At 39.3% G+C, this 144,179-nt stretch overlaps 2 protein-coding genes across 3 annotated transcripts in view; one reads left to right on the forward strand and one right to left on the reverse strand.

The window, feature by feature from the left end:
• Positions 1-18,456: 18,456 nt before the first annotated feature.
• On the reverse strand, positions 18,457-112,080 carry si:dkey-225n22.4 (collagen alpha-1(XXI) chain). The gene is made up of 32 exons (XM_023265456.3): positions 111,928-112,080; positions 99,780-99,901; positions 99,467-99,603; positions 99,218-99,337; positions 96,562-96,678; positions 96,195-96,381; positions 95,658-95,823; positions 95,358-95,580; positions 93,030-93,203; positions 89,715-89,792; positions 89,600-89,611; positions 89,406-89,480; positions 87,271-87,324; positions 87,102-87,155; positions 86,098-86,151; positions 85,951-86,004; positions 83,949-84,002; positions 83,269-83,322; positions 68,761-68,814; positions 53,167-53,211; positions 53,027-53,080; positions 48,547-48,600; positions 46,738-46,791; positions 42,636-42,707; positions 42,151-42,186; positions 36,681-36,725; positions 31,789-31,821; positions 27,944-28,090; positions 27,637-27,691; positions 23,412-23,606; positions 21,005-21,082; positions 18,457-20,612 (listed from the first exon to the last, which is right to left on the reverse strand). The coding sequence occupies exons 2-32, from the start codon at positions 99,856-99,858 to the stop codon at positions 20,425-20,427; spliced, it is 2,802 nt and encodes a 933-aa protein (XP_023121224.1). The 5' UTR covers positions 99,859-99,901; positions 111,928-112,080; the 3' UTR covers positions 18,457-20,424.
• Positions 112,081-115,558: 3,478 nt separating this feature from the next.
• zcchc2 (zinc finger, CCHC domain containing 2) overlaps positions 115,559-144,179 on the forward strand; it is a 37,849-nt gene continuing 9,228 nt past the window's right edge. For both annotated transcript variants that reach the window (XR_008600411.1, XM_023296559.3), the window contains exons 1-11: positions 115,559-116,481; positions 122,076-122,196; positions 123,506-123,576; positions 129,636-129,707; positions 130,764-130,864; positions 132,222-132,325; positions 135,023-135,085; positions 137,882-137,936; positions 138,070-138,193; positions 143,088-143,155; positions 143,262-143,344. Coding sequence is in view for 1 of the 2 variants with exons in the window: in XM_023296559.3 (XP_023152327.1) it covers positions 115,714-116,481; positions 122,076-122,196; positions 123,506-123,576; positions 129,636-129,707; positions 130,764-130,864; positions 132,222-132,325; positions 135,023-135,085; positions 137,882-137,936; positions 138,070-138,193; positions 143,088-143,155; positions 143,262-143,344 (1,630 nt within the window). In the remaining variant the exon portion in view is untranslated. The remainder of the gene's footprint in view (positions 116,482-122,075; positions 122,197-123,505; positions 123,577-129,635; positions 129,708-130,763; positions 130,865-132,221; positions 132,326-135,022; positions 135,086-137,881; positions 137,937-138,069; positions 138,194-143,087; positions 143,156-143,261; positions 143,345-144,179) is intronic.

Genomic DNA, 144,179 nt, shown 5'->3' on the forward strand with positions numbered 1-144,179 from the left:
TTCATGTTATTGTCCCTCACAGCTTCATTCGGGCTTTGTAACCCTAACCCAAACCTAACCCTAACCCAGCACCAACATGTGATATTTATCATTCACACTAAACGACAACACATGAAGTGACAGACTCTATCTGAACTAAGAGCACCTTATCTAAGTGCCCACATGGATCCTGTTGCTCTCTGAAGTTGCAGATATTTAATAAACTCAGAGGGAAAATCCTGAACAGCTGGAAGCAACAAACGTCAGCTCAGACTCAGAGGACATGCATTATTGGTAAGTATCATTATTCTAAGTTGCTAGTCTAAGTTGCTAGTCTAATCACAGTAAAGTTGTATTACTCCGCCAAGGAATGGCAGAGTTATGTGATGATTAGCATACGTCTGTCTGTCTGTCTGTTAGTAACATTACTCAAAAACAGATTAACGGATTTGGATGAAATGTTCAGGGAAGCTCAGAAATACAAGGACCAAGTGATTAGATTCTGGCAGTGATGCGGCTTATAGTCTGGATCCATGGATTTGTTAAAGATTTCTGTATCACCGCAATTTGCAAATTTATTGTGAGTGTGTTTGATTTAATTCGAACAGTTTCATTGGTCCACTGTGACCTGTTCGGTAACTTCATTGGTCTGATGTGACAAGGCTAAAGGTATTGATGGCATGAAGCTCGCATGTAAAAATCTATACATTAGCCGCATTGTTGTATAAGCCGCAGGGTTCAAAGCGTGAGAAAAAAGTAGCGGCTTATAGTCCGGAAAGTACGGTGCTTTTATGGGTTTTTTTCCATGATGGTTAAATGTGACAATTCTGAGAATTTAATGTAGAAATCCTTTTAGTTTCACCCTAAAAACATATGACACTTCCTTTGAATAAATGTATGACACACAGGAAATACACTGAAAAATTAGTTAGCATTTTTGGAAAAAGAAACTTCATGCCACTCTTATGCAACTTTCTGAAGAAATACCTTCCTAAAGCACACCCTGTGATGTCAAAGTTGCCACGAATAGACAACCGTTGTGTCTTCTCACTATGGATGAAACTTGGAAACTTATAGCCACAAGTTATTAAATACACACACATGAAGACAATAAAAAGTACAAACGAGGTACCATTTACAATAAAAGAGATATAATGTTTCATATGGTTTTTCTGTCAAAATGAAATTTGATTTCTCTTCACATTCCTGAAAAACAACAACTCCTATTATTTGAACATGTTTCCAATTTTCCAAGAAGAGGATAATCGGTCTGCCATGGCAGCAGCTGATTGACATATTGGAGCTTCTGTTGGTTGAAGCAGAATGTCACAGATTAATAGCACATCACATTGTCTTTGTGTCCACATCAATAAAAGGGATGTCATTTCCTTTCAAAAAAAAAAAAAAAACCCAATGTGTCTACAGACTTAGTGTTGATGGAAGAAAATTAGATTTTCTTAAAATTTTGAAAAAAATTGGCTGAAATTATAAAAATATATAGAATTTGTAGGGGGTACAACCCTCTGTATCCTGTGGCCTTGATCTTTCTTTTTACCTGCTGTATATGAAGCTCTGATCTTCTCTCATATCTCATACTGTCTGACAGTTTGGGCTCAAGCAGCTCCATCTACAATAAAACATATCGGTTCATTAAACAACAAAGCCTTGAAAATTATGGATAAAAAAACAATTCGGTGGCATCACTGTCTTATTCAAAAAAAATACAATTTTTTGAGTTTTGAAAGCTTTATAGATCTTTGCTATGTCAAATTAGTCTTTAAATGCCTCAATAAATCAGTGCCACTCTGTGGGTTCATCCAAGGACAGGATGGCTGCAGGGTCACCAGAAGCTCCACCAACAACAATTGCAAAATAGCTTACCGCAGAACTACATTTGGACAGACAGCCTTTTCAATCAAAGGCTGTCACATCTGGAACACATTACCTAATGAAATTAATAGGAAAGCAGATTTAAAAACTTTTACAGCAAAAGTTAAGCATTGGCTGAAAGAAAAACAAGAATGTACTCACCTATGACATCTAAGAGGTCCGACTGACTGTGGATTGTGTCATTGGGCGTGTTTGTGTGTGTGTGTGTGCGTGTGTGGGTGGGGGTTATAGGTTTTTAATGCTGTCTGTGCTGTTTTTATTTGTGTTGTTGATCCTTTGACTGCTTTTACTTAAAAGCCCAACCAGGGACAGGAGTTGCAAATTAGCTCAATGCTACACACTCTATATGTAATGCATCAGTCCTACGTGTTCTATGATAATTACATGGTCCCTGATCAAATAAATGAATAAAATGAAATAAATAAAAATGATGTCAACACCTGCAATGACCCTCTCTCCTACAAAATGTGTTTTTTTTTTCACAGTGAAATGTCAATAATAACCAGAAAAGCACTCAGAGAATGCAGTACTCTGCCAGTGTCATGATCCCTGTTCCAGCCCCGGTTTCTCTCCTTCTTCCTCCTGTTCTCTCTGTATCTGTCTATCTGTTTTGATCTGTCTCTCATTGGCTCCCTCTGTCTGTCTGTCTGTCACCTCTCCCTCCTGTCTCTCTCTCCCCGTCTCTCGTCCCCTTGCTCTCCCTGTTTCACCTGCCTGCATTCTGCTACCTGCTGATTACTGCAATGAGTGTCAGCTGCAGTAATCAGTTCACTCCGGACACCTGTTCACAATCACCTCTTGCAGTATAAAGCTCAGCTCATTCAGTTACTCCTTGCTGGATCATAAAGACGCACATCTCCATGTAGACTCTGTTCCCTAAATAGACTCTGCTTCCCCCCTCCTGAATTTCCCCACTTGGACTCTGTTTGTCACCTGGATTTCTCCCAATTCTTGTTTTTGCTTCATGTCTGCCTCAATCATATTTGGACTCTGCTTTTCCCTAAGCCTGTCTCCCCAATCTTGAGAGTACCCCTTCTGGTTAGTTTAGTTGGTTCTGTGTTAGTTTTGTAGATTTCCTCCCTTTGTTTATTGTGAACTTTTTGTAGAGAGTCGATTGTGGTTTCCTGCTGTCTCCCCACTTCTGTGTCTGTGCCTGGGTTCTCTGATCACTCCCCCCCCACCTGTAACAGCCAAGGCTGCTCGGTCGTTGCATCATTTCCGACAGATGAAATCCTGAAATAATTCATGGCAGAAATCACGGCACCATAGAATGTGACCATTTAATTTAGACGCACCCACAAAAAGAATGACCTTGCACTGAGCACAGGCGTGTGTTCTGCATGTTATGTGTGGATACTGAATCACGTGACCTAAATATGTAGCGGATGGCGGGAATTGACGGGATTCAGAAACACCCCCACAATTTGATCAGTTGTTCCTAGGATAATTTCCGACAGATAAGTTCCGATAAGTCCACAGAGGTGGATTTGTAGTAGGATCACAATCATTGATCATCAGCAGTCAGCTGACATAGCGTTCACTTGTCATGGTTACAGTGACGCCATGCCGCTATCTGGCAATGATACAAAAATCTTTAACAAATCTCCACATTTGTCCAAAATTGCTAGAAATTTGTCCAGAACTTGCTCAAAAAAATCCTCCTAAACAGTTCAAAATCTGTCCAAAATGAGTGAAACATCTAGGATGACTTTGAAAGATTCCAAAAATGAAAAAAATAAAATAAAAACACATCCAAAACGACTCCAATTTGACCTCATAAACTAATTATGTTCTCTAAATGTTGTCAAAATTTGTCAAATTTGACCCGAAATATGTGCAAAATGATTACAAATGACTCAAAATTGTCTTGAACTTGCTCAGAAAATCCTCCTTAGTTGTTGAAAACCTGTCCAATACAGTGGTTCCTCGTATATCGCGGGGGTTACGTTCCAGATTCTCCCGCCATAGACGAAAATCCGCGATATAGGCACCATATTGTAACCCTTAAATATTGGTCGACTCACCCGTCTCCAGGGCTGTAGGTCAGGCCGGTTACAATTATTTTGCATTTTTATGCTCATGTCTTTTGCTGTCTTCCATGCTAAACATCCCCAGCAGGACAGGACAGTTTTCTGCAGGTTTTATTCACAGCTCAGCACAACAAACACGGACCGCTCTTACCTGCACAACATAAATAAACACAAAAATAATAAACAAAATAAAGTAAATGCTAATGAACACAATCATACACAAATCCGATACTAAAATATTTATTTTATTATAAGTCCGCCAAGTAACGCGGCGGAGTTATGTGAGGATCAGCTACATCTCTGTGAATCTGTCTATCCTGTGCAACATTACTCAAAAACAGACCAACGGATTTGGATGAAATTTTCAGGGAAGGTCAGAAATGAGACAAGACCAAGTGGTTAGATTTTGGCAGTGATGCGGCTTATAGTCTGGATCCATGGATTTGTTAAACATTTCCCATTGTGAGATATAGCGGCCGGCACGGTGTCACTGTAACCATGACAACAAGTGAACGCTGCCTCAGCTCCCTGCTGACGATCATGTGATCCTATTACAAATCTGCCGACTTATCGGAATTGATACAAGGAACAATTGATTGATTGATTAAATTGTGGGTGTGTTTGAGTACCATCACATTTGTCCCGCTACATATTTAGGTCAGACGATTCATGCACACATGCAGAACACCCATCTGCATTCAGCGCCAGGTCAGAGAATGAACAGTCTTGGCGGAGTATTGCACTCTCTGAGTGCTTTTCTTGTTGATGTATATGTTAAGGCTTTATAAATCCTCCCCACACACCTCACATCACCACAGAGCAACACTATGCAGCGATCAGACGTCTGTGTGAGACGGACAGGCCAGATACTGAATGCTGCTATACCATATATAATATAATATAATATAATATAATATAATATAATATAATATAATATTATATAATATAACCAGGGGAGATGGAGGAGACTGACTACGGTCGCTGAGCCAATCAGAGCCCAATGCTGTACGCTGGTCACTATGACTGAACTGTTGTGCTGCAATGCACCATGGGAGTTCGGGGTGTTGGGGGTTTAAATGTCATTATTGTGGTTTATGTTACTGTTCCAGTGTTATTAGTATTTATGTTTTATTGTGTTTTTGTGGTTTAGTCAGCCTAGTTAGTTTGAATAAGTGTCATGTTGTCAGGACCATGAGTGTGAAGTCCTGATTAGTCCATTTGAGGAACTTCAGTCCTGGAGATTGCCACCTGCTTGTTACACACAGAGATAATTCCTGTTAGTCCTATATTGTGTGTTTACTCAGCACTACAGTTCAGACATGGACATCACTTCTGCTACTTCCATATATTAGTAATATTGTTGTGTGTGCAGGTGGAGATACTGGGGATGGAAGGTCTCTGGTGCTGCTATTTGGAGGGCTATTGGCTTTAAGTTTGAGTTTGACAACCCCTGAAACACTGAATACTGCGTATGGTACTGATGTGTGTTCACATGTTTTTGGACAATAGTGGAGCTTCATGAAATAGACACGCTATACATTTTGTTTGGATCCGTTTAACTTTAATTCCAAGGTTTTATACGTAACAAACCCAAGGAACCAATCCTGGGACTTCCTGTATCATTGTTCTTCTTCAGAATCAGTTTCTAATTGAAACAAATTCTAATTTCTCGAGGACGCAAATGTGCACATCTGAGTCAAGAAAAAAACAATATAAAAGTATGTAAGTTTTTTGCACAGAGAAAACATTTTAGGGTTTTAATCAATGACCAAAGAGGGAAATTTATTGGAAGACAACACCACAGACTATAAAGTAAAATTTAAAAAAAAAAAAAAAAAAAGCTGAAAGTGACCTCAGCAGCACTGGTGTTTCTGATTCTTTTAGCAACTGAGGGAGGTAAACCCAGTTTCTTCCTCAGCTGTATTGTTATTCCCTGAACAGTCAGCACAAACAAAAATGAATTATTGTTTGTGCGACATCTTGAGATGGTGAGTGAAACCCTGTGTAGGGCTGTTTCCTTTACGATGACGGACTTCTGATGAGTTCTGGTTTTTATTGATTCTGTGTCTTCTCTTATCCTGCAGACAAAGCATGTTATTTTACTGTATTAATAAAGAGGTGCTTTTTTCCTGTAGTATCTTGTTTAATATGAGCAGAATGGGGCACTTTATGTCTGTTGTGTGAACCTAGAGGTGGCAGATTAGTGCCCATTGTATCTGGATACTGTGATTAAATTTCCCACTTGTTGCTGACAAACATAGAAAAGAACTGTGCAGACCTGCCTTCATTTACTCTTGTATTCTAAAAAGCTGCTTTAATCTTTGTTTCAAATTCATTTATTAATTCCATCCTCATGGTTATGGTCAATCCTGGAACCACAGTTTAATTTTTTGACCTCCCAGTTAAAACTACCCGCTTGCATCGGACCTGTGGAATGCATTGCAGTCCTCTTGTGGTATTCTTTCTTTAAAGGTCTGAAAACTTACAAAGCCCATAGATGATGCTAAAAGGACTTATTCTGTCCCACAAACACTTGTCCTTACCTGCCTGGTACACACTGGAAGTCCAGGTTTGTCTTTATGACTTATCAACATCACCATTAACACATTAGTGTGAGGGCAGCATCACAGCTGGTTGGGTTCAAACAACAAAGGAACAGCTGCCTTGTTTCTGCTGAGCTACGTAGCCCTACATCTACCCATTGTTACGACCCAGCTGCTAGGGTCAGCTGGGCGCAACAAAAACTACCAGATGCTATTGGTTAGGTAAAACAATTTATTGCTTAGTGACAGAAGTAACACAGAATTGATCAAACAAAGGAAAGCAGGGTTGGTGGGCGTTTCTAAAAAAAAAAAAAAAAAAAACAGAAAAACAAAATAAAACCAAACAAAGGGTTAATAGACTTCTTAAACTAGCTGAAAACAACTAAATTCCTTAGCCAAACCTAAGCACAGTAGCAACACCCACCACAAACAACAAACTAGTGACTAGTGCACACAATTAACTAGTGCCTCAAAACAAACATTTCCAACAAGACATCAAGACATAATCACACAAATCGCAAGCCTCAGAGGCTACAGGACACACACATGACACAAGTAGCTTCTCACCAAATTAGCAGCTGCTAACAGAAGCTATATTCCGAGTAGACACCCCTCAGTGGTTATACAAGCTATGAAACACAGAGACCCAAGAGGTACCAGACTGAACTGATCACGTTAAATCCCAGCCACCCCGACTGAGAGTTTGGTAGAGGATTTATCCTCTCCAGGTGTGATGATGGCTGTGGCCGGTTGGCTGAAGGTGGAGGGAACTGGGTGGTGGCCCAGTCAGACAGGTTGGGAGGCGGGAAGAACAACGACTGGAGTGCAGGTCTTCAGCTCCAGACTCATCAGCTGACATGACTGGAAGCTGTGGTTCTAAAGAGGCTCTGAAACCAGACACAGCTGGACCTACACAGGTCATCTCTCTATACAAAGGCCCTAAAGAAATCCATCCCAGAAACAAGACAACACACAATCACCTGTAGCTGTAACAGCATACATTTAGATCTGGGTTTGCAGGATTTAACCAAGGTTATCTCACTTATCAACCTATGTAAGAAAAGTCTTTTCAAAAGTGTTTTTCAACAGGATTTGCTCAGCAATATTCTATGTATAGATGTATAGATCTGATATTTCTATTTCCTGTGGCTGTGTGAAGAGCACCCTAAGGGGATTTTTTGCAACACTTTCCACTGAAAAAATATATTTACAGATTTTGATTTCTGCTGCTTTAGAAGAGCAGAAGTACTGAATCTCAGATATTATCAACACTCTAGCCAGGCATGATGGTTCATGTCATTTATGCAACCAGTAGAATATTAATTTGCATCATATTTAGAGGAAGATCTTCTCGTGAATGTTTATTAGTTGCGTATAGAGAATCTGTTATTTCTTCACTTTTTGTCAGAAATGACAGAATGATAATGATTTGTCCCCACGGAGTACAATCATGTTTAGAGGCAAAGAAGATTAAAAAGATTCCTTTCAGCATGAACTGAGCTAGTGAGGGATTTGCACATTAAATGTTGTTTGAAAGGCACGTTAACAATCTTAAATGAGGGAGAAAAGAGATCAGTACTCACTCACTAAACCCCACTCAGATCTGTATCAGGGGACGGGGAGCAGCAGCCCCTCCGCTCTCTTCTTCACTCACACTCAGGAGGAAGCGGTAAATGATGGAATTAGTCGAGGAACTGAATGTTCATTCTTTGCTGTAACAGACTGCAGCAAATCGCAGAAGCTGACACCAAGTGGATACATAATAAAACCCATCAAGATTTTTACTGAACAAGTGTATCTGGTGTAAACCCTGAAGCCTAAGTGCTTAGGAGGCCTTGGGGCCAGAGTCCTAACATGTTTCAAGTGGCTCTTAACATTTCTGGTTGTAATTAGAGGCCTACAAGCACATGCAAAACAATCACAAACAGACAAAGAATGATTGCAAAATGACCGCAAAGAGACTGAAAATAATAAATACCAGGCACGGGCCCAAGTACTTAGGAGAGCCTTGTGCCAGGTAGCTTACAAGTCTGATGCATGTGTTTGTGGTTGTATTCAAAAGGCCTACAGATACAGAGCAACCAACAAACACATTTGGAATGATTTGAGAAATACAAAATGACTGCAGAGAGACAAAAGAAAGACCCAAAGACACTCAAAATGTACACAAAGCAACTCCAAACAAGTGCTAAGATTGTTAAAGTGACCATAAATACATTTTTAAAAAGTGAAAACAGACTCAAAATTAACACAAAGAACCAAAATGAGCTCAAAGACACTGCAGGAAAGGCCAGGACAAATCAAAAGGACCGTAAAGGAACTCACAGAGAGACTCAAAATGACACTTGAAAAATTGTCAGAGAAGCAAATGTACCTTACAAACATGAAGAGCAGCTACAAATGATGCTCCTTCTGAGAAGCTCCTGAAGCAGGTGGGTTTAAGGGCCCTGCTCCACTGCACCACAGGGACGTTAATGTTGTTCTGGACTGTTTTCAGTGGTGGATTAATGCACACACCATGCAGTACTGAGTAGAAAATGACTGTTGTATCTTTTAGGATCGTTTTTCTGAACTTGCTTCCTTCATTTTCTGCTCGTAATCATTAGTTCTTTTGTCTGTGTGTTTGTGTGTGAGCCTCAAAGCAGTGCATGGTTTCTCAGTAAATCTTAAGAGGAAATGAGAACATTAGGAGCAAAACAACTGAAGTGAGAGATGATGAAAGAGAGCATCCTTCTGAAATGCCTCATTACGAGAGCATGAATCAAACCTGAGTCAAACGCAGCCGTAAATGGCTTTGGACCTGAAGACGAACTTAGAAATTGTCTGAAATTTTGACTCAAAGCAACAGCATCATCACATGTTTAAGAAAACTGCATTGTCACAATAATGATAACATGATGTGAGCTGAACACATCAGTAGTGTGTCCTTGATTCTCTCTGTTGCCAACACTGTCACTTAAAGAGAAGCAACAAGAGAGTTCCTACAGAGCAGAAGGAGTTAAATTATATGTAAGTCATAATACATATTCATATTAATGAAGAATTAATGTTATATCCAATAGTAATTAAAATATAAGCTGCTGAGGGAGCACTGACAGTAATAAAGGAGCACTGACAGTAATAAAGGAGCGGATGAATATGTCGTCATGAGGCGCTATAAGACGGCTTTATTTCCATTCTCCAGTTGTACGCCACCTTGGATTGTGCTACATTCACTAACTTTTTGTCCTTCATTATGGCTCCCAGCGTAAGTCAGACTCTTCTGATGCTTGTAAGAAAAGGAAAGCCGTCTCGATGGAAGTGAAATTAGATATAATAAAATGCTGGGAACAGGACCAAACACCGACCAACATGGCTCAAGTTGTAAAAACAGGTCAACATATTGTAGCGACCCTCTGTGATGAATGAGTGAGACTTTATCTGGTTCTCTGCTGGTTTATTGAACCTTCACACAGGCTACTGTGGACCGTAGTCAACGCCAGAATAACTAGAAAAACCCCATAACTTAGCTCCAGAATTAGCCTCCGTTCCCAGCTCTCTCTACTGCTGACTCTCAGCCAATCAGAGGTGAGCTAACTAAACATGGCACGTTCACTGACATTAAGTAAATCTCATAATAAACATTGAAACCTCAACATCAACAACAATATCAGTCCGTTACAATATTCTGTTATCTTCCTGTAAAATGATTCATACATGCATGAAAGTCGTTGGTATTCAGGACTTTTATAAAGAACTGATAGATATCGTGATGCACAGAATGGATTTGTTGACATTTTTGCCAGAGGTCCGACTTGCGTTGAAAATCAACTTACGTTAATCCATAGGAACCGAACTCTGACATAAGTCAAGGACCCCCTGTATGAATGTTAATGTTTGCTAACGGACACACTTAAATCAAACTTACCCATCCTCAACAACTTCATGTTACAAACAGCAGCAGGAAGGACATGGGCTTTAAAGTGACACACTTTGAAGTGTTGGAAATGTCAGCTCAGGAAAATGTAAAAGAAGGAATTGAAATGTCACAGTATAAGAACATTTGGAACACGCTGTCTTTGTGTGGTTCAAGGGACAGCAGCTACTTTTTACTTTCACCATTACACAGAAGTCAGTAGTTGTATGGCAGAAGTTGCCATCACTTTTTTGTCACATCGTATCTGGGTTTCTTTCATAATTACAGACTTTTCTGAAAGCTCTGATATATCTAATTTGATGCTAAAAAGTGCTAAGAAAAGCAAAACAAACACATCCATTTAAATGTAATTAGATACGAGTTTAAAGGCCTCCTGGTGAAAATCAAGTTTTTTGACCTTTTACTGCTTGGATGTCAAACTCATTTTAGTTCAAGTTAGTTCCACATTCAGTCCAATTTGATCTCAAGCGACCAGTAAAATAACAGCATAATAACCGATAAATAACTTTGTTTTAGTGCAAAAAAAAGTACATTTTGAAAATGTTCACATTTAAGGAATCATCTTTTTACAAAACATTATGAACAACCTGAAATTTCTTCAGAAAAATAAATTCAATTTCAACTACATTCAGCCTCAGTTTATCATTTCCACATTACAACTTCCAGATCACAGAGTGTCGACAAAGGAACACAACATTTAGTCATCTGGAACTGAACCAGAGAGGATTTTACTTTATGATCAATATGACAAAATCAGGTTAGAGACAAAAAAACAACAAAAACAAGACAAAATATTACAAAAATTAGACAAAAAACACAAGCAAGACAAACTGAAAACACAAAAATGGGAAACAAAATGTCAAAAACAAGAAACAAAATGACAAAAACATGAGAAAAACAACAAAAGCCAGACAAAAACAATAAAAAAGTCAGACAAAAATGAGGTACAAAATGACAAAAGAACAAAAACAATGAGCAATCTAGTATTTTACTTTATAATCTAAACAACTTGTCATGGTCTAGAAATTATTTTAAATGTATAGTTTTAGTAATTTACAATCTGCAGTTAATATCTTCTCTGTAATTTTTACACTTTACAAAGTGGTCCCGTGGGCCGGATTGGACCCTCTGGAGGGCCACTTTTGCCCCGTTGGCCGCATGTTTCACACCCATTTTTACTGTGTTTCCTATGCTAGAAAGTATTAGTGAAATAAGCGGTTAACACCACAGCTGAGTGAACAACAGACTCACACAACCAAGGTTTCATACGGAACAAAGCTAAGAAATAATATTCCAGAAACTTGACATTGTGAAGCGTAGAATAGAGTCGTTGGTGAGCAGGTGAGAAGGGACGAGCGGTTGGTTTGTTTTTTTTTAGAAAGGTAACATGATGTTCTTTGAAGAAATGCAACTTTTTTGTCTCCACAGATTAAATATGGCTATTGCTTTAAAAATATATTCGATTAATTATCATATATAGTAAATTCTATATATTAAAAACATAATATATTGAATAAAATGATGTTAAAAATGCCATTTCTTGAAAATGTGTATTTTTGCCAGATTTTAGGGACACCCTGCACATTCTTTGCACTACTCTTCTACTTAATATTTTATTATTTTAGAAATAATCTATGCACTGTTTAACAATCGTCATCCAGTGTAATGACAATAAAGACATTCACACAATGGAGTTTTCAGGTTCTGGTCCTCAACCTTATACAGAAATTTTTCAGATAACATGGGCATAAAATGATTTACAGAAGTATATGTTCAATCAAAAATGGGAACATTTATTTAAATTTTTTAACTGTATTTTAACCTTAAAAGCACAAATGTTAAGGTCATCTAACTAAATGAACTTGTATTACACTAACATAGTAGTTGCATTTTGAAACTATTATTTCTTATATTAAATTTGTATAGTTAACAAACCTAAGGGTTATTTATTTTAAATATACAGTTTCACCTTACATATTTTAAATTTGTCTACTCAACATAAATATTATCATACCAAAATTTATGTTCTATTAGTTGAAATATTAGGGTTACATTCAACTTAATTTTTCTGATTATGTTTCCTAAATTCTATTTTTTCACCAGGTGTCACACAAATGAATTAGGTAGACTCTTACACATTTTTCTTTCTTTCCTGTTTAGGAAAAGATGTAAACTTGATAACTGAACATTTTGTCACAGCACTGTAGTCTAGAAAACATGTCGTTTTTATCGTGTTCTAGTTGTCAGTGTAGCACTAATCAGGTCTATCTAAGAGCTTCCACTCTGAAGCTTTGTGTCTGACAAACCATGTGGGTTTGGAGAATGGAACAATACTTAGCAGAGTTCAATGAGATGACCGACACTAGCAGCACTCATGCATCCCCAATCCATGATACTGCCTCCACCATGCTTGATAGAAGGTACTGTCCATGCTGGAGATAATGCTTCTCCTGGCATTCTGCGTACCATCACATTAGCAGGAGGAAGATAAAGCTGGAAACTGGACTCATCTGACCACAGGATCTTGACCAAAAATGACCAAAAGTCGGTCTAAAATGTTTTAAAATGCTAAAAACCTGGTCAATAATTACTTGAAAATTTACCCAATAAGAGTTTTATGTGTAGAGTTGCGTGAAAAAGTTTAAATACATATTCAAAATGTGTCTAAAAAAATAAAATCATAATCATAAAATTCCTTCACAGTTGTCCACAATGGCAAAATATTTTCCGAAATGGCTTCAAAAGTGTTTAAAATGACAAATATTTATCAAAAATGGCTCCTATATTTTAAAAATTACAGAAAAGTCCATTATTGATTGTCCCAAATGACCACAAATCTGTCCAATTTTTTTTTTTTAAAACATCTAAAAAGAATTCTACAAAATGTCTTAACACACAATTCAAAATTACAAATTTCTCCAAAATGACTTGAAATAAAGATACAGCTGGAAACTGGACTCGTCAGACCACAGAATCTTCTTCCAGTTCCTGGCTGTCCAGTTCTTGTGTGTTTGGGCCCATTGACGCCAGGCTAACCTCTGTCTCTCATTGATCAGGGGTTTCTTGACAGCCTTGTAGGACCTGAAGCCATGATCTAAAATTCAGCCATGTACAGTGCAGGTGGAACATTGGATACCAGTTTGGTTTGACCACTGCTGCTGAAGCTCCTGTGATGTCATTCAGTGGTTTTCCTGCACATGTGGATCAGGATGTGGTCATTTCTTGCTGAGGAAACCCTTTAGATCTTGGTTTGTCTTCCAAGTTGTTGGTTCATCTGTATTTCTGCAGAGTGGATCCAACTGCTGAAGGACTGCATCTGCACTTCCTGGCTATCTGGCGGCAGCTGTCCTTGTTTTAGCCATTGTTGTCTCTGAAGAACTTTCAAATGTGCTGGTTTTATATAGACACGAAGCACAGCAACAAAAACTGTCTTTAAATAAAACGCACAACCTTCATTAGTGGATCACTGGAACCAAAATGAGCCAATACTCAACATTTCTGATGTATTTTTATGGATATATAAATTTTTTTTCTCAAAGTTTTTAATGTCTTTTTTATGATGTGTTTAGTATTTTGGCTGTGACTGGACTGAAAGAAATTACACTTGAAGACCTAAGAGTGAGAGATTCCTGCTGTCATTACTCAGCATGGTCTGACAATTCAACATTTTCAGCAACTTATTGTTGTCATTCACTGATTTTTTGGGCTTATTTATTGTATCTTTTCAGATTAGGCACAAAGTAGAATTTTCAGAAGTTGTTGATCACTCATCAGTTCCTGATTGCTAGATGATCTTTAGAGTGGTTTGGCTGTTGGGTTCATGCTCATAGTTGCTCTCTTGAACTCTGTGGCTGCTCTTTACAGACCACAAACAAGCTGCACAGAAAGTGAAAACACAGCACGTAGTTTCTATATGAGTTCAGCAGCTTAAGAAATGGCATACCCACTTCTTAGGAAGTGGCATACCCATTTCTTAATCTTACCATTTAGAACAGACCTTTTACCTCATAAGTTTGAGATTATGTAAATTACTGTAACTGATGTCTTTGAAGCTGATTTTGTCTTAAAAACTAGAACAAAGAAGTCCATGAAAAGTCAGAATCAATGTTTATTTTACTATAAAATTGTTTTACAACAATATAATGCAATGTATTTGCAAAGCGTACAATATATATATATATATATATATATATATATATATATATATATATATATATATATATATATATATATATATATATATATAAAATAAATATACCACTGTAAACATTACATCTTTCAGCATTCATGGATATGAGACATGGTAGTTACTTTAAAGGGTTAATGGAATATATTACAAAGCAAATCCTCAACTTGGACATAGTTAAGGTCTGTTTTCATGAAGCATTTTTAATAATAACATTGGTATACAGTAAAATGTGAACAAATAGTATGACCATCTGCACTGGAAAATCACCTTTCCTACAGCATGCATGTTTTCTGCGATAGGTTGACACCTACAAGATAGATATCGGTGGAAACAGTGTTAAAACCAACCTCTGCTGACTCAGTCACAGCATTAAATGTGAGACTGTCCTCAGCAGAAAAACGGGAACTCGCTCAGCAGCAAAAAGCGGAAGTAGCGTGACATTAGTGTTGTGCTGCTAAAGCTTCAGGCAGGAGGTGGAGTGGGTGGTTTAGTTGTACCAAATATTAGACATCCATGGTGAAGACTTTATCTGAACTTATGCTACCATTTCCCCACTTGTTTTATCTTACCAGTAGATGATATATTGACTGCTTGGTGAGCAAAACTCTAATCAGGTATGTTTTGATAGGCACAGAAAACATGAATTCCTTAGAAACTGTTTTCAGGTTCTCCTCTGGTACTTTTTTATATTCTAGGAATAGAATTATCAAGAATAGCCAGCCTCCCTAGACACTTCTTGTGTTTTATGCCTGCTAAACCCCAGTGTCCTATAAATTCTGAGTATCTGCTCCTACTTTGCATCACCAGACGTGTTAGAGGATACATTTGCCACAGCAAAGTTGTAGGAAAGTAAATGAGGTGCAGGGCTTGGCTAAAGGGGTACTCCAACAAGTGAATATTGTATTTGTATGAGTGAAAGGACTCACAAGAGGCAGAATCAAAGTAGAATGAATAAAATCAGAACAGCAGAGGCTGAGATATCCTGACGTTTAGCTGAAAAATGCCATTTCCCATAATGCATCCTATTGTAGCATCTAAAACTAGCATTCTTTCATTAGAGCCAAAGTTTATTTCATATCACAACTACACTTTATAAGGTTTTAGATAGAGAGGCTTTCTGATGTCAACCTCAAGCTCAGGTACTCTCAATGACATCATGTGTAAAATCAAGTCATAATGAATGTTTGAAAAATCAAGTATAAAATGTGTTTCAGTTGTGCGTCTTTGAGCTTGAACAACACCAGCTTTACACAATGAAAACTCAAGCGAATGAATGGACAGTGGACAGACATATTCATTTTCCTGAAAGCCTATCGTATGTATGAATGCAAATTACCTGTTTATGGACGTTATAATTTAAGGAAAGGGATTGTCTGCTGACATTTCCATTGTTTGAACTTGTACAGAAAAGCTCTGACCGCCCACCGAGTAGATGAAGTTTACTGAACACATTCGTGCACAATCACCACTCTCACCCCAAACTATACATGTACACAGAATAAGCTCGAGTTTACCATAGCATTGACATCTTGTTGGCACACTCATGGTCCTCAGATGATGAAACCTCTTGGTTTTAATTAAGATTTGACTTTAAATTCAAACAACGTGAAAGGATCAATTAACAGCAAAACCACTGACCTGTTGTTGGTTTCATCAAAACATATAGAAAGTGTGATAGAAGCTAAGCAACACAGACTAAGGATGATTGTATTCCATTTATTAGGAATGTGGCAGAGTTATGCGATGATTGGCGTTGGTCTGTCTGTCTGTTTGACTGTCTGTGCGCAACTTTATTCAAAAACAGACTAACGGATTTGGATGAAGTTTTCAGGGAAGCTCAGAAATGACACAAGGACCAAGTGATTAGATTTTATCAGTGATGTGGCTTATAGTCTGGATCCACAGATTTGTTAAAGATTTCTGTATCATTTTGAGATAGCGGCACGGCGTCACTGTAACCATGACAACAAGAGAACACTACGTCTACCCCCATCTAGTGGCTGAAGGATGGGGATAAAAGTGAAAGAGACTGTCAGGACGGTGTGGTCTAGCAGAAAGAGACAGTCTTTTGACAGCAACTCACATCCAACGCCCATCCATCCTAACTTCATCTTCAGCATCCTAAACTTTTTTGTTTACATGTTGCAAGACATAGTGTCTTATTTTTAAATATTTTTTTTCTGTGGACATTATTTTCTTTTGGATGTGCGTCAAGTTGGACACTTTGGTGGTGGCTATATATGTTCAGGAATAGCCACTACTCCAGGCTTTAGTATTTTTGATTTTAAATATGGTGGAAGCTGAAGACATTCTTGCCAAGATACTCACATTTAAACCATCATTCTTCCAGCAGAACCACTGCACTTTTTGAGACTCCTTACACTGCGGTTCCAAACTCTTTATACCTCCTGAGCAACACACTTCTTTGGAAACTTGCTGCCTGAGTTGAGAGGCCACAGAGAGTTGCTAACCCGCTACTAACTCTTCAAGGCATCTGGACGGGCTACAAGTCTGTGGTAATATGTTTGTCTTATGATTCCAAACCATACATGGGATTCTGAGTCTGTCTTCCTGGGAATTGAAAGAGGAGTCATTTCCAATCAAACAATCAATGCTTTCTGTAAATGCCAAAGGAAAAGCAATTTTCTGAATTTGTTCTTTAAAAAATGAACATATCCTGTCCTCATTCTTACAAGCATTGTTTTTACTGATTATTTCTGTTGTTGAATGCTTTGTTCTTTTTGTAACAAACAGCTAACATGATGCCAGAAGCAGCTTATTCTTAGTAAATCCCCCTACCTGGATCTGATGTAGCTGCTGTTTGGCTCCACAGACCTGTTCTCACTGACGTTATATCACAACACGGCTGATGCTCAGAAAATTCAGATGGCTGATATGACATGAAGCATATCAGCATGTTTGCAGGAAATGCTAAGTTCACGTCAACTTTTTTATCCTGCTGTGTAACACAATGCAAGTAAACACATGTAAACAAATAGGCAAAGAGGAGATTGAAAAATCAGGAAAAACATGAGAAACAACTTACAACGTAGGGAGGGAAAGCTCATGCTGAACTGAATGAGCAACATACAAGAATCCTTGAGAAATCCAAACAATTTAGTGTATTTTTGAGCTTGGAGCAATCTAGACAGCCAGTTAAACCACAGCATGAAATGACAGCTACATGCCCAGTTACACCACAAAGTGAAACAACAAACTTCATTTGCAAGTCCTTGTGACACAGAGGTTGCTTTTGGTTACAAAAAGCACTATTGATTGCAGGGATAAGTGATGCACTAAAACCAAAACAGCCATCATGCTTGCTAGGTTTTGTTTATCTTCGAGCATAATAGGTTAAACATTAGTGGATGCTGCAACACAGGTAGCTGTAGGATCCACCATAGTTTCTCCAAAGCTCGGTTTCCTCAAAGGTCAGCACTGCTAAACGGGTTTATTCAAATTTCTGTGTCAATAGTTACCAGAGTTAAACTACACTTTGCCCTGTTTGACTGGTTTTGTTGCAAAATGCTGCTGCCAAACAAACACTTCTGGTGAGCATGGCCTTCCTTAAAGATCCTATGGTAGAAATCTAATTTTAATTAGTGGCAAAGTACAGAAAGGTAACCATGTCTAGCATATACTCTGCTCAAACAATCAGCTCTATGCAGTAGGTGATTTGTAATGTTTTAACAGGTCTACTATCTACTTTCACATCACCAACCAACACACAACGGGGATGCAGATTAAAAGCCGATCAGTAATGGGAGGAATTAAGGCCTCTGAGCTGTGCAGGAAGTATTGAATTTCCCTGAAAGTAACTTAAACATGGAGAAGGACAGTAAATGGAAATAAGTAGAGAGTTAAAATGTACCAAAATGTGGATAAGAAACTCAGAGCAGCAGCGAGGTATGATATGAGCAATATTGAAGATTTATCAAGACAGCAGGGAAACATTAGGAAACTTTTGACTGAGCTTTGGCAGCAAATGGCAGAAGCAACATAATAAGATGTGAGCTTGTTTCTAAAATATGACAGGATGCACATACAAAACAGTGGAATTAAGTCAATAATCTAAGCCTGCCTCCACTATAAATGTTCTCTCTGCAGCTGAGGTGAATTAAGGCCACTGTTTGAGAATAATCCACACTCACGGAAACGCAAAGCAAAACACATCTATACAATACTGGTAAACAAGAAAACAAATCTGACAGTGACGGGATTCATACAACCCCGCCCGTCACAGTTATGGATTAGCACAACCTCTGCTGTTCTGCACACAATAGGTGATATAAATATGTTTTTCCACCACAGAGGATTGCATGTAGTGTGCACGAGAAGCAGGCTCAGAGTGAACGAGTGCACCGCTTTGGATGGAGCTATGGATTTACCTTTCCTTCTGCTCATTTACATGTGAACTTTTAAACTATTTTTATGATCCTATCTTGGACCAAGCTAACTGTTAGCTGACCTTTCACGTAAAAATGCAGCATCCCGTTCCTTCACCGCAACGTATCCCAGTTCATCTTCAAGGCAGGTGCAGCACTTTTCACATAATTTGCAGATACAATCATTTCTCTGAGGCCGAGCTGCACTGAAGGCAGAAATAACCTCACTGGTTGATATAAACCTCAGCTAAGAAACCACAGCGATCGAGCACAGTTTCCATTTCACGTGTACAGTTTGCATTTGCTTGGGTTTTGCTGTGTTGTCAGTCGGTGATCTCAGATTCAAGCTGGGATCGCTTTTGCCACATTAGTCCACATTTGACTTTTATCTGGCTTCATTATAATGCAGGGGTGTCAAACATGCGGCCCGTGGGTCAAAAGCGGTCCTCCAGAGGGTCCAATCCGGCCCTCATAGTGTAGAAATTACAGAGAAAACATTGACTGCGGATTGTAAATTAGTAAAATATTAATTTTAAATAATTTCTAGGCCATGACAAGTTGTTTTTCTGTCTCATTTTTGTCATTATGCGTCTCATTTTTGCAATATTTTGTCTGCCTTCTGTCATTTTGATCATCAAGTAAAATCCTCTATGGTTCAGTTCCAGATAGCTGTGACTAAATGTTGTGTTCCTTTGTAGACACTCTGTGATCTGGAAGTTGTAATGTGGAAATGATAAACTGAGCTGAATGTTGATGAAATTGAACTTATTTTTCTTAATAAATTTCAGGTTGTTCATGATGTTTTGTAAAAAGATAATTCCTTAAACGTGAACATTTTCAGAATGTACTTTTTTGTACTAAAACAAAGGAAACATTAGAAGTTGTGGTTATTTATAGGTTATTATGCTATGATTTTACTGGTCCGGTCCACTGGAGATCAAACTGGGCTGAAAGTGGAACCTGAACTAAGATGAGTTTGACACCCCTGCTATAATGCAGCTATTTATCAGCTATATATATGCATTTTGTCATTGGTTTAAGTTCTGTTAGCACAGCCTGGAGTATCATTAAGTTAAACACATAATAACTCAGGTAAAAGAGGAGGTAGTTTTTTTTTTTTTTAAATGTTATTAAGAGTCCTAGTTCTCTTGCTAGTCACATAAAAAACAACACAACTCAGTTACAATGGTGTTGGTGCTACTCTGACTGATGAGGGATTAGAAGTCACTATTAAAACCATCTGTGTAAACTTTGCATCTTTAAAGTATCTGGGAAGTCAGCGAGTTAAACTGTTAGTCTGGTGACCGTCTTTGGTCATGAAATTCCACGATGAAGAATCAATGCCCTGCTTGTTTCAGTTTAACTCAGCTAATGAGGTTACATCTGCCTCCAGTGCAGATATCTTCACACACTCTGTCTTAAAAGAGTCAACAGTGATACCGTAAATCACCTCCTCCAAGTCAAAAGCAGCCTCTGCCATGCTCCCCTGTCCTCAGACGTTGGGTCCTTTGCTGTAATGTTCCCTGAGGTTGTAGGTCTGATAACACATGGAGACATCACACACCCCTGGAAGCCCTGGGCTGCCCCGTTTACCGGGATCTCCCGGTGGTCCCGGTTTCCCCGGAATCCCCTGGTTGCCTGGATGGCCGATTCCATCGAAGCCACGGGGCCCTTGAATCCCTACGGCGATACAGGAAGAGAAAATAGAAAGGATGTCACTGGCATTCTGCCTCATTTATAGGAAGAAAATCTAAACATTCATTTGGTTAGATCACAGTTTTAAAAAAATAAATAGATAAATTACATTGATTCTCACTGTGAATGCTGAGGTATTAGACTAACTTGCCCTCAAGTCGGCTGGGATGTAAGCACTGAAAACTAGGTTCAAATTAGGTCCAGCTACATTTTTATTAAAAATGCAAGACTACAAACAGCTTTCATGCATTTTTGTTCAAAGTGCACTTCTGCACAGATCTGAACGTTCAGAACATCATGATTAGAAACAGCTACAGCTCCTCAAATGGCTGAATGAGTGAAGACAGGCTCATAGGTGGACTTTCTATGAATTGTACCTGGCTGTCCAGGTGGTCCAGGAGGTCCATGGTAACCCTCCCCTTTGCTGCCTTTGAATCCTCTTGGTCCCACGTCACCTGTGGACATAGCATCTCTGGGTTAAAAAGCAGAAATAAAGTATGTTTCAGACTGAAGGGATGAAACAGAAGGTGATGTTCTATTTAAAGCTGCCCCGTGCTTGACAAATTGGTCATTGGGTACACAAGCTGTGACATCAACACAACATTTTCTATACTATACTTGAGGCCTTGCTGCAGTCTGCACCAAAACGATGTGTTGCTGCTAAGAAAAATATCTACACTGCTGGAATAGCAACAGAACAGGGAATGTATAGGAGCTACGTGATTCAAAAACACATTGCAGTTTTTATGAAGAACATCTCCTCTTTTCCAACTGTTGCAGCAACTTTCCTCTATGAGTTCAAGCAGAAGACTTAAAAAACTTAGCTGTAACTCCACTAATGTACTTCCTCTAGACCAGGGGTGTCCAACATGAGGCCCGCGGGCCAAAAGCGGCCCTCCAGAGGGTCCAATCCGGCCCTCAAAGTGTAAAAATTACAGAGAAGACATTAACTGCAGATTGTAAATTAGTAAAACTATAAATATAAAATAATTTCTAGACCATGACAAGTTGTCTTGATCATGTAGTAAAATGCTAGATTGCTTATTGTTCTTTTATCATTTTGTGTCCCATTTTTATAATATTTTGTCTTGTTTTTGTTGTTTTTTGGGTCTGACTTTTGTCGCTCTTCTCATGTTTTTGTCATTTTGTTTCTGGTTTTTGTCATTTAGTTTCTGGTTTTTGTCATTTTGTGATTCCTTTCCACCCTGGAGGTCCTGGTAATAGCACCAGGACATAAAATGGACACCACCCACTGCCATTTGAAAGAGATTCCACCTTGAACTACCAGATTTAAAATCTGTTATGGCCAAACCTGAATACTGTTAAACACAACTTGACAATCCCATAGTCCTTCCAGCAACACAACATGAACCATGAGATGAAGTTTCAGTTCAGTATTCCTGGATCTGTACAGAACACAGTGATGCTTTATGCTAAATGCCAACACACACTGACAGTGCTTATACTGGGTATAATTTTCACCATGTTAGCTTAGTGTGCTAACATGCTAACTTTCATTAAGAAGTAGTTAGTAGTTAGTTAGTGTTGCACTATTCCTTAAGATCTGAATCTAAATGCTATCCAGTGTCTGTTCTCTGAGTCATAAAGAACCCAACCACACTGAAAACAAATTATAATAAACTAAGTACACACAGATATCTGGACTGTTCTTCTAACAAAGTATGAGGTTTAAGCTCTTAGAGGTTTTATGTCTCAGCTGCATTTGATCAGTGGTTCCAGAAGCAGCAACAGAGAACAGTTATCTCTCACAGAAAGCCTGAACAAGTATTCCAGTGATTAGTTTTGTAAAGCCATGAAGTTGTAATATGGATTAAATAGAGAAAATCAATGTAGCAGAGGCTCCTAGTGTTAGTCTCTGGTGTCCTTACAGATGATCCAGAATCCTGGATCTTGACGGCATCTTTCGTCAGACCCTCCAATGCCTTGAACTTTTCCACATCCTTCAAACTCCATGTTTCCAGTTTGCAAAGCAGGCTTTAAATAACACTGAAAATGTCAAAGGGATGCCATCTGGATTCCTCAGAGCTAAGAGCCTCCAACGGAAGCAGAAGACATTACGGAGCTGATATCAGAGCCTGAGTAGCCCTCTACATGACGAGAACCATGAACGTTTAAACTTTAGGCTGATCGTTTCATTTTGCTGCCAGTTTCGTCCGGTCGGCCAGCTATTATTGACACCAGTGACATTACCTTTACATGTGTTTTGGGATGTGTGCATCCATGAAACTACATGTAGGACAGACAATAATCCGTTCTCTTCCCTCAGTATGTCCAGCTAGCCTGACACCTCTAACGCTGCTGCTCTCCTGACCCAACTAGTGAACATCCTACCCAGCAGTGGAGTGGAATCCTCCATAGCTGATTAGCCACTCTCCGTCCTGAAGTGGTGATAAATCACAGACAGCTCATTGAGAGGGGTTTGCAGTGTTTGTTGTCTTTTGCTCTGCTGACTTTCACTGATGTTTACTTGTTTAATGATCTTGTTTTATGGGGTACAGTGAACATCAACACATCCAATTTGTTAGTCGTTGACACTGTTTTGACTTTAATCGCTGATGAAAGCAGCAGTAAATTTTGTCCTAGCTCTTGCTCATGATGATGTGTTGTTTTTTATTGCCTTGTTTTCATCAGGCTAAAGAGCCACTTTGGAGGATTTTGTGGGCCAGACGCATCCTGCTGAAAGTGAGCATTGCCTATAGATAACATAAGAATGTGCTAAAGATGTGGATTATTCCCATAAAGACATTTTGTGTCATATCAAACCTTTAAGGCCTGCGGGACCCTGCATTCCAGGAGGTCCTGGGTAACCAGGAGCACCACTTCTGCCGGGGTAGCCTGGGGTTCCCATGGAGCCTTTGGGTCCCGGTGCCCCAGGCTCACCTGGGGGTCCCTTCACACTCTGGCAGGGTTCACATCTGGATGGGGGAGCCAGGGTCTGGAGGAGGGCTGGGAGTTGGTCTGCAGGGCACAGCCGGAAGATGCTGAGTATCCCATTGGTATATGAAATATTACATCAAAACTGCTTCCATAACAGACTGAGAAGTCACGTATATTTCTGTCTAAATCAGGGTGTCCAACATGAGGCCCGCGGGCCAAAAGCCGTCCTCCAGAGGGTCCAATCCGGCCCTCAAAATGTAAAAATTCCAGAGAAGACATTAACTGCAGATTGTAAATTAGTAAAATTATGAATTTAAAATCATTTCTAGATCATGACAAGTTTTTTTGATCATAAAGTAAAATACTAGATTGCTCATTGTTCCTTTGTCATTTTGTCTCATTTTTGTAATATCTTGTCGTGTTTTTATTGTTTTTTGTCTGAGTTTTGTCATTTTTCTCATGTTTTTGTAGTTTTGTTTTTGTAATGTTGTTTCCTTTTTGTCTCACTTGTATTTTTTGTCTTATTTTTCTCATTTTGTGTGTCACATTATTTATTGTTTTGTATATCGTTTTGTGTTTTTTTTTTTAAATCTCGTTTGTGTCATTTGTGTCATTTTTGTCTCGTTTTTGTTGTTTGTTTTGTTTTTTGGCACTTTGTAACTTTTTTGTCAAATTTTTTGTCTCTTTTTTGTTTTGCTTCGTGTTGTTTGTCTCGTGTTTTTGCCATTTTGTTCTCGTTGTTGTCTTTTTGTGTCTCATTTTTATCATATTTTGTCTTGTTTTTTGTTGTCTTTTGTCTTTTCTTGTCTGACTGTTGATCATGACTAAATGTTGTGTTCCTTTGTAGACACTCTGTGATCTGGAAGTTGTAATGTGGAAAAGATAAACTGAGGCATAATGTTGCTGATCTGAAAAAACTTTAGGTTTTTCATAACATTTTGATCATTAAATGTGAACATTTGAAGAACATATGTTTTTACATGAAAACAAAGGAAAATTTTGGAGTTTTATGAGTTAATATGCTGTAATTTAACTGGTCCAGCCCACTGAAGATCAAACTGGGCTGAAGGTGGGTGGCCCTTGAACTAAAATGAGTTTGACATCCCTGGTATAAATGTTCATCCTGTACATGCGTCATCATGGAACTTTGTAGTTCAAACCCATACATTTGTCAATAAATGAGTTCATATTCAACTGATAGCAAATACCTGCAAGTTTATTCATGTATTAATGTCTTGCAGCTTTTCTTTCTTCAATAGAGGCTTTACATTATTTCACCAAACTGATATTTGCCCATTCAGGGAAAGTGAGAGGTTCACACTGATGCTTATCACTCACAGCTACGTGATAATCATTCTTATAATGTCCAAACAACAGAAGACGTGAGACGGTCACTGTGTCAACCGTCTCACGCCTTCTCTAAGCATCCACAAACCAATTATAGATTTACAATCATTGCTACTTCCTTGTGGTCACAGTGTGAAGGTGACAACACATCCGTAATCGTGGTGCAGCAATAGATATTGCATTGTTTCCTCGCTAAGAATAGGATCTGTGCTGTACTTCTCGATTTTAAAAAAAGTAAGTGATGTTTTTCTCAGCAGTATTTCATGCATGTATTACATCAGAAGCTGGTGTTTAAGCTAGAAATACTCTCAGTTCTAAGAAAACACAAGTTAAGATACTTCTTGCAAAAGTAAAACTCACCTTAAAGTATTTCAGATGTATTAGAAAATAGCTGGCATGACGTTGCTAAGACCTACTTTCACCACCGATGCACCAAGAAAGCCTGTATTTATATACAAACAAGCTTTATTACTGTAATATACTGTCTACATAAGGGTTCCTTTGATGGGGATATCTTATTAAATTCCATCATTTCTGATAATAAAACCCTTAATGGACCTGCATTTCCCCTATTTCATTAACAAGTTCAGGATAGATTAGCATGATCCCGAATGAGATCAAAAACAAGTGAGCTTCCCAGTTGTGGGTCATACTTTCATTAAATATTCAATTCAGTGATTCTTCTGTTTCCTTGGTCTAAAGCAACCATTCCTGCCATCATATTTAGTTGCTGCTCACATTATCTGGTCTAATTAATTTGTTTAATCTGTAATTGTGAAGGGATTCTTTGACTTTACACTCTGACTGACTGTGCTGTGTCATATGTGTTTTATTTTGTATGCCATTGGCTTCATTCATGTCAAGTTTTTACCCTTTTTCAGTCTGATTTCTCGTGCGCTGGCTTTAAAGGTTGTCATTTAATGCCCAGTCTAGGGATACCGAAGACTGAACATCAGCGGATCAAGTGCATTGAAGTTAAAGCGAGACTATGTTGAAAAATAAGCAAGAACAACCCTTCTAATGGGATGTTTTCTGGTGAGGCAGAGAACTTGCTGAACAGGCCTCGTAGCTGTCTGCCACAAACAGTAGAAACAGTTAGACCAGGGGTGTCAAACTCATTTTAGTTCAGGTTCCACATTCAGCCCAATTTGATCTCAGGTGACCAGTGAAATCACAGTATAATAACCTAAAACTGCAACATTTTCCTTTGTTTTAGTGCAAAAATGTTCACATTTAAGGAATTATCTTATTACAATATTATGAATAACCTGAAATTTCTTAAGAAAAATAAATTCATTCATTCATTTACTTATCATAACTTCCAGATCACAGAGTGTCTACAAAGGCACACAACATTTAGTCACAGCTATCTGGAACTGAACCATAGAGGATTTTACTTTATGATCAAAATGACACAAGCCAGACAAAAAAAAAATAGACAAAAAACAACAAAAACAAGACAAGATATTTAAAAAAAGACAGAAAATGACAAAAATGACACAAAAGACATGAAACAAAACAAAAAGAGACAAAAAATTTGACAAAAAAGCTACAAAGCGACAAAAAAATGGACAAATGACACAAACGACAAAAGACAACAAAAACAAGACAAGATATATTTTTTAAAAAGACAGAAAATGACAAAAATGAGACAAAAGACACGAAACAAAACAAAAAGAGACGAAAAATTAGACAAAAAAGCTACAAAGCGACAAAAAATGGACAAATGACACAAACAAGACAAAAAAGAAACAAAATGACAAAAATGATACACAAAACCACATAAAACAAAACACAAAATGACAAAAATAAGACAAAAACAGATGAGACAGAAAGAGACAAATGACAAAAGACAACAAAAACAGGATAAAATATTACAAGAATGAGACACAAAATGAGAAAACGAGACACAAAGTGACAAAAGTGAGAGAAAAAATAAGACCAAAAAGTTGCAAAGCGACAAAAAAATGGACAAAAACAAGACTAAAAATATAGAAATGACACAACAAGGAAACACAAAACAACAAAAACATGAGACAAATGACAAAAATCTGACAAAATATTACAAAAATGAGACAAAAAACGACAACAGAACAATGAACAATATAGTATTTTACTTCATGATCAAAACAACATGTCATGATCTAGAAATTATTTTAAATTTATAGTTTTATTAATTTATAATCTGCAGTTAATGTCTTCTCTGGAATTTTACACTTTGAGGGCCGGATTGGACCATCTGGAGGACCGGATTGATTATTGACCTTTATAAGGGGATGCCAGTGCAGGGCACAATAAGTCAAAATCAAATCATAAATATAGGTTTGAAACATAATAATTATCTCTACACATTACCTATAGTCTGGGCTGAAAAGAAGTTATGAGTCATGAGATGCACTTTCATCAACCGCTAAAGTGAACAAGAACAACGCAGCTACATTGTGACTGAGAGTAAATACAATTCTGCCACTCTTGTTTTAGTATAAAGGCTCAAAACAGGAGGTGGTTGATTATTTCATTCAGCAAAGGTAAATAACAAAAACTATCCATTATGTTTTGTGAAATTAGCGTTACGCCACGCTTTTCCAGACAGCATAATCACTTAAATAGTCCAGCAGATTGATACCACTTAGCTGTAATCACTGTAACTGGCTTAAAGGTACTGCGCGAAATGTGTAACTGTGTGTGTGAGACAACAGTTTGAGGCTGTAGCTTTTACACTCTGGTTAACAGCAGAGTGACACAAAAGCAAACACATACTTACTACGCAGAACATCAGAGCAGAGCTTCAGAAGATGCTCATCTGAGGGAGGCTTGCCCTGGAACACACAATTACACTTTGATTCAGTTGAATCCACGCTGGGACTGGGAAAACAGGCTCAACCTGTGATTAAGTATGCCTACAGATTTACAGGATCTTCTCAACACTCCATTCTCCATCTTCATGTAGCCCACACACACAGACAGCTGTGACGCCATTCCTGCCAAACACAACTCCCCCAGCACAGCCATGAAATCACTCTCATTTTTCTTTCTTTTTCAAGGAGGAGGTGCTCAGGAGGTTCACTTACAGGTTTTCCAGGATATCCTGGTTGGCCCGGTTGGCCTGGCAACCCGTCGTGGCCAGGAAACCCCCTGGGACCAACAACACCCATGTGACCCATGTCACCCTTCTTCCCTTCAGGCCCCCTGTGGCCCTCATCACCTGTCACTCCTTTCTGAAGCAGCAGGAAGGATGACACAAAATCACATTACAAAGAAACAAAGGTGAAGTTGAGACTTGTTTGCAGCAATTGACAAGTTCATGTAACTTGCAGCATTTTTTAAAAATGAAGATTACATTAAATGAAATAAATCCAGCCAACTTTCACTGTATTTTAACTATATTTTTACTGTATTTTTACTATATTTTACAGTATTTTGACAATATTTTACTATATTTTTCTGTATTTTAACTATATTTTTACAGTATTTTTACTGTTTTATGATTTTTTTACTGTTTTTACTATATTTTTTACCGTATTTTTACTATATTTTTTGTATTTTTTTTACTATATTTTTTACTATATCTACAATATTTTACTATATTTTAACTGTATATTTACTATATTTTTCTGAAATTTTTTTACTATATTTTACTGTACTTTTATTGTATTGTTACTGTATTTTCCACTATATTTTTACTATTTTTTCCTGTATTTTTGCTATGTTTTACGAGATTTTTATGATATTTTTACTGTATTTGTACTATATTTTTACTATATTTTACAGTATTTTTTAGTATATTTTACTGTATTTTTAGTATATTTTTTACTATATTTTTCCTGTATTTTTGCTATGTTTTACAAGATTTTCACTATATTTTTACTGTATTTTTACTGTATTTTCACGATATTTTACTATATTTTACTGTATTTTTTACTATATACTGTATTATCTACTATATATTTCTGATCATTAGAAAATCCTTGTGCAGTTATGTTAAAATGGGAGTTTTCATGGAAAACATGAAATTGTCTTGGTGACCCCAAACTTTTTAACGGTTGTGCATATATATATGTATATATATATATATATATATATATATATATATATATATATATATATATATATATATATATATATATATATATATATATATATATGCACAACCGTTAAAATGAAAACTCCCGTTTTAACAAAACTGCACAAGGATTTTCTAATGATCAGAAATATATAGTAAAAATACAGTAACAACATAGTAAAAATTTTGTAAAACATATAGTAGATAATACAGTATATAGTAAAAAATACAGTAAAATATAGTAAAATATCGTGAAAATACAGTAAAAATACAGTAAAAATATAGTGAAAAATGGGAGTTTTCATGGAAAACATGAAATTGTCTTGGTGACCCCAAACTTTTTAACGGTTGTGCATATATATATATATATATATATTATATATAATATATATATATATATATATGGTTGTTCTGTATGATTGTACAAAAAGTAAACAAAGTAAGCATGGATAGGACAAGCAAGAAATCTACTTAGAAATTTTTCTGTAAGTGACACTGTGTCACCAACAGAGCGTTTAACTGAGCAGCTGATCAAACTGAAAATGAAATGTGAAAAATCACTTTATCTACGGCAATGAATTTCTTGTAAATAATGTATTGCTATGATGAGCTGTGTCCCATTTCTGATTTTATACTATTTCCAGCTCGCACAGCGTCACACACGCAGCCACTCCAGCCGTGACATCAGTTCAGTCTGTGAGGGGTTTAGTTTGGGATTGGGCCACTGAACGGAGTAGATGCAGAAATATGTGCGCCTGCAGTCTTCTTCCTGAAAAGGATGTGGGCAGCAGCAGCTCAGTTGGATTTATAACCACTGACACTGAATCAGCCTGTTTGGAACAGGGCTAAAACCAGAGGTATTATATGCATGATAGAATTAATGATCCATGCAGGCTTTTGAGCTAAAACTTGAAAGAGACATTTTGGAAACATATGAGATGTACATTAACTTGTTTAAGAACCTTAAAGAGTTTGGAAATTCATGTCTTTTTCTCTCTTTCCAAAACCAATAACCAAAGAAAAAACCTGCCAGAGATGGATTGAACCGTGTGGTTGTGTGTTCAGATAATAGCCTGCTGGCCAAAGTGGTAAACTATCTCTTTGGTACTACCAAGGCCAATGACCAAATACCATTAGTTTGGTGTAGGAATGCAATTTTTTCTTGACAATATAATCAATTAATGACTGAAGTACAGCACACATTATTCCATATGCTGATAGTGGTACTTTTAACCAGGGACACATGGTAATGTGGCTCAGTTTGACTAAATGAGCTCTGGATGGAAGCCATTAACTCCTACAGAAGTCTTTGTCATGGTGACCCAAGCAACTGCCTCCTTAGATCAAACTTTCATTACCAAACACAGCAGACAAGCAGCTGTATTACATCTTATTAAACAGTAAAATGATCCACCTGGTGGTGCGACCAGGTACTACAGCAGATACTACTACAATACATTTTCTAACATCAGTGTCAGTGACTATATGTTAAGTCAATTTAATTATCAACAGAGCTGCACAGTGGCTCAGTGGTTAGCCCTGTTAATAATGGATGGATTGTTATTAAGAGCAATTAGCAACTGACGATTGATCATTAACATTACTAATTTGGGGTTCTGTTGAGAGGAATACCTCCCCTGTATTTATCCTGCTAGGCTAATGTTAGCAGCTCTGTCCTGCTTTCTTTTGGTTTGAGGAAGTTTAGCGTCCATCCATTGTTACCCCTGATAATGTTGTCAAAGACATCAGTTAACTTTAGAACTTTTTCTACATGAAAATATGAACAACTAAGTTGAACATCACAATCATTCTACACAACACACAACCAATGCTAGCTTGTTCTACATGGTTATACTTATGATATCATGGATATCCATGAAGGGCTTATTTAACAGTGACTTTTTAAGTAAGTCATTTTGAAACACTACAAGTAAGCAGAAAACAGCATGGTCAAGCGACTCAGAGCTGTTAGCTTATTAAATCATTTAAATTCATGCTAATGTGGCGCTATGTGTTTAAGTTATGCTTTAAAATAGTTGTCCCCCATTTAATTTTATCTAAGGTTGAAAATTACAAGATTAACTACTGTTTTGTTATATATTGTCCACTATTATAAGGGTTACAGTGTGTTTTGAGGTAAGATGCAATACTCTTTTATGCCAGCAGAGGGCACTTGGTGTTTTGGGGATCAGTAGCTGACGCCGTAGAAGAAGTCTAGTCAGTACGGTGATCTGAGTAATGTAACTGCACCACGCTCCTGTAGTCACGTTAATGTCGCATCTTTTTGCAGTTCTGCAAAATAAATGTGTTGCACCAAGGAAGAGTTGGCCCATCTCTCTCAGCCGTGTAACACTAGCAACAGTGTTTGGTTTGTGAAGAGAACACGTTTTTTGTAAACCACTGTTTCAAACTATTGTCACGTGGTTTCAAAGAATTACAAAGATGTCAAACTTTATATGCTTGAATGGAAAACTTGGCATATAGTCAATTACAGCTAAGTTTTCTGCTTCTTCACTGCTTTTTAATAGTGATCAAAAGTCATGCTAATACAGTGTAGACTTGTACTAAATGATTTTCTACAAATGGCAGCAGCTGAGGGAAGCTGCATCTCCATAAATTGGGATTCTGCAGACAGTACAGTAAGTGTTTGATATTTCAGATGTGTGCGCCTTTAGAAAAGAGTGCTTTTGTGATGTATATTTTCGCCCGGGGGGCCAGATTTCCCCAGGCCTGAAGGTATTGGCTCTGTAAGTCTTCTATAGCAGCCGTGCAGGCTTGACAGGGCTTCTCACTGTGGTGCAGAATAAGACAGAATGGATTATATCTAATACCGCAAAGTCTAATTCGACAAACCTCTCCTTTCCATCCCCTGGGTCCCACGTCGCCCTGACGGAAGAAAGAAAAGACAGCGGGAAGGGTGGGGAGGAAAAAAGAGGAGGGAGAAATAGAGAAAGACAGTTAGAAAGTTCTGCTACATATCAAAGGCTGAGACAGTATGTCAGCAATGCTCGCTGCTCTGCATCGCTGATGCAGAAACACTTTTTATATCAAAACTGGTGACTTACAAAACACTTTAGATTGGTTATTGGAATGCATTCTCTGATTTTTTTTTCCCTTTTTCCACTTGTAATGTGATTTTGTAAAAATGCGTCTCTGGATCTGTTAGTCCTTTAAAAAACACCAAATCTGTAAGGCTTATTGTAGAATTAAGTAGTAGGATATACAGTATATCTGAGGCCCGGGGAGGGTTCCACTTGCTATAAAATCCTTCCTCATTTTGCTCCATACCTCCTCCTGTCTGTCACTGGTGACTGATTCCTGCCATAAGGAAACAAATAAAGCAGTTCTAGAGAGAATTCTGCTTCCAGGACACTTAGTCTGAGGTGACACAGGATGCATCATATCAGCAGGCATTTATTAAGGCCAGACCTGAACCATGATCTGCCATTAAAGGTGAAATGAACCTCACAAAACCTCCAGACTTCCGCTACAACTCCAACACTCCAGAAGAATAACAGCGTTGGTGTTCAGAGAAGTTCATGTGAGTGTCACCTGAGCTGAGGAGCAGCAGCCCTGTGCTCCTTTGATTTCCTCACCAAACAGTATCTCTGAGTTGCCTTCTACTGAGCTCAGAGAAAAGCTGATTATCTCAATCAAAGGCTTCCTAGTATTCTGTTCCTCGAGTCACTCTGTGAGGAAATTTTACATTCAGAGATACAAAAATGTCAAGAACCCAAGTAACACGTTTTTTCTCATTGTTTAGCTGTTAATCAGCAGCAGGTGTATTCCAGCAAGATTTTGATTTTCAAAGTAATATAAATTTTGATGAATATAGCCAGTAAGACTGAGCATAAAACAATGTAAAAATTGCAACAAATTTTTACAGATAAATAACAATTCATATACAGTATTCAACCTCATGTGCAATAATGTAATTTAAATAGTTTCTTTTTTACACTTACTTTTACTTTTCTTATTTAGAATTGTCAGATTTAGATTTGTTTATGTATTCTTTTACTGTCTGTTGTTGTTGCTGGGTACTGCTCTCTATACACCAAGTCAAATTACTTGTGTGTACTCATTTGGCAATAAGGGCTTTCAGATTCTGATTGATTCAAATTCAAATTATCAGCATTAAATTACCAGTAAAAAGTAAAAAACAGATCAACAAACCAAGCTTGTCTCTTATTTCAGTTACAATGAGCGTTGATAGCGTTTCTGCATACTTCCCTACGTTCGTTGCAGAAATCTTTTCATTTATCTCATATGGCAAAAAGGGGCTGCACAGTGGATCAGTGGTTAGCACTGTTGCCTTGCTGATGCTGGTTCACGTCCCAGCCTGGACCTGGGATTTTTCATGGAGTTTCCATGTTCTTCCTGTCCATGCGTGGGTTTTCTCCAGGTTCTCCAGCTTCCTCCCACAGTCCAAAAACATTCTGAGGTTAATTGGTGATTCTAAATTGTCTGTAGGTGTGAATGTGAGTGTGACTGTTTGTCTCTATGTGTAGCCCTGTGATAGACTGTTACCTGTCCAGGTGTCCCCTGCCTTCACCCTCAGTCAGCTGGGATAGACTCCAGCCCCCCATGACCCTGATGAGGATTAAACGGTAGATAATGGATGGATGGAAGATGGATGGATGGATGGATGGATGGATCATATGGCAAAAATGACTCAATTGGTACCATAATTTATCTGTTTATACTGTTTCTAATCTGTATTTCAGTTGGATCCCGTGGTTTTCTCTCTAATTCATGTTAAAACAATCATGATGAAGACAGCTTGGCTTAACACACACTTTTCAAGTCAGTGTGGAAGTCAGAGGGTCCTAGAAGAGCAATGATTCTGGAGTTACAGTGACTCCATCAGAGCAGTAACAGCTGTCAAAGGGATGACGTTTGACACAAATGTAGAAAAAAAGCTGCTCTACCTGGAGAACGTTGACAGAGCCTGGAAAAGCCTGAACTTAAGCGATTGATTTCAAGTAACTCAAAATTGTAGTTAAAATTCTGAGCTTTCTTAGACATTTCTTTTTTTGACAGTGTGTTCTTCTAACTTAACGTTCACTGATCACACACTGAGAGCTTTCTAAAAGCTGCTGCGTCTGAAGGCATGCAGCGTCAACACTGATTTCCAAACATGATGTTCATATTTTCCTATTGTTTAAAGTAAGAAGCAGGCGCCTTTTTGTCACAGCAGGCTGGAAGAGCATGTCAGGATCTGTGTTTCTGAGTTTGGCACAAATCATTGTGCACAAGAGCCTCTTCTCTGAGCTACATGTGAACGCCTCATTACTTCCTGGAAGAAGACAAGTGGCTGTCAGAGAACACTCTAAGTGGAACAAACCCTCCTCCTTCCTCTCCTAAACTGCAGCGCACAGCCATATTTATTTTACCCAAAAGGAATTAGGAAGTCTGTCTAAAGACAAAAATCTGTCACATTCATTTCAGCGGTGACACACTTGTGATTCACTGCTGATGCATTTAGGCCTGAGCGCACGTCGCATGGAGGCTGGGCGGCTCTCACTGAGTGTGAACATTAAGCTGCATACTGAGAAACACAAGCATTCCATCTGTCTCCAGTGCCACACAGAAGCACACAACTCATGATGCAACATAGTCACTGCTGTACACACACACACAAACACACACACACACACCTCTGGCTCATTGTCTAATCCGTCCAGAGATGTGAAGATCGATGCCTCAGTGATCAATACCTACTGATCGATTCTTAAAAGCTACTCATTTGGGATTGTTCCGAATAAAAAGTATCAATTAGAAAGCTTGGCTCAGAACGTGGAAGCTACAGATCCCCCATTGTCATTTCTATCAATATGTTTGTTTATTACCAATCATTGATGATGATGATGATGTCAACGTGGATAAACTGGATCAACTGCAGTCCTGCTTCTCTCATCTCATTTCACCTTGTTGCCACAATCAATCACTCCTCATTGCCAACAGTCTGAAAGTATTTCCCAAGATTATTGGAATTCCATGTGTTCAGCATTAATGTTCTACCTCCACTCCTCTTTCAGTTGGACACTGGATTGTTTTACAACTGCACCTGGAAACGAATTTCTTCTAATCCCGAGTACCTCATGCAGCCACCAGAGACTGGAGGTGCAAAGTGGGAGAAGTTATTCTGGGTTGGCCTTGTTTCTGAAAGCAAGCGTTCAGTTCATTTATCCCATAAAATGTTCAGTGAGCTGCAGTCGGAGCACTTTGTACGCCTTGAATCAGCATGAAAGTCACAAAGTTTGCATCTGTAGTATGCTTAAGAGCCCACATTATGCTCATTTAAGGTTCAGAATGTTATCTTCAGGTCTGCTAGAACAGGTTTACAGGCTTTGCTGTTTCTCACACTGTAAATACAGCATCTCCTCTGTTGGAAATGTTCCGCTTGAGCTCCTGTCTCTTTAAGGCCCCCTCCCAAAAAGCAGAGTCTCTTCTGATTGGTCAGCTAGCCTAATAAAAGTGAGGTAATGTTGGATCTGTGCAAGCCCATCCATCCATCCATCCATCATCTACACATCATTTGATCCTCATCCTCAGTCTATCACAGGGCTACACATAGAGACAAACAATCACACTCACATTCACACCTACAGACAATTTAGAATCACCAGTTAACCTCAGCATGTTCTTGGACTGTGGGAGGAAGCCGGAGAACCTGGAGAACACCCACCATGCACAGGAGAACATGGAAACTCCATGCAGAAAGATCCCAGGAAGGCCGGGACGTGAACCGGGGATCTTCTAGCTGCAAGGCAACAGTGCTAACCACTGATCCAAAAAGCTATAATAGACTAAACAGAGAAGGCCGTTGGGCTCTGTAACTGATTTGACTGAAATGCTGACTGCTCTGTCAGATCTGCTGCTTGTCTCTCACCTCCTTCACCCTGTCAGAGTAGAAACAGTAATCCTGTAAACTGACCACTGATTTCTAGCAGAGTGTCCATTATTCAGCCTGCTGAGTGTCTGCACTGCATCCACTTGACTGTGAACCTTGGCCCTCTGATCCTCCATGAGATGCCTGAGCCTGAATACCAGAGCCGGTGGTGGTTTTGTCATGAGGCCCTGAGAGTCTGGAACAACTCCCCTAACCAGATTAGCTCAGCTAAACCAATTACCTCTCTCTGAGCCCGTGCTAGAAATTTACTTTTGGACTATATTTTATGTTACTGTTTAGAAGGTCCATGCTTTTTCTGCACTGCTGTTTGATTGTACTGTTTTCTTTTATTGCATTTTTATGTTTTTTATATGCTCTCGGATTTTAATCTTGTAAAACACCTCGTAAAGCCACTTTGAGAGAGGTGTTATGTTAGTGGAGTTTATTATGATCATATTTATTTTGTGATAAAGTTTTATGGTGACTTTTATCAGGAGATTTACGTTATTAAATGCAGAGCGACTACAAAAGCAATAGAAACAGAGCAGTATGTGTAAATTAGATCATGGTACTGGTGGTAATAAATTATCAGCGCTCAAATTTGATTTTAAGACCTGAATTCTTATTAATATCCTGCTGATAATTCGAACCCAGCCTTACATAACTGGCATCTTAACCAGACACATACGTCCTAAATTAGCTTCTTGCAAGCGAGGGCTGTTTTTCATCCCCGTGCCCTTGTGGGGACATTGGGTTCACACACACACAAACACACACATTTAAAGTCCAGCCGAAGCCCTGGAAACACGAGCATCGCTGCCACCCAGTGGAAGCAGAAAGATTCTACACTTACAGGTAGACCAGGAGTCCCCGGATCTCCATCGGTGCCTCGCTCCCCCTGCAAACACACACATCATGATTGACTGGAGCTTTGTGTGAGTTTGTGTACACACATGCAGGCATGGCTTCATAGTGTGTGTTTGCAAAAGATAGATTGAATGTGTGTAATGACAGTGTGTGTAGTAGTGTATGCTGGTCCATGTCTTCACTCTGTGTGTGTGTGTGTGTGTGTGTGTGTGTGTGTGTGTGTGTGTGTGTGTGTGTGTGTGTGTGTGTGTGTGTGTGTGTGTGTGTGTGTGTGTGTGTGTGTACGAATGGAGAAAAGGTCATGATTACCACTAGCAGCCAATAAGAGAAACCCGGGGAGAGAGCGGATAGGAATTGGCTCGCAGTGACCTTTAACAAACCTGACTTTTTATCTTGTGTGTGGCTTTCCAACTACATCCCACAGAACTGTAACACACCGCCCTGCTTCCTCTCTGAGTCACCACGCTGTCTTCCATTAGTGCACGTCAAGAGAGAATCAAATCGTTGTTCCATTTGAGCCTGATGCTGACTAGAAGCTGCTGCATTGCCGAGGCGTTGGACGTAATGAAGCTGCTTAAACTGCCCACGTACCCTGATCACCACTATGATGGAAATCGGTGCAACATAAAGCATTAAAATCAGCACAGCAATGCTGAATCACTGGAATAGTTGTTGCACACGTCTTTAATTGCTGTAGAGACAAATATTTCCTGCTCTGCTCGCAGAACAGGCTGGTCAGAAAAATCCTCACTAAAAGTAGAGTGAGGAAAACTCTTACAGTTGGGAAGCTGTAACTTGAGAACATTTGGTGCTACTGCCAGAAAAAGATGGCTTCAATGATTAATCAGTCGCTGATTAAGTTTCTGTTCATTAACTAATTAATTAATTGCTTCAGCTCTGAAAAGAACAACCAAAGTATTGTTTCAACAAGCAGAGTATTGCTGTCTACCAGCCAGTCTGCACACAGAGTTTATTACTGCTTTGTTCAAAAGTTTGTGGTCATCTTCCAATTTCATGTTTTCCATGAAAACTCCCACTTTTCTCCATGTGCTAACATAACTGCACAAGGGTTTTCTAATCATCAATGAGCCTTTCAACACCATTAGCTAACACAATGTAGCATTAGAACACAGGAGTGATGGTTGCTGGAAATGTTCCTCTGTACCCCTATGGAGATATTCCATTAAAATTTCCATAAAATTCTAGCTGTTTCCAGCTAGAATAGTCATTTACCACATTAACAATGTCTACACTGGATTTATCATTCATTTAATGTTATCTGCATTGGAAAAAAAACTGCTTTTCTTTCAAAAACAAGAAAATTTCTAAATGACCCCAAACTTTTTGTTATTTATCGCTTAACCGGAAATGGCTTCGTGTTACTTCCGGTTGTAGTTCTTGACCCCAAGTTGTAGTTCTAGTTGTAGTTCTTGACCCCGAGTTGTAGTTCTAGTTGTAGTTCTTGACCCCTAGTTGTAGTTCTTGACCCCTAGTTGTAGTTCTAGTTGTAGTTCTTGAACCCTAGTTGTAGTTCTAGTTGTAGTTCTTGACCCCAAGTTGTAGTTCTACTTGTAGTTCTTGACCCCTAGTTGTAGTTCTTGACCCTGAGTTGTAGTTCTTGACCCTGAATTGTAGTTCTTTACATCTAGTTGTAGTTCTTGAGTCCTAGTTGTGGGTTTTGTTTCCTGGTTGTCGTTTTGACTTCAAGTGATGACTTTTGTTTCTTCATCTTAGAGTTTTGCTTGTAGTTTGAACACTAGTTTTAGTTTTTCGCCCTTAGTGGTAGTTTTCAGTTTCCCGTTTGAGTATTTCTGTGTTCTGATCCTGTTTTTGTGAAAATAAAATCTTTAATTAATTCTGAGTTTTGTCGTGTCTCTTGCCCAGCACTTGAGCCTTTGAAATCCATAACACTTTTGAATGGTAGTGTGTGTAAAAGACATCAGATGTTGTATATATTGAGAGTGCGGAAAAAATAAATCACAATTATTAGAATCTGCTTTAATGCTACCTAATCATCTGCGTAGATCTGAATGAGTGCAGCAGCAGCAGCATGGAGCAACTCTTTCAGGCAGACTCTCCAGTTCTGCTCCTGATGAATGTCTCCTTCTGTCACCAAGGGCTGCTCTAGAGGGAATTGTCAGGTTTCTCTCTATAATGCCATTAGGTTTTGACCTTACAATGTAAACTGAGATGACATATGTTATGATGTGGTGCTAGTATTTGGTGAAGGTGAAAGTGCCAAGAAACATAACTATGTTCTGGCAAAAGGCAGGATGAGAACATGGCTACTGGAATCACTCTAATGCAGGTTTCCACAAAAAAGGATTTTTCATATTTTTCCTGATGCATTTAATCCACTGGTTAAGGTTCTGTTTCAATAGAAACTCTACTCGATGTGTTACTGGTTTGAATTATTTTACTCCTAGTGGCAACATTTAGAAATAAACTCACAACACGGCATCTCTCCTCTCTGTGACCCAGGGACCCACTTCATCAAATATGCAACATGCAAGCTGTGCCTCCTAACATGAATTAATTCCTCTGGTGGTAATTCTGACACATTTAAAAAAGAGCACCAGGCTTCCAACCAGAACTTACAAATTCATCCGCAGGGTGAAGAGAGACAATTAGCTTGTTTCCTGTCTAAGTCTTTGCTACTGACTGTCAGATAAAAACTAAAAAATATTCTTTAAAAAAACACTATTAACAATTAAATGAAAGCATTTTTTGTAGCCTGAAGCTACAGTATTTAATCAGCTGTGGTGTGATTTTGTATTAATGGTTGATGGTTGTTGACAAAAAGGCCACTAACTGTAAGTGGTACCAGAGCAGAATACAATTATGATTCATTTATTGTTGCACTAAAAAATGTTGTGATTTCTGCACATGGACACAGATCTCTCAGGGGCTTTTTGTTGAGCTCTCATCAGCATTAATATTGATGATGATCATTTCCATACAGTATAATATCAACCTATGCACCGGTCTGTCTTTACTTCTACAGTTCTCACAGTTCTTCAAAATGTGTTAAATATCATAGATTTAGCTTTGCGTCCTACAGGGCCTATGTCAATCAGCTTCATGAGGTCATCACCTGGAATGAGATCCAGGTAACAAGTGAGTTTTTTCAAGTTAATAAGCAGAATTATTTGACTCTTAATGTGTTAGGGAACATCGGTTGTGTTGTGCAAAAGTATTATACAGGGTCCCTAAAGTCTGGACACACAGGAAATCTCATTAACTATATATTTTTTTCCTCCGCAGACTAAATATGACTTTGTGGAAAGAAGACCCTAACCCTAACCCTAGGGGTAGTAGGGTTAGGGTAGGGGTTAGTAGGGATAGGGGTAGTAGGGTCAGGGTTAGTAGGGTTAGGGTTAGTAAGGTTAGGGGTAGTAGGGTCAGGGGTGGTAGGGCTGGGGTTAGTAGGGTTAGGGGTAGTACAGTTATCGTTCGTATGGTTAGTAGGGTTAGGGGTATGGGAGTGAGTTTTTGGTATTAGCATGAATTTTAGCTATGACCTACTCTTTAGTTTGGTCTGATACATTTTGTCATCCAGAACAGGGTTTGTCCATGGCACTGATTATTTAAACTTTTTAACCACCTTCACCACTATGGAAAAGCCAAGTGGAATCCTCCTTGGATGATTATGAAGTACCAGTTCAACTCTTTCTTGTTTCGATAAAACCATTTACTCTGTGAAGGCAAAAAAAAATTATAGTTAATGAGATTTCCTATGTGTCCAGACTTTAGCGACATCCTGTAGAGTAAATAGCCCTATTTACCACCTGGAGCAGAGAGAACCACTCTGCTCAGTAAAAAAGAAACACACCATCATTTTTTGGCACATGAAGGTTAGTCAGTGCAGGAAAAATAAGAATTCAGGGCTGTTAAATTGGTTCTTATGAGAACAGCTCCAGGAAAGGAAGAGTTCTCTCTACTGCAGAGGATTTGTTCATTAGAGTCAGCAACAGTCAATGAACTGAAGTTGGGGTAGGCAGAATCTCTTTGGCATCACTGAGCAGAAATTCCATATAAACCTTTCAATCAGTTGTAATTCAATTGACGTGAGAAAAAAATAGACTTTTGCACCTCCTTCTGGCCTATGCTTTAAGAGTTTAGGGTTTGCTGGTGGCATTGTTGGTGATTTATTCAGAATTCAGCGTCCACTAAACCAGCATGGCTACCACACACCCTGCAGCGACACACTTCATCTGGTCTGAGCTCAGCTGGACCAACATTTGCTTTCCAGCAGAGCAATGATCTGAAACTGTCCAGGCTCCAGGGCTGCATCACATGACCTGGCCTCCAGAACCACTGACCTTAACACAACTCAGATGGTGTGTGATGAGTTTGACTGCAAAACAAAGGAAAAACAGCCAACAAGCACACAGCATGTCAGGGAACTCCTTCAAGACTCTCCAGGTGACGACTTCACTTCTTTTTTCACTGCATGAATCCATTTTTTTGATATTTAAAGTTACAGTTCTCATGTCTTCAGTTTTGTTCTATGATGTAAAAAACATTAAAACACTGAAAACCCTGTCATGCAGGGGTGTCCAACATGCGGCCCGTGGGGCCAAAAGCGGTCCTCCAGAGGGTCCAATCCGGCCCTCAAAGTGTAAAAATTCCAGAGAAGACATTAACTGCAGATTGTAAATTAGTAAAACTATAAACTTAATTTCTAGACCATTTGTCAGATTTTTGTCATTGATAAGATAAACTTTATTGATCCCACAGTGGGGAAAGTTCACCATTACAGCAGCTCCAAGGACAAAAAAAATGACTTTTGTCATTTTTCTCATGTTTTTGTTGTTTTGTTTCTCATTTTTGTTGTTTTGTTTCACGTTTTTGTGTTTCTTTTTTGTCTCGCTTGTGTTTTTTTGTCTTATTTTTTTATCATTTTGTGTTTTGCTTTATGCGTTGTTTTTGGTCTCGCTGGTGTAGTTTGTCTCATTTCTTGTCATTTTTTTGTCTCATTTTTAAATATTTTGTCTTGTTTTTGTTGTTTTTTTGTCTCTAGTCTGACTTTTGTCATTTTGAACATATTGTAAAATCCTCTGTGGTTCAGTTCCAGATGACTAAATGTTGTGTTCCTTTGTCGACACTCTGTGATCTGGAAGTTGTAATGTGGAAATGATAAACTGAGGCTGAATGTTGTTGAAATTAAATAATTTTTTAAAAAGAAATTTCAGGTTGTTCATAATGTTTTGTAAAAAGATAATTCCTTAAATGTGAACATTTTCAGAACGTATCTTTTTTTGCACTAAAACAAAGCTATTTATTGGTTATTATGCTGTGATTTTACTGGTCACTTGAGATCTAATTGGGCTGAATGTGGAACTAACGAGGTTGACATCTCTGCTTTAATGAGTGGTTGTGTCCAAACTTTGGATTGGCTGAAAGCTGTGACAGGACTTTCCAGTAGCAGTGGGAAGAGATAAAAGTCTCCATACCTGGTTTCCTTTAGGACCAGCCTCTCCTCTCTCCCCCTAATGAGACAACAGTCAGTGTTAGAGCAGCTCCACCTTACATTCAGGTGACAGTCAGACTTCTAAGTTAATAACAGTAATACCATCCTGCTACTGTACAGCCAACCAAGCCGCATGCTCAACACACTGATGTGGATCAGGGCTGTTTGTTCTGCGTTTATGTGCCTGAGCTCGCTGCTTCTGATGTGTGAAGGACAACCTTCAGCCTCATTAAAATTAATCATGTCATCGAAGCGCAAAATAAATAATACATCAGCAAGTATGTGTTATGTTAGGCTGTCAATGTTTCCACTGTACAACATTTAAATCATGTACATTCCTGACAGCAGCACTATAAATCATTCACAAAGTGAGCCTCTGGTGCTGTTTGCAGACTTCATTAAGTACAAATAAAAGCAGGTTTGTCTGTTTGATTTTATATCTGTTTTGGTATTTGAGTTGACTCTCACCTTATGGCCTTTAAACCCCGGCAGGCCCATGGCACCCGGCTGCCCTGGAAAGCCCGGCTCACCCGCTGAGCCCTGGAGAGGTTAAAGAACAGTCATCAAAAAAGAAGAAGTGGAGGATGTTCTATCCTTTAATGTCCATCATGTGTTGGTTTGGAAACTTCATCTTCTTTATCCAACAGATAAAAGCAGAAATGAAAGTTTTAAAAGTTTCCAGGTGTGTGTCTGCATTTTCTGTCTCCAGTAACAGCCGTTAATCAAGGCTGGTTAAATACGTCTGGTTGAAAACTTTTCAAGCGCTGCTTTACTCGTGAACTCATCACTTCTGAAGCAACACGAAGTACGGCACCTTGAAAAGAACCAAAGTTACCTGTAATTAAGAAGCGCAGCAGAGACAACTCAGATTGTTTTTGAAATCACATTTGTGGGCGTAAAATGACATTCGTGGGCGTAATTGCTCAGAAACATGTCACTTAACAAACAAGCGGCATTAAAAGTGTAACTGTCAGTCATGAGGAGGAAGCAGACTGCAGGCTGGTGGAATAAGCACCACTGACAGGAGGAAGCCAGCACCGAGACGAGTTCTTTAAAACCTTCACCTTTACGTGGGCGACAGGCTAGACTCTCTGGGAATAAAGGCACAAACAGTGTTCGTGCTATCCAATACTGACTCTTTGTTTAGAAAAATTACATGAAAGTTAACTTTTTCTGTCATCTTTGAATCAGTTATGGCAGAATTTTTTGTTTCTTTTAACATTTAATAAGATTTTACAGTTGATTTCTTAATTGTCATCATAATGTGTAGTATTTATTTGAATATTTTTGCCTTGTAGATATATATATAAAGAGCCTAATCACAGGGTAAAGGCTTCATGAAAATATAGCTATCATATAGATCAGGGGTGTCCAACATGCGGCCCGTGGGCCAAAAGAGGTCCTCCAGAGGGTCCAATCCGGCCCTCAAAGTGTAAAAATTCCAGAGAAGACATTAACTGCAGATTGTAAATTAGTAAAACTATAAATTTAAAATAATTTCTAGACCATGACAAGTTGTTTTGATCATGAAGTAAAAATATTAAATTGTTCATTGTTTGTCATTTTCTGTCTAATTTTTGTCATATTTTTTCCTGTTTTTGTTTTTGGCTTTTTTCTTTTTGTTGTTTGTCTCTTTCTGTCTCACTTGTGTTTTTTGTCTTATTTTTGTCATTTTGTGTTTTGTCTTAATCAATGTTTTGTGTATCGTTTTTGTGGTTTTGTTTCTTTTTTTGTCTTGTGTCATTTGTCCATGTTTTTGTCACTTTGCAACTTTTTTGTCCAATTTTTTGTCTGTTTTTGTTGTGTTTCATGTGGTTTGTCTCATTTTTTGCCATTTTCTGTCTCATTTTTGTCATATTTTGTCTTGTTTTTATTGCTTTTCTGTCTTTTTTGTTTGATCTTTGTCATTTGTCTTGTGTTTTTGTCATTTTGTGTTTCCTTTTTGTTATTTTTTGTCTCGTTTGTGTCATTTGTATAATTTTTGTCTCGTTTTTGTCCATATTTTGTGGCTTTGTGATGTTTTTGTCTCATTTTTTTCTCGCTTTTGTCATTTTGTGTCTCATTTGTCGTTATGCGTCACATTTTTGTAATATTTTGTCCTGTTTTTGTTGTTTTTTTACATTTTTTTTCTTTTTTGTCGTTTGTCTCTTTCTGTCTCACTTGTGGGTTTTTTTGTCTTATTTTTGTCATTTTGTGTTTTGCTTTAATCAGTGTTTTGTGTATCATTTTTGTATTTTTGTTTCTTTTTTTGTCTCTTTTGTGTCATTTGTCTGTAACTTTTTTTTAACTTTCTTTTTGTTTTATTCGTGTTGTTTGTCTCATTTTTTGTCATTTTCTGTCTCGTTTTTGTAATATTTTGTCTTGTTTTTGTTGTTTTTTTGTCTCTAGTCTGAGTTTTGTCGTTTTGATTATAAAGTAAAATCCTGTATTACTCAGTTCCAGACATCTGTGACTGAATGTGTTGTTCCTTTATAGACACTCTGTGATCTGAAAGTTGTAAAGTGTAAATGATAGACTGAGGCTGAATGTTGATGAAATTTAACTTATTTTTCTTCAGAAATTTCAGGTTGTTGATGTTTTGTTGAAGATAATTCCTGAAATGTGACCATTTTTGCTCTAAAACAAAGGGAAATTTTGGAGTTTTAGGTTATTATGCTGTTATTTTACAGGTCACTTTAGATCAAATTGGGCTGAATGTGGAACCTGAACTAAAGTTAGTTTGACACCTCTGATATAGACAGATTTTATTATTCATTGAGGTTTAAAATTATATTTCTGTGAATAGAACATAGATTTTTGCTGTTATTGAAACATTTTGTTGTATATTTATATTAGTAGAGTTGGAAAAGCAGCATTTTGATGCACACAGGCTGTGCATTGAGCCATCTGAATATGTTGGCTGAGTCCAGACTTTGAGCTGGCGATGAATCAAACCTGCTAAAACCCAGCCCAACATTTTTCTTCATGTCTTCATGGCGGTACTGACATTTGCTGCGTCTCTATTCAAGTGCAGCACAAGTTTTTTACCAAATTCTGAGGAAAATGTGCCAAGTCAATGTGCCATCCTAATTAATGTTTCCATCTTCGATCATTATGCAAATATTTAGGAGTTGGCTCATGACGATAATCAGCTGGGGAAGCTATTTGTGCAATAATATGATGGCAACACAACATTTCTGTTCTCTTAACCCTCTGAACCCAAAAACGCACTGGCAGGATTGAAAACTTCTCTTTTAAACATCACAAAAATTACACAGTTTATCATACTTAGAAACGATAAATGCACAAAGAAACATCAGTTTAAACTTTTTGATAATCATTGAATGTATCAGGAGTGACGTATGGTTCATTTGGGAAAAATAGACCAGAATAAGATTAAAATGTGACATTTCATCAAAACTCCTTATTCTACATGTCTACATGATGACAAACTTTTGATGGATAGTGTATCAAAATACAGTAAAATACAGTAAAAATATAGAAAAATAAGGGTTTTCTAATCATCAGTGAGCCTTTCAACACCATTAGCTAACACAATGTAGCATTAGAACACAGGAGTGATGGTTGCTGGAAATGTTCCTCTGTACCCCTATGGAGATATTCCATTAAAAACCAGCTGTTTCCACAGTCTACACTGGATTTATCATTCATTTAATGGTATCTTCATTGAAAAAAAAATCACTTTTTTTCTATATTATAAACACCTATATGTCTATTCATTGATTCAACTGTCAACCACAATTTTATTTGAATTGAAAAACTTCACTTATTGTGTCAAATATTGCCATTTGACTACACTGCAATTAATATCGATTAATTAATTACAAAGCCTGTAATTAATTAGATACATTTTTTAATCGCGTCCGCCACTAGTAAAAATATAATAAAATATATTAAAAATATTGTAAAAAAATACAGTAAAAAATAGTAAAATACAGCAAAAATTGAGTCAAAAAATGAAAAATATACTAAAGCATAGTAAACTATAGTGAAAATACAGAAAGAGCTGTGAAGTTGATTTCAGACGTGTGAAAACTGTAGACGCTGTAAAAATGCAGATACATTTTTGACTGCTACTACTTTTTGTTATTTCATGCTTCCTGTACATCATCATGTATTTTTAAAATCTGTTTCCATTGAACATAATCTCAGTTTGCTTTTATTGATATGGAAACTTTTACAACTCAGCCAAGTGTGATGTTTCTAATTATTATTTATTTATTTAGCAATATTTCAAGATATAATATAACAATCCCACTCACGATTTTCTGTGTGGAAATTGAAGATGCACATAAAAATATAAATATAGTAGAAACTGTGTGTAGTTAGATCATAATATTGTCATGAACTGTGGGTGACTGAACCCACTCTGGAAGTGAAGTTTGAATATTTGGACGGTTAAACAAAGAACAGTCAGTTACCTTATTTCCTCATATTCTGATTAATTTAAGTCCTAGATGACTGAAATTAAAGAAGTGTTTTTGAAGTGAGCTGTTACAACCTAACCTTCTAGCAACAGTGAAGTCAGAAGTAAATCCCTGTGAACATGCAGAAGTCCAGCTCCACTCACCTTCTGGCCTGGTGGACCAAGAGGACCAGCAGTCCCCGGCTCTCCACACTTCCCCTAAAGGAAAGACACACACATCTGTCTGAGATCCTTCCTTTCACCACATCATCAGCTTTAATCCAGGTCTTAGAGCCGTATTTAACATCCCAGAGAGCAGCACACGGGTCGCTGAGGGCATTCTGGGTATAACTGCTGTTTGCATTCATATACGTGCAGCAGACATGTACAGGGGATTGAAGTGAAGTGGAATATAAATCGCTGTGTGCAGTGATTAATCATCATTCTTTCAGCCAGTCCCATTACTGGTCTCTCCCCTGTTAACCTGCTGTGTCCATCACAGAAGCAAATTTAGAGGACAGACAGCTTTTCTAAGCGTGAGGAGTGTCTTGCTGTCGGGGCTAACGTGGAAATGTGAAGCGTTACGAATCTGGTTAAATTCCTGTTCAAGGGGAGTTGTTCACCTCTGCTGCTGCATCCATGGATTGTTGGGTTTTACAGACATATTCTTAACTTTAACCTCATGAATGGTCATCTCCATAATATAATATTTAAATGTGTACGGTAAATTTCTAGTTTCATTTCAGTTTTATTTGTCAGCTGGAAAGCATTTAGTTCAGTTGTTTAAAATGTGGCTGTATCGCCACAGGGAAGGACGATTAGCTGATTGCTATGGCATTCTGCTAATAAGGATCTTTACAAAAAACAAATCAACAGTGACGGCCGGTCAATAAAGGTTGTGCGGACTTGTTTTAAGCTAATGGCATCAGCATTTGGATCAAAATTAATTATAATCATCTTGTTTCCATAATTGCCAACTGATTCCAGTCTGATTTTTTAGAGTTTGAAATGGATTTGATGCTAAGGCGCTGTGAACACGGAGCTACATGTCCTGACCAACCTGCTCTGTCACAGATTGTGTGTTCCTTGCAATAAGAGGGTGAAGTCAAACTTCAGATCAGCTGATAGTGAGGCTTCCTCAAAGAATCTTTAGCTCAGTACAAACTGCTTCACAAAGTCCCACTTAACAGCATCAATCGAAGCTCATTTACTCGTCAGGGTGTGCATAATTGAACATGTCTATTGATGTCGCTCATCGACTGATGGAACCGTTCCTTCATCAGGTGGCACTGGGCTGAAAACAGGCCTGGCTTCTCAGCACCACATCAAGGAGGCAGTTTTCACCTTCATATATATGAAACTGCCTCCTCTCCCTCCGTGTTTGTGCCTTGCATGTTGCGCCGAGTACACAAATTCCAAAGGGACAGGAAATGTGCATTTCAAGGTCAGAGAAATATGAAAATGTCCTCGTGCCCCCTGAGTTCATTTCTGTGGAGATGAAGACCGGGCCCTAAGAGGGGCTCCCCATCGGTTTTACATAGAAAGGTCACTTTAATGACATTTCTAGAGGTTTGGAGAGACTAAAAGCCACAAAATGTTTTCCTGTTTTCATTTGTCTCTCCAACTTTGTGCAATGACAGATCCTATCTATTTGTGTAAAACTTCACTTTGCATAAATGTCTGAGAACAAATGTGTTTTTGTTGAGGAGACAAATGCACACACACACACACACACACACACACACAAACACACACACACACACATCAGCGGTACTAATATGCACCGTTCTTGGCAGGATGGCATTTATCACATATTCAGAAACACCTACATAGTGATTCCAAACAAGTTGATTCCCTCTCAGCAAAATGCAGTTTTCTCCACGGGAGCATCAAGAGAGCAGGCAGGGAGGGGGAACATTAGAGGAGCAGCAGGACATTAGCATAAGAACTAATTAGAACGTTCAACACACAGACCTTGGGACCATCTCGGCCGATCTCTCCGGGCGGCCCCTGGGGTCCCTGGACTCCCTGGACAGAGAGAGATATTGAGGGGAAAAGGGAGAAAGAGAGAGGGAAGGAGAGGGAGGGAGAGAATGAGATGAAAGAGACAGACTCAGTGCTTCAGGCTGAATGTGACGGAGTGCATGACGGCTTAGTCAGGAGGCACTGAAGGAGAAATGAGATGGCTCAGGTCCACTCGCACCAAAACACACACACAGACACACACACACACACACACACACACACACACACACACACACACGCACACGCACACGCACACACACACAGCGGCCATATTCAACAAGGCATTCTGCTGTATCAAGAGCCCGGCTCCAAGCTGCATGTCAGCCGCTGTATTTTCCTATATGCAGAAAAAACTCATAGAAATAAACTCTCCTGTCCAATAATATGTCTGACTGTAAGCGAGAAACACACAATAGAAGGCTCCTTTTAATAAAAAGCCAGAACACAGGTTCAATATTATTATCACTGTTATAGATCAGAATATTTTAAAATACTGTTAATACAAATCAGGTCTAAATATGTAATGTGGAACATCCCTTCCTACTCACCTGCTCAAAGTCTCTGTGAACAAGGAGACCTGCTGGCCTCATGATGTCCATCCTTCAGTAGTTCATGTGTTCATGAAATAGGACTCTGACAGTGAAGTTTTGCCTTTGATAGCTTAATGTTTTACTTTCTATATCACTGATGATTCAAATGAGTTGCTATTTAAGGTATATTTACTCAATCTGTCATTTAGAGTAAAACAGAAATACACTTGGACGTCCTGTTAACCCGCACCACAACTCGTTTATCTAACTTATGTTTTCTGCTTGTTGTCACTGTTTCTGATTTTCAGATAAAGTGAGGTTTTCCTTGTAACGTGCGATTGAAGTTGTGGAAGACTGTATTTTTACACAAACTTTTCCTAACTTTAGCTGAGTAGTTTTGGTGCCTAAACTTAAGAAAGCAGTGAGTTAAATCAAACTCAAGTCACAAAACAGGATAAGAAAGAATGATCAGACACACAAAGCTCAGTCTGAATGGAAGTCCAGTGACTTATACCACCTCAACCACTGTGTATACATATAATTATATAAACCCAAACATAGAAGAAAATTTGCAAAAATTGCAAAAATAATATATAGATATAGATATAGAAATAATAGTAAATAATAATAATAAAACTAAAACTGATGTATTTTTGCAACAGGTGGTTTTACAGGGTTAAACTAGATTAACTCTTATTTGTCCATCAGTGTTGAACATTCATGCAGGTGATACTGATGCCAATGGACACCTGGTGCTTATCTCTGAGATGACCTGTTATTATTAGCATTATTTAAGCTGACTGTGGCTGATAGGAGAGCTAATATCAGAGCTTTGTTGCGTAAATATTGTAAACAACACGACACCTGCTGTACATACTGAGGTAGTGTTGATAAACCTTCCTCGACAGCATGAGTCTTTTCTCGGTTCTTACAATCAAGTTTTCACAGCTTGAGGTCTGAATTATTTACTCACCTTAAGCTCTTTTAGATAACAAAAGTGTTTTATGTTAAAATAACCCAATAGTAAGCTTGATAGTTTACAACACAGCGAGTTGTAGCAACAAATAGAAATGAAAAACAGGATTCTAAGCAACAAGAAACACACCATCATGTGTCTGCTGGTATATAAGCAGGCGTATCTGAAATGCCAGATGTGATTGGAGTCGCCGGGGTCAACTGACAGTTAGTTTGAATTCTATGTATATTTATTATCACATGATTGGAGGTGGTTGCCTGGATACAAGGAGGGAGGCTCCTCCTGCCCACAGACACAGCTCTCCTCCCTCTTGACTTCGTGCATGTGCATGTGCGTGTGCATGTGTCAGATAATTCAGAGGCCCACTGCAGACATAACGTCACAGCAGTGTTCTGTTATACTGACAGGAACAGAAAGAGGAGGATGAGGACTAGAAGATGAAGCTGGTGGTTGTGGAAAGGTGACCTCTGTGAAGCCTCACAGTCTGATCTGTGGAGCATCTGCACAGGCTTTTAGCTGCAACACGGCTTTAGAGCGAAACGCAGCCTGAGAAAGATCACATTTGAATTAAAATGGTTCTCCGTTTAAAAAAACAAACAAAAAAAAACATGTTGGATTAGGACACAGAAAAGATTCTCCATCGTCTTCTGTTGAAATGTTGATCCACTGATGACCCATACTTAAATCTAAAGAGTTTTTTCTTTTAGCAATGAAGATGTCTCCTTCTTTAAGGTGTTAAATGTCACCTCATGATTCCAGTCCTCACTACATCCACCTGTACTGCCACATTTTGGCCATGAGAGGGCAGCAGGACGACGAACACAGAGTCCAATCATCAGCTCTGTGTTCTCTAAGCTCTGCTGTAATTGCATCTCTCCATGTGTAATCTTGTTTACCAGAGGGGGGTGCCCACGCTGTGTGTACAGCAGTAACCCCACACACACTCAGCTGACTTCTGGCCTAGATTAACAAGCACTCACTACCTTAATGACATCGCTAAATAAATCAAACGGACTCATAAGGAGCCCGGGCTAAATTAATGATCTCATTAGGAGTGCACTGCAGGGACGGGGATGTGGATGTGGAATTCAGCAGATTCCACACATAAAACCATAAAAAGACCAATGTGAAACCGGTGGACCCTGATAGTTAAAGAGCTAACAACTGAGAAGATGCTTTAAATATTTGGATTCCCTGAGGCGTAATGTGGGATAAATGGGCATGGAGTGCAACTAGATCAGTAACATGATCCCTTCTGGAAAGCCAATGAGGGCTGACTGTATGCATGAGACCAGCATGGAGAATTGACATCAGATTAATGAAAAATGCTGCAAGTGTAGAAGGAGGTAGAGACAAATGTGCTCCCTCCATGCTGTCAGCTGCTTCTTTTCACCTGCTTCACCCAGAGGGAGTTAAAGCCTCAATGTACTTCAAAGTAGGTCATATGAAGTCTGAGCACATCCAGAACCAGAAGTGTTCCTAGCAAAACATCCTAGTGGTCTTCACACTCTGCTTCCTTTCAGTCCTAACACCAAGAACTGCCAGATGGAGATGCTGCCAGGAGATTCATTTTGATCGTCTCAAAGACATTCATGGCGTTCATTCAGTTGCACCATAACAATGTGAAGGAAGTAGCTTCCTAGTAGTAACAAAATGGTTCAGAATTCTATATTCTGTTCTTTAAGTCCTATACAGGGGGTCCTCCACTTACATCGGCGTTCTGCTCCTACTTATCTATGTAAGTCGATTTTCACCAGAAGTCAGAACTCCAACAAAAATGTAAACAAAGCCATTCCGTGCATCACGATATCGATCAGTTCTTCATAAAGTCATGAACACCAACGACTTTCATGCATGAATGGATCATTTTACAAGATAACAGAATATTGTAAAGGACTGATATTGTTGCTGATCTTGAGGTTTCAATGTTTATTGTTCAGTTCCAGATTTACCTAATGTCAGTGAACGTGCCATGTTTAGTTAGCTCACCTCTGATTGGCTGAGAGTCAGCAGTAGAGAGAGCTGGGAACTGAGGCTAATTCTGGAGCTAAGTTATGGGGTTTTTCTAGTTATTCTGGCGTTGACTACGGTCCACAGTAGCCTGTGTGAAGGTTCAATAAACCAGCAGAGAACCAGATAAAGTCTCACTCATTCATCACAGAGGGTCGCTACAATATGTTGACCTGTTTTTACAACTAGACCCATGTTGGTCGGTGTTTCTTCCTGTTCCCAGCGTTTTATTCTATCTAATTTCACTTCCATGGAGACGGCTTTCCTTTTCTTCCAAGCATCAGAAGAGTCTGACTTATGCTGGGAGCCATAATGAAGGACAAAAAGTTAGTGAATGTAGCACAATCCAAGGTGGTGTACAACCAGAGAATGGAAACAAAGCCGTCTGATAGCGCCACGTGACGACTTATTCATCCACTTCACTCATCAACTAGTTCCATGTAACTAGTTCAGACATAATGACAAAACGGCATAGGTCGATGATGTCATAATCTGAGGACCCCTGCATATGCTACTCGATGAGCTGAAAAGCACTTTGCTTGAAGTACACTAAGATCTTAATGCATGTTGGGTAATGTTGTCCTCAAAGATCCATTCTGAAGGTTTCTCTCTGCTTTCCTTTCACCCTCTGTAGCCCTTTATGATGCCCTGCCTGAATGTGGTTCTGGTTAAAAGGACGTTCTTTAGTCCCACTGTCTCCAGAGTGCCTGCTCAAAGGCAATCATTTGGATTTGTTGGGCTTTTCTCTACAGTATATCATTACATAGACCTTAATGTGCAAAGTTCCTTCAGATAACTTGTAGGTTATCTCAGTCTGCCAGTTCAGGTTGAGATAATGTGAATCGACATTACATAAACAAAACTCAATTGAACTGCATTAAACTTTAAGAAACATTTCAAATGTTCTACTCACCAGTGTTCCCTTTATTCCAGGTGGACCTTGAGGCCCAGGTAAACCTTTCTCACCCTAAAAACACATTGACGAACGCAGTGTGTTAATAACTTTAAGAGACCAACAGTTGTGACACGTGTTGCTTTCAAATCAGATCTTACTGGAGCTCCCTGTGGACCTGCTTCTCCAGGAGGTCCCTGGGCTCCCTGTGGATGACAAGACAGACGTGATTATGGACGATGGTACCAAACGTTTTCCAGCCTGTTTCAGGGAAATTCCAGTGGGACTGATATAATAGATTTTTTATGCTGAAGTTATGCTGAAAAATGCTCTAACATTTGTCATTTACACAAGTTTAAGCCCACTAAAACTGGTATTCATTTGGGGATTTACTACAATATTTTGTTGTCATTATTGGGCCTACTGTCTGTTGACTTATTTCTTTATGTATTTTATTGTACCTGAGTGATTACAGATGTTCCATGCTTGTATTCTGCCACACTGTATATTGTATTTAATGTATGTAACGCCCTGTAATATTTTACTGGACACACAAGACAGAAGACTTTAGCTGAAGTTGAAAGAGGCTGCTTTGCTCCTAGTGATAAGCCGATGTTGTCCCATGTGTGTAATTTGTGCACAGGGCCTCAATATGTAGTTTTCCAGTATTCTAAGCGCCTTTAGGACTTCTCATCAATGCCAGTCTCAAAGTTAAGCTTGACAACCGCCTCTTTACATCGGAAACAGCAGTTGACAGAACAATCTCTCTTTAAGCTCCATTTACTCGCTTAATTTTCTTAAAGTCAGTGTGATGTGGTTGAAAGCTCCAGAACAAGCAGACGAGTCAACCCTGAATGGAGATTGTTTTGTAAACTCCTGTTTCCGAGTCGGGAATGAGACGTTCAGCTCACTGTAGTAAGGGCTTCTGTCTGCATGTGTTTGAGTTGTTTTTTCCACTAACGTGCCTAAAAGCTTCATTTAGAATCTATAGATAGCATATCTCACCACCACTATAGCGTAATCACATTTAACAAAACACTACCGCCCATGAGGAGACATTTCTAATGATTCTCCTTCAACCTTTACAACACAGAATTATCCCGACTCTGCAGCTAATGATGTATATAGTACAAAACTCTAACTGGGATTCATCACTAGAATAGGATTGTTTTCCATCGTGTGCTGTGAGATTCTGCTGTCTAAACCCACTCTGAGTGTTTCGTCTTGTTTGTCCTCCTGAGAATGGATGGACAGCCTTCTTTTCACAGGACTTTTGCTGATTGGTGTTGTTTTCTTTATTTAGCGAACTCAGTGAACAAAGCTTGATGCATTTATTTCATGATGCTGAGGTCATTTCTGGCCGTGCTTTAGATGCAACAGATCTAGTTCCAGTGTTTTAGAGCCCTGTTCTCAGAATAATCTGACTTCTGATGCCATGTTTCTTACATCCACAATGCTACTTAGAAAGCAATGTTCTGCTGGAAACCTGAGGCCCAGTCATATTTAGAACAGGTGGATGAACAATGGCCGCAGGTTGATTGAGTTGAACACAAACCAGAGTGTCGTCTGAGTTTTGCTTCAATAGAAGGATACAACTCAAGGAAATCAGAGTTAACATGTTCAGTGTTCCCAACCTGTTATAGTTTAATTACTGAACTATAACTCTGAAATATTTCTTCTTTAACAGCAGGTGAAGAGAATAACTTTGATCATTTTGCTACAATGTAATGTTCTGCTGCAAACCTTGGATGCTGACATTCATGTGTTTGTGGCTCTGACATGTCCCACCTACATAACAGAGTGGCAGACCATGAGTAACAGTGTATACATGGTAAATATGACCACTTGCTGTAATTTGGTTTTCATTTATGGAGCTTTTCCACTAGCACCTACTCGGCTTGACTCAGCTCAACTCTACTCGGTTTGTGAGGTTTTCCATTAGGGCTAGTACCTGATACCAGGTACTATTTTAGTACCTACTGGGCCGGGGCTCCAAGCGAGCTGAGTCGAGCCAATAATGTGGCGTCTACAGAGTGCAGGCCACTGATTGGACAGGAAGTGATGACACATGAGACCTGTACCTTGGGCAAATGAAGAGGTCCAGACTTCTCTGTCTTTGGTGTCGGACCAAAGAATACAGAGAGAGCTGGATGGTGCAACTCTCAATGAGAAAGTTTATCAGGAGGTCTCTGAGCAGATGGCCATCCATGGATACAGCAGGACAATGAAGCAGTGTTGGGAGAAGCTGAAAAAGCTCAGAAGTGACCATCAAGAACCGCAACGGCCGGAGTGGGTCAAACCAGAGGTGTTGGAAGTGGTTTAGCCAAATGGACGCCATTTACAGGCACTGACTGACGAGCAACAGGAGGGAGAGTGGCCTCAACTCCACCGCTGCATTATTAGAGACCATGTTGGAGGACGGTCAGTGTTTTGTGACTCCACCCATGATGAGGTGGTACTCAGCTGTAATGGAAAACGACCTAAACCAAGTCGAGTCGAGCCGAGTAGGTGCTAGTGGAAAAACGCCTTTATTGTTGTTGGCTCAGTAGCGCCCTCTATGGAGCTGTAGTGTGTAGTGTGCGTTGGTGCCACAGCCCGGACTCATAAATGGTTGTTTTCTTGATGTCCTTTTTGCTTATTTTATGAGTATATATACACTATGATCTATTCAGATGTTCATTGGAGTGTGTTGACATATATTTAATGTTTTTATTTGTTTAAATATCAACCCATGAGCTAGCTAACTAGCATTAGCCTAATGAACGTGCTGCTACCTTTTTAGTGTGTTGTGCACGAGATGCCGGTTGACCAGAGGTTTTCTTAGATTTAACAGGTATACACTATGTTTTATTAGCATGTTAACATTGTATAATTGTGTAAAACTGACTGTCAGGTCCTGACAGGCGTGCATGAGACGCCTGAGCCTGCTGACCAGCGGTTTTCTTAGATTTACCAGAATAAACGGCACAAAGAAGACATCTCAGCCATCCAACTTCTTTATACAAAAATGACACAATGCAGAGTAGAGGGGTTTAGAACCAGCCAGTGACAGCAAGACATGTTCTTTTTTTGATTCTCAAAGTACAGAAGCACTTGTATTCTTGTTTTTTTTCCTGTATACAATATTAGAAAGGTCTGTTGCTGTTTTTGATTATTTGCAAGTAGAACCCTGTAATTTAGACACTATACTGCTAAGAATGAGTTAGGGGTCACATTATGCCGTGTCTGGTCATGTCATGCATTCAGTATTTATCAGATGTCGTTTGGAAAAACATGCTGTTGGAAAAGCAGCTCCACTGACTCTCCAGTTGACAAATGGATAAATGGATCAGTCTATGTAAACCTGCACTGGAGATTCCACTACAGATAAGTTTGTTTATGCGTGTGTGTGTGTGTGTGTGTGTGTGTGTGTGTGTGTGTGTGTGTGTGTGTGTGTGTGTGTGTGTGTGTGTGTGTGCGTGCGTGCGTGCGTGCGTGTGTGTGTGATAGAGTAAACTAGGTGTAATCCTGAGGTTTTAAATGAGTGTTAGATGTGGATCTCAGCAGGTGTCTGACATGGTGGCTTTACTTCAGGAACAACATCAGAAAGTGTTCTCTGTCTCTGTTCCTAGTCTCTCTGTCTGTTTAAGATTCAGGCATCACATCAATCAAACAGATGATTTGAGTTTAATTAAACTCTTTAGTGAGACAGTGGGGGGAGGAGATGTTGAATTACTGTCAGATTTAAGGGTGATTCGAGATAAACAACTATTAACCCTGATTCACAGACTAAAGCTTTCCAGGTGATGCTTGTCATATCAAAAGTACCAATCAGGGCGATAATAAATATTTTACTGCCAGATATTCACAATCACAGTAAAGTGAAGCGGGTCCTGCATCCTAACATCCGTCTCAGTCATCCATCTCTCAACGACGTACCCGTAAGTCTGAGGATGAATGAGGATAAATGATCTTTAACACAACCTGGTTATGGAAACACCATCTTAGCTTCACCCTGAGGTGAACAGAGGGCAGAACGGGGAGAGGGTGGGATGACAGACGAACCGACAGGCCAAAGGAATCACACAGGTGAGAGGAGGAGAATCACTGGAGATAGCTGGAAGTTTTTTAAGCAAAAAAAGACCAAACCTCAAAAGAAAGTATCAAACCAACAGTAACACAGAAGCTCAAAGCAGACCGTTCAGTGTGCTATAAAGTTGATCGCACAAGCTTGACATGCATCAAATAATTCCTGATCATAACACAACGTCTCACTGGAAAAGTCCTCCGTGCACAACTATCTACTCCAGAGCTGTCAAACTCATCTTAGTTCAGGTTCCACATTCAGCCCAATTTGATCTCAAGTGTTTCAGACCAGTAAAATCACAGCATAATAACCTATAAATAACCACAACTCCATGTTTCCTTTGTTTTAGTGCAAAAAAGTCCATTCTGAAAATATTCACATTTCAGGAATTAGCTTTTTTGTTATGATCCTGCTCCAGCCCCTGCCATTCTTTCCCCTTCTTCCTCTTTTTCCTCCTTTCTCCCTTGGGTCCTGATCTGTTTCTGTTTTGACCTGTCTCTTTGGCTCCCTCTGTCAAACCTTGACTTAAAAAGCCCACTCCAGATCCAGATGTTTTAGCCAACTATAGACCAATTTCTAACCTCCCATTTCTCTCTAAAATTCTGGAAAGAACAGTTGCAAATCAATGATGTGAACATTTACAAAGGAATAGCTTGTTTGAAGAGTTTCAGTCAGGCTTCAGAGTGCATCATAGCACAGAAACAGCTCTGGTGAAAGTTACTAATGACCTTCTCATAACGTCAGATAATGGACTGGTCTCTATACTTATTTTATTGGACCTTAGTGCAGCATTCGATACAATCGACCACAAACTTTTATTACAGTGACTAGAATATTGTATTGGCATTAAAGAGACAGCACTGGACTGGTTTAAATCCTACTTATCAGACAGGTTCCAGTTTGTGCATGTCAACAATGACTCTTCTGAGCATAACTAGGGTTAATCATGGAGTTCCTCAGGGTTCTGTCTTAGGACCAATACTGTTCACATTATACATGCTTCCCTTAGGCAATATTATTAGGAAGCACTTTATTAATTTCCATTGTTACGCTGAGGACACTCACTTGTATTTATCTATGAAGCCAGATGAAACTAATCAGCTAGCTAGACTGCAAGATTGTCCTAAGGACATAAAGACCTGGATGACCTATAATTTCTTACTACTAAATTCAGACAAGACTGAAGTCATTGTATTTGGCCCCAAACATCTTAGAGAATTGCTTTCAAAGCATATAGTTACTCTGGATGGCATTACATTGGCCTCCAGTACTACTGTGTGGAACCTCGGTGTTATCTTTGACCAGGACATGTCCTTTAACTCGCACATAAAACAAATCTGTAGGACTTCCTTTTTCCACCTGAGAAATATTGTAAAAATCAGGAACATCCTGTCTCAGAGCGATGCAGAAAAACTAGTCCATGCATTTGTTACTTCTAGGCTTGACTACTGTAATTCCTTATTATCAGGTTGTCCCAATAGCTCTCTGAAACATCTACAGCTAATCCAAAATGCTGCAGCCAGAGTACTGAAGGGAGTTAGCAAGAGAGATCATATTTCTCCTATACTGGTTTCTCTTCATTGGCTTCCTGTTAAATCTAGAATAGAATTCAAAATAGTCTGTCTGCCAGTCTTGTCCCCCTGCCAGCTTCCAGATTCCCCGTGCCTGCCTTCCTTGCCTTCTTAGTTCTGTTTTCCCTGAGTTTGTGAGTACAATCTGTTGACTTAGTTTAGTTTTTTGCTTGCGTTTTCCTAGTGTTCCACTGTAGAGTATGGTTTTGTTCTCTTGTGTATTTTGTATTTGGTTTGGTTTAGTCTTTCCCCGTAGGTTAATTCAGATTTGTAAGTTTTTTTAGTTTCACGTTTAGATCAGGTTTTTTTTCAGTTGAGACTGTTGTCTGAGGGTTGGTGTTTTCGTTAGAGGTTTAGTTTCCCCTTGTATTTTATTAGCATTTATTTGTACAAATAAATCCTGTTGTTCGACACCTGCTCTGTCTCAGCCTCATCTCTGTGCCTGCGTCTGGGTTCTCCCACCCCCCTCCTGTAACATTTTTACAAAACATCATGAACAAACTGAAATTTGTTTAGAAAGATTACTTCAATTTCAACAACATTCAGCCTCAGTTTAGCATTTCCTCATTACAACTTCCAGACGAGAGAGTGTCTAAAAAGGAACACAACTTTTAGTCACAGCTATCGGGAACTGAACCATAGAAGATTTTACTTTATGATCAAAATGACAAAAGTCAGACAAAAAAGATAAAATATTGCAAAAATGAGACACAAAACGACAAAAGAATGAGACGAACAAAACAAAAAAATTACACAAATGACACAAGCAAGAAACACAACAACAATAAAGTAGACAACACAAGGGAGACAAAACACAAAAGACACAATCGATACGCAAAATGACAAAAATGAGAAAACAAAAACATGAGACAAACGACACAAGACAAAAAAGTTACAAAGCGCACAAAAAATGGACACAAACGAGACAAAAAATGACCAAAAAAAAGGAACAAAGTGAAACAAAAATTTACAAAAAGCACAAGCGAGACAAAAGGAAACACAAAATGACAAAAACGAGCAACAAAACACGAGACAGTCTAGGATCCACCTGGTCCAGCTACAATCCACCACCATTTTGGTGCAATAATATCCAGGTTGTTGAGGTTTTGGTGCATCAATATTCAGATTTTTCTTGTTTTGGTTCAATAATATTTTGTTTTTTATTGTTTGGTTTAATAATGTTCAGGTTTTTTTATGTTTTGGTGCATTAATATTCAAGTTTTTAATGCTTTTATGAATTAATGTCTAGTTTTTTGATATGTTGGTGCAACATTATCCAGGTTTTTAGCCCTTTGAGACATCAATGTCCAGTTTTTTGATGCTTTGGTGAAATATTATCCAGGTTTTTCACATATTAGGGTGTCAGTATCCCACTGTTGGACATTTTGGTGCACCAACACTCAGGCTCTAGACATCTTAGGGTGTCTATAGACATTTTTCAGCACTGAGACACTAGACAGGGAACCCTGCTGATAAAAAGTTAACATCAGGATGCATTTGTGAGTTTTCCTGTCTGTGTCTAAGACTGAGTGATAGTCAGACAGTAAAATGAACATGGAGACAGTTTTATGCAGCCTCTGTTACAAGGCAATAACCAGTGGGATGACGGAGAATAGTAAAACTATTTACAGTAATAAAACCTGCATTCAGAGTTGAAGTTTCCCAGCTCTGCATGTAAACATCAGCTTGATTAAGAAGAGAGGGTTTGGCTGGGATGCAGTGGGAGCTGCTCAGCACGCGATGCTGCTGGAGAACGTACGAAGGTCTGGGTGTGCTCACATGTGCATGTAAATGTGAACTAAGCGGCAAAATACATGTTCCTGGGTGTCTGGATATCAGCACTCAGGGCTGTGCAATTAGAAAGGGCAGGAAAAACAAGCTGTATGTGTGCATGTATGTTACATGGACTGTTACACACTGGCTCCTATTAAAAGAGAGGGAGTGATGAGTTTACCAGTCTGACATTTAGACACACAGGATGTCAAAGTGTGAACATTTAATTACAGCATATTGTTTCGAGGAGCATTTTAGCTTGAGGACTTTAAAGATAAATAAACCCGACTTACAGCTTGGTATAAAACTGCAGTCTACCTAGAATTAACTCACACAGAAACCACCAACGTTACAATCTGTGTGTTTAACATGGAGTTACTGCAGTTTTTCACTAAATTTTGTAGAATTTCTTGGTATTAAAAAAAGTAGATATTCATGAAATTACATTATATTTGTGGATTTCATTAAATCCCCTTTCCCAAAAAATAAGTGAGAAAACAAATGAAAATTTTGTGGTTGTGCTATTGTTCACGGGCTGCACAGTGGTTTGGTGGTTAGCACTGTCGCCTCACAGCTAGAAGATCCCTGGTTCACATCCTGGCCTTCCTGGGTTCTTTCTGCATGGAGTCTCCATGTTCTCCTGTACATGTGTGGGTTCTCACCAGGTTCTCCAGATTCCTCCCACAGTCCAAAAACATGCTGAGGTTAGTTGGTGATTCTAAATCAGACCTGGGCATCCTACAGCCCGCGGGCCACATCCAGCCCGCCGGATGACCCTGACTGGCCCGTATGAGGTCACTGGAAAATATTAAAAGTCAATGCAAATATATATCATCGCAGTACATGCAAGCAATACGCCTGCACTGCTTTTATTTTGAAAGGTCTGCTAAGTTAACGTTTTTTCGCGCGTGCTTTCAGTACTTAGCATAAGTTTTATGCCAGCCCTATTCAATTAGCGGCCCGCGGGCCACATGCGGCCCGAAAGCAACCGTCGAGTGGCCCTAAAGCAACTGCCGAGTGATTGGGACTTGGGTCCGAGAAAAACAGAAAAACATCTTTCAGTAACACTGACAAGTTCTTACAAAAATTCCAACATTATTGCAAACTGAGAATGCAACACTTACCGTAACCTAGCAACTAACCCACAATGCATTGTGTTGAGGAGACGCGATTGAAAAGTTAACATTAGCAGTTCTATACAGGCGAAAATAGCAGCGTGTCTTTTTCTATCCTGAAACGACAAATCGGAGAGGAAAACCGTCGGTTTAATCCTGCGTGAACTGACAAGTATTTATTTATTTACCACCAAGTCCGAACGCCAAACCAATGCGTTTACTCTGCAACGAGTGCGTTGCAGCGCTGAAAGATTATCATGTCCGAAGACACCACATTGAAAAAACATGCCGCGTTTCGGACAAACTTTCACGACGGATGTCATGAGAGAGCGGCTATAATTCAGAGTTTGACTGCATCTTACAACCGGAGCTGTACTACAATGAAGCGGACCTGCACAGCTCAGGAAAGGGCCACGAAAAAGAGGCCGTTCACAGACTCACAAACTGTGAAGGACTGCATGTTGGCTGTCGTGGATGAAGTTTTAACGGACGATAAAGTTAAGACGAGTGTGACATCTGCTATCAAACAGGTCTGACGCGTCAAACATTCTCGCCACAGATGTCTTCGAGACATGGTAAGTGCAACAAAGCAGCGTGCTGTAGCAGACACTAAAGGTAGTTTTATGTATTTATGTGACTATTTTCTGGTCACTTATTAGAAGTTTAATATTTAAGAAAGACATTTTGTTTTGACAGTTATTTCACTTAGTTGCACTTTATTATGCACTTTGATGTCAGCTTTATTTCGTTTCAAAGGGATAGTAACTATCACTGTGCCTACTGTTTATTTTATTTTATTTTTTTTGATTATATGCACTGAAGATGTGACTGTCTCAGATGAGACCAAATATGGACAGGGACAAACTCTGTTTTTTGTTATTTCAAAAGAAGAAAAATGTCTCAAGTTCTGAAAAGTTACTGTTAAGCAAGTTACTTTTTAATGCACTTTGAGATGTGACCAAAACAAAAGATGGTGTTTCTAATCTGCACTTAGTTTTTATGTTCATATGCACCTTAACCTGTGCTTATATTTACCTATCAAAATGTGTTGAAGTTGTGTGTTTGAAATGTAAAATCTAAAGAAGCAGTATTTCAGCACAGGTTTAGTTTAAGTACTGCTCTTCTATTGTGTTTATGTCCTTTTGGATGTGGCAATACGTTTATAAACATCCAGTGTGTTTGTTATCTGATCTGTTTGTGTTTATTTTAAATGGTTAACTTTGCTCACTGTCTGCTAAAAACATCCGGCCCAGCTCATGTTCTTAGTCTGAAAATCCGGCCCGAGTCAATTTTTAATTGAATAGCCCTGGTTTATGCGCTGATTGGTTTGTTTGTTAGCTTCAGCCCGGGAAGATGTCAGCTAACGGCAAAGAAAGAAAGATTGATTGCGAATGCAGAGTTTTTAACAAGGCATGGACTTCCAAGTATTTCTTCACTGAAGTCAGAGGTAAAGCTGTGGGCTGGTTTGAGGCGAACAGGTCGCGGTGCTCAAGGATTATAATCTGAATGGACATTACGAGACCAAACATGGCGGAGAAGTACAAACATTGATTTTTTTTTTTTTTTTTTTTGGCATTTTATCGGTTTTATTGGATAGGTGCAGTGAAAGAGAGACAGGAAATGGGAGAAGAGTCGGGGCAAAACATGCAGCAAAGGGCCGCGAGCGGGAATCGAACCCGGGCCAGCTGCGTCGGTGGCCAGCCCCTGTACATAGGTCGCCCGCTCAACGCGTTGAGCTATACGGGTACCCCACAAACATTGATTGATGCAGAGCGGGGAGGATGTCTGAAGGTTTGCTAGCTAAACTGCTAAAGCAGCAATGACTTTGTTTTACCAAAGCTCACATCAAGGCATGCAGCAGGCAAGACGAGTTTTCTAATATCCTACAAAATCGCCAAAAGCAGTAAGCCATTCCCTGATGGAGAGTTTATAAAACAATGTCTGGTGGACTCTGCAGCGTTTATATGCCCGGAGAAGAAAGGAGCGTTCGTTAATGTGGCCCTTTGGAGGCGAACCGTAACGAGGCGGGTGGAGAGCAGCGCCGAGAATCTGGAGCTTCAGCTGCACAACAAAGTGGACGATTTTGACGTTTTCTCCTTGGCTCTGGACGAGAGCTGTGATGTCCGTGACACAGCCCAGTTACTCATCTTTGTACGTGGACTAACAAAAACCTTTGAGATGACGGAGGAGCTGGCAGCTGTGCAGCCAATGAAGGGAACCACGACAGTTTACTGAGGTAAATACATGCATGAACAAGCTGGGACTAAAATGGGAGAATTTGGTTGGTGTTACAACTGATGGCTGTCCAAATTTGACAGGGAAAAATGTTGGACTTTTGAAACGGATGCAAGATAAAGTGACTGAAATAAACCCAGAACAGAAACTGATATTTTTGCATTGTATTATACATCAGGAGGTGCTGTGTAAGTCAGTGCTAAAAATCAACCACGTGACTGATGTTGTAGCTAAAGTAGTTAACTTCATCAGGGCAAGAGCATTGAATTACAGACAGTTTGTTGTCTTTTTGGAGGAGATGATAGTGAACATGGTAACCTTGGTTACCAGACAGCTGTCAGATGGATCAGCCTGGACAAGATGCTTAAACGAGTTTGGGATCTGAGAGCAGAGATTCAAGAGTTGGACATTGTACATCATTGTGTTGTGTAATTTACTGTTTATATTGAGATATATTGAACATTGCTGTAAGTGTAGTGGGTAGCTGTTGTCTTTCTTTATGCTTCACAGTCATCTTAATGTATATTTAGAAAAACTGACAACACCTCATAGCGTTCATGATGAACAAAAACTGACATGATAAGGCAAGTTTCAAATCTCTGCCAGCTGATGGTCATATTGTTGTAGAATAAATTCTGAGTGATGGCTTACTTACTTCATTTGTAAAAACAGTGACTGCTGAAAAGTAATTAAAGCACTTGGAAAATCAGTTTCACATTTTAAGTATGTCTTTATGACAGTAAATATCTACAACTCAATAGGCAGCAATCATAGTTTGAATGAAAAAACAAAATCTTTCATTAAATAGTTGTGTTCTGTGTTCCACATGTTCATTATATCATTGTATTGTTTCATTTACTGTTTTTATTGAGATATATATTGAGCAGAGCTTTTAAGTGTACTGGTCCGGCCCTTAACAACCGTCAGAGTTTCTCATGTGGCCCCGCATGAAAATTAATTGCCCACCCCTGTTCTAAATTGTCTGTAGGTGTGAATGTGAGTGTGATTGTTTGTCTCTGTGTATCCCTGTGATAGACTGTTACCTGTCCAGGTGTCCCCTGCCTTCACCCTCAGTCAGCTGGGATAGACTCCAGCCCCCCATGACCCTAATGAGGATTAAACGGTGAATAGATAATGGATGGATGCTATTGTTCACATAATAACTCCATGTCTGTTTTTGTAATTTTTTTGATATTTTAATATTAGAGATTTTTATTCAACGCACATAAGTAATAGGTGGTAGTGAGTCTGGGCAGGTGTGATTTAATGAGCTGGTCTTCAGATTTGTCCTTACGGTGAATTATTGTGCTCGCTCAGGCTGAACAATCCTGCGGCTGTTGGGGCTCTGGGTCCACATTAAGCTAGCTTTCATGCATGGATGCATTTAGTGCAGGTGAAAATAAAGGATTTCACTCCTACATCTGTAAGAAAAAAGCATGGTCCTGTGTAGTGAAGATTGTGTTTCCAGGGTTCTGGAGTTCCAGATGTGTGAACCAGGTGTGAGTCTGACAGCAGGTGCAAGCAGCTGCTTCAGTTCCATCATCAAACCACCTGGAGCAACGGCCTCAGATCTGAGATTCAGCCAGAGGAAAACCCTGATAATAAGAATCTGTGCTAACTTCAGCATGAACCCTCCAGTTGGCCTCATTTACGGGCACCGAAAAATAGTTTCCTTGTCTGAAAAAAATTCAAAAATTCAGCAAAAAAATTCCCTACATTTCAGAAAATTTGCAAAACCTTCAGGGAGTAAATTCCAGTAATTCCTTAAAAGCTTTTGCTGTTTTTTGTCCTTTTTTTTGTCTGATTGTTGTCGTTTGTCTCGTGTTTTGTCGTTTTGTGATTCCTTTTCGTCTGGTTTGTGTTTCTTGTCTTATTTTTGTCATTTTGTGTTTTGCTTTATTAGTTGTTTTGTGTATTGATTGTGTCGTTTTGTGTTTTTTGTCTTGCTTGTGTTGTTTGTCTACTTTGCTGTTGTTTTGTTTCTCGCTTGTGTTATTTGCTATCATGATCCCTGCTCCAGCTCCTGTTTCTCTCCTTTATTCTTCCTCCTGGTCTCTCTGTATCTGTCTCTCTCTTTTGATCTGTCTCTCTTTGGCTGTCTGTCTGTCTGTCTGTTATCTCTCCCTCCTGTCTCTCTCTCCCTGTCACTCGCCCTCCCTGCATCACCTGCTTCACCTGCCTGCATTCAGCTGATGACTGCAGGTGACTTGCATTGCAGTAATCAGCTCACCTGCCCACAATCTCACCTGCTCACTGTTTAAGCCTTGTTCATTCACATACTCTCTGCCGGATCATAAAGACTCACATCCCCACTTTTGGACTTGGTTTTCCCCCCTGGATTACCCCACATAGACTCTGATCTTCTCCCTGATTCTCCCCAGCCTTACTTCTGTCTCCAGCCTGTTTGTCCTGTCCCATCTCCTTCTGCTCCTGGATTCCCTCAGCTGTTTTCCCCCTCTGTGTTCAGTTTCCCCCATCTTGTGAGCACCCCTCTGGAGCTTAGTTTTGTTAATTCACTTTAGTTTTGTAGACTTCCGTTTTTTTTGTATTCGCAGTGTTGGTTTGTAGAGTTTAGAGTAGTTTGGTTTTGTTCTGTCCCCCCTAGTTCAGTTCTCCATTTATGTATTTTGGTTTAGTTATTTGGTTAAATAAAACTCTTTCATTTATTCACTTGTCTGCCACTTTTCTGTGTCTGCGCTTGGCTTCTCTAGCTCCCCCGTAACATTTGTATAATTTTTTTGTTTTGTTTCATGTCGTTTGTCTCATTTTTTTGTGTGTGTATGTCTCATTTTTATCATTATGCATCTCATTTTTGCAATTTTTTTTGGTCTTTTTTTGTCATTTTGATCTTCAAGTAAAATCCTCTATCATCAGTTCCAGATGACTAAATGTTGTGTTCCTTTGTAGACACTGATCTGGAAGTTGTAATGTGCAAATGATAAACTGAGGCTGAATGTTGTCGAAATTGAATTTATTGTTCTTAAGAAATTTCAGGTTGTTCATAATGTTTTGTAAAAAGATAATTCCTGAAATGTGAATATTTTCAGAATGTATTTTTTTGCACTAAAACAAAGGAAAAAAACTGGAGTTGTGGTCATTTATCGGTTATTATGCTGTGATTAAACTGGTCCGGTCCACTGGAGATCAAACTGGGCTGAATGTGGAACCGGAACTAAAATGAGTTTGACTCCCCTGCTCTAGTGTATATACAGACTTTTTTTTTTTTTTTTTTAATCTAGTTTATGGTGTATTCTTGATTCTCAACCTGCAAGTTACACCTAAAATCAAAACAGAAGCTCCATGACTTTCCAATAGAAGGACGCTGTTACATTCATCCACCTAACATTATATGCAGATTGTGTCTAAGCATGTGATAGAATCCTTTCTGCTCTTCTGTACCTACAGTGCTGCAAACATATCTTCTGTGCATTTTGTGTGTTCGTCTTATGTGTCTGCATCTGTCATCTAAACCACACACTGTTTCTATTTACACAGAACAATGTTTGAGCTGCTCTCTCTGGTGTAAAACCTCAGACAGTTTAGTAATACTGTAAGTCTAGAGATGAATTTTAATCCCAATCTTTTGTTTCAAATACAAGTCAAGCTCCGAATACACTGGATCCTATCAATGTAAATCCTGTCACATACATTGTTCTGTGTGAATTTGTAGTTTAAGGCCATCTGACAAAACTCCCTCAAGAGCCACAAAAGACAATACATTACAATCTGAAGAGGAAGAGTACCCTGAGTGACTACTTAACTGACTGGCATTTAGAATAGGTGGTGCGGTCTTCAATAGTCAGTATAAATGTGTTTCTGAAGAGAAAAGTTCCCAGTGGAGTCTTGATGTTCACTGCTGAAGGAACTTGTGGGCCAACTGAGGGCAGCCTGAACCTTTGTTCATGAACAACTCCCAGAAGAACCTCTTTCTGGCCTGTTTTAAGGGTAAAATAAGTCCTTTCTCCAGCAGATGTACTGCAGACGAAGAATCAGGACACATTTTTTTTCTGCCCTTTCAGTGTCCTTGTAGCAGTATTCTCTCTAACTGCCATCAATAGTTTAAAATCTGTCATATAGTCTAACAAAACAAAAGTTTATTGTTTTATTTCCTAGTTGATCATAGAACTAGAGTTACATCCAGCCACTGCTATCTGTCATTGTTGGGTTGGATTCACTAATGATCAGGGTACCGTGCACCGACCCCAGGTTCCTGCAGTGTAAAGACGCCTTTTGTTTTCTAGCAGTAATTTAAAGCTGTTTTCTTCTATTGTTGTCTTGTAGGGAATTGCACTCAACATGTTGAAGCTGAAGGATATAAACAACATACTGTGATGAATAAATGCAAACATATCTGGTCCACAGGGTCTCCTTAATTTGTTCTTTGGAAAATGATTGTTTCTGTCGAGTTTAATTGGCACAACATTCATTTTCCAGAACAGAGGCTTCGCAGAGAAATATAATCAATAACATCACATAAGAAACAGAAAATATGTGTGACAGCTGGAAATATGCTTTCTGTTTTTCTAAACAATAGGTGATGGTGTTTACACCCCTGAAAGTCACTGCAACGACAAGTCATCAGAGAATCTGTACATCATTCGGTAGAATATGGATTGAAATAATGTCAGCCAGTATTGTCTGTATATTCTATGAAGTCAGTGAGTTCATTTAATGGAACCTGATTCATATTCAGATAGCCGGAGGACTGCTTCATGTGCTCTGGTGTAGTTGTGTGTGTGTTTGTGGGCAGAGGGTTTACTAGCACACAGCAGCATTTAACAGCAGCTATTAATCTGAGCTCTTGTGTTTATGTCCTGATTACACTTTCCTTCAAACCTTTATGGGACCACTTACAGGAGAACACTGGGGCTGAGTTTATTGTGAATACATTCTGTTAGCAGCACTGAGTCAATTCCACTCTGACGACTTGTATTATTACAGAGGTGTATCCATATATTGAACATATGATCTGCAATATAATCAGAATCAACTCACCGAGGCACCCTGAGCTCCAGCAGCACCAGCTGGTCCAGCATCGCCCTTTTCTCCCTGAGGACACAACACATACGTTTACTGCTGCTTTTAGCAATGACTTCTATAAAATGATAGCATTTGTAGTACCACACACATGTGTAGTAGGACTCCCCCAGCACCTGCATAAACACACACACACACACACACACACACACACACACACACACATATATAAATTCTAAGTTAAAAAAATGTAAAAATAATAATATATATGTATATATAATCTGGAAAACCCAATACAGAAAAAATGCAAAAATAATACATATTTATTTAGATATAAATAATAAAAAAAAAATGTAAAAAGTATGATGTAGTATTTTTGCAACAGTGGGTTTTTACAGGGAACTGTAGTCCAGTGATAGACTGGTGACCTGTCCAGGGTGTCTAAGCCAGCTGGGATAGACTCCAGCCCCCTGCCACCCTACAGAGGGTTAAGCGCTGGATAGATAATGGATGGAGTGAACTGTTAGGGTCTGGCATGTCATCAGTTAACCTCCTGCAGCGGTTCTGTACTGTTCTGTGGTCAGAAATCTCACAACGAACCAACGGCTTGTTAAACATAACATGAAAAGCAACAAACAAACACATTGTAAGCCACAACACAACATGCAAATAAAGTTTTAACCATCTGTAAGACACCAAACCCCTCAGAGCTCTCTGTGCTGTTTAACTACGTTTGCTGACTGCACTGCGATTCAAGTGGTATGTGAACTGGTTCCAGTATGAACCAGTGTAATACACTGGAACTGGCAGCTTACATGTGAAACAAGCTGTAAAATGTATTCTGGTGCTGTAGGCCATTCATTTGTTCAGTTACATGATATTGTCTGCAGAACTGTGACACAGAGCTGCTCATTATACCGACGTATGTGACAGGAATGTGTTGGTTTTGACGTTGAACGCAGTTATTGTTGTATTTGTGATGGAACACCATCACAAACACAACAATAACTGCTTTTAAATGTCTACTTTAACCATCAGTTAGATGTTGTTGCTCTATTTTACTGTTTAGTTGTCATTTTAACTTGGTTTCTCTTGGATTCAGTGTGTAGAAGTGGTTGAATATTTTATGTTTTTCTCTCTTTTAAAAAAAATAGACAAAATTCAATCACATATTTCTATCCATCTCTCAGTACTTTCCAACTTAGCTTCCCTCTCTGTGACTCTCAGCCTAAAGCCAACTGCTTCCTACTGCAGACATGACCCTACTTAAAACAGGCCTGAAGAGCTGTAACTGCTTTTACTCTTAAAGCGGGATTTACAATGAGTATTTGAGGTTACAGAACAGTTTATGTGCCGTTGAATCAAAATAAACTACGCTGCAAGATTTCCTGGTAATGAAGGAACATCGCACCCAGTAAAACAGTGATGCGTTTTAATAGTTTTTGGACTATATTAACAAATTACATACCTGGCTCTGATACACATACAGTACCTGATAGTAATCTACAACCACTGTTGGTATATGTCCAGACTTATCCTTTAAGGTACATGCCATGCCTCTTTTTCCTCCCTAATATTTCCAGTCTGTTCATGTGCCTTTACATTTTACTGCACTTCTTCAAATCTTAAATATGGTCACAGACATTTCCTGTCTTAACCACTGCAGGTGTAAAATTACTCAAACAAGATGACAGATTCTTCACAGGTCACAAATATGGCTCAGACTGAAATATCTGTAACTTCTGGATAGATTACGTTGTAACATGATGCAGATTTTAAAGGGCCCTGAAGGTCAAAGGTTTTGAATGATCAACTGACTTCAGCCAACTGATATTTTTTGACTGAAATGTCTCAGCAACTACTTGATGGATTGCTACTATTCTGATAAGAGACCAACACAAGATGACCTGTATCAACCTTAACGATCACTGACTAACATGCTAAATTAATGGCCACCTTCTCTGCTGTGAGAATGTTCACATGCCGATATTAGCATTTAGCTCAAAGCATTGTTCTTACTGTATGACTAGAGAGCTGCTTGTAAACTAAACTGTAAACTAAAGATGTTTTATTGGTTTAAATAAAAAATACAAATGTACCAAAGAACTCGACATGAAAAAAACAATACAGTTAAACAACATGAATAAAAAGATGTTTGTGTTCCAACTAATTTAGACGTGTACGTGTACTTAACTAAGACCATATTGTGTGAATATATGGTCCTAAAATGTCTTTTAATTGGTCGACCTCAGACAAAGTCCTGTGCAGTAATTTGTGTTGACTGGCTCTCGACATGAGCAAGGATGAGGCCTTCCTGTTAACCTGGACCTGTCTGTGGCTTCCATGCCCTGCAGTGCTTCAAGTATGACACCATGAGGTTTCAAACACCTTTTTTCTGTTCAAGCGCTCTGCAGACACAGAGGTTATCCGGTTCCACCAACATATGTTTTAAGTGCAAAGATCTGCATGCTGGCAGTGAGGAAACAACTGAATTAGCTCTCCACTGCGTCTGTTTTCTTTTGAAGTGTCTCGCCGCACTACGCACATAAACCCATGAGAGCAGCAGACCTCATAATTACACAGCCAAGACGCCCACCACAGCCCAATAAATGACAAGATGACATAAATCTGTGGATTTCTAGAACAAGAGAAAATAGACAAGTGCACAGAAGCTGCTCTTCCATGGTCCTTTTATGTAAGCAGACTAATTCACCACTTCACCCTGCCACATATTGTTAAGGACTGAACGGACTGTGACAGGTTCACATCTCTGAGCTAAACTACACTTGGAAAAGATCTCTGGTTGGAGATCTGAAAAAATGTCAATAAAAGATAAAGGCAGCTAGCAGAGCAATACAAGAACACAAAACAGAATCTGCCTGACCACTTCCTCTTACTTCCTCCTACTTCTTCCATTGCTCCATGGTCCAGTTCTGATGCTCATTATTGGTGCTTTCAGCAGTGCACAGGGGTCAGCATGGACACCCTGACTGGTCTGCATCCATGCAGCTCCATACACAACAAACTGATGCACTGTGTTCTGACACCTTTCTATCAGAACCAGCATTAACTTCTTCAGTAATCTGAGCAACAGTAGCTCATCTGTTGGATCTGACCACATGGACCAGCCTTCCTCCCCACATGCATCAATGAACCTTGACTTCCCATGACCCTGTCTCTGGTTCACCACTGTTCCTTCCTTGGACCACTTTTGATAGATCCTGACCACTGTAGACCAGGAACATCCCACAAGAGCTGCAGTTCTGGAGATGCTCTGATCCAGTTGTCTATCCATCACTATTTGGTCCTTGTCAAACTCACTCAAATCCTTATGCTGCCCATTTTTCCTGCTTCTAACATCAACTGTGAGGACAAAATGTTCACTTGCTGACTAATATCTTCAACCCACTAACACAGTGGTTCTCAAATTTTTTCTGTCGGGCCCCCCTTTGGAGGACAAAAAACTTCCGTGCCCCCCCAATAACTTTGTGCGTATATATATATATATATATATATATATATATATATATATATATATATATATATATATATATATATATATATATATATATATGAAACTGTGAAAACATGAATATGCAGGGCTGTGTTATTTTATCTGATTCCATTTTGTTGTTTTTCACAGTAAAGATCAGGGGTGTCAAACTCATTTTATTCCAGGGACCACATAAACCCCAATCTGATCTCCAGTGGGCCCCACCAGTAAAATCACAGCATAATAACCTATAAATAACCACAACTTCAACTTTTCCCCTTTGTTTTAGTTTAAAAAAAGTACATTCTGAAAATGTTCACATTTAATGAAGTATCTTTTTACAAAATATTATGAACCTGAAATTTGTTAAGGAAAACAAGTTCAATTTCAACAGTAGCCTATTATGCCTCAATTCACCATTTACACATGCATTGTAACTGCCAGATAACAGTTTATCTACAAAAACACAAAACATTCAGTCACAGGTATCTGGAACTGAACAATCTAGTATTTTACTTCATGATCAGAACAACTTGTCAAATTCTAGAAATTATTTTAAATTTACAATTTTACAAATTTACAATTTTACAAATTTACAATTTACAGTTAATGTTGTAATTTTTTATCATTTGTAAAGTCGTCCCACGGGCCGAAATGGACCATCTGGTGGGCTGGTTTTGGCCCACAGGCCGTATGTTTGACATTGCTGGTAAAAATAATCGGAGGAGATGAGCCGAGTATGTGACGTGATCAAGTACGCTGGTGTTCCGACTGCACATTAACGATGTGTTCTCCCGTTCTCAGGAGTCTGTACTTCGGAGTCTGAACGGCCAGTGCATATACCATAGATATATGTACAAGATCATTATTATTAATATTTTTTTATATCTATGGCATATACAGTCTATGGGGCCAGCACAATTTCAGTATTGTTGTACGCCGCGAAAAACAGGCCGACGTTAAAACAATAGTTCAGCTAATTAGTTCCGTGTTAAAGGACCTTTTCCTCCCAGTCGCCCGCGCCCCACCCCGACATGCCTCTGCGCCCCCCCAGGGGGGCGCGCCCCACTATTTGAGAAACACTGCACTAACAGGAGCCATGATGAAGAGATAATCAGTGTTATTCACTTCACCATGATGTTCTGTCTGATCGGTGTATCTTCAAGGTTTGGTTTAAGAGTGAGACAGAACATGACAGTGTTGGGTATTTCAGTTCTACGTTAGCAGGGATTTGCACTATGTACCTAAATGTTGGGATAAACAAGAAAGAGATTAATTGACTGACCACCAATCTACATTCCAAACCTCACCAATGGTCCTGACTTTTAGAGGATCATTCGGATATCTGACAGGATGTTATGATCTGGCAGACCCAGACCATGATGGAGAGACTATATATCACTTGTGATTTGAGAACACTTTGGAATCTCCCAAGGTGGAAGAGCTGAAACAAGTGGCTAGGTATTGTGACACCTGGGTGCTTTCCTTCAACTCCTGCCTTGATGAATCGATTCCAGATAAGCTACAAGGAATAATGATAAATGATTAAAAGACTGAAACAGCCAGCAGGAGGAATCCGTTTTCTTTGAAGGCTGTGTTGTAGATCAGGAGGATAGGCTGCTGCTCCTTCATCTTAAAAGAAGCCAGTTGAGGTGGTTGTGGCAACTCAAAAGGATTCCTCCCGGCCTAATGTTAGTGGTTTCTTGGCCCATCCAACTGGCAGGAGACCCCAGGATATACCCAGAACATGCTAGTTAGATTATATATCTGGCCAGGGAATGCCTTGGGATCCCTGGGAGGGGCTGGAGGATGTGGCAGGGAGATGTTGTAGGGAAGTGTTTGATGTTGCATCAGATGTCTCCCTGCTGAGGGTACTATATTTGTCAGTGTGCATAAATGCACATGAAGGTTTTATTTTTAGATACCAGGTATGACATTATATGATGTTGGAGAATCGAGATAGTGAATCAGGTGTCTATGATCTTACATCTATGATCTTAAACATACTGTTACCAAGAACTTACTGCCAACTGCAATCAGAAAGAGCAAGTGCAAGTATATAATACAGGCTGCTTATTAGGCCGTGCTGGTCACACAGTAAAGAAGTACTTAAGGGTCAGCTTTATTAAGGGTTTTAAACAACGTTTTTCCACTCAGGAAATAATCCTAATAACTTGGAAACATGCTGTGGATGGAGTAATAGGGACATTGCTTCTGGAAAAAGATGCTGTAGTTTTTCAGTGCTGTGATCACCAAACTAAATTCCACCCATCTCTATATTTTTTAAAAGGGCAGAAACACTGAACTTCTTACAAATCCTCCCACCTTGATTCCTGCAACAGCCTTTTAACTTGGCTGAACCAGTAATTTTAGATTGAATTTAAGATTTTGCTGATTAAATTTAAGGGCTTTATGGCTTCTCTCCCAGAAATATCCTCCATCCATCATCTATACACCGCTTAATCCTCATTAGGGTCATGGGGGGCTGGAGTCTATCCCAGCTGACTGAGGGTGAAGACAGGGGACACCTGGACAGGTAACAGTCTATCACAGGGCTACACATAGAGACAAACGATCACACTCACATCAAACACGAACATTTGCAAAAAATTCATAAATTCTTGAGTGTCTCTGACTACAAGTGTAATCGAAAGTAAACCTCAAGAGACACGGTGCAATATATTTTTTGGCCCCTCACTTGTTCTACCATCTTCCTTTCCTGCCCCGCAGAACATTTAGAGTACCAGCCAGCTGCTACAGGACTGACTGTCATAACAGGAAAAGAAGGGAAAACAGACTGTCAGTGCAGACTTGGCTGATTAACCAGAACCTGAAATGATGTCAGTTTACTCCAGGAATCATGTCGGTGCAGTTCACTAGCATGAACAGCATAATCACTGTGTTTGCTTTAGGCTGCATGTCAGTGTGTGTCAGAGGAGACACCTCATTTGAATCACTTTGTCATTTTCTAATCGTTCAAATTCAGAGTGGAAGGTAAAGTCCACATGCATGCTTTGTTGAAAAACAAAGTTAAGTTCATTCATTTTTAGATTCTGCATCCAGTATATATAACTTTAGCAGCCACAGCTCTGTAGCCATAAATGTGAAGATACTGAAGTCATGTGTCCAAATGCATTAGGATTAAATAATCTTTCGTGCATTTGCTTTGCTAGCCTTTAAAATGTTTAAATATCATTATTTCAGTAAAAATACTGGACTCTGCTCGTTTTCTTTTACGAGTGTAATGTAAAATCACCAAAGATTTCTAAAATTCCACATTTCCATTAAAATATACAGAGGGCATGACTTCCTGGCAGCATGGTGTTCTGTTAGTTAGGTTAATTAAAACTTAGCACAATATGAACCTACATTTGTATCTGATTACATTGAATTAAAATCACTAAAATACATTTTTAAAATTAAAAATGTATCGTAAGTTTCTTACAAATATAACTGCAAAAAGAAAAAAGAACAAACACCATATTATTACTGCATTATTATTACACTTATTTTGTGATTCCACAAACAGTGGCATTAAATTAAAGTATTTGCATGTACATAATTTTAATAATGAAATATCATTTCTTTTATGCAACTTTTACTTTAACACTTGTTGTTTTTTTAAATATTTCAATCGCGTTGTAGTTTTATTTCTGATAATTACCCACCTAATATTGGTAGTTACATACATCATTTTACAACTGTTTTAAATCAAATATCCTGCTTTTATTCTTATTGTCAAACAGCCTGTTTTTTAGTCTTAGTTTCACTCTGACTAACTTCTACACATACATTCTTTACCTTCACAGTGTTCTTATGAGTTGTTAAAGTGAGCCTTCAGTTCATTAATTTGTGTTCCTGGTTCACCACATCAGTGTTTTCCTTCTCAACCACGAGACCCCCGGTGGTTCAGTACATCTGTCACTGTGGTGAACAACTGATGGTTTGGAGGGCTAGCAGCCGGAGGGATGGAGAAGCTGTAACTTCCATGTATATTTAGGAGGTCTCTGAACTCGTTTTTAAATTACAAGCAGAGGGGTTAAAAATAAATTCAACTGAAACACACACTGGATTCCTTTTGATTTGTATAAGAGGACTTTTGTCATCTGTCTGCTCATGTAAGCAGAATGATTGAAGGAAACTGTTCCTTTGACCTTGATAACACACTTCTGCTCATGGTATTTACGGTTTCTCAAACAAACAGAGGGCAGAAAATTCCCCATTTTAAACACTAAACTTCTTCTCAAATGTCTCCTCACAGATAACAGTTGAACAATTAGTAATTACAGGGATGCAACATGTGACATACGGTATCTTTATCTGCCTCTGGAATGAAAACCTCACACAGCTTCCATAATTCTGGGTGTAGAAAACTCTGTGCCTGATAATAAGAGGCCTAGGTCTACCACAAAGCTGATCATTTTTAACTGACTACACTCGAGCGTGAAACATCAAATCTTAAATTGTTTGAAAGTTGCTGTACAGTATAATGCCTAAAGACAGCCGATTTATGTGTGTGATTAAAGGCTACACTGACAGCCTGAAGCCTTTAACCGTATATCTAAGTCTAGCCTCATTAACATTCAATGGAGCTGCCATGGATGGGTGAACAGAGATTCTTTACAGTTGATGAGTGAGGCTTCCTGAGGCGGTGACCACACTGAGAGCTCATTTGGAACACATCTGTTGTTTTTTTATTTTTTACTACTGTACTATCAGTGGGTGTTCACTCCCTGGAAGTTGGATGAGAACTGAGCTTACAGTTCAGACAGTTTGCTACTTAACAGTTTATTCAGGTTATTAGTGAGCATTTTCCACTTATTTCTCTAATGCTTTAAATGCTATTTGACTGAACCACCATTTAAACTAATATACCATGTGGTGACTGGAGAATGTAAACTCCTCCTCAGGTCATTAGAATCCCCAATTTCCCACAAACAATACTGAGGACAAGAACTTTGTGTAGTGCTGTAGTTATGGGCCTGATCACAGACTACACAGACATAAGCTCCACCACTCCAAGCCTTCCAAGTCTTTAACTGCAATAACAAAATGCTGTTGAAAGTTCTGAGTCACCACTGAGGACATTAACATGGATACCACGTATGATCAGGTTTTTGTGAACGTAAACATCAGATCCTAATTTAAGAAACTAGGATCAGCCTTTATCCTGACTTTGAGACGCCTGAATCTGCTCGCTGAAAGTAAAAACATGAATACACTGACTGATTCAAGTCTGTAGTCAACATGTTAGAAATTTCCCAACATGTGTAGTTGAAAATAGTGAAGAAACATGACCAGTGTATGACACTAGTTAGAATTATATATCTTCAACCGCTGATCCTTTGTGCTGTGTGCTGGTAAAACCCACAGTCTGACACCAGTTGACATGGAAGTCATGAACATTTCCAGGTGGAGTCTAACTGACTTGGACTCTTTCAAGTTTTCCCCTTGTCTCTGATCATGTTTGTGGGGTAAAGAGGGTGTCCAATTTCGGAACACTTACAGCTTTTTGCAGATGACATTGTTCTGTTGACTTTATTAAGAAAAGACCTTCAGTACACACTTGGATGGTTTGTACCTCCAAGTTTGATGCTATGCTTGTCTGTTAAAGACTTGTGGACTGCTTCATCTGGGTTGGGGATGAAGGAGCTTAAGAATTTCTGGATGTTGTTCATATGTCACTGAAGATAGAGAGATGAACTGATACAGCATCAGCAGTAATGTGGGTGTTGTACCAAACTGACATGATCAAGAGGGAGCTGAGCTGGAAGGAAACTCTTCATTCACCAATCAATCTGCATTTTACCCTTCACCTATGGTCATGAGCTGTAGGTAGCAGCCAAAGAAAGTGATTGCAGATACAAGCAACCAAACTGAGTTTCCTCCATAGGATACCTGTGCTCAGCCTCAGAGATAGGGTGAGGAGCTTAAACACTGCAGGGAACTCAGAGTAGAAATGCTCCTTTGCACTGAATGGAGCCAGCTTAGGTGATTTGATCATACGATTAGGATGCCCCAGGGTAGGAAGGAGACCCCAGGCAGGCCCAGAACACACTAGAGGGATTACATATTTCATCTGGTCTGGTAACATCTTGGGATTCCCCAGCGGGAATGGAATGGAATATTTCTTGTTATTCTAGTCTCACATTAGTGTTGCTAAGGTGAAGAAGCCAGTCTATTTGCAATGTAATAGTGAGCAGGTCCCTTTTCAATAGCCACAGTCAGTTACTGTTCCATTAATAGTTACTGGAGTGTTGGATTAATTGCACTGCCTGACCAAAATAAAAGTCTCCACCTGGATTTAACTCAGCAAATAGGTAAGGTCCTTCCATTGGATAAATTACTGCAGTGATGAAACAACTTCTTTAACCCTAGCTGATGCAGTGAGGAGCTTCTCCTTTCTAAATCAACCATATTGGAAGATATATGCTGTGGTCATGGAAAGGATGTTAATCTGTCTCAGAAGGGTCAATTATTGGCCTGCATCAAGCAAAGAACACAACTTAGGAGATGAAACTACTAAAATCAGGTTACGAACCGTCCAATGCATTATTAAAACCTGAAGGATAGTGGAGAACCATCATCTTCGGGGAACAAATGTAGTCTGAGTCCAGATTTACCCTGTTCCAAAGTAATGGGGGCATCAGGGTAAGAAGAGAGGTGGAACAAACACACCTAAACATCTCAATGGTGCACAAATACAGCTGCAGAGGTGCTAGAAACAACAACTCCATGCAACAGGTGCCTGTCAAGCTGTTCTGTACAAATGTAGAACCTAGGCAAATTTAACACGATACCGGAAGTCAGTGACCACAGATTACTGTCCAACATGTTACTCAAATTAAGCCATATGGAATAGTTTCTGCCTCAGTCAAGTCAGCCTTATAGAGTCCAGCTTTTCCTCCCTGTGGCAGTAGAAGGACAGAACTGCTTTGCTCAGTTTACTTCTTGTGAGAGACATGAACTGAAACTTTGTTCAACTTGAGCTCATCTGTGGTGTATTTATATTCAGACTGCTCCAAGATAAATGTCCATGTCAGATGTCCACAAATATTAGAAAAAGAAACACATGCACATAAAACGCTTCAAATAAACACAGCCAAAATGCTGTATGTGTCTGCAGCAGCATCTCATAGTCCAGTCTGGTCGATGTGGAGGAGAAAGTGATGCATGTGGAACCTACAGCCTCTGATCTGCAGCATCACGGCAGGAGAAGCTCATGAGAAAGTTCAGTGTGAGAATAAATATCTCATAGTTTCTTTAGTAGACTAAAATATCATTATAAAGACAGTATTCTCCAACAACTGCTGCATTTAGAGCCACATTGTTCAGCACATGAACCTCTTCGGTTTGAAAACAGTCCATAAACTCTCCCTTTACACTCTCTAGCAGCTAGTCCTTCTTATAGCATGCAGTATGTTGCAGTGTTTTGTTAAAGGCAGACTGATTCCTGTTAATCATTAGAATGTTCAATGTTCCCTGACTCTGTTGTAGGAACAAATTCTTCCTGTTTGTTTGCTTTGCGGCATCTATGATGCAGCTCCAGTCGCCAGCTTGTTCCAGGAATCGGTGATAAGTCGGCCATCTGTTAGGCTAGATAGTCCTTGGTACGTTTTCACTTTGCTGAATATTGTATTTTGGTATTTTAAAATATTGTAAATACTTAGGTAAAATACTACAGACTCAAAATCAAGTACAGTACGCGAGGAAATACTTTATTTTCCATCGCTGATTGTGCTGTCTCTAGTCTTCGAATGCAAAATGTTCTGTTATCTTTAAGTGCTAACGTAGTTTGACGTTTCCATCCAAAAAGGAGGTCAGGTCACTCTAAATCCAGCCTTTAGTTTCTTTTTTTTTAGCTGTAGGTTCCAAGTCGGTGTTCCTCTGACCAGCAGGTTGTACCTCTTGTTTATGGAGCTCTTCAATTTATCCCTACAGTACCTAAGAGTCTGTAGAAGAGCTTCATCTAAATCCACAGCTAAATCTGAATCATACACACTGCAACTAATAAAAACAAATAATTTTTATTTCCATATGAAAACAGATTTTTTTCATGTCAATAATATGAAATCGCTACAAAGTCAGTGTGAACATTTATTGCTGGTCTGACCTACTTGGGTGTATGAGGTTGCATGAGGTGGCAAAAAAGAAATGGTTCTACAAAAACTGGAAAAATAGTAGATACTCTAGTTCCTGGGTGTAATTCCAGTTCTGTGGGTGTAACAGGCTTCAGTACTGGTTGCCTGGGGTAACCATGGCCACCACTTCTCTGGGCTGGATGTACAAAATACTTCAAGGCTGAATGGCAGAGCTCATGTCCCATCTTGTCCTTGAAACCATATCCTTGACATTTTCTGTCTTATTTTAGTAAAACAGAGAGTAAAACACGCAAATTGAATGTTTTACAGACACATAAAGTATTTAAAAGCTCAGCACTTTAAGAAACATGCTGATTCACTCAAACGAGATCCTTTGGAGGACTGGTTCCTCAATGGGGAACACTCTGACTACACTGGTAGTTAATTAGCAGCTGTTGGTTGTCAGTGCATCAGTCAGAGACAAACTAGTCAAGGATTCGTCTTCTCACTTTAAAGAGTCAGATAAAGGCTTCATCATCATTGGTGAATTTGAAAATGGATTAGTGACTACAGTTAGTTCCTTACTGTCCTTCCTAAACACACACACACACACACCTACACACACATACACACACACACCTACACACACACACAAACACACACACACACATCAACACATGGACACCAACTGTGCACTAGCAGCCTCCAGTCGGTGTAGAACACTTCCAGATTTTTGGGGAAAGTAGTTTATTATGATAACAGGAAGAGTCCCAAATTACTGAGCAGCCGAGTCAAACTGGAGCCCAGAGAAGACTCAAAATAGCATCGCACCCTTGTAGCTGGTGGGCGTGCTCACATGCTCGCAGAAGTGTGCATGTGCTCTTTCACTTAGTCGCAGTCAAGTTGCCACAGGAGGAGGACATCCCATAGACTGCATGGTTATGGCCTGCTCTGCTGCAGTGGTGTTAATTTCACTGAGTGACACAAATAGGGGGTGCTTTTACATTTAGTGTTATACGTTAGTATGTGAAGCTAACATAATCTTACTGTTGCTGAATAATATTTTAAAGGTCCTTCTTTTATTGACTTAACCCCCAATAGCTCATGTATGAAAGTTACATTTTTAGGTTTTTCCATGAATATAATCCCTTCCTACCTTACAATGGTTTAGATGTAACTCTACACTGTTGCTTCCTCTAGAGTAGGGGTGTCAAACATGCGGTCCACGGACCAAATCTGGCCCTCCAGAGGGTCCGATCCAGCCTGTGGGACAACTTTGTAAAGTGTCAAAATTACAGAGAAGACATTAACTGCAAACTGTAAATTAGTAAAACTATAAATCTAAAATCATTTCTAGACCATGAGAAGTTGTTTTGATCATCAAGTAAAATACTAGATTGTTCATTGTTCTCTTGTCATTTTGTGTCTCATTTTTGTATATTTAGGATTTTTTTGTTGTTTTTTGTCTTTTTTGTCTGATTTTTGTCGTTTTGTTTCTGATTTTTGTCATTTTGTGTTTCCTTTTTTCTTGCTTGTGTTTTTTTCTTATTTTTGTAATTTTGTATTTTGCTTTATTCATTGTTTTTTGTATTGTTTTTCTCATTTTGTGTTTTGCTTATGTTGTTTGTCTATTTTTGTCATTTTGTTTCTCAATTTGGTCATTTTTTTGTCTTATTTCTATCATTTGTATAATTTTTTTGTCTTGTTTTTGTTGTTTGTCCATGTTATTGTCACTTTGCCAATTTCTTTGTCGAATTTTTTGTTTTGTTTGTGTTGTTTGTCTCATTTTTGTCTTTTTTTCTCACTTTTTTCATTGTGTGTTTTGCTTTATTCATCGTTTTGTGCATCATTTTTTGACATTTTGTGGGGGGTTTTTATCTCGCTTATGTTGTTTGTCCATCTTTTTGTCACCTTGTAATTTTTTTGTCTAATTTTTTTGTCTCTTTTTTGTTTCATTCCGTGTAGTTTGTCTTGTTTTTTGCCATTTTTTTTCTAATTTTTGTCGTTTTGTGTCTCATTTTTGTAATATTTTGTCTTGTTTTTGGTGGGGTTTTTTAACTTTTTTGTCTGACTTTGTCGTTGTGATCATGAAATAAAACACTATATTGTTTAGTTTCAGATATCTGTGATTAAAATTTAGAGTTGTCGTTGTTTATAGGTTATTATGCTGTGATTTTACTGGTCCGGCCCACTGGAGATCAAATTGAGCTGAATGTAGAACCTGAACTAAAATGAGTTTGACACCTCTGCTCTAGCGTGTGCAGATCTCCATAATCTCACCAGAATAATAATACAGGAAGTCCCACCCTGCAAGCTGACAGGAGTGGATCCTGAGGTTTGTTGTGTATGAAACTCCAGAAACCTGAATCTGTATTTTTGAGATGGTCTTTGGCAGTTTCAGAGTGGAAAAGCTTAGCCACGACTTTCTGAGCCTTTTATCAAATAAAAAAACAGCATAAACTGCTCATATCTGTGGTGCTGATTCACTATCTCCTAGGGGTTAATAAGAACAGAATCCAGCAGTGAAGCTCAGCTGAAAACTGAGATGTAAATATTTGCTTTAGACAACCGTTTGGTTCAGTGTGGAGAAGTCTGTCTGCTTCCTTCTGCTTAAAGCTAGAAAACCCTTGCTTTACTGAAGAATTTGACTGGCATGCAGAGAGTCTTGATCTCAACCCTGTCCAATTCATCTGTGATAAGCTGGAACACAGTGTACAAATCAGACCCAGCATCAGTGCAAGATCTCACTGATGCTCTGGAGGCTGAATGATAGCAAATCCCTGCAGCCAGGTGCAAAAATGTTCAAGAAAGCTTTCCCAAAAGAGAAAAGACTACTGTAGCTGCATACAGTATTAAGGCCTATGGTCTGGGCATTAGATGTTTAGCAGTCATGGAGTGTTTATTCACATTTGCACGTATTTTAGATCATGTAGAGTATGAGTCTGCACTAACCCTGAGTCCTGGTGGCCCGACCACTCCACCGGTGCCTGGTGGTCCTGGTTCCCCCTGGTTGGACAATAAACACACTCTGAGAGGCAAATCCAACAATATTACAATTAATATCTGTCTCACTTCAAACGTTGCTCTGCTAAGACTGTAGAAACTTTGCACAAAACTTAACCTACATGTCAGTTTATGCATCAGTAAGAATATTTCCATCAGCATGTATATGGTAAAAGTGAAGGCAGGTGGTCCAACACAAGCATCAGTAGATTGCATCGTATTGTAAAGTTGCAAACATTGTCATATGTGGTACGTCCCTCTGATGTAAACGCCTTTGGTGCAGTTTCTATTTAAAATGATCTTTTGCATCAAATACAGCAGACGGAGCCTCCTGACGTCCCACATACAAACTCTGTTTTTTTGCTGATATAATGATGCAGTTGAACATCTCAAGTGTTAACATCTGATATACCTTGGTGCCATTTATAGATCTTAAGGCTTTCCTGTGGATTTTATAGATTTTTCTAGTGGGTGATGGAGGTGTGCATCTGCAGGGGTTGAACTGTCATAATTAGAGATCTGTTCTGTGCACTATTATTCTGTTTTAAGAATAGCAGTGCAGAATTATTTACCATACCTCTTGTTCAATTTGACATGTTCATGTTTTTTAATTACCAACTGGATATTACCATTAGTCCAGCTTCTCCTGGAGGTCCTGCCTCCCCTCTCTCACCAGGAATACCCTATATGCAAAGAAGAAGCAGCATTTACAAACATGACCATTCCAAATCACCATTTTCTGTGTTTTATCCTTCTAATTTATCATCAGAACACTGAAATATCCAGAACACGTCATTAATCCAAGTGGACACCTACTGTGGCCTTGTTTAACATTCAGTAAAAATGGAATTGGTCATATTAGATCATATCATATGAAAAAAAGTGACTGCTTTATACCTAATTTTTCCTTTTGAGCCCATATAGTATTTCCTGGCAGGACGTCTGGACAGGTGAGGACACCAAAACAACAACAGATAGGAGCTGAATGTAACTCCAGTCCTATGAGCATGGAGGAAATGGAACAATGGTGGTTTTTTGAAAAAGCAATTGCCCCAGTGAACCTAATGACTGGTTAGTCTGCCCTCGACATAATTTGTGATCAGTTGTTTACATCATAGGAAAAGCTTTAATTCGTCCACATTAGATGATTTTCAAGCACAAACTGCCCTTTTAAGGTCTTGCTTGTGTAGTTTGTGTCTTTCTCATGCTGCATAAACCATTAGTGTTGAGCTTCAGGTCATGAACTGATGGTGAATGTTCTCCAGGAGGATTTTCTGATAGAGCAGAATTCATGACTCCATCAGTGATGACAAGTCATCCAGGTCCTCCAACCATCGTACTACCACGTTTACTGTTGGTATCATGTTCTTCTACTGGAATATTAGCTTTACACCAGATGTAACAAACCCATGTTTTCCAGAAAGTCCCACCTTTGACTCATCAGTCCACAGGATGTTTCCCCAAAAGTCTTGGAGCTCATCCAGATATTTTTTTTTACAACTGCCACATGAACCTTTATGTTCTTTTTGGACAGGAGTGGTTTGATGCTTCAACTCTCCCATGGATCCATTTTCTCCCAGTGTCTTCCTTATTGTGGAATCATGTAGACGAACCTTAACTGAGGCAAGTGAGGTCTGCAGATCTTTAGATGTTCCTCTGGGCTCTTTTGTGACCTTTTGGATGAGATGTTGACACACTCTTGGAGAAATGTTGGTTGTTGGTCTACTCCTGAAGGTTCTCCACTGTTTCCTGTTTCTCCATTTGTGGATAATGTCTCTCACTGAGGTTCTCTGGACTCCCAGAACCTCAGCAATGGCTTCGTAACCCTCCAGACTGATAAATGTCAGTGACTTTGTTCCTCATCTGTTCTTAAATCTCTTTAGAACATGGCATCATGTGCTGCTTTTTGAGAACCTTCAGCTACTTCACAATGAAGGCAGGTTCTATTTAGTGATGTTTAAATTCAAAAAGGATGGCAGTAATCATACATAGGCGTGGCTGGTGAGATTGAACCCAACTGATAAATGAATTTGATCGTTTGGTAGATTGGTAGCTAAGGGGGCAATTATTTTTCACATTGGGCAAGATGGGCTGAACAGCATTTTTCCATCAAAAAATAGAATTGTCATTTGAAACGATTTTGTTTTTTCTTGTGTTATCTTTGTTTTACGTTAAAATGAGTTTAATGATCTGAAACATTTAAGTGTGACATATATGCAAAAATATAAGATTTCTGTAGGGGGAAAATACTTTTGCATTGTATCTTGCAATAAGAATACTACTTTTACTATGACTAAAAGAATTTTGGTGTTCTTGTGTATTCAAAAAACACTAATATGGGGTTTCTGTGCATGTTTACAATGACTGCCATGTGATCATTGAGGGGACGAATCACAACTGCACATAAATAGAGCATCTGACACGGTAGCCACTTGTTTCAGTGGATAAATGAGCCAGCACTGGTTGTATTTCCATTGTCACATGCTGTGTGAAAATGTGTCTATATTAATGAAGATATGCATAAATATTCATGTCATTTGAAATGGCTTTATTAACCAGAGAGACTTGGAGAAAAGCCATCCTGAATTTTAAAAGAAAAGGGCCTAAAAGTATTTTTGGGATTGGTCTCACCTTGGGTCCTTGGGGACCTTGTTCTCCCAGTAAGCCTGGCTCCCCTCTGTCTCCCTGGGCAGTAGCAATAGAATAAATTACCATCAGTACTGGAAGCATATTAGAAAAAGACATAACACTGAGGAAACTGCTTCTTTGGAGGCCTACCTTGTTACCTTTAAGACCAGGTTCCCCTCTTAATCCTGCTGGCCCATCTTCACCCTGCCCAATGGGGGGAAACACTTGGTAAGAGCACAATCCATGACTCAAACAGTAATCGTTCCTTTAAGAGTATGCCTAAGAATCAGAATTTATTTTTTATTTTATTTTTTCAGTTTAAAGATAATTCAGTCAACATGCCCTTAATTATACTAATTTACCAAAATGTCCAAAAATTATAGGCATAAACCACAGGGCTTGGGTCACAGCCCACAGTAAATCACTGAATCTGTCCCCCACAGCATTATAGGAATATCCTTGTCTTGTTTTTGGCTGAGTAGGGGTCCACAGTGTCAGACTTTGAAAACCCCTGATTCAAAGCATTTTCATTTTCTTTTCTGTGAGAAAGCCTGTATCGTAAGCTGGAAGCCAGGACAGGAAAAGCTTTATCAACAGAAACTTAAGAGTTTGAGGTGATTACTACCAGAAGACCTTGTCCTAAAGACTTGACAAGCCTAGTGGTATGATGGGAGCAGCAACACACTGATGTACAACATAGTGGAGCCAAGCCTTCAATCTGAGTCCACAGACTTTAACTTTTTTCCCAAACCTCCTGGGAAAGCCAGCAAATGGAGGACAGCATACAGAAACACAGACCAGGGCAATGCGAAGTTACATTTAAGGTGACTTTACAGTCTCCATGGAGGGATAATTGTCTTGGATTAACTGTTGATTCTAACCAGAGATTACTTGATGTTACAGTAAAAAAAAAATATATATATCATTTAGTCACACATTTTTGAATGTTGCACTGAGACCTAAAGCTGGGTATCGTCAGCATATCAAGAGACACAACCAAACTGATGCATAATGTGCCTTAAAGGAAACATGTAGACAGTGAATAAGGAAGGTACAAGGAACTCCACAGGGTCAAAAGAGGACACACAGTGCCAACAGGACAGGGAAATTGCAGAGTGGGTATTCAAGGGCATTAGAATGTACAATTCCCTTACCTTTATCCCTGGTAATCCAGGAGGGCCCGGATCACCAGGTTTGCCTTCTTTACCCTGGGGCACAGACAATATACATTAATCCTGTCATGTTCAGGCAGCAGGCATACTAAAGACTGGTGGCAACGCTATGAAATGGTGAAAATAAATGTAGAAACTGCTTAGCACTTACAGGCTTACCATCAGGTCCTGGTGGTCCTGCTCTCCCTTTCTCCCCTCGGAAACCCTGTGTGATAAAAACACTCCATCATGATAAACAGACCAATCTTTTGACAGTAGTACATTGTCCTGAGGGATAGTTACAAAGGCTTGAATTAATACATTCTTTCTGCTCCACTAACCACTTTGGCAATAATTTGGTGATCAGCTTCTTTACACCTGTCATATTGTTCCTTTCTTTGTGTTAACTGTGTCAGGAGAGTAGAAGAAGTGCATTTTATTGTTCAGTTGAAGTTTTACAGTATTCCACAAATACCTTTTACAAAACAATCATGTGACATAACACACCCAATTCCAAATAGCTGAAGCTGGTAATATAAAGTCTGAGAAGTTTTGCTGATGTAAAGCAATGGAGGTTTGAAATTAGCTCATTTAAATTAAGTTTAATCCTTGTAAACACAATATTTCTTGCAATGTTTTTAGTCTGAAAAATTGTTTTTGGCTTTAGTCAGAAACAGAGTGGAGCCTGCAAAAAAAAAAAAAAAACATGCCAAACCAATTTGATGATAGAAATGAATGTCAGGCTTGTACACAGTTTATTTCCAAAAGAACAGTACAGTATGTTGAGGGAACACTTCAAACATTTCGGAGACACCAGAAATCTGAACAAGTACTGCTTTGACTCATTAGAAGTGAGTCATTATAACCACATGTTATTAGAGGTCATTAGCAGAGGATAGAGTGAAGTCATGATATATATTTTTTGCGGCAAATGCATCAAATTCACATCAAATACGTACAAACTAGCATTTTCCTAGTTTGCAATTTGCATGTTGTGGTCTCTCCTCCTTTTCCATATAGCACTGAGGACCAGTGTGTGTGTCCACCATCCAGTGTGGGCCAGATTATTGTTGGGAAAAAAAGCAAAGAAGGAACAGAATGATGTGTGCAAATAAGCGGTGCACTTTACATTTAATTACTCAGATAAGACAGTAATAATAATTTAGGTCAGGGGTGTCAAACTCATTTTAGTTCAGGGCCACATTCAGCCCAATCTGATCTCCAGTGGACCGGACCAGTAAAACCACAGCATAATAACCTATAAATAACCACAACTTCAAATATTTCCTTTGTGCAGAAAAGTTCATTCTGAAAATATTCACATTTAAGGAACTGTCCTTCTACAAAACATTACGAACAACCTGAAATTTCTTAAGAAAATTAAGTTCAATTTCAACAATATTATGCTTCAGTTTCTCATTTCCACATTACACCTTCCAGATCACAGTGTCTACAAAGGAACACAACATTTAGTCATCTGGAACTGAACCATAGAGGATTTTACTTTAAAAAAGACAAATATTACAAAAATGAGAAACAAGCTGACAAAAAATTTGACAAAAAAGTTCCAAAGCGACAAAAAAATGGACAAACGATGCAAGTGAGACCAAAAAATTACATAAATGACTCAAGCAAGTCAAAAGATGACAAAAGCAAGTAACAAAACAATATAAAAACAGACAACACAAATGAGACAAAAAAACGACAAAAACGATGCTCAAAACAATAAACAAAGCAAAGCACAAAATGAAAAAATAAGACAAAAAACACAAGCAGCTCAAAAAGGAAACACAAAATGTCAAAAATATGAGACAAACGTCAAAAATCAGACAAAAAATGACAAACTACAAAAGCACAGCAAGATATTACAAAAACGAGACCCAAAATGACAAAAGAACAATGAACAATCTAGTATTTTACTTTATGATCAAAACAACTTGTCATGGTCTAGAAATTATTTTAAATTTATAGTCTTACTAATTTACAAACTGCGGTTAATGTTTTCTCTGGAATTTTTACACTTTGAGGGCCGGATTGGACCCTCTGGAGGACCACTTTTGGCCCGCAAGCCTCATGTTTGACACCCCTGATCTAGGTTATTACACACATCAGCACAGTGTTAGCTGAGCACTGAGGCATCTTTTACAACAAACTGTATATTTGAGGGTCTTGGTGTCAAAACCATTAGAGAGTTAAGAGACAAGGCATTTTTCAGATGTGTTGCATGCTGGTGTGTGAGCATGTGAGCGTGTGTGTGTGCGTGCGTGCGTGCGTGCGTGCATGCGTGCGTGCGTGTGTGTGTGTTACCATGCGTCCCGGTGGGCCTACTACACAGTTGCAGTCTTCTTCTTCTTCTGCTGTGGCCGTTCGATTCAGGGGACACTGAGGATACAGTAGGAGTAACAGAGTAGGTGACAGTTACATTAACGTTGCTTTACAATCCCTCACCTCAGTGGCTGAACATTTACAGCAGATTAAACTGTCTGAGAAACAAAACTTACCCTTTCATCATCCTGTATATCATAGGAGAGAGAAAAAATACTGGTTGTTATCATTGCAGCCACACAACATAGAGACTGTGAAGTGGAGATGACAGCAGATAGATGAGGGTCTCACCACAGAGTAGATTTCACAAGCTGTTTCTCTCTCACTCTGATGAGGATCACAGTACAGACGAAGCTTCTGGATCTCCACCTGAATCACACCAACATGAAAAATCCCATCACTGATTGTCAACATAATGCGTTGGCATTTCAATGATTTCACCACATACAGATGTCATACAGCAAGTATTTGGTGTAATATCTCTTTCCTTTTAAGTCATAAATATCATTAATGAAGTGCCGATTTTCTCATAATTCTCATTAAGTCTGACTTTCAACATAATGGATTAAATCCACAGCTGTCCGGTAGCTTAGTAAGAAAACAAATTACTCTAACTCCAGATTCATGACAAATATGAGCCAGCAGCACATACAGGTCAGACCACAGTTATTTGGACAGCAGGACATTAGCTTTTCCTGCACGCTGGGTTAGGACATAAATAAAGTGATGTATTCTACATTAAAGTTGTACTATCCATTCAATCCACATCAACTCTAACATCTAAATCTTGACATCTTGCTCTTGAGCTGTTGTTTTTTTATATTTAACCAAGACCATGCCCTCTTCCCAATCACACATACACAACCATCATGATGGATATATTGTTAGGCTGCAAACGCATGTTTTATAGAAACATTTAGTATTAACATTGTCCAATTTGCTAGTAAAGGCTTATTATTCTCCCTTGAGGACAGACACACAGAAAGCTGCCGACACCACCGACATGATTATTGTTATTAAGCCAGAGGGGTCTGCGAGGATTCGACATCTGTGAGCAGCCCTAAGTTTGTATCTGCACAGTCAATCAGCACAATGAAACTACAAGGGGAATAATGCACGTACTCAAGAATACATAGTTACCGGGGCGCCCGTATAGCTCAACGCGTTGAGCGGGCGACCCATGTACAGGGGCTGGTCCCCGAAGCAGCTGGCCCGGGTTCGATTCCCGCTCGCGGCCCTTTGCTGCATGTCTTCCCCCGACTCTTCTTCCCTGTTTCCTGTCTCTCTCTCACTACGCCTATCTAATAAAAAGCCGACAAAAAGGCCAAAAAAATAACTTAAAAAAAAAAAAAAAAAAAGAATACATAGTTATGACCTACAGGTATAAAATGGAGTCTCCAAATGGATTCCAATGGATTAGAAAAGTTAGCATTAGCAACAACTGTGCATCTGCATGCACCTTTGCAAGGGAGTATATTGAACACCCACTATGTGTCTACCTTAAGACAGTCCACTCTTGGAGACTTCATTCCATACATGTGCATTAGGTTGTATCTATCTAGTCCAGTCATGCACACCGTTGCCCTTGTAGTCTAGTCTGCAAATTACAGGCAGCACAAAATTTGGACACAGAAAGTAAATATTGGCGTAACGGTAAGAGTCCACAGGGGCATTTCTGGATGTGACGGGTCGCACCACTTGCCAGCATTTGACGCTCATTAGGTGTGGGACAAGGTCGTGATGACAGATGATTGACAGTTGTTTTCCAGCAGGAAACCATGAGAGGCGACACCCTCATACACTTGCACAAACGCTGGCTGCACATGATTGGAAGAATGCGGCACTCGTGGCCTGTCTGCTTCTGGGTTGTAATACGGACCAACATGGAGGCTCGATGGGAAAGTTATATACAGCGCTTAAAACAAGTTTATTAGACCACCTGTCATTAAAAAAAAGAAAACATAAATATTGTAGAAATCTGTCAAAAACTTGTTTCAAATTTAAAAGTTTATTGTTATTTATTAGGAAAATAACAAACTGGAACAACTAAACAGTCCTTATTCACATATATTAACCAGAAATCTTCATATTTTCTATGACCTCCTTTGGTCCTGTGATAACAGCTGTATTCTTGCTGCCATTGTTTTTATGGACTTTTCGACTCTTTCAGTCTCTTTCATAATTTAGTTCCAAACTGTTTCTAGCTGTTCCAGAGACTTGCTTTGGATGAAACTTTGCTGTGATCTATTTTTGAATTTAGTAAATCTCAGATCTGTTCAGTAGGATTCAAGTTTGGACTTTGACTTGACCAGTCCATCAGTTCCAGACTCCAGACTCCTTTGTCTTGGTCCAGTAGTCTCTGCACAGCTTTGAAGTATGTTTGAGGTCGTTGTCTTCTTGGTATATGAACCTACGACCAATCAGGTTCAATCCAGAAGGGATTCCATGATGCACCAAGATGTTGTGGTAGGCCTTCTTGTTCATAATATCATCCATTTTAACTAATTTGTCCATGCCGTTTGCACAAATGGAACCCCATACCATAATAGAATCTCCACCGTGTTTCACTGTGGGGTCAATACATCTAGCATCAAAACGTTCTCCAGCTTTTCTGCAGACATAAACACGACGATGCATCATGAAGGGCTTTAATTCAGACTGTCTTTTTCAGTGACTTCCCTACGCTTCACCATTTTGAACAGGAGTGAAGAGTTTCAAACTGAATTCACGTTTTTATACCCAAATTTGAGCCAGAACACTGGAATTCAGAAATTAATCCAGAATAACATACAACCACTAAAACTGATGTTTCTGTTCAGGAATGCAAGAAAATAACTGTGATTTGGAATCTCAATCAAAAAATACATGGTTTACTATTTTTTTCTGCTGTTTGTAAAACAGTAAATTTGAAAATTGATGCAGAACAACAATAATTCTGTTTCAGCATTAAATATATCATTTTGATTAAAGAGCTGCACATACTGGAAGAGAAACATAAAAACTATGTTTTGGTAATCAGCAATACTGTTCATTTAGGACAGCGGTGGTACGTTGGGTGGTGATCTAATGAATTTGTTACGCATTGTACATCAACACAGATCACAACATTCTGACCACTGACAAGTGGAGTGAATCACATCGATCATCTTCTTATAATGCAACGTTCTGCTGAGTCCTGACATTCATGTGGATGTTTGACATGAACCACCCACCTAAACACTGCAGGTCAAGCAACCCCTCAACCCCCCATGGCAACAGCAGTCCTTGATGCTGCCACCCTCAGCAGTCCTCTACTATAATGTCTCACTATCAAAATATAGAAAATTCATTCTTTTAGGTTTTGAATGAAGTAAACCAAGTAGCGGTACAGTTCCCAAAACTGTACTGGATTGAGAATAAGTAATGTTTCCACACTACCAGCTCTTAATCTGGCAAATGACCAATGTGTCAAAGATATGCAAAAGCTTTGAAAGCAATAAAATCATATTCAACATCTCATTAATCTCAAATCTTAACTATTAATATAATGGAAATCTTCTCAAATCTTTTCAGAACAACTAGCATTCCTTGCAGCATTATTTAGAGGTGACTGGATCTGTTACTCACAGGTACAGTGGCGTCTGTTCCCCGCCTCTTAGACACCTGTGTCTCCCCGTTGATGTAAATGGGCTCCACCGGGTCCAACATAACTTCCTGCATCTGCTGATCGTCAAGGAAACTGATGACCTGGCGTGGTCTCACCAGGAGTTTCAGCTGGTGCCATTTTCCATCGTACAGAGTCTGAAAGAGGGAGTGTACCTCCTGAATATCTTCCCTTTTTTTAAAGATTATCTCAAGTATAAAGATGCATTAACTCAGAGACTGAAACACATCTTTGTCCCGGCTGAAATTCAGGAGCAAAGTTGGATGTGAAAACAATTATTAACTTGTCAAATCCTCTTTCACTCAGCCTTCCGTTTGTGTTGGCAGAATGCGTGCGTGCATGTGTGTGTGGTTCATCTAATCTAATTTTGTCAGTAAGGCCAAAACTGTGTGTTCCTTACATACTTCGCAAATAGTTGTGAGCAGCGAGGTACTACGACCAAGAACTCCTTCCTTTTTCCATCACAAACTTTTTCATGCCACGGAGTGGGAGAGGGGAACAGAGCAGCTATTGTTTTATTGGGACGGAGCCACAGCCGTCATCTCCAAATGACAAATCACAGGCCTCTACCTCGTGCCACATCAAACCAGATCAAATCAAACATGTGCAAACACAAATTCAACATAATTACAACCCTGTTCTGCACTCCTCTAGGTGTGTACTGGGATGGTGGATGCCTGTTGGAAAAAACAACTGGCAAACCCAGCAGGACTATTACCTTGTGCTGCCATGGAAACAGGGGCATGCGCTCCAAGTGCTACACATCCACCAGCTAGTTTCCACTGAGGAAAGTCAGTGGTTTCGAGCAGGAAACCTTTTCTTTGAGCCTCCTCCTGGCTTCCATCACTTTACATCTTCTCCGGTTTAGCGGTGAGCAGTGGATAATATTTAAATAACTGTTAGTTTGGCCCTCTGCAAGTCATCCCAGTCAAGCTCATTCATAGCAGCTAGCATGAGGGGAAACCCACGATTAGAAGAGACGCTGTGAAAACACAAAGTGTTCTTTCACAGTAGCGCACCACACTACATCCTGTATGTTCATCAGCATAATCTGTTGTGATATCTGTGTTTTTCTCTTGTTTTTCTATGGTATGAATCAATTTTGAAGTGCACTGTAAAAAAAAATGGTTGTTCTTATGGTAAAACGCCGGCAGCTGTGATCACCAGAATGCTACCATATAATTGCGGTAAAACATTTTCTACATTTACAGCAAATAAATGTATTAATAATGTTGATTTTACGGTTAAAAACGTGCTTCATTCCATATTTTACTGTAAAAGAAAAGGTTTCAACCTATAAAAATTTGAAAATTTACATAACTATTACAGCATTTTTCCATTAATAGCACAACATTTAGTGTATTTAACATTTAATATTTATTTGTATTTAATGTATATTTTTTTAGCAAAAATTGAGGTTTAAGCTGTCATAAATATTAAAGCATATGTCCATTATTCACACAAAAGTACATCAATTTGACCAGTAACAAACTGTATTTTTTGCATGTAATAAATGCAGAAATTGCCATGTTGCTTGTTGTAAATATTGCAATATTGCAGCATGTTTCAGTTATCAGCACAACATTATGTACATTTAACTGGGAAAAACTGGATTCTTTTCAAGAATTAAATGCAAAAATTACAGTAGTGTTACACATATTATGGTATTTTTCTATTAAAAACTGTGCAGGAGTTGGGAAATGTATTTTTTCAAGAGAAAAAAAATCCAAAAAACACACTTTTCTCCTGATTAACCTGTTTATGGTGATTTAGTGTTATATAACTTTCATCAAACTGTTGTAGAAAATACAGATTTTTATCGTCATGGTTTGACGGTTTTTCACCGTAAAATGTACATTTTTTACAGTGTGCTCAGCATCCTGGAGGTTTTATTAACAGTTAAAGTTTAAGCAGCTGCATTAACTGAGCTTTTTAAAGGTGCATCAAGTGATTTTTGCCCACTAGAGAGCAGGGCAGAGACATTCTCATGACAATGAGTCTAAATACAGTATAATTTATTCAACATAAAGACGTCCCTGTTTGATTTCACACTTCTTAACTAGCTTGAAATTTAACAGTAAGCTCAACCAATCTGAATAATGTATGATGAATAGGAGTTCATAGAGTCTGTGTAGCTTTATCCACAGGCCAAAGTGCAGTAATGTCTCTTGGCATGTCAAGTATTTTTACATTTGCTCGTATTGAAAACAGAACTTTGAAGTCAAAAGAAAGAAGCAGAGTGAGAAGTGTTTCCCGTATTGATCTGTTATGGATACTCAGTCCTTACCAACCTGAAAGCCTGCTTTAAAGATGACCCTCTGCTCCTTTTCTGTCATACTGGTGGTGGTGAAGGTGACAGCTTTGTCTTTTCCACTCAGTGTCACTGCAGCCTGGACCTCCTTATCCTTCGACAGCACCCTCCACAGGTCAAACGGCAGCTTGCTAGATGTCCCTTTTAGACGCACCGTGGCAACGAACACATACGATGGAGGGAGGCCTTCTGGGAAGATCTCTCTAGAAGAAAGATGGAGTAAAATAACTACATGCATCTGTTTGAACTGAATCAAACAGTCATTTGGAGCGTATGATACCTGCTACTCTCAGTAATGTCAGTAGAGGCAGTGAGGGTATAGGCTGTCTCTGAAACCAGAGATCCAGGGATCTTCTTGGCCTTTTTCTGAATGTTCATGCCCACCATCAGCTCAAAGCCTTTCTCATCACGAGATGCCACTGGGATTCGTGTGGGACATACAGACTCTAGAAGGAAAGAAAAAAGGTTTATTCAGACAGCTAACCTCCAGCTGTGGTGTTTGGTGGTACATTGATTTATATTCTTGTAGATGATAGAGGGACATCTATTTTTGGTTGAAGTGCTTAAAATTCATATGTTGAGAATAAAAAACACCCAGTTCTAAAAAATAAGGTTATGACTAGCATCATATCAGAGAGACATTTCTGAATATGAATAAAAACTAATGCCAATACCAGTATCTAAGGTCTCGTTTGCAAATTGCCAGCTGTCAAGAGTTCTTCCAACATGTCTTACAGCATAATAAACAAAACATTGCAGCCAGGAGAAATTAAAGAACACTTGGTAAACAAAGACATCCACAGCTTGATGTTCTGACCTTCACATAGCTTCTGTTCCATGGAGTCTCTGATGCGGTCGATGGTGGTGTAATCTTCAGCGTACAGGACGTAGGTGGAGGATGGCTTATTGGCGATAGACACCAGCTCAGAGGTGGTGATCTCACTGCCAACTCCCACAGCAAACACTGTAATCCCCTGAGCTCGAGCCTCCATGCTGGCATCCACCTACAGGAGAAAGGTGGTGAAAATGACCCTTTGACAGAAGACTGAAGCCAACAGCTTTCATATAAACGTCATGGTATGGATACCCCATGGCTTAAAGTGTTTCCCTGCAGAGACTTGGGGAGTTCCTTCAAACTCATATAAACCTGACCTGGTTTAACTGAACCATGAAGGCACATTTACCACATCATCCTGAGATTTGCCATCAGTGACCACCACAGCGATGCGGTTCTTGACCAAGCTGGCCCGCTGGGAGGAGGAGAACACATGGTCCACAGCAAACTTGATGGCCCTGCCCGTCTGCACAAACAAGTCAGAAAATTACTGATGCTCTGGTGGAGTAAATTTTTAAAAAAGCATGACGCTGAGAAGGAACGTGTGTGAGCTGGACTGTTCACGAGCTTCCAGCCGTTGGCAGCAGAATGACAAAGTGCAAATTAAATGATGTAAACATATAAAAAGGCTTTTTTTGAAATGGGAAATCTTAGTATTACAACATCTAAATGTAACAGGATACAGCTGTAGGATGCAGGATTCAAAGGGATGGATTTGCAGTTAGCCTGCCAGTGTTTGTTGAACATTTTTGTGCTTGTGGTGTTGCTGTGTGGTCATGCTGCTGCAGATGCACCTGTGTTGAGTGAATGTTGGCACCAGTGGATATAACCAGTCACAGCCTGTTCATTTTAGTAGTTTCTTGTTTGTTGGATGAAAAACTGGAAGCAATGAAAATTTTGATACAACATTTTGTAGTATATTTTAGAAGTAAAGCTGGTTTTGTTCTTCCACTACACTGGTGCATGCAGGTACCCCAACCAACCAGTAGGAGTCAGTAGAGCAGCATCAGGTCATGAACCGGTAGAGCAGGGGTGTCAAACTCATTTTAATTCAGGTTCCACATTCAGCCCAACTGATCTCCAGTGGACTGCACCAGTAAAACCACAGCATAATAACCTATAAATAACCACAACTCCAAATGTTTCCTTTGATTCTGTGCAAAAATGTTCACATTTAGAGAATTTTCTTTTCATGAACAAACTGAAATTTGTTAAGAAAAATAAATTCAGTTTCAACAACATTATGCCTCAGTTCATCATTTGCACATTCCAACTTCCAATTCACAGTTTATCTACAAAAACGCACAAAACTTTTAGTCACAGGTACCTGAACCTGAATGATATAGTATTTTCCTTTGTGATCAAAGCAACAAAAGTCAGACAAAAAACAACAAAAACAAGACAAAATATTACAAAAATGAGACACAAAACGACAAAAACAAGAAGCTAAATGACAAAAAATGAGATAAATGACATGAAACGAAACAAAAAAGAGACAAAAAAATTGATTAAAAAAGTAATAAAGCAACAAAAAAAATTACACAAATGACACAAATGAGTCCAACAATGACAAAAAAGGAAACAAAAAGACAAAAAACAGCCAAGCAACACAAGCGAGACAAAAAACCACAATACAAAAACAATGCACAAAACAACGAATAAAGCAAAAAACAAAATGACAAAAATAAGACAAAAAACACAAGTGGGACTAAAAGGAAACGCAAAATGACCAAAACATGAGATAAACGACAAAAAAAGACAAAAAACAACAAAAACAAGACAAAATGAGACACAAAATGACAAAAGAACATTCAGCAATCTGGTATTTTACTTGATGATCAAAACAACTGTTCTAGAAATTACTTTAAAATTTGAATTTTAAAATTTACAGTTTGCACTTAATGTCTTCTCTGGAATTTTTCCTCTTTACAAAGACGTCCCATGGGCTGAAATGGACCCTCTGGCGGGCCGGTTTTGGCCCGCGGGCCGCATGTTTGACACCCCTGCTGTAAACACCGTGAGCTGTGTCTTTATGGATGTATTATTCTGTGTTTGCACTGATCTTTTTATGCTGTGTGTGTGTGTGTGTGTGTTAGTTTTAATTCTTTACAATAATCACTTTAAAGAGGTCAAGATTAGAACCATCCCACCCTGCAGCAGGGCTCACATGCTGCACACTTTTTAATTCTGTAGTACTTCTTCTTATATTTCATTTCAAATAAACTGACAAAAGAAAAACTGAAAACGTATTCAACACTCTTGAAACCAGTTCAACACTTTCTTTTTCTCCCTTTGCTGATTGATTTGATCATTTAGGTGATTGATGTCATAGGAGGAGAGGACATGTGTTCAAGGTTCAGTCAAATGAAGCAGCACTAATAGTGTTGTTCCTGTTCTGTTGGAAACTAGGTCTTTCTCTCACTTCCTGACACAAGCTCAGTCCAATTTGGCCATTTTGCAAATGAAACAAAAAGGAAGGATCCGATAGGTTAATGCTAAAAATCTATGCGTGTATATTTACAGTATGCATGTTTGAGAATCTGCAACAGCATCCAAACATCCATCCATCCATTATCTATACACCACTTAATCCTCACTAGGGTCATGGGGGGGGCTGGAGTCTATCCCAGCTGACTCAGGTGAAGGCAGGGGACACCCTAGACAGGTCACCAGTCTGTCACAGGGCTACATACAGAGACAAACAATCACTCTCACATTCACACCTACGGGCAATTTAGAATGATCAATTAACCTCAGCATATTTTTGGACTGTGGGAGGAAGCCGGAGTACCCGGAGAAAACCCACGCATGCACAGGGAGAACATGCAAACTCCATGCAGAAAGATCCCGGGAAAGCCGGGACGTGAACCAGGGATCTTCTAGCTGCAAGGCGAAAGTGCTAACCACTACGCCACTGTGCAGCCCCCGCATCCAAACATATATGATGTAATATATTTTCATGTAAAAACACTCTGACTGTGGTATGAAGAAAAAACAAGTCTTGCCTGTGTGTTTCCTCCCAGGTAGGTGATGCTCTGTATGGCCTGGAGGAGATCTGCTCCACCCTGATGTTTCCCCAGAGGAATCTCCAGTCGAGGTGTGTCACTGTACTGGATCACAGCCACCTACAGCACACACAAACAGAACTAATGAGGATGTAGTATAGGTTAGGTGGAGCTCTTTGGCACTATGATAGGCCGACGGCGTCGCTGGTTTGAGGACTACACAGTACAGCATGAAATGGATCAGGTTACCTGTGTGTAGTGGGAACTGATGTCAAACTGACTGGTGATATTGATAAGCCACTGCTTGGCTGTGTCAAAGTCAGAGAAGCCAACACTCCATGAGCCGTCAATGATATACACCAGGTCATTTACGGCTGTGCTGCAGCCTGTACACACACACGGACACACATATAGAAATGCACTCAGTGATCAAAGACAAATCCAGATTGATACAAATCCACACTACAAATTTCAGACTCAGCAGATTAGCTCACAGTGGTATTATATGCTATGTTAGTGTCCAATTCCAGATCCCTCTCGGGTGTAACGGCGTCACACCTACCTGCTCTGACGTCATCCTCCTCTGCAGCCTCCAGCGGGGTCAGCAGCAACATTGCACTCCATACTGACCACAGCAACATGGCTCTGTAGAAGAGCAGTCCACCTCTGTCCAGTCCAACCGTCCTACATCACAGAGGAAAACTCGTTCAGCCAGTTGTCCATCAAACCATAAACTCAGTTTGACAGGACGCTGTCCTAAAGCTGTCCCCTTTTGTCAAGTTTATTTCTGTGGAAGGCAATCGCAGACCAAATCTTATTGTTGGTTTGTTGACTGAACACATTGTTTTTGGTTCGATGAAGGATGTACGCTTTTGCCCACTCACCCAGCCCCTCCATAGGCCCTGCAGGCGCTAGACTTTGTCGTCTCACTCTAAAGCTTCTGTGAATTGTTTGATGTGCTTCTGTTTGTCATCTGTTTGTCATAAAGTCTTGTAAACATGGCATTTTTAGATAGTTATTTTGACTAAATGATTTCAGTAGGCTTGTGTAATTATTTTGGCGGTGTCCTAATCTAATTGAGATCAAAGGCAGGATACCTTTTTGAATGTCTTGAACTCTGATGGAGATGTCTTGGTGCTGTTTAGAAACATGATGTGTGGACAGATGACCATTAAATGATGTTTACACCACTCTGTCTAATTCACAGGCCAGCCAAACATCTCCAACCTGCTTACACATGCATTCTACTAAAGGTCTCGTTTTGGACATGAAGACATTTACTGCAGATTTTTTGAGGTCCTGGAGGTTGAAAATTGGAGCCACCAAGGATCAGAATCATGCCAATACCCTGGTACAAACCACTGGCTCCAACCCTGCATCTGGCCATAATTTAGCCCCTTTCAAAGTCAGACCTTGACACTTGTGTATTCCATTCCCACTTTAACACTAACAGCAAGAACTGACTCTCTTCTTCTTATTTATTATATCCCACACCTACACTACCCTTACAAAATAATCAATCATCTGTGAGTACATTTGTTATGTTCACCAGCTATTTTGTCATCTAGATAAAGTTTGTTACACATACAGTATCTGTGACTCCCATTTGATCATTTCTGTGGCTTTCCTTCTAGCACCATCATGAAAAAGGGAACATCTTCCATCCCCATCAGTGTTCACGCTTTGCAAACAGCAAAGGTTTTTTTTTGTTCCAACAATTAATCCTCAGAGAAACCTCAAAGTCCATGAGCAGCAACTCTGAAGACTTTAGACATTAGTTTGGTAACTTTTACACTCCTTTGATCTACTTGCCTGATGGTCGAAAAGCTTTGGAAACTCCTCCTCCACACCTTTTCAGGGTGGGTCAGTGTCCAACCATTTCTGTAAATATCCAAAAAAGTGACATTCCAACCTTCACACCCACTCCACATGGTGAGAGGCCAGCTCTGCAGTGGCAGGAGTTGAGGATTGATCTCTATTTCTGTTGTCACTCAACTATTTGTAGCACTTTTCATGTCAACATTTGAGTGCAACACTATGAATGTCTTCCTGGAGAGACTGTTTGGAAATGCATGCTCTTATCCCCATTTTTAAATGATTACATACATCTTCCCCCTCTATGATGGCTCTCTTTTTACCAGTGAGGCTGTTCAGAAGGACTATAAACACTTAATCTCTGAGCTGGTGGACTTGTTACAAACTAGTCGAACATAAACAGGCCATTTTAGAAACCTTACCTGAGATTTACCAGTTTACCAGACTTATCAGCCTGCTGATTGGGCAAACACAAATGACGGGCTGCCACTAGAGTGATAATTAGGTCTGTGTTGATGTGTACTTCAATATTTACTGACAGTAAAACAAAGTTATATGTTTTTGACTAGTCTAAAAAGAGAGAAGTGTGGGAACAAGAGCAACCGTGAGAAAAGTAGATGAGCCATTGTCAGAGCCAACAACAGAAGTGTGTATTTGCTCTTTGATTCAATACAGTTACATACTGAAGCTGCAAATACCCATAAATCAGTCAACCAGTCGTTACTACTTTGGAGTCCTGCTTTTCTATATCCATTCAGACGATCAACACCAACACAATGACTCCAACCTTCTGTGGTTGTTTCACCCTGTGTGAAAATGGATTGCAAACTTTGCTGGTGTTTGTTGCTCTGTCATTAGTTCATCTGTTTTTCACACATCTTCAGATGCTGTGGTATAAACAGGGAAAGGGACTTTCCGTGCCTCATAGAACTAAATGGTCTAAAAGTGCTTTAAAGAGTAGTTTACCACCATCTCTTTCTCTGATTTAAAATGTGCTCCATTCACTTGTACCTGACTTGAATCAAATGTTGAAGCTGTAATAATGATGTCAGTAATGTGCAGTTAATACAGATCGGAGCTGCCAGATAAGAATGAGAACAGCTGGAGATCAACCGAAACAAGATTTTCAGCAGCTTTTAAATTAGTCCTCAAATGTAGTTACAATAAAAACCATTTCCTTGTTCACTCTTTCTTATGTCTGTTTCAAACTTCACCATGTCCACACAATTACACAATTAGACACACAATTTAGTCATTACACAATTATCAGCCACAGCATTACAACCACCTGCCTCATATTTTATAGATCGTCACTTGTACCCATGGAGGCCTGGACTCCACAGGCCTCTGAGGGTGTCCTGCTCTATTGGGGCTTTTCCACTAGCATCTACTCGCCTCAACTTGGCTTGACTCTACTCGGTTTGTGAGGTTTTCCATTAGGATGTAGTACCTGGTACCAGCTACTATTTTAGTTCCTACTCGGCCGGGGTCCAAGCGAGTTGAGTCGAGCCGATAATGTGATGTCTACAGAGTGCAGGCCACTGATTGGACAGGAAGTGACAACACATGAGAGCAACTCTTTCATAAAAACCAAACCTGCCATTTTTTAAACAACTAGCAATAGCGACTCGCTTCTTTTACTTTGAATCTGACAAAAAGCCATAGACTGAGCAGCAGGTATACCATCGCCTCGATGTCCTCTATTGTTGTGTTACGTTTGTGTCGCACTCAAATGATGTCAAGGGACTTCCACCGTGCTATGAGGACTTCTGATGAGGTTGTACTCAATAATGGAAAACGATCTAAACCGAGTCGAGTCGAGTCGAGTCGAGTAGGTACTGGTGGAAAAGCACCTTATCAGGCACCAGGATATCTGCAGCAGATCTTCAAGTCCCAGAAGCTGTTTGGTGGGATCTGACTTCATGGACTACATGGACCAGCTCTCACCCCCCACAGACATCAGTTGTCTTTGGGTGCTCATGACCCTGTCACCATTTCACTGGTTGTCCTTCCTTGGACCAGTTTTGGTACATACTAACCTACACCACACATGACCTGCTGACTCAGTGATCCAGCCATCACCGTCTAGTCCTTAACAAAGTCATTCAGATTCCCACAGTGGGCAGATGCACGCATTTTCCCTAACTGGAACAACCAACTACAAGAACTAAAGAACTGACTGCTCACTTGCTGCCTTATAGATGCCAACTACTTACAAAAGCTACTGGAATGAAAAATGATATTCACTTGATCTTTCAGTGGCCTTACTGTTGTTTCTGATTGCTGTATATGCTGGAGCCAAAGCATGTTTCCAGAAAACAAATATGGTCATTTAAGCCAATTCACAAATATATATACACCCACACCACTAATACATATGTGAGTGTGGACATCACAATGACTTAATCCAAGAGTCCACAAGAAGTCCAATGAACAGACTGTGGTGCAATGTTGAGTTGTCACAAACGGTATGTGATATATAGCTGGGGAATGAGACTTGACTTGTAATATTACCACATCTGTCTCTTTTCCTCTCCTCCTCCTCCCCCTCCTCCCTATAAACAGCTTTTGTGAGTTTAATGCTGTGCCATGCAACACATGATGAGCGTTTTCTCTCTCTGTGTTCATTCTGCAGTGCAAACATGGTTCCATCGACCACAAGGCAGGGCCGGAGAAAATAACAACGTGAGCACTATGCTGGGATGGGAAAACAGAAATATAAACATGGTAGAGAGGGCTGCAGAGTGCTGGCAGAGGCTTTAAAGACACACTACAGCCACCACAAGCTTTCTTTTACACAGTCTCCTCCCAGCTGCTGTAAGCCTTGTTCTCTATGTGACAGGACCATATTGACCGAGGTGCTTCCTCCTGAGTCTTGGAAGTTCTTTTGCCCAGAAGCAACAGGTTAACGGCATAAAAATAAACACTGCAGTGTACAAAGACTACAATGGAAATCAGTGAAAAACAGATAAAGCTATTGAGTACACGTTCCTGCTTACACAAGCGTACTAACCAATACCGGCACTATAGACCTGATACAGTCAACACCTAGCATTGTAGCATTACTGCTATCATTACTGCTATCATGTTAGGAATTCATCTACAACATTAATTTAGTTCCTGAATCAAGCGGCTGAATACACGTGTATGCCATACGAATAACATGTGGGCAACATGAGTGCACCATGGGCAAACTGTAAGGGCTAAATGTGGACTCTGTACTACACAAGACCCACATGTGTTCAATGACATGGGTCCCACATGGAAAGCCCATGTGGGCTGACTGTAGGGCCTCCACTGGGTTTCATGTGGGAAAAGTGAAAGCTTTCTAAAGGGTCCCCTTTGATTGGTCATTGCTTTGAAGTGGAAGAACAACTAGTGTAACAGCAAACTGGAAGCTGTTTTTGTCACTCGTGAGTTTATTCAGGTTAATAAATGAGGCCAATTCCTCCAAGCAGCACATAAGCAATGTTACAGCAATAAAGATCCAGAGGGAAACCCTGCACAGTCATCAGACACCTGAACAGCTTGAAGCAGTGGGCTGACTGTTAATGTTGATGAGGTCCTGTATTGTTTCTTGTGACATTCTCTCACTACTTCTTGTAGAATAATTCAGCCATATTCCCCGTTAAGCTGGGTTTTGTGCTCTGTGTTTCATGGTAACTTTGTATGTTGCCATCCTGCTAACTGCATGAGGGAAGCTTACTATCTGACCCAATAACCCTGCATTTGTGCATTGTGGCTTGTTTGTGTGTGCGATGCAGATGTTTGCTACAACCTCTCCAGCAGCAACACACACTAAACTGAAACTCTTCACAGCTGCACACATTAAACAAGCCGGCATGTGTGGATGGGTTTGCCAGTTGACTTAATACAGGTGATTGGAGATCACTGAAGGTGGTTCATTTCTGTGTTTGGTTTTGGTCAGACTGGAAAAAAACAATCTTTTGAAATGATTTACACAACCAGTCACGCCTTCTTATTTAAGGGTTTTTCTTTATTTTCATGACTATTTACATTGTAGATTCTCATTTTTTTTGTAGATTTTCAGTAGTTTTGAGCAGGTTTCCAGTCATTTCATGCTAATTTCAACTTGTTTTACAAGTTATTTTGGACAGATTTTCAGTCATTATTGGCAATTTTTAATTCAAACTGAATCATTTGAAGAATCTAAAATCTAAAACATATTTTGACTTATTTCACACTTTTTTGTTTAGTACCTAATTCTGTATGTGTTCATTCACAGTTTTGATGCCTTCAGTGAGAATCTACAATGGAAATGGTCATGAAAAAAGAGAAAAATCATTAAATGAGAAGACCTGTCCAAACTTTTGACTGTCACAATGGTAGTTATTGGTTGATGTAGTTTCAGCGTTGCTTTAAGTAGAGGTCTAATCAGAATATCAAGCATATTCATATTCTAATAATTATTTCCTGGCTGAATATCTGAAACACTAATTGACAAACTAATACTTTTTAACCTGCCAGATGGTGCCTTCTTACTTTAGGGAACAAACCATAAACTGTCATCGGATGTCTTTGTTGGTTCATGTCAAAACAGAAAACAAGTTAAAATCTGGCATTATTCCGTATTCATCTAGCAAAAGAGCACAAAACAAGGCAGCTAAGCAAATCTGCACATGTTATGGTTTTCACATAACAGCTGACACATAAAACACTGACAAGTATATTTCAAGCTGCTCATTGTTTTTTGGTGCAATAGATCTTTGTTTTACTGGTTATAAGCACATATGAGTACTCTGCCTGTTGACTCATCTCTAGTTTGTGCAGCTAAAGGTCACTAATTAATATTACTAAATATGGCTGTGCTTCTCCCGCTATGGGAAATCAAAGTGTTTGACACCTGGAACTGCAAATAGACAAACTCAGCTGCTTTTTTTGTTTTTGGAATAGACGTTAAACCTTCTTCATTTCCATGTCACATTGTGGAGAAGCCCTGGTCTAAAGCCTTCCTGCTGCATGTTGATATATGTTTATTTATACTCTTATCATTACTTTTCAGATTTTGTTCAATATGAGATACATGCAGGTCAGTCAACTAAAAACATCACCACACTCCCACCTCTGTACTTCACTGTCAGGACGATGCATCCACTGTAGACCCAATCTGTAGGTCGAACACTGAGAGTGTTCTGATGTTCACAAGTCAGTTTATCACCACAGCCATGCAGTTAGGCTGTTTGGAAATCACAGGTATACTTCAGTGTTTGGCTTCAGTGGTGAAATGTTTTTTTTTTTTAATGACCATAGCCCTTTTCTAAAAGGAAATACTCCACTTGTCACTTTAGATAAATTACAATTGTTGACTGGTGATTCAATTTATAATTATTTGACATCTTAGTTTTATTACACCGAGGTATACTCGCTTTTTGTATACAGTGGTTTCCTAACAGTCAACATTCAATCAAGCAGGCATTCATTTTAGCTGGACATGCATGAAGGGTTATCCCTTCTTTCCATCAGCTTCTGCTCTGCAGTTGTTTCTGATTTTAGGTCCTCCAACTGATCATTGTCTCTACACCAGAACCACAAATATTCTGTTGCTCTAACCATCTCTAATCACACCTTGCACACACACATTCCTGGAGAATGGTGACCAGAGCATTTTCATTTTGCATTTTGACACTTGACTGAGGTGGAAGAGGCGAAATGCAATAAAACAGAATAGAAAGTCACATAGAAAGTAAATCATTGTACATGAAGCACATGATGTCTATCAAATGTTCCACTTCGGTGAAGATACAAAAAAGGCTTTGATATATGTGAAGTGATGAAGAGGCAAAAATCTTCTTTATGTTTTTACGTTATTACGCTCTTCTAATAGGGTAGTGAAACATGGATAAATTGTATTTTCAGATGCTGATATCATGGAAATTTGGTTAAATTTGGTTAAATTTCCATAATATTTTGGTAGAAACTGAGTTGAAGGACATAAACAATGCAAACAAGCATTACAGGTGCCACATGGCAGAACAACAAAAGCACTCAGAGAGCACAGTACTCCGCCAAGGGTGCTCAGTCGTTTTATGATTTACAACGCATGAAATCTTTAAAAGGATTTGTAGGATCATAATCATGTGATCATCAGCAGGCAGCTGACGTAGTGTTCACTTGTTGTCATGGTTACAGTGACGTCGTGACACTATCTCACAATGTTTGGCTTTATTAGACAGATTAATAGAGAGGCAGGCAGGAAAGTAGGGAGACAAATGGGGGAAAGACCTGCAGTAAAGGGCCGTGAGCTGGAATCAAACCCAGGCCACTGCATCGGGGAATATAGCCCTGTTCATGGGACTGTAGCCCTGTTAATGGGACTGTAGCCCCGTTCATGGGACTGTAGCCCCGTTCATGGGACTGTAGTCCTGTTCATGGGAATATAGCCCTGTTCATGGGACTGTAGTCCTGTTCATGGGACTGTAGCCCCGTTCATGGGACTGTAGCCCCGTTCATGGGACTGTAGCCCCGTTCATGGGACTGTAGGCCCGTTCATGGGACTGTAGCCCCGTTCATGGGACTGTAGCCCCGTTCATGGGACTGTAGCCCCGTTAATGGGACAGTAGCCCTATTCATGGGACTGTAGCCCCGTTCATGGGACTGTAGCCCCGTTAATGGGACAGTAGCCCCGTTCATGGGACTGTAGCCCCGTTCATGGGACTGTAGCCCCGTTAATGGGACAGTAGCCCCGTTCATGGGACAGTAGCCCCGTTCATGGGACTGTAGTCCCGTTCAGGGGACTGTAGCCCTGTTCATGGGACTGTAGCCCCCGTTCAGGGGACTGTAGCCCTGTTCAGGGGACTGTAGCCCTGTTCATGGGACTGTAGCCCTGTTCGTGGGCCGCCCGCTCAGCCAGTTGAGCCATCTGGGTGCCCATGATACAGAAATCTGTAACAAATCCGTGGATCCAGACTATAAGCTGCATCACTGCCAAAATCTAATCACTTAGTCCTTGTGTCATTTCTGACCTTCCCTGAAAATTTCATCCAAATCTGTTCATCTATTTTTGGGTAATGCTGCTAACAGACAGACAGATAGACAGACAAACCAATGCCAATCATCGCATAACTCTACATTCCTTGGAGGAGTGATAAACAGAAGAACATGGGAGGACTTCATAACATAAGGCAGACGACATGTCAGTGGAAATATGTCACAACTTCTAAAAGTATTTCTGCCAGAAACCTCTAAAACCTTGAGGATCCTACACAGACGCTCTTTTTCCCTCTTCCATACATCCACCTAGTGCTCTGCTCCTCCATGCCTCACTCTTTCATCTGACAGACACACATGTGTGGATAGGTGGGAGCTGAACCTGAATTCCTCCAAAACCTCACTCTACATTTGGCAAACCAGAAGTGCAGTTTACCAACCACATCAGCCTCCTCCGCTGGCTGCAGCATCACAGAACATTCCTTGTGTGCAGATGTTGCCTTCGGTAGGTTCACCAAACAGAGATGACTGCAGAGAGAAGCTCCATACTACCATATATTCCTGCCATGTTCACTATTTCTCTGATACATGGAAGATTATTTGGTCACTGCAATGCATTGTGAGATGTAGGATCAGATGTTATCATGTCAGTTTATATGTACAAGGTCATTTTTGCACAATGAAGTCTGTAATTGGCTTCATTTTACTACTGACCACTGTCCAAAGCATGTTTTATTTTAGACTTTATATGTGGTTTTGAAACTTTCTAGTCATTGGTTTGTATTCATTACATTTTGTTGCATATAAAAGTAACATGTCAGTAATTCACGTTTTGCTGTTCAGCTGAAATCTCCACTGGACTGACCTTTTGTTTACTGGCAGGCAATAAGTCCAAACCCAGCTGTGATGTTCTCTGTAAAGGTGCATTTGATTCTGTTGTGAGAAACGTGCTTAATTTTTTTCCACACAGAAAAACTGAATGCTAACATTAATAATCATGAAACACATGAAGTTGTTGCTTGTGACAAATACAAAAAAACCCCACTCCAATTTCTGTGAACCATAGCAGATGTAAACGTGTTCAAATAACAGATAAAATTCTGTATTTGTCCCGTGTTTTCCCACAGTTTTCCAGTGTCTCACATTTCTCACTTACATGCGACATTTCACATCTGTAGTTGTTTGGTTCTGGCACCCTGTGCAGCCGAATTATTCTAAATATTCACAGCAGTAGATGGAAATGTGTAACTAGCATCTTTGTTTGCAGATCATCCAGAAATTCTGCAGATGCATTTGATTCGTGACGTATTGTTCAGAGATGGAGGTTAGCAGTTTAAAGGAGCTCCAAAGCTTTGAATAGGTTTCATCTTTTAATCAAATGCTCCTTTTACATTGATGTTTTGAAGAAAAAACTTTAAGATTTAGCTGTTTTCAATGGGTTTTGACAGCTGTTAGAGGTCTAGATTTTTCCAGTTCTGATGTTGTTTTCTGTCTTTCTTTTTGTACATGTATGTTTAGTGTTTCCTGTCTGTGACCAGCATTGAGAGGAAAAAAGAAAAACTGTGACTGTAAAACAAGCCAAAATTTGAAAACATATATCAGAATGTAACATAATAAGATTGCAAGTTCATCATCAGACAATTAACAATTATGTACAATTCTTTTTTATTGAAAACTGAGCAATACACCATTGCTTTCTTTTTAAGCATTCCAGTGCCAAGGTGTCCAACTCAGGTTTTGTATTTCATGCCATATTTTACTGTCAGTGTTAATATTTAAAGCCCCTATGCATGCTCCATATTATATTATTAGATTTGTAATTAGTTAAAACAAAGCCACATTTGTGAACTTTGTGTTTTATTGGGTCACTATGCAGATAAAAGTGTAAAAAAATAAGACATACATGAGTATAATCCATATGTCATTCCAGAGGGGTTTTTTTTAGATCATACTGATGTCTCCTGTCTGCCTGGAGCGCTGAAATGTTGGCCCAAGGTAAACCAACATTTTAAACCACAGTAGCCACAGCTAGCATCAGTAAGGTCATGAAGAGACAGTGGGCATCTGTAGAAAGTTCCTCTGCTGGATAACAGGTAAAGCAGGGGTGTCCAACATGTGGCACACGGGCCAACAGCAGCCCTCCAGAGGGTCCAATCCGGCCCTCAAAGTGTAAAAATTACAGAGAAGACATTTAAAATCATTTCTAGACCATGACAAGTTTTGATCATAAAGTAAAATACTAGACTGTTGATTGTTCTTTTGTCGTTTTGGGTCTCATTTTTGTAATATTTTGACTTGTTTTTGTTGGTTTTTTGTCTTTTGTTGTCTTGTTTGTGTCATTTGTAGAATTTTTGTCTCATTTTTGTTCTTTTTTGTCGCTTTGTAACTTTTTTGTCCCTTTTTTTGCGCTTTTGTCGTTTTGTGTCTTGTTTTGACATTTTATGTCTCATTTTTATAATGTTTTGTCCTGTTTTTGTTACATTTTTAATCTTTTTTTGTCTGACTTTTGTCATTTTTTTGTCTCGCTTGTGTTTTTTGTCTTATTTTTGTAATTTTTTTGTTTTGCTTTTATCGATGTTTTGTGTATCATTTTTGCCGTTTTATTTCTTGTTTGTAATTTTTTTGTCTCGTTTGTGTCATTTGTCGAATTCTTGTCACTTTGTAACTTTTTTGTTTAATTTTTTGTCTCTTTTTGTTTTGTTTCGTGTCGTTTGTCTTATTTTTTGTCATCTTCTGTCTCTTTTTTTAATATTTTGTCTTGTTTTTGTTGGTTTTTTTCTATTTTTTTGTCTGACTTGTGTCGTTTTGTTCATAAAATAAAATACTACATCGTTTAGTTCCAGATAGCTGTAACTAAATGTTTTTGTTTCTTTGCAGATACACTGTGATCTGGAAGTTGTAATGCGGAAATGATAAACTGAGGCTGAATGTTGTTGAAATTGAATCTATTTTTCTTAAGAAATTTCAGGTTGTTCATGGTGTTTTGTAAATGGATAATTCCTTAAATGTGAACATTTTTGCACTAAAACAAAGGAAAATTTTGGAGTTATAGGTTATTATGCTGTGATTTTACTGGTCTGGTCCACTTGAGATCACATTGGGCTGAATGTGGAACCTGAACTAAGATGAGTTTGATTCTCTTGAGGCAGAGAAAAAACATCTAGATGCCTCCCACTGTTCAAACCCCAACACTGTTTTATTGCTTCTGAATTGCACTTTCACTTTGTAAGAGGAGAACTGTGTTATTTCTTTTATTCAAAACCTACACACATAGTCTTTCTTGCAGTTATTTATTGGCATGAACAGCTCCTGGCTAAACTAATCAGAGTGACCAGAGTACTTTGGCTGTCAGGTCCTGATGACAGATAATTGGAGACTGCTTCTGAAAACGCTACTTTTGCAAAATTCGGCAACGAAATGACCTATATATGATAGAACTAGACCCCGCCTTATCCCTGTCTATCCTGAAAACCATCGCACACACCTTCCCATCATTTCCAATCCATTCTGTAGTTATACATACAGTAATTTGAAGTTATTTCAGGCAACAGACTCAACGAACAGCATAACTTTCAAATGCCAAATGACACAGAGAGAGGCTGGTACTGTGCACTAAAGCAAAGGACCTTGGTGACCCATAATCACAGAGCTGGATGTATGCAGTTATACTGTTTATTTAGCTTGTCTTCTTATTGTCCTGATGGCTGGTCACTTGTGGCCGAACCATACCCACGCCATGGAAACATCGTGTTTAGAAAAGTCTACAAAACAGTAATGATGCGTAGATACCATAGATACAGCAGAGATTAGATAATAAGGGAAACGACCACCAAGAAGATCACTTCTATTCCCTTAAAGAAGACTAAAAGAATGACAGCTAGCACTCTGGGCAGCTTTCCCATCTATATAACAGTACATGCGGTGAAGAAGTGATGACAGGTCCTTACCTTTCTCCTTCAGCTGCAAGAAGCCAATGATGAATGCCACTTTGTAAGGAGAGGGTGAAGAGCGAGGACTCGGCAGTGACAGTCCTCCTCTGGTTGGCAGAGGGAGTGGTGGGAGTGTCAGAGCAGCCTTTCTAAACTGTGGCCAGCTTCACCACAGAACGGGACACAGCAGAGACCAGCGTGGATCCACTGAGGATTCACTCTCACATCCGATGTGTGGACCGACCGCAGCGTAGAAATGCAGCAGTGTTTAAGCTTCTGATTTCCACTTTTATTGTATCAAGTCACTGATATTATTTGTTAAGAAGGTCTAAGATTTTGAGTCATTTTAAGGATGATAAACAGACAGCAGTAAGTCAGGAGGCAGACTGTTAACCTGAACTTCAGCCTGCTCTTGGTTTGAGATTAAAGAGATTGTGTGTGAAAGTTGAAACCCTGACCAGCAGACAGATAATAAACTGTGGCAGAGGTGTGGTTTAACAGGCAGCATGTTTTCACTGCAGCTGTGCAGGAGTTTAATTAAATTATAGGTTACGAGATGAAAAAGCACCTGTAGGACATGTTGGTATGCTGAGATGAAGTTATGGGGAAAAAGATCCAGTTTGAATGAATTCTATATTCTATATCAACAGCTAAGCAACACTCTTTTCTAATAAGGAAGATGAAATTGTGTTTGTGTGTTCTCATGCTGGTTTTGTTTAACTTAATGTGTTACATGAAGAGATTTATGTAAAAAAAATATCCTCATGGAGATGAAGCCACTGAATAGACTGAGTAGAATTGAAAAACATGCCTGCTAACTCAACTTTTATTTTGAATACCTTTAAATTCAACATAAAATAATTTGTTTTTAAAATAAAACATTTGAAACAGACTCCCACACACTGTCCAACTTCAAAAGTACATTTATTAATGCTTTGCTACTAGACCTTTAACAGTTTTTTTTCCCTTGTGCTGAAATTTTGCCAATAAATGTATTGTTTTGAACCTGAAATCCATATGTGAAGAGTTCTAGAGCCGTCTACAATAAAATGGTAACAAAAGAAATTGTAAAACGTGCTAGAATGAAGATAAAATCATGGGTAAATCCAAGTGAACTAATCTTAGTCTAGATTTGTGATTCTATTGTGTTTAGGATCTCTAAGGGTTAGCAGTAGAGACAGACTGATGAGCTTGAGTTAATAAACCAAAGGACCTAATGAACAAACCACACATGTAAAGCCAGCTGTGACACAATATAATGTTAAAATGAACTGTGACCACTTGAACTGCATTACTTCTTTCGAGCAATTTTGTTCAAGTTCACCCAGAGGGCTCCAGGTTTCACTCAAAGGTTCAAGGTATCCGTTATGTGTTTTGTGGCTTCTCAGTATTTTGGATTACAGACAAGTTTTTTCTTCCCTGTCAGACGTGCATCTTGTAGTTTACTTGGTATTCGTGTGTCTGCAGTATTCTGGCTTACTTGAATCCTGCCAGAGGCGCTTTTGTTTGGTTATTCTTCCTTCAAGAAACAGATTCAGTCAAACCCCACCGCTGAGTTAAAGGCTCCACATTTCCTCATGGCTCTTTCCACCCCCCGCAACACGTTATTGCTTTCAGTCTTTTATAGGTTTTTGCTGAAAACAAGAAAAATACTGAATAATGGCAGCCTTGTCTTTTATACAAGCAACATTTTGGCAGTTTGCAGCTGTAGAACTGGCTGTTCTGTCAACAGTTCCAGAGTCAGCTTTGAAGAACTGTAACCATGCTGGTGTTTGTCAGATCAAATGAGAGCCGGGGCATTGTACGCCATAAAAACAGGAGCAGGGATAAACTATGAGTCATGTTGTGTCAAAAACTACCGTATATCCACCTGTAAGTGACTGAGGTCAGTCAAAGACCTTATTTATACTGGGAGGCTGCTCATGTGAACATGTGGAACCATGTTAATGTATGAAAAAGTGTATTTCTGGACAAAATAAAGAGCTCAAACAAGAATATAAGAAATATTATGGTGGTATTCTAAATGATTTTGCTGCATTTAGGACCCCCTGTTGGAACAGCATGGTGAAGGCTTTATCTCACAGACTTTTATGATCAGGGTTGCTGGGCTCGTCATGGTATAATTTATTTCTCTTTTTTTTTGCATGGGCTGTCTGAGCTTAGAAAAATGCATCATTAAAATAAAACATAGTGGAAACACAAGGCTGAAAACAACTGACGTCCAAATGTGTGTTCTTTCCAACCAAACCACATGAGTTTGGACAACACAGACCACTATGATGAGCTCCAAGTCTGAGTTTATTACAAAGGAGAGCCAGAAATGACAGTATGGATTGCTATTCTACTGTATGTCCATTACATGTATCTATCTATTTACACAGAGATGTTTTCCTGTGCTCTTGTACCTAAATCCCTGATATTTTTCTTCTTGATGAAGTGCTGTTAATGCAGTCAAAAAAGGAGAAAGTCATTGTGACCATTCGGATCCTGTGAGATAGTCTGACTTTTTAAGACAGAGGAAGGTCTGGTTTCCTTTCATGTGTAATGTGCAGATTTCTCCTCCAGAGGGCAGTGCTGGATAATTGAAAGCCCATAAGACATGCTACTATAATGTCTCAGCTTTAATTTGAGCAGGTTTAGATGAGTATAAAAAGAGATGCAGCCCCTTTAACACAAAATGTAGATGTTTAAAAGTAATTGGAGAGACACACATGAAGTCAGAACCATCTAATTTAATATTAGAGGAAACGCCTTTACAGTTCAGCCTCCAGTGGAACACTGCTGACTGATTAGCAGTCATGCAGAGGATGTGAAGTGTTGTCCACCTGAACAGTTTGTCCCTTTACCAACAACCAACTCCAGGGCCTCCGGCAGCCAGAGCTACAGAAACACACTCCTTCATCAGTTTATTCAGTTCCTCATTGCTGCTGCAAAGAAATATAAACGTCCCCCAGTGGGTTTTTTTTTCCCAACATTGTGGTAGAATCACTCAAATCAGAGCTCAAGCTTGGGTCCTTAATGTGCTGCTGCTAACAGGTTTTGTACAATTTTGGACAATTACGAGACATTTGGGGCAACTTTAGGGTCATTCTGGACAATTTTTAACGGATGTTAAACAGTGTCATTGTCATTTGCAATATATTTTTGTCATTTTGGTAAGTCTTTGAGTCATTGTAGTTCATTATAATCTTGACATTTGGGGCAACTTTAGGGTCATTCTGGACAATTTTTAACGGATGTTAAACAGTGTCATTGTCATTTGCAATATATTTTTGTCATTTTGGTAAGTCTTTGAGTCATTGTAGTTCATTATAATCTTATTTTTGACATTTCGTTGTCACTTGGAACAAATCTTTGTCATTTTTGGGCAATATTTACCTGAATACGCACAATTTTTTGGATCAGTGCGGGCAGTTATAAACTCATTTTAGACCATTTTTGGGTTACGTTGGACAAGCCATTTAACTAAAAACTCATAAAGCTCCATGGATTGATGCTGTTTTATTGGCCTGAACCTCTACAACGGAGGTACAGAATAGGAGGAATATGAGGATTTCCGTTTACTGCTTCTGGCGGTCAGAGCAACGCCACCGACAGCCGCAGGGTGGCGGTAATGAGCTGACCGAGCAGAGCCGCGGTGTCGGGTGAGGAGCAGAAGAAGAATGGCACTTGGGGCTTGAGGAGATGATTAGCTAACAGTGAGAACAGTGTAAAGGACTGCTAGTTCTCCTCTCCTTTCTGCATTATCCATTATGTACACCGGTCCGTTGTTTACACTCTGAAGCCTCTCCCGTAGTGCTGATAATGCTGAAAATGAAGCTACCGATGAAAACGGGCGAGGAAGGAGGCGACGAAACGGCCGAGGACGATTCACTGGAGCAGCCGGAGCAGCGACACCTTCCCGGGGCGGCATCTCCCTCCTCGGTGTTCGACCGGCTGGAGGACCCTTCCAGACCCCATGTGGATCCATCCCAGCTGGACAAGGAGACTGTTTTCGAGTGGTTCGGCCTACATCTGAACCCCGCCAGGCGGATCGAGTTCGTGTGCGGGCTGCTGCATATGTGCCAACCCCTGGAGCTCCGTTTTTTGGGGTCTTACTTGGAGGATCTGGCTCGGAAAGACTACCACGTCTTACGGGACTTTGAGTTTCGGGCGAACAGTCCTAGCGATTTAGGGGTTTTAACGGACGTGGTGGACCCGGTGGTTCGGTCCAAACTCCTGGTCTGCCTGTCTCTGCTGGGGTCTGACAGCAGGGAATGTGCTGGAATACTCTTTCGGATACTGAGCCATGTAGACCCGGCCTCGTTCTACTCCCTCCCTCCCTTCAGGAACCCCCACCACCCCCCGGTCCAGGACGGGAATGTGTCCGGGCGGTCGGAGCAGACCTGCGGCTTCTCCGCTAACGAAGCAGCCGCTGGACCTCTGGAGCAGTTGGCGCTGCTCTTCACCATGGCCTCCCTACACCCAGCTCTCCATTTCCACCAACGGGAGGTTGTCCGGGGACAGCTGGACAAAATAGAGCTCTCCATAGAGGAGGAGAGGCGTCAGAGCCAGCTTGGAATGAACGCCCAGGTAAAGAGCCATAACCCCGCAGTTAATGCTAAGCTAGGTCAGAACTCGCACAACTGCAACTGGTGGGACTTTCTACAATAGTTGGCTGAAGTGACGGAAAAGTAAATAAATGTTCTTAGATTTTCACTGTTAACTGTTGAATCATCGACAGAGTGTGTTGTGTACTCCAGCAGGAAACGTCCTTTCCTAGCATTAGCTGTCGTCCATGGCAGTACAGCTAATGCTACTGCTAACAGCCATGGGTGTCAAACATAAGGCCAGCGGGCCAAAGCCGGCCCTCCAGAGGATCCAATCCGGGCCTCAAAGTGTAAAAATGAGTCCTTACTGTGAAAATATTTAAAGACATTGAACAGTGTGCAGTATAAAATCAGTCAGCAGCTTCAGTACAGAGTTTAGTTAAACCCTATCGTTGATGCACTGTCACAACTTTTACACAATTTTTGTCTAAATTTTCTACATTTACAAGGCCACAATTAGCAAAAAAAAGAATTTCATATACTAAGAAAATTCTATATACGTACACCCCAATATAGAAAAAATTGAGCAAATAATAATAATCAAACAAAAAATATTAATATTAATATTAATAATAATAATAATAATAATAATAATAACAATAATAATATATAAACCCGAGTATAGAAAGAATGAGCAAGAAAATTAAATTAAAAAGAAGAAAGTTAGCAAAAGTGTATATTAATTAATAATGTATATAGTAATATTTAAACAAAATTATGTTGTATTTCTGCAGCAGTGGGTTTTATGTAGTTTTATTTACAGGGTTAACCTTCTTCCTTAATAGTTCCCCCTTTAATTTGTGTGGTGTGTCAGGATTACTGCACAGATGTGGAAATGAATGAGAATTTAGAATAATTTTTAGATCTTAACAAGTTGTAAAATCCTATATTGTTCAGTTCCAGATACCTGTGACTAAATGTTTTCTGCCTACACAAATGATAAACTGAGGCATAATATTGTTGAAATTTCACTTATTTTTCATAAGAAATTGCAGGTTTTTAATAATGTTTTCTGAATAGATAATTCATTAAATGTGAACATTGTCAGAATGTGCTTTTTTGCACTAAAACAAAGGGGGAAAATTTGTGCTTATTTATTGGTTACTTTGTTATGATTTTACCGGTGCGGCCCACTGGAGATCAGGTTGGGCTGCATGTGGCCCCTGAACTAAAATGAGTTCGACACCTCTAGTATAAGCCGTACGATTAACCAGCCAGCAGCTAGAGTCAGTTAGATGGTTTCAGATATACATGGGATACAGCTATGACTCAGTTGGTCCCATTGTGTAACTTACAGTTTGTTGTTGCTGTGGATCTTTATCGGCTACCATCGCCTTTCTAAATACAATGAAGGTCACCATCAGGCTTACTGGATGCTGTCCCAGATATAAAGCTAACGGTTGAACAGACTGCCTGGTCCAGCTGCTCTGAGCTGAACCTCCACAGCAGCAGGTGTTCCATAAAGATCTGACTCACTGATTCTGGTGTCTGCAGGTTCTCACTCCAACCAGGCAGGACAGGAGCTCATTATGTTCATTATTTCTCTCTGTGTGCCCGGGGTTGGATTTATTGGATAAGTTGTGGTTATTTTTCATTCCATTGGCACTAGTTACAATAACAATAATGATAATGGTGTGGGCTGCCCAGGTTTATCAGCATTAGTAACCCTGACGATTGACTGGACAAAAGACGTTTTAGGGCGACATCCTTTGCTTTGGGAAACGCGTGATCAGCATTTTTCACCAAACAACTAATCAACTTAATGAGAAAATAATTTATATATTAGCCAACAGTGAAAGTAATTGTTAGAAAAGTCAAATGCTGATGGAGGGGACACATGTTGGAGTATGAGAAGAACTTTATTTACACTACAGCAGCAGATACTACTATTCATTTGTTATTCTGATGTGTTTGTGTTGGGTGCAGCAGGGTTTTTTGGTAAGATATTTGTGTGTGTAGTTGAAGTCATATGGCTGGTGGTGTTGTTGTTGTTTACCTGTTGACAGCTAACACAGATGCATTGTAGGAAAAACACTGATTGCAGACAAACATGGGTGTAACATCCTTTGCAGGGAAATTAGGAGGCCAGCTGTCTTTTTAGTTAAGGAGATGTACAGGGATGTTGGAACTGAATTTACTGACTAAATCTTGAAACAGATCTTCCTATGCCAGTCCACGTTTAATATCTGAAGGGGATGTGTCTTTTTCAAGATTATCCAGATACCCCAGGGTCAGCCGTCCTTGTTTAGTACTTGCATGCCAAAATATCTAATATTTAAATATCTAAAGCTGCTGGAAGGTGCATAAGTTACTTCAGTACTCAACTGTGGTTGTTGCTTTTGAAGAATAAGTCTCTTCAGCTCTCTGTCAGTCTTTACCCACAGAGTTAGCAGGTTGTTTCTTCGTAGGTGAGAGCTAAGGTGAAGGCATCTGATCAGTCTGTTTGTCGTTATGATTTTGCAAAAACTACCACGCCGAATGCCATGAATCTTGGTGGTGAGGTGGAGCATGGACACAGGAAGAACATATTAAACAGATCATTAGTTTTCTTTGCAGTAGGACTGTAACTAATAGACAAACTGATCTGCTGTAGAATACAATGCACAATTACAGTTATGTGGAGTAATACGGAAGTAGAGAAAATATAGCACCAAACTAGAGGGCTCTCTGACGGCGAGGATAAGCAGTAAGAATATTCTAAATATAGTGTGTACTTAAGCTGGTATTGATTTTTTTAGGTGGCTAGAATATGTTTTGCTGCTGACCCCGTTAGAGCTGCTTAGCTTCCCTCCAGTAGTTTTGTCTGCTTCTTCAGAATAGGATGGGGGTTGATGACTGCGACCTACTGAAGGTGAATAAGTGCCTTAAACAAACTAACTGTACTGTCTCTTTATATGCTCCTGTGGCTCCAGTCTGCTTTCGTTAAAATTGCAAGATACGGCATTGGCCTTGGCGAATGCCCCTCTAGTTGATCAATGGATAGAACCATTGTAGTGTTTGGTAGAAATTAAGCCCTCCAGTTCATAAATTAAAAAACATTTAACATTTAAAACATATCAAGGCAAAATAGCTCAAAGTATTGTTTTTCAACACGACCTATCAGTCCTGCCACCCGTGGATGTAATTTGTCCACTTGTTTAAAACGCCTCCAAACTCCACTGGCTGTCCGGATCCGGGTCCACATCCTCATCCGAACCGGACGATGAACTCTTTTCAGACATTTAATTCCAGGTTCCAGAGGAAACTATAATTTGATTTTTATCTACAGATCCATGTAGCTTACCACTAGCTGCTAGATTAGTTAGCCATTCAAACGCGTCACGGCCAACCCTGCTGACAGCTTCTTCAACTTAGCCTTAATGTCAGCAAAACAATGTTAATTAGGCATAACTGAGAAATAAAAGAAAATGAGCAAAACAAACAAACAAAAAAAAATCAAACAAATATAGGAAAAATGAGCAAAATAATTTTTATTTTTTTATATATATATATATATATATATATATATATATATATATATATATATATATGTGTGTTAGGGCTGGGACTTTAACGCGTTAATTTCGATTAATTAATTACAGCGAAAATAACACGTTGAAAATATTAACGCAATTGATTGCACCCTCCTCAGTTCCCTCATTTCTGGCACACCAGTAACTCTGATGAACTCTCCAGCCCAGTAGGTGGCGGTAACCTCAAGTCTGTTTGTAGCCATGAAGAAGAAACACAGGAAGCACTGAGTGAAGTCAGGCACTGGTGAACAGTGAAGGAAGATGAGATTGAGCTTGTTGGGCAGAAAGTTTTCTTTTAAAAATCTTCCTGATGGCAGCTTGGATAAAAGCCTGGTTGTGTGCAAATTGTGCAACAAAGAGTTTTCTGATCACTGCGTCACTTCAAGCCAACGGTATCACCTCAATGTAAAACATGTTGCTGTTAGCACCAGAGCTAACGTTAGCTACGAGTCATGCTAACGGTGTAGCCATCTCATAATAGACCACTTTTCTAGACAGTGCTTGAGTTTACAGAAAGTCTTAAAATGTTAAATATAATCACTATAATTGCACTTAGATTTGCAGTAATGTGTGAATGTAGCAGACAGATGAAAAATGCAGATAAATAGAAATGAAACATTTTTGTGGTTTAAGTTTTTACTCCGTCGAGGCTCTGCCTCCTTGGAGGAGGAATAACCTAAACAACAAAAATATCTCTTTTAATAACTTAATTATAAACTTAATTAAATGTGAACATTGTCAGAATGGTTTTTTTTTGCACTAAAACAAAGGGAAACATTACAAATTGTGGTGCATTATTAACTTAGCCAACTGGACCTCACAGACACAAAACTGTTAAAGTAAGAATTTTCGTTTGATCAACACATTGTTTCACCAAGTGTGTTTAAATGGAGAAAAAAACTTCTCTAATCTGGAGCCATGTGAGGAATGCAAAGCTCTTCTGGTGCCACTCTCAAGTGTCAGAGCTTCCCACCGACGCATGAAAAACCCCTCACCCCACCGGTGAGCCACTGTAAATGACTCTCAGCTTGTGTCAGTGTCCTGCTACCTAATCCACTCACTTAACAGTTTTCAGAAGGGATGCCAATAAACACCAGAACTGTCACTGGGTTAGATCTGCCATAATGTTGGATAAATAGCTTCATTTGTAATCTCAGATAGATTGTAAAATCAATGAGGAGTTAAAATAGTTAGAGACTGCATAATAAATGAGTGCTGCTTTATGTCCAGCAGTCATTGTCAAGGGTAGTTTATCTGTCTGTGTTGCCCCTCAGATAGCATTCAGTGTTGTGTAACTAAAAATGACTGGTTTGGTGCCAGACATTCACTCCTGCAGTCTCCAGCCTCAGCCTAGTAGGGAAATATGAAAATGAAAAATATTTCAGGATCTGGAGTTGGATAGAAATGAGCTTCCCAGACGCCTGTAGCTGCAGGTTAGCGGCTTCAGGCCTCAGTAGCTGCTAGCATAGCACGCCTGTATCACTGACTCTGTTCCATCCTGGAGGCTGAAGTCATTGTGAGTCAGAGCCGGGCCTGGTGAAGATGCTCCTAATAAAATCACACATGCCATTTTAGAGCAGGGTGCTGTCTCTGGACTGTGCTACTGTCAGATGTAGTAGAAGCCACAGTGAGGGAAAGATTAGAAGCAAACACATGCATATTAGTTGTTTCATTCCTTTTGGTTGTCAGATGGTTGTCCCACATTCTGTGTTTACGTAGACGGTGTAGTTTGGCTGTTTACTTTGGTATTTGTATTCTGTGTCTATCTTTACTTTTTGGCTACTCAACATTTGAAGTGAATTTGTATTTCCTACTGGATTGTAAATCATCACAGACTAATATGTTTACACTGGCCAATATTCCCATCTCTAAAAATGACCTCCATCAGTCTGGGAAAACCAAAACAAACCACTGTGGAAATTTTCACCGTCATCCCTAATAGGAAAGCCCTATTCGCTAAACGTAAATCAAGTTAAATACATTACAATTATGCTCTAATTAAAGGTTTAACTCCCAGTGAACCAGTGTGATCCAGTGACTAATTTGGTGTCCTGTTGGTCTGAAGGAGCTGATGGGTCAGAAGGCAGACTGCCTGCCCTCCCCAGCGCTGGGTTTAGGAGAATGTCCGGCCTCCCATCCTCCCTGCCAGAGTCGACGCTCGAGCCGCTGGGCAGCACAAAGAGAAGGTGAGGGAAAACGGTCAACACACTCTACATAAGAATTCTAACTGCTGCAGGTGTAACAGGGAACAAGACAGCATTTTAAATTAGTCTCCGCTTGATTCTCTGTGCCAAAGTAGTCTTAGACACCTGCCTTAACCAACTATGGGATGTTTGTTACTTTACCTATTGAAGTTTTAGCTGTTTTGCTGAAAAAAGGGTTTTCCTCTAGATCAGGGGTGTCAAACATGCAGCCCGCGGGCCAAAAGCGGTCCTCCAGAGGGTCCTATCCGGCCCTCAAAGTGTAAAAACTACAGAGAAAACATTAACTGCAGATTGTAAATTAGTACAAGTATAAATTTAAAATAATTTCTAGACCATGACAAGTTGTTTTGATCATAAAGTAAAATACTAGATTGTTCATTGTTCTTTTGTCATTTTGTGTTTCCTTTTTGTCTCACTTGTGTTTTTTTGTCTTTTTTGTCATTTTGTGTTTTACTTGTTGTTTTGTATAGTGTTTTTTTGTTTTGTGTTTTTTTTGTCTCACTTGTGTTTGTCTATTTTTTTGTCATTTTGTGTCTCGCTTTTGTCATTTTTTTGTCTTGTTTGTGTCATTTGTATAATTTCTGTCTCATTCTTGTTGTTTATCCATTTTTTTGTCACTTTGTAACTTTTTTGTTGAATTTGTAGCCTCTTTTTTTGGTTTGTTTTGGGTTGTTTGTCTCATTTTTTGTCATTTTGTGTCTCTTGTCATTTTGTGTTTTGCTTTATTTGTTCTTTTGTGCATCGTTTGTCATTTTGTGTTTTTTTTGTCTCGCTTATGTTGATTGCCCATTTTTTTGTTGCTTTGTAACTTTTTTCAAATTTTTTGTCTCTTTTTTGTTTTTTTCTAGTCGTTTGTCTCATATTTTGTCTTTTTTGTCATTTTTGTGTCTGGTTTCTGTAATATTTTTTGTTGTTTTTGGTCGTTTTTTTGTCTTTGTCTGACTTTTGTTATTTTGATCATAAAGTAAAACACTATATTGTTCAGTTCCAGGTACCTGTGATTATAATTAGGAGTTGTGGTTGTTTATAGGTTATTATTCTATGATATTACTGGTCTGGTCCACTGGAGATCAAAGTGTCCTGAATGTGGAACCTGAACTAAAATGACTTTGACACCCCTGTTCTAGAAAGATTCATAGTAGGTCCTACAATGAAACGACTTTCAGTGACTAGGAAGTGTTTTTAAAGTCAGTATTTGCTAGTCCTAATAGCTGTGCTGCTGTCTTCCTCCTGAACTTGTCAGACAGACTGACTCATAATTGTGTATTATTGGTCTGTGTGTTTTTTGTAGCGGTGCATATAGAGGGAATTGTGCTAAGGGGCATCTCTCGGACCAGAATAGACAAGGAATACAACTTTGAGGTGGGCAACGACATCACACACACGCACGCACACACGCACACACGCGCACACACGGGAAGCTGTTAACAACAGAGCACAAAACGTCTGTGTGTGTCTAGCTGTACACTAAAACAACCACCAGATGTAACTACAGATATCAGGACTGTTAACCATCTCATGCCGTGATCATACTACAGGACATTTGTGTCTGATAAGATGGTCGCTGCATCAGATTAGGCAATTATAATGCCATAAATTCTTGTTGTGACTTGGCCAAGACACACGACAGACTGCATGCTGGTCACTGGCCAATAACAGCCTGCCTCCTTTCACAACCTACGTGATGTCAATGGGAAGAGAGAGGAGAAAAAACAGAAAGTCCCTGTACCAAGACTGTAAACAAATAATGGACGTGTAGAGGAGAGGTTTGGACTCCTATTGGTCATTGTCATGGGTACATTGAGGAAGCTGTCACACAACAGGAGAGAAGGTTAAATAAAGTACTAACATGCTAGTTTTTTTGTGATGGGACATCATGAGACTTCCCACATGCAGCACTGATTGACACTACATGGAAGAAAGTAGTCAATTTGTGGTCCTGGGGCTAATTTTGTGCTGGTTTTGCATAGTCTGAACGAGGCACTACTGAACTAAAACATCAGTATCATGTTGCAGAAGACTTCCAACGCCCGATGTCTGTGTGTCTGTGTGTGTGTGTAGGTGTGTGTGTGTAGGTGTGGGGGTGTGGGTGTGTGTGCTCTCAGCTTTGGGAGGAGGCCAACCCACTGCACTTTAGAGATGCAACAAGCAGGAGAGTAACAATAATAGCTCAGTGATAGAAAAAAAAAACTCTTTCAAACAACCCTACTACGGGTCACGTTGGTGGGTTGTCTCATTGTATGACAGGGACAAAATTGTGTTTCTACTAGGGCTGGGACTTTAACGCGTTAATTTCGATTAATTAATTACAGCGGAAAATAACGCGTTAAAAATAATAACGCAATTGTTTGCACCCTCCTCAGTTCCCTCATTTCTGTCCCACCGATAACTCTGATGAACACTCCAGCCCAGTAGGTGGCAGTAATGAACCTAAAGTCTGTTTGTAGCCATGAAGAAGAAACACAGGAAGCACTGAGTGAAGTCAGGCACTGGTGAACAGTGAAGGAAGATGAGATTGAGTTTGTTGGGCAGAAATTTTCCTTTTAAAAATCTTCCCGATGGCAGCTTGGATAAAAGTCTGGTTGTGTGTAAATTGTACAACAAAGAGTTTTCTGATCACTGCGTCACTTCAAGCCGACGGTATCACCTCAATGTAAAACATGTTGCTGTTAGCACCAGAGCTAACGTTAGCTACGAGTCATGCTAACGGTGTAGCCATCCCATAATAGACCACTTTTCTAGACAGTGCTTAAGTTTACAGAAAGTCTTTAAATGTTGAATAAAATCGCTATAATTGCACTTAGATTTGCAGTAATCTGTGAATGTAGCAGACAGATGAAAAATGCAGATAAATAGAAATGAAACATTATTGTGGTTTAAGTTTTTACTCCGTTGAGGCTCTGCCTCCTTGGAGGACGAATAACCTTAACCTAGAACAGAATGAATCTCTGGATTTTCAACTGTCTGAAGCTCCTTGAACTACTTATGCTGATTTTATGTGCCATACAGTGGAAAAAACAACTAAATTCAGGCTTTAAGTCATCAAAATCACTTTTTTCTATATTATAAACACCTATATGTCTATTCATTGATTCAACTGTAAACCACGATTTTATTTGAATTGAAAAACTTCACTTATTGTGTCAAATATTGCTATTTGACTAAACTGCAATTAATATCGATTAATTAATTACAAAGCCTGTAATTAATTAGATAAAATTTTTTTTAAATCACGTCCCGCCACGAGTTTCTACACATTGTGTCAATGCAAAAACCATAACTCAGGGGTGTCCAACATGCGGCCCGTGGGCCGAAAGCTATCCTGCAGAGGGTCCTATCCGGTCCTCAAAGTGTAAAAACTACAGAGAAAACATTAACTGCAGATTGTAAATTAGTACAAGTATAAATTTACAATAATTTCTAGACCATGACAAGTTGTTTTGATCAGAAAGTAAAATATTAGATTGTTCATTGTTCTTTTTTCATTTTGTTTCTTATTTTTGTAATATTTTGTCTTGCTTTTGTTTTTTGTTTTTTTGTCTGACTTTTGTAGTTTTTCGCATATTTTTGCATGCTTGTTTCTTGTTTTTGTCGTCTTGTGTTTCCTTTTTGTTTTGTTTGTGTTTTTTTTTGACAGTTTCTGTTTTGCTTTAATCATTGTTTTGTGTATCATTTTTGTCATTTCATGGTTTTTTTGTCTCGCTTGTGTCATTTGTTTAATTTTTTATGTCCTTTTTGTCATTTGTCCATTTTTTTTGTCAATTTGTGACTTTTTTGTCTTTTTTTTGCTCTTTCTTTATTTTGTTTCTTGTCGTTTGTCAAATTTTTCTCGCTTTTGACGTTTTTTGTCTCGTTTTTTAATTCCTGAAATGTGAACATTTTTAGAACATACTTTTTGCACTTAAACAAAGACAACAGTTAGTAATTGTCGTTATTTATCGTTTTTTTTTTTTTTGTTGTTGTTGTTGAGATATTACTGTTGCGGCCCACTTGAGATCAAATTGTGCTGACCGTGGCCCCTGAGCTAAAATGAGTTTGACATCTCTTGCAGAACTAAACCTTAATTGGTTAAATGAATGTGTGCAAAGACTTTTCGCAACTTGTTTTATCTTTGATTGTGTTGGAGAGTTTCAACAATCTGAGCCTGTGGACCTCTGCTGCTGCTGCTATTTACTACACTCCCTAAACCACAATCAGGCCACAACACACTATGGACTTACCTGTTCAGTGTGCATAGGCATCTGTTAACAGCTTTAACATGAGAGTTTGTGCCTAGAGTGGCTTTCTGACCTGTCTATCCTCTGGGGAGCTTTGTGCTGGGTACTCCGGTGCTACCCTGGCAGTCAGGCTTATCTATCTCCAGCATGGTGACATTTTTGGTCCGGTTAAGCAGGGTTGGAACAGCGTGGTCCCCCCGTATGTGGTACACATAAAATTGTGTGGTTCAGTTGGGTCATGGCAGTATTCCTTATTTTTTATTTTTGACCCAGTTGGCCGTCATGTTCATCCGATCTCACTTTCCAGTTCTGTAGTGTGTCAGTCCGGTGCCAGACTAGTGACAGGTTGTCACAGATGACGGCTTTGTTCCTTCAAAGTTGCCGTGTTCCAAACATGGATTCACAGTAACTAATAAGATTATTGCTCATTTTCGGTGAGATAAATTCAGTAAAGCAGATGGAGAGGAGAGACTAACTGTCCTTTTGGCTTGACTGAGCTTTGACAGTCGAGCCAACAGCGCTCACAACAGCAAGCCACTCTCACTCTCCATCTGTTTCTACTGGAACAACCCACTGATGCACACAAACACACATTCTTACGCATCTTTAGACTGCCTTATAGGCCTGTTTAATTTTTGTTACGTTACATCATTTATCTGTCTCTAGATATGAAGACTTTTAGCATGCAGCTACTTTTTGTTTCCATTAAGTGTAATGCTTACGGCAGGTGTCAAACATGCGGCCCGCGGACCAAAACCAGCCTCCAGAGGGTCCAATCCGGCCCTCAAAGTGTAAAAATTCCAGAGAAGACATTAACTGCAGATTGTAAATTAGTAAAACTATAAATTTAAAATAATCTCTCGACCATGACAAGTTGTTTGGATCATAAAGTAAAATACTAGATTGTTCTTTTGTCATTTTGTGTCTCATTTTTGTAATATTTTGTCTTGTTTTTGCTGTTTGTTTTTTTTGTCTTTGTGTGTATATATATATATATATATATATATATATATATATATATATATATACATACATACATACATACATACATACATACATACATACATACATACATACATACATATATATATATAGGACAAGCACCATAAAAAATACTTCATTATATAAATTGAGTAGATGTAATAAGTTAATTTAACCCCGGTCTAAATGCAGTTCATCCTGCCTCACTCCAACACAGACCACTGTCTTCACTTTGTCAGAAAACTTAAACTTGAGGCTCAATCTTTAAATTACTATTGTGGGCAAGTTACGTTTATTTATAAAGCATATTCAAACCCTGCTTAAGCTGATAGAAATGAAATAAAAAGTTTCACGCACACACACACACACACACACACGTGTCCTATCACTGTCATTAATCAGCTAACAAACAAACACTAGCATCAGGAGAGCTACCAGAGAGACTAACATTACGTTTCCTCACTGTAAAACAGAACAAACGTAGGATAATGTAGTGACTTACCTGCCTTTGAGCTCCTTCATCCTCGTCAGTGACATGTTGCGTTTCAGGTGCTCTATCATCATCGTGGTGCTCATGTTCCATCTCATATTACTTTTGCAAAGCTTGCATGTTACGCATGTTTTTTGTTTTGTGAAGCGTGAAATGCTCCCACACTTTTGAGGATTTCGGTCTAATTGTTTTCTCCGTGTCGGTCATGTTTCGTTGAAATTACTCTGAATTTAGTTTTGCTTTGCCGCCACCTCGCTCTGTTCAACTTGCTCTACAGGTGGAGTTATTTAAAAAAAACAAAAACTTTATTTCCGTCAGCCAGCATTGACAAAGCTCTGCAGGTGGAGTAGACGCTCCGCGACATGGCGAGTGACGCACGAATCACGCGACACAACGAATCGATAATGAAATCCGTTGCCAACGCTTTTAATAATCGATTATTATCAATTTTATCAATTCGTTGTTGCAGCCCTAATGCTTTCCTATTTAATCGAGATCCATTTAGTGAAATCCCCCAGCTGTGGTTGTGTGGTCATCAAAGTGAACTGAATTAACTAACTGGGATTAGATATGCTTATTCTGTCCCCCTCAACCCACCCAGCTAGCAGCAGATGGGTCCCCCCACATAAAAAGTCAGGTTCTGCTCAAGGTTTTTTCCCTGTTAAAGGGTGTTTTCCTGCCACTGTCGCCTTTTGGCTGCTTTGGAGGTTCAGGCATATGGGTTCTGTAAAGCGTCTTGAGACAATTTGACTGTAATTGGCGCTATATAAATAAAATTGAATTGAATTGAATTGAATTAAAACCTCACTGAGCTGGGTCATCCCCCTTTTGATTGTCTGAATAAATTCATTTGGTGTTAACACAGAAATGCTTCCCCACAGTTGTTGCATATTGAGTCATAGCTGGCAGAATGAGAAGCTTATTAAAAGTGTTTGACCGTTCACCCAGCTAAATGTTGCCATACGATATTTAATCACAACCAAAAGAATGTCACCATCGTCCTATTGTTTATTAACGTGTTACTGAAGCCTGTCCAGTTCCTCATGGTCATGTGTAGCTCATGAACTAATATGTTGCCTCTTTGTGTCTCAGTGGAACATGACATGACATCTGTTTTATTTACAATTTGATTTCACAGGTTTATGTGTGTTGTTTTTTTGACTTTTTTGCATTGGAAATATGAACATTTGTGTAAACTAGAAGTTTGATAGGGTTGGCCTTCTGCATGGGTATAACTAATGCTGTATTTACACCCTTGGATTGCAGATTTTCAGATCTGATATTCAGCTTTTTTGTATTATTGTGATAATACACTGAGACATAATTGAACATGATAATTAGTAGTCTATCAATGCTGAAGGATAAATGTTGAGAAGTTACTTGTGTTATTCATAATTTAGATACCAGAATTTTCATTTTAGCTGCAGATGTGGATCAATTGCAAATATCTATTGTATTTATTGTTATTGGTTATTGGTGTTCCTGAGTACTACTGATCTATATTGACCCTATGGAAACCATAATGGTTGACCTCAAGGTTTGTTTGTGGCATTATGTTCTTAAAGTTGCTACTTTGAAGTTGCTGTCAGGGCTTTATTTGTCTAGATTTGTCACGTGCTCATAAACTGATCTTAATATGGTATAGTCTTCTCTTTGGGTGTATTTACTGTGTCATTGTACCATGAAGCACGTAGTCAGTGTGGTGATGGAGAATGTCCCATTTTGTGTTTCAGGTGAAGTGGTCAGACTCTTCTTCCAGCAATGTGACCAAAACCCATCTGGAACTGGAGAACTTCCTTCTTAAGGTACACCTTTGCTGAAGTTATTGACCAGTTATACACATGTCAATTACAATGACAAGATTGCCTGAGTTATGGAGGCTCTGACTAGGTGAGAAGAATCACACTTTCTTGTCAGGTAATCTAGTGTATTGAGGACTCTAATTTAGGATTTAAGACAGTTAATGTAATTACATGTAGACTAGTCTGGAAAATGAGTCACTGATTGATTGAGGCGATACCTGCTGTGATGAGTGTTTGAGCACAATGGACAGTGTCAGTGATGGACCTGTTGGCCTTTGTCCCAGCAGGTAAAGCACAGATCTGAGTAATGCAGTTAATGAGTAAATTCAGTTTCAGAGTCCTGCTGTTGTGCATGCTGGCTCACTAACACACTGTCATGACTTGCAGGGACACTGAAACGGAACGGAGCCATAATTAGCGTTGTTTATTAGAAACACCTGTGCCTTTAACATGTACAGTTACAAAGGCCAGTTGGCCTTTTTTCATGACCTTTATAACAGCAGATATCTAATAAGTGATTTCTGGCCTTATTCTTTGCTAAAAAAATATCCGCGTATCTGTCTGCGATCTTGTGGAGTGGCAACAGAGAGGGAATATTAGCAGAGGCATTTCTGTGGCAGAAATGAGCAATGCAACAAGAAAGGGAACGCTTGTTTGTCCAAAAGGTTTACAACCTTGTCATTTAGTGGTCATTTTGTGTCTCTTTGTGGTCATTTTGTGTCTCTTTGTGGTCATTTGTTGTCATTCTTTGTCTCTTTGTAGTTGTTTTGTGACTTGTGGTTATTTTGTGTTTCTCATTGGTAGTTTTTTTTGTCATTTTGTCTTCTTGTATCTCTTTGTGGATGTTTTGAATTATTTTGTGGTCATTTTGTGTCTCTTTGTGGTCATGTTGTGTCTTTTTGTGGAAGTTTTGAGTCATTTTGTGTAGTTTTTTTTGTCATTCTTTGTTTCGTCCACATGGGAAGTCAGTAGTAGCTGCTGTAGTCCAATGATAAAAGCTTTACTTGTTTATTGCATCCCATATGTTGTTCACTTGTTGTTCCCTGTTTCTGCCCACAGCTTCCTAAGGATCAGTGCACAGAGTCTTTTGAGAAGAGCATCCTGAGACTTCTGAACCAGGGGGACCAGTATGAGAGCAGGGAGGTGGAGAAGAACCTCAGGTACTGTTCATTTAAACCAGAAGTTACTCTGACTTGTAAACACAACTGAGATTATGAAAATGTGCCTTTTGAACTGCCTAAGAGAGAAGAGTCCATTTTAGGAGGCATCTTTTTCTATTCCTGCATGCATTTATCTGTGGATTTCCTTTAATGACTTTCAGTGGCCAGTCGTCCTTCAATCTTGAACATTTTTGTGGCTAGAAAGAGTTAAAATATTTCTCCTTCCAGCTCTGTCAGCTAAATATGATGGATTTGTTTGGTGCGTTCTGGCGTTCACACCATATCAGATCACATGAAAAGTTTGCACACTGCAGCCTCGACGGAGCACGAACTGCAGTCTCAACCGTGGTCATTTCATTTTGTTATTCAGAGCTCTTCAGGGATAAATGGTCAACATCTGTCTTGTTTTTACCCTAAAACCTTCTCTTTCAGGGTCATTTCCTATACATAATAAATCTAGAATCCATTCCTACTCCTTACTGCACCACAGTCACTTAGAAGAAAGTTAAGATCCTTCATGGTGTTGTGAATTTGAAAGGCATCATGCTAGGTTTGGACTATATTATAGAAGAGACATTCAGAGCTTTGGCATTCTCTTTGTCTGCTCGTGTTTGTGGGATAAAATGGTCACAGTTGTGGAACTACAGTTCCTGTAATGATGCTTTGGCAGATCTAAACTGGATGTATAATGTCATCATAGATTCTGAGTTCCTAACTTTCATTTAGAGATATGCAGAATTAGCTATTAGCAGCTTGTGATTTACAGAAATCCATCTCTGGATTACTTTGATACTGAAGAAAAAACACACACACACACACACACACAGCATCCAGTGGAACAGTTTCGTTTTCTGTGAAGTGAAACTGTGGAAAGTGAAACCTATCGGCCCGAGCACAATTAGTTTTTTTAATCCGTAGCCCATTCTACAATGCAGCTGCATCACAATCATTTTGGCTGCTTCCATCAGAGAGCCCACTTCCTTCTATGAGACTCGGTTTAACTGGTGTCCAAGGAACGCTTTTGCTTCATTAGCTTCAGTAATGTACTATAGCTGCATGATTTCCACATAGAAAGAGATCTAAAGATGTGTGCAGAAGTTTGCTGTCAAACTTCTGCATGGAACATGTGGTTTATTACAAAATGATTCCCTCCTTGATGTAGATTCATAAAAGGAAGTGCGTTTCCATTTATGTCTCATAAATCTCACAATAGTTCAAGAGCTTGCTGTCCCCTAAGCTGTTCTGATGTTTAGTATGTGTGGTATAGTTTCAGTCGTAGTTTTTCATAGGTGTGTTTAGGATTTAAATATGTCTACATTTTGCTCACTCATGTTGTCTCTGTGTTTGTCCTCCTCAGGGAAAGGTTCCTGTCTGCTCCTTCACTATTCAGACAGACCAGAAAGGTCTGCAGCTTCTTCAACTGTGACTCCAGTTACTCTACTAAACATCCCTACTGCAGATGTGAGTATCAGGCTGAGATATCCTCTGAATGTCTATACTTTTTAAAATCTAACTGTACGTCCTCTCTTCCATCCGAGTCTGTGAAGTGTCAGGCGTTTTAATTGGCACTGTTTAAGCTACTGTGTTGTCTTTAGTAGAAGATTCAGTGAATGTGGCCTCCTAAGGAAACATATCCTCATGTGTGTGTCAGTGTTTTGTCTTTTCTCTTCTAGAACAAGCAAAACAATCTCTGAATTTCAATTAAGCTCAGTTAAATTCAGGACACTTTACATAGTATGGTCAGGATGTTAAAGTATTACAAAGGATAAGCCAACAATGTCCCCATTTCTTCAACTCATTGATATTTTCAGTCACTTTAGTTTGTTCTCATGTTGTTTTTCTCTGTTTAATGGATAATTAGGCCTAAAGACACTTACTTCCATACTCTAAATAATTTGGCTGATTAGTTTTTGATGTATATCTGCTGCACTACTGTGTTTATTGACCAATAAAATGTTTATTCTTAGAGAAGATCTCACTACTAGGGCTATTTTAAGGAGTTATTCAAGAAGCCATTATTCAAGGAAAAAGCTGCAGAACATTTGCTGCTTCAAGGCTCTCACGTGTGAGAATTGGCTTCTTTCTTGGTCGTAAATTACTGTAAATATTATAGTTACTGGTTTTAGAATGAAACAGGATGTCAGCTTGGACTCCAGGAAGTGTGATGGCCCATTTCTGATCTAACCAAGTGATTGGCTGATTAATTGTGTTCATAATTGGCAGATTAATTGATAATGAAAATAGTTGTAGTCCTACTTGAACCAAAGTAAAGCCGATAATAATACAGGGGATCCTCGGTATATGACATCATCGACATACAGTGTTTCATCATTACGTCTGAACTGGTTACATGGAACTAGTTGACAAGCAGAGCGGATGAATATATCGTCATGAGGCGCTATCAGACGGCTTTGTTTCCATTCTCTGGTTGTACGCTACCTTGGATTGTGCTACATTCACTAACTTTTTATCCTTCATTATGGCTCCCAGCCAGGGGTGAAAGTAAGCCGGTACGGTCCGGTACTATGTACCGGCAAAAGATCTGGTGGTGGTACGCCACTCTTCCACCAGTACGCCGCCCGGCTGCCTGCTATCAACCAGAGTTCACTCAGCAGTACATGAGTGCGCATGTGTGTCTACTTCCATAACACAGCGATTGCTATGGCCAATAGCAGCCAATAGCAAATAGGTGCGCTTGATTTATTGCACTGGGACATTTTCCACAACTAGTCAATAGACGTCAACAAGCGCCGCTTGCAACGGGACGGGGCGAGCAAATAAATTACACCTGAAATTCCACATGTTCTTGTGATTGGCTGAAATACTTTCAACAGGATTTACAATGGTTATCATCGACAGATAGATATTTTAAATAAAAACGGAGAGGAGCACTACAAAACAGTCAAGATTTTTTTTATTTTTTTTGTCAAAGTAATAATGCATAGGAAAGTAACAACTATGTTTAAAAGAAAAGACAGGGATACTGAAGATGGGTTACCACAGAAAATCAGAAAAACATCCAGTGATGAAGATGTAGAGCAAGCTGAGAGTCAGGATGAGGAGGCACCATGTCAGGAGAAAGAAGCAGTTGCAGGATCCCCAGAAAAAAGCACAGGTGATGATGATGCTACGCCTCCTGCTTATCCTTCCATTTGGACAAAGGGTCAATATGAACAATTTAAAAGCAGAAATGAATGGTTGTATGCCCAACATGGGAAACCGGGATGCACTCCATGCCACGATGTTAAGATATTAAGAGCGAGATGAGGGTTTTGGTAATAATACCGGCAAGAATTTAAAACTACTTTCACCCCTGCTCCCAGCGTAAGTCAGACTCTTCTGATGCTTGGAAGAAAAGGAAAGCCGTCTCCATGGAAGTGAAATTAGAATAAAACGCTGGGAACAGGACCAAACACCGACCAACATGGGTCAAGTTGTAAAAACAGGTCAACATATTGTAGCGACCCTCTGTGATGAATGAGTGAGACTTTATCTGGTTCTCTGCTGGTTTATTGAACCTTCACACAGGCTACTGTGGACCGTAGCCAACGCCAGAATAACTAGAAAAACCCCATAACTTAGCTCCAGAATTAGCCGCCGTTCCCAGCTCTCTCTACTGCTGACTCTCAGCCAATCAGAGGTGAGCTAACTAAACATGGCACGTTCACTGACATTAGGTAAATCTGGAACTGAACAATAAACAAAGAAACATCAACAACAATATCAGTCCGTTACAATATTCTGTTATCTTCTAGTAAAATGATTCATGCATGGATAAAAGTCATTGGTATTCATGACTTTATGAAGAACTGATCGATATCGTGATGCACGGAACAAGTTTGTTTACATTTTTGTCGGAGTTCCAACTTATGATGAAAATCGACTTACATAGATCCGTAGGAACAGAACTCTGACATAAGTCCAGGACTTACATCAGAAGGACCGCTGTATTTACCAAAGTATTAAGTTTTCTATATCATACTTTAAAGAATGAAATTTTTTGGTAGCTGCACATAGTTGTTATTTTCATTATGCTTGACTACATACAGTGTTTTAGTGACAACATGGTTTACCATTAATCTCTGTTTATACACACACACAACTGCACTGCATATATATTTGCTTAACCTAAATTTGATGTTATGTTTTTTTGAATAGGCAACTGCCAGCCGTGGAAGGCCTACCAGGGAGACTGCTCCGATGCCTCCAGTCAGGAGGAAGGTGAGAGGAAGTGGAGTTCTCCTACAACTCTTTTCCCACAGCGAGGTTTTTCTTCTGACAAGCATTTTCCTCTGTGGAGAGTAGCAGGGGCAGGGAGAGAGCAGAGAGGAGGACAAAAGAAATGCACAAGAGTATGTATAATGTGAATGAAGCACAGACAAAACAAAGGAGCAGCCAGCTAACCGGAGGTGCAGCTGTAGCTCCAGCTACACAGTAGGCATGAAAAACTAACTAGCATTTATTTTTGGAGGTCGTTTGGAAAGGCTGAGTCTGTTTCAAATCCTCATGTTTCACGGCTATATTTGCCCGATGATATACTGGACTGAGATCAGCATGACTAGCAGTAACCACAGCGCTGGCCTACCTTAGGCTTTACACACTCAGTTCTAATACTGCAGTTTTGATCACGTAATTACAGGTTGGGTTAAAGTTAAGGTTAGAGGCACTTGCCCTTCATCTCAATGTAAACGGAAAACACTGGATACTTTTTATATTTGCAGTACAGTATGCTTTGGGGAGTTTTGAATGAAATAGTTAAATCTCAGAGACAGGTGCAAGCCATATTTAGCTTAGCACAAAGACCTAAAGCATGGTTGAACTGCTAGTATTACCCTGTTAAAAGTAAATAAACAGCCATCCCAGCAGCACCAGATTCTTTGTGGAGATGTCATGTTCTGTGCTAGTGCCTGGCTGTAGGTTGTTTCAGCCGTGCTTTAATATGCTGTACTTAAATGATGATCTTGTCCTGATTAACTGTGCGTTGGAGTAGCTGTAACATAGAACTGATGCCATGCTCGCAGCAAGGAACGGTTTTAAATTCTATTTGAGTTGGGGTTTTTTTCACTAACTTTCACTTTTTTATCTCTTTAAACATCACATATAGGAATAATCAGAAACAGGACATTTTTGATTTCCTTTAACATAAAGAGAGACATACACCGATCAGACATAGCATTATGACCACCTGATAAATATTATGTTGGTCGCCTTTATGCTTCTACAACAGCCCTGACCCGTTGAGACATGGACTCCACTTGAGTCCCTGAAGGTGTGACCAAGATGTTAGCAGCAGATCCTTTAAGTCCTGGAGGTTTGTCCAGAACATCCCACAGATGCTGGATTGGATTGAGATGTGGGGAATTTGGAGGCCAAATCAACACCTCAAACTGGTTGCTGTACTCCTCAAACCATTCCTGAACCATTTCTGCTTTGTAACATGGTGCATTATCCTGCTGAAAGAGGCCACAGCCATCAGGGAATACCGTTTCCATGAAAGAGTTTATATGGTCTGCAGCAGTTCTTAGGTAGGTGGTCCTTGTCAAAGTAAAATCCACATGGATGGAGGACCCAAGGTTTCCCAGCAGAACATTGCCCAAAGCATCACACTGCCTCTGCTGGCTTGCCTTCTTCCCATAGTGCATCCTGGTGTCATGTGTTCCCCAGGTAAGTGATGCACCTGCCCATCCATGTGATTCATCAAACCAGACCACCTTCTTCCATTGCTCCATGGTCCAGTTCTGATGCTCATTATTGGTGCTTTCAGCGGTGCTCAGGGGTCAGCATGGACACCCTGACTGGTCTGCATCCATGCAGCTCCATACACAACAAACTGTGATGCTCTATGTATTCTGACACCTTTCTATCAGAACCAGCATTAACTTCTTCAGTAATCTGAGCAACAGTAGTTCATCTGTTGGATCTGACCACATGGACCAGCCTTCCTCCCCACATGCATCAATGAGCCTTGACTTCCCATGACCCTGTCTCTGGTTCACCACTGTTCCTTCCTTGGACCACTTTTGATAGATCCTGACCACTGTAGACCAGGAACATCCCACAAGAGCTGCAGTTCTGGAGATGCTCTGATCCAGTTGTCTATCCATCACTATTTGGTCCTTGTCAAACTCATTCAAATCCTTATGCTGCCCATTTTTCCTGCTTCTAACATCAACTATGAGGACAAAATGTTCCCTTGCTGTCTAATATCTTCAACCCACTAACAGGAGCCATGATGAAGAGATAATCAGTGTTATTCACTTCACCTGTCAGTGGTCAGAATGTCATGCCTGATTGGTGTTCATAAGAGCTCCAGACCAACTTTTTACATTTATCTCACTGGTATAGCTAGCCATGGTCATTTTGATGAAACCTAACTGATTTTTTATTTTTTTTATCATAAATAATGCATTTTAAGCCTCAGACTTTTTATCAGTTCCCATACACAATGGTAACTTCTTAACTCAAAACCACTGTAAGCATTATTGTCAGTGTAGATAAATGTTTTGTCACTAGGTGTATAGGCTGCATTTTTCTTAATACATACTACATAGATATTACATGCAGTCTCTAGGTAGACGTTAGCTTGGCAGCTGTGCGTAGAACAGACTCTAATCCTCATTCAGGTGCTATGACACATCAGCTCAGACAGATGTGTGACCAAGGATTAGTTTGAAATGAAATGAGATGTTCTAATATCACTGTGATTTTATCTAGCTGTGTGGGCCGCAGGAGACCAGTTAACAGATTTAGTCACACTTGGCAGGTTTTTGGAGTCCTGTACTTTGTTTTTGACAATAAGAGGCATATACAGAATTTGTGTTTTTAAAATATGATACATATTTCCCACTTGAAGTATCTTTACAGTCATCTTACCAGTGGCACGATTGCAATTTTTCTGTGTCCTCACATGCTGTATCTGCTGCTGTTCTAAGAATAATATTAACAATGATAAAATGTTGTTCAAACACAATTGTGCTGAATCTAATTTATAAAATGTTATCTTTCTGTCACATTTAGAGTCGTACATTCAGGGGCACAAGAAAAAGCACGGGTCCAAGAGTCCATGTCAACCGTGAGTAGACTGTCTGTGGTTCTGGAACATTTTTAGCCTCATGATTAAAGTGAGATGGTACTACTAAATAGGACTGAAACAGATAAAGAAACAATGGTTCTTAATGTAAGAATACTCGTCTCCTGTCCACTAGTCTGTCTAGTGCCAAAGGCTCCCAGGGCGACGTCCGGAGAGGGGCTCATGCTGCAGAGCTCAGTGGTCCAGCAGAGAGGAGGAAGAAGGCCTGCACCCTGAGGAGCAGTCATGAGGCTGAACAGGTGAGATAGAATAGTGAACAGGAACATCACATACCTTCCCCCTGGTGCTGGAACCATCTACGTCTTTCTCATTCTGGATTTTAGTAATCCTTCTGCATAACACTGATAGACGCAGGAAGTTCATCATGTGATGGGCGGCACTGACAAAAATCATTTAGACATTGTGGCTTGCTGTGCTGCAACCTGTTTATTATATGCAGCTGGTGAGCAAGAGTCTCTCATTAAACTATTTTAGTTCCATTCATGCACCTTATTTCAATTCCAAACGTGATTTCTCTGCTGTAGCTGCTTTATAATAACATAAAATAAGTGTCATATGACAACAGTTTGTCATTTTCATATTTATAAACTGCTCTCTGATAAATTCTTGACACTTCGCTACTAATAATAGTTTCATATGACTGGAACTGTTTGTTTAGATTCGATTCGATTCGATTAGGTTAGATTAGGTTAGATTAGATTAGATTAGATTAGGTTAGGTTAGGTTAGGTTAGATTAGCTTAGGTTAGGTTAGGTTAGGTTAGATTAGATTAGATTAGATTAGATTAGGTTAGGTTAGGTTAGGTTAGATTAGATTAGGTTAGATTAGGTTAGGTTAGATTAGGTTAGATTAGATTCGATTAGGTTAGACTAGGTTAGGTTAGATTAGGTTAGATTAGGTTAGATTAGATTCGATTAGATTAGGTTAGATTAGATTAGATTAGATTAGGTTAGGTTAGGTTAAACCTTTATTGATGCCACAGCGGGGAAATTTACAGTGTAACAGCAGCAAATAGAACAGTTTGAATAAAAAAGAGAGCTGCACACAATGCACACAGTGCATAGATATAAATATTTTCTTCTTCTAGAAGAAAAAATACAATATTTACAGCAAAGTTTCTATGAAATTGCACAGCATCATTATTTACATTTTTATTGCACAGTTTGTAGGTGGGTGAACTGAACTACTGGGAGCTTGATTGTAAAGTCTGACTGCAGCAGGAAGGAAGGACCTGCAGTATCTCTCCTTTAGACACCGTGGGTGAAGCAGTCTGTCACTGAAGGAGCTGCCCAGTGATGATACTGTCCTGCAGGGGCTGGGAGGTGTCCTCCATGATAGACAACAGCTTTGTCATCATCCTCCTGTCTCCCACCATCTCCACAGGATCCAGGGGGCAGCCCAGGACAGAGCTGGCTTTCTTTACCAGTTTGTTTAGTCTAAATCAAATCAAATCAAATCAAACTTTATTTATATAGCACTTTTCATACAGTTAAAAATGCAACACAAAGTGCTTTACAACATTAAAAACATTAAAAAGAAGAAAACCCGTCCCTCCCTCCCTCCCTCCATATATACATATATGCACACAACTGCAGGAGCACGCACACGTACACACGTCCACACACACATACATATACACACACACCCATACATACACAGACACACACACGCCCACAGACACACACTCCCACCACTGACAGTAGGGAGACATGGCATGGCACTGACGATTGTGGAAAACGCCTCCAATTGGGGTCGTCTAGTTTCGAGGCTCTCGAGAGGATTCCACTAAGCAGGTTTAGTGAAACTCTGAGTTTGCTGACCCTGAGTTGAGAGCGTTGCTTCTCCAGACACAGAGACCATATTTAGGTCTGATTTAGTTAAAATGGTAAATCTGACTCAGACAGTAACCTGCCCTCTGTCTGACACAGCGTCTCATTTCCTCATCCTACAGTTCAATTCAATTCAATTTTATTTATATAGCGCCAATTACAGTCAAATCGTCTCGAGACGCTTTACAGAACCCATATTCCTGAACCCCAGAGCAAGCCAAAAGGAGACAGTGGCAAGGAAAACACCCTTTTAACAGGGAAAAAAACCTTGAGCAGAACCTGGCTCTAATGTGGGGGGACCCATCTGTTGCTGGCCGGACGGGTTGAGAGGGACAGAAGAGGTAGAGAGGTAGAGATAGAGGGATACAGTTAGAGGGATAGAGGTAGAGATAGAGAGGTGGGGGGGGGGGACAAGGACCATAAAACACAGAGTATAATACATGCATGATAAGACAGATGATACATGCAAAGTACAACTAACATGGAAACTAATTATAGTTTACTGCTATGGTGTATGGCTCTGGCATTAAATATACTACATATATAGCTGGTGGTAAATTCAAAAATATGTAGATGAGCAAATCAAGTATAATGAGGGTGATGCAGAGTAGATTGGTGGAAATGGGCAGCTGGAGGTGGGAGAACAACTACACATCTGAAGCATCCAGCTCTGGGACCAGGGACACTCAGAGAAAGGACACAGAAAGAAACAGAGTGAGTGTAATGCAATAATGGTATATATAGTAAATAAATAATAAAAAAAAATTAAATCTAAGTTTAAAGCAAGATATTCAAGATATTTTAAGTATGTACAGACTGCGAACAAATTAAAGGAAATGCCAACATCTTACTACCACATGCCACTATAAACAGCTTCAGTACACCTTAGTCTGTATAAATCTACTGAAAAGATTGGAACAAAAGAAACTCTCTCACTTGGTGCTTGATGATGATGATGATGGTGGAGGATACAGTCTAAAGCCCAGTCCACATGTACAGTGATTCACTCAGTAGCCTTTTCTTTCTAGCTGGAAGCTGGTGGACATTTCTGACCAAAGTAATCTCGTTTTACATTTCCCACTCCAAATACTTACACCAGGCGTGTCCAACATGCGGCCCACGGGCCAAAACCGGTCCTCCAGAGGGTCCAATCCGGCCCTCAAAGTGTAAAAATTCCAGAGAAGACATTAACTGCAGATTGTAAATTAGTAAAACTATGAATTTAAAGTAGTTGCTCGACCATGACAAGTTGTTTTGATCACTAAGTAAAATACTAGATTGTTCATTGATGTTTTGTCGTTTTGTGTCTCATTTTTGTAATATTTTGTCTTGTTTTTGTTTTTTGTCTGACTTTTAACATTTGTCTCATGTTTTTGTCATTTTGTGTTTTTTTTTTGTCTGACTTTTAACATTTGTCTCATGTTTTTGTCATTTTGTGTTTTTTTTTGTCTCCCTTGGGTTTTTTGTCTTATTTTTGTCATTTTGTGTTTTGCTTTATTTGTTGTTGTGAGCAGTTTTTGTCGTTTTGTGGGTTTTTTTGTCTCCCTTGTGTTGTTTGTCTATTTTTTTGTCATTTTGTTTCTCATTTTTTTAACATTTTGCCTTGTTTTTGTAGTTTTTTGTCATTTTGATCATAAAGTAAAATCCTCTATGGTTCAGTTACTAAATGACTAAATGTTGTGTTCCTTTGTAGACACTCAATGATCTGGAAGTTGTAATGTGGAAATGATAAACTGAGGCTGAATGTTGCTGAAGTTGAACTTATTTTTCTTCAAATTGTTCATGATGTTTTGTGAAAAAATAATTCCTTAAATGTGAATATTTTTGCACTTAAACAGAGGAAACATTTGGAATTGTGGTTATTTATAGGTTATTATGCTGTGATTTTACTGGTGAGGTCCACTTGAGTTTAAATTGGGATGAATGTGAACTAAAATGAGTTTGACGCTCCTGATTTACACATACACAGGTTAGCAGACGTTAGGAAATCAGTGTTTTATCACTCGATAAAGCTGATAAATCAGAACAACTTGGTCTGATTTGCAGTGACCTTTTCTTCTAAGGAACCAGTGGACCCAAAGCATGCAGCTAACAGCTCCACAGCATAACAGAGCCACCAGGTCCCCTTACTGTAAGGGTGAAGGGTTCAGGTTTTTCCTTTAATTTGTCACCTGCTTGACTGGTCTAATTATTAATTCTGCTGGGAAGCTCAGCAGCACAGTTCACAGTTAGCACAATTCCACGAACACTAGTGAATCATTACAGACTGCAGGTACATGTTGGAATTAAACAACCCAACCGTTCCTTTCACCAGTGACACGGCAGGTTGTGTGTGTTTGACTGGATGTGTCACACACTGCCACATGAGGAGGAGTGCCCAGCTCTAATCTCATTGATACACTGATATAGGTCAAGACCACATGTATGATTGGGTGAGAGAGGGCCGGCACTCTGCTGACACAGCACAACCTCTCTCTGCCACAATAGAGGCTTAACACACAGTGAATGCCTCCCTTTGCTGCTGGTGGGCAGCGTTTCTCACTCCGTTAATAAACCGTGGCTACTGGAAATAAGGTAGAAAACTCACCACCGCCATTATTTTTAATAAACTTCATCTATGAGGGCTCATTTGTTGGAATTCATTGCAGCTCACCTGCAGAACTGTACTGAAACACATGGTGATCCTCCACCACCAAGCTACGTTCTTGGTGGAAATACCACAAGTTCATGCAACGGATGAGGTGGTCAGTCGCATTTCTTTTGTCCAACTTTAAAAATTGAGTTAAAAAGAGAATTTTAAAAATGACAGTTGAGTTTCAAACAATAATTTCAGTTTCATCTAAATAAAATAGCAAGGACTTTCCACGAAAGTTCAAGGGTTTTTCCTTTGCTACAGATTTAATGACAATACATGTGAAACAAAATTCCCCTTTTCTCCACAATGTCTGACAGTGGGAGGTTCTCATGAACAGTTGTATGATGTGCCTTTGTTCTCCTTGCATTAATGCAGGGATATTTGGATTATATTAATTATATTACTCTATGAGAAATTACTAGAGTTTTATTCATCTATTTATATTCTAACATTTTTTATTTAACATCAATGCGCCATTACTAATTTGTCACCACTTTATTTTTGTGAGAAAAAATACACTCTTCTGCTCCTACTAAGTCATAGTAATTTTGTACCTAAGTAATTATTCTTTAATGTGCTGTTATTTTGACCATGCTGAATTGAGTTTTATTGTTTAATTTTCAATTTTTTTGGCTGCTCTGAATCACTGACTCCTGATGTTTGTTTCAGCACCAGGACTCAGAGAAGAGAAGCCACCCAGTTACTAAAACCAAGAGCAGAGTCCTGCCCACAGACAGGTCGGTCACACAAACGTTTTTACAACGGTTTTTCAATGCTCCTGTCATTATGTAATCTACCAGTGACTCATTACTCCTCTGGTCTGACATCTCTGCCTGTGTTCAGGGATAAGGGGAAAGGAAAGGCCAAAGGAGCTGCCTTTGTCACGAACGGTGGTTTGGTCCCAGCCCTGACATCTCAAAGGAAAGGTGAGTTTCTGGAGGCTGCACAGACAAATGTATAGCTCCATGATGGTGAGAGGGACCTGTTAGAGGATGTGTATGGTAGTGTTTGACACTACAGCTCAGATTATTGTGCTGTTTGAGCATCTGTCAAAATAGTCAAGTGCATCATAATACATTCAGGTGATTTTCTTTGTGCAATATTTCAAAAGAATTTGCTTGATGACTGTGTGAAGGACTACAGAGCATCAGCTACTTAGAAGATATGGATGTTGTGTGTTAGCGTCAGGTTGGAAGGGTTAGCTCCTTCATTCATTTCATTTATACATGGGTTCCAGGTGGAGTAGTTTCACTCTCTTTTGCAAAAATAAGTGGCCATAAAACATTAGAAAACAGAAACATGCATTTCCACAAACATTCAAACTAACAAACAGACTAGACATAAAGATACTGTGGTAAACAATAAGCATCAAGCATTCCATGTACATTTAAACAGAACACTTAATGAACCAGTTAACCCCCAGGATCCACACTCAAACCAGCAACTGTGCTCTGACAACCGCAAACTTTTCCTTTAGTGAATCTAGTCTTTGGCAAATTTTTAAATACAATATAGATAATCCAATGATTTTAAGTAAGATTCTGTCTTTTTTTTTAATCTAAAAGAAAGTATGACCTCCAGAGAGAATGAAGGTCACACATGATTTGTTCAAGGACTCTCCTTTGGTTTTATCACAAACCTTACCAGCTGCCAGATTACCAAAACAGAGCTGTAGAACAGGTTGATACTCTCCTCATATGTGTGATTCGTAAAAGCAAACATTTGGTCAGATGATAGTTTCCTTCCCAAATTTATGACTGC

This window comes from Amphiprion ocellaris, chromosome 22, assembly GCF_022539595.1.
Source record: "Amphiprion ocellaris isolate individual 3 ecotype Okinawa chromosome 22, ASM2253959v1, whole genome shotgun sequence".
Classification (NCBI taxonomy): domain Eukaryota; kingdom Metazoa; phylum Chordata; class Actinopteri; family Pomacentridae; genus Amphiprion; species Amphiprion ocellaris.

Coding starts and splice junctions, on each gene's coding strand:
- si:dkey-225n22.4 (XM_023265456.3), bottom strand. CDS start 99,858: ATGTTGCTGTGGTCAGTATGGAGTGCAATGTTGCTGCTGACCCCGCTG. Junction 83,323..83,948: donor CAGGAGAAGCTGGACTAATG/GTAATATCCAGT, acceptor TTGTCCAACCAG/GGGGAACCAGGACCACCAGG. Junction 53,212..68,760: donor CTGGAGCTCAGGGTGCCTCG/GTGAGTTGATTC, acceptor TGTCATCCACAG/GGAGCCCAGGGACCTCCTGG.